The sequence below is a fragment of the Podarcis gaigeae genome (genome assembly GCF_964106915.1).
Source record: "Podarcis gaigeae genome assembly, chromosome: 9".
NCBI lineage: Eukaryota > Metazoa > Chordata > Lepidosauria > Squamata > Lacertidae > Podarcis > Podarcis gaigeae.
In genome coordinates, this window is record NC_139685.1 from 67,606,647 (window position 1) to 67,744,248 (window position 137,602).

At 45.0% G+C, this 137,602-nt stretch overlaps 2 protein-coding genes and 1 long non-coding RNA gene across 3 annotated transcripts; 2 read left to right on the forward strand and 1 right to left on the reverse strand.

The window, feature by feature from the left end:
- Positions 1–7,229: 7,229 nt before the first annotated feature.
- On the forward strand, positions 7,230–77,875 carry PRKG2 (protein kinase cGMP-dependent 2). The gene is made up of 19 exons (XM_083756494.1): positions 7,230–7,571; positions 14,372–14,905; positions 34,121–34,287; positions 37,991–38,104; positions 42,220–42,325; positions 45,915–45,978; positions 52,004–52,081; positions 57,012–57,106; positions 58,816–58,884; positions 62,002–62,100; positions 64,664–64,814; positions 66,821–66,957; positions 67,228–67,317; positions 68,839–68,980; positions 71,010–71,173; positions 72,282–72,404; positions 75,814–75,876; positions 76,102–76,168; positions 76,831–77,875. Exons 2-19 carry the CDS (start codon positions 14,385–14,387, stop codon positions 76,924–76,926), a joined length of 2,346 nt encoding a protein of 781 aa, XP_083612620.1. The 5' UTR covers positions 7,230–7,571; positions 14,372–14,384; the 3' UTR covers positions 76,927–77,875.
- Positions 77,876–86,381: 8,506 nt separating this feature from the next.
- On the reverse strand, positions 86,382–123,812 carry BMP3 (bone morphogenetic protein 3; the record flags this gene model as incomplete). The annotated part of the gene is given in 5 exon segments (XM_083756669.1): positions 86,382–89,304; positions 100,384–101,294; positions 123,494–123,666; positions 123,668–123,704; positions 123,707–123,812. Coding segments are annotated over 5 exon segments (1,419 nt in total). The 3' UTR covers positions 86,382–89,112.
- A 23-nt stretch (positions 123,813–123,835) lies between these two features.
- On the forward strand, positions 123,836–126,174 carry LOC310852907. The gene is made up of 2 exons (XR_014568421.1): positions 123,836–123,927; positions 124,457–126,174. It is a non-coding gene; the product is annotated as an uncharacterized lncRNA (long non-coding RNA).
- The last annotated feature ends 11,428 nt before the right edge of the window (positions 126,175–137,602 follow it).

The following is a 137,602-nucleotide window of genomic DNA, read 5'->3' on the forward strand; positions in this document are numbered from 1 at the left end:
TTCCAAAATATAAGATAAAAAAACAAATAAAATAAAACCTACATACAGCAACAGTGTTTTGGGCTGTGTAGGCTCCTATGATATCAGTAATGGGCCCCGCCTGCTAGCCTGCTCCCTAAAAGATCACTGGTTTGCTCATTTCTATCATTTCACTACTAATATATTTCTTAATTGTATTCCAGTTCAACAATTACTTTGATAAAATACACATTTTGTTATGTGCAAATGGCTTTAGATACTTATTAGGTCCATAAATTACCATATAGCATGTATTCAACACAAAAGACAGCGACGATTTGTTGTTGACAAAGGACAGCTGAATATATAAAGGGCCCCATTACCTCCAGTAGCTTAGGGCCTCATCAAACCTAAATCTAGCCCTGGATTTGAGACAGTCCAACTTCAAATGAAATCAGCCATTGTCAGATCTCAGATTATTTATGGAACTTGAAAGTAACCTCCCTGAATATTGATGCAGATTTTAGTCCAGTAGTAGCCATTGTCTTGTTTCTGGCACTGGTTAATTAGTATATAATTTCTTCCTTGTCCTTAATGCTGCTGAGTCCCCAAGTATCAGATCGCTCCTCTTCAAAGGATCCAAAAGGAATTATTTTCTCAGCAGCAGATCTCAGAAATTAATCTGGGTCATTTGTTTCTAAATGCTATTATTAGGCTGGAGAGGCTCTGTGACAAATTCAGGAAGGGACCTCATTTTTGTAAATAATCTTTTAGTGCTTTGCGCCTTCTGTTGCTGTTACGAAAGGCTGTTGCTTTATAATGTGGTTGTAAACACTGGAACATTTCTGGATTATTATTTTTTGCCAGTGGTTGCTAATAACTAATCATGATTCCCGAGTAGATAATGAAAGTACAATTCTGCAGCATTTTGCGCTAATGTTCTGTGGTGGATCAGAAGGCATTCAGCCCACCAGCCGTGTTTCCAGGGCAAAGGCAATCTGTGGCTGACTTTATTTTGTGCCGTGTGGATCCTATCCGTATGGATAGGAAGATGATTAAATAATAATAATTGTAATTGTTTACATAATTTTAATGCATATTATTTGTATAAGAAAATGCTTGATATATTTCTTAGCTAATTTGACATGTGAACCTATGTCATTTGGTCTGTATATTTCAATTTCCTCTTGTTACCACTAAGGATGGGTGGATCTGTCCGTTTCAGTTTTCTCTCTTTCTTATTTTCCCCATTTTAATTCCAGTTTTCCCCATTTCTGCAGCAGGGGGTTGGACTAGATGATCCTAGCGGTCCCTCCCAACTGTACAATTCTACGATTCTATGAATTTGCGGGTGATGGTGGTTGTTTAAACCCTCGTGAAAATTCAGCAGCATTTTCCTGCATATTCCTCTCAATAAACACATTTTTGTATGCAATTTTGCTATATTTTCACAGATACATGCATTTATATGCACACTCTATCCTAGTATATGCATCTTTGAACACATTACTTGGTGTAAGAACAATGTTGCAAAATTCGGAGATGTGCAGATTTCGAAAGATGGTTGCATTTTGCTTCCTGTATTGTTTTGGAAAGTGCAAATTAGGTAGGTTCATCTTTAAAGATGAACTGAATCAGATTTATCCTCCATTCCCAGATCCTCCAAGGGTCCCTATTTTCCAGGGACATCCCTGATTTAGAGAAGTCGTCCCAGTTTCTGATTTGATCCTGGAATGTCCCACTTTTCCTTAGGACGTCCCTATTTTCAACGGAGAAATATTGGAGGGTATGGAGTTATCCAACCCCCAAACCATCTGAAGGTAGTCCTGTATAGGGAAGTTTTAAAATGTTAAATATTCTATTATGTTGGCAGCTGCCCAGAATGGCTGGGGCAGCCCAGTCAGATGGATGGGGTATAAATAGTAAAATTATTGTTGTTGAATAGAATGTCCCTATCTTCATCAGAAAGATGTTGGAAGCTCATGTATGAGATCCACAATACAAGGGGATAAGTAACTTTGGAAGACATCTGAAGGCAGCCCTGTATAGGAAAGGTTTCTTGGCCTTTTGGTGTAGGAAAGGTGTTTTTTTAATGTTATAGTGTGTTTTTATATATGTTGAAAGCTGCAGAAAACCCAGTCAGATGGGTATAATAATTGGACTGGACTTCATCGTCCAGGGGTCCTTTACCTTTTATATACATACATACATACATACATACATACATACATATATATAACTGCCAATAACATACCAACATTTCTCCAATGAAAATAGGGGCATCCTATTCAACAACAACAACAACAGGATTTTTCATCACTCGGAAACCTAAATATTGAAATGCAAAATGTTAGGAGACCCCTGTTCTCCTTACAGAGCTACAATTCCCAGAGTGATTTGAAAATCAATCCTTCTTTCCAGGGAAGTCTGAGAATTGTAACACTGTGAGGGGAATTAGGGGTTCTCCTAGCAATGATCAGCACCCTTAACAAACTACAGTTCCCATGATTCCCATGATTCTTGGGGGGGGGGGAGGCATGACTATTTAAAGTGGTATGATAGGGCAACAAGGAGACTCCTCCACAGAACCATTGCGTGTAACAGGCCTTATTGACAAGTTCAAAACGAACAAATAATCATGTCCACGTGGCAGTCTTAAAGAACTTGAAAGTGAAATTGCTGGTCTTCTAGCAAAAATAGGTAACTTTCCCCTAAGATCAGAGGGCTGAAAAGTGTTCATTGTGATGCAGCATTTTAAAAAGGGATTTGGGGCATTAAAATATAATTCAATGTGAGCAGTGTGAAGCAAGGCACACACAAAACTTTTCTAGCTTTGTGTATTTGCTAATGGGGTGTGTACTGGTTTTAAATGACCAGGAATGACTTCAGAGGTCTGGCTAAATGAAAATGTTGACCAGTTTGTGGTGGCTATGGAAAGGGTAAATTCCACACTTGGGAACATTAGGAAAGAAATTGAAAATAAAACTGCCAGTATCATAATGCTTTTATATAAATCTATGACGCAATTACACTTGGAATATTGTGTTAATTCTGGTCACTGCACCTAACAGCATGTACAGCTTTTTCTTTTAGGTAGAAGGTGGTGGTGGAAGGAGAGGTGTCTAAAATTATGCATAGTGGGGGAAAAGTGGCTAGACAGAAGTTTTCCTCCCTTTCTCATAATTGCAAATACAGTGGGTGATTTAGGACAGACAAATGGAAGTATTCTTTGCACAGCTGTGGAACTCACTCCCACAAGATATTGAAATGGCCAACAACTTGGACTGCTTTAAAAGCAGTTTGGACAAAGTCTTGGCGGATATGGCTTTCCATGACGAATGTCCATTATACCGTGTATTATCGGAGATCGTAAGCCTCTGAATACCAATTGCTTTGGAGCACATGAGGAGAGTGTGCTCCTGCTGGAGCAGATAAACCATGGGTGGTGCTGGGGACACGGGTGGCACTGTGGTCTAAACCAGAGACTTGGGCTTGCCGATCAGAAGGTCGGTGGTTCAAATCCCCACCACGGGGTGAGCTCCCATTGCTCAGTCCCTGGTCCTGCCAACCTAGCAGTTCAAAAGCACACCAGTGCAAGTAGATAAATAGGTACCGCTCCGGCAGGAAGGTAAACGGTGTTTCCGTGCGCTGCTCTGGTTCACCAGAAGCAGCTTAGTCATGCTGGTCACATGACCTTGGCCAGTAAAGCAAGATGATCACAGCAACCCCAGAGTCGTCCACGACTGGACCTAATGGTCGGGGGTACCTTTACCTTTTAGGCAAACTAAGGCTTGGGGGCCGGATACTGCCCAATCTCCTTCTCAATCTGGCCCACAGATGGTTCGGGACTCAGTGTGTTTTTACATGAGTAGAATGTGTCCTTTTATTAAAAATGCATCTCTGGGTTATTTGTGGGGCATAGGAATTTGTTGTCCCCCCCAAAAAATATAGTCCAGCCCCCCACAAGGTCTGAGGGACAGTGGACTGGTCCCCTCCTGAAAAAGTTTGCTGACCCCTGAGATAGACCTTTGGCCTGATCCAGATGGACTCTCCTTATGTCCGTACATGTCACAGGAGCATGGCATTAAGTAACCACACAGTTCAAAGATGGAGTTAGCTCTTTATTAGCAAAAACACAATCTCCACAGACTCGACTGACTGTCAAACCCAGGGCTGGATTTAGATGAAGAGAAGCCCTAGGCTACTCCACTTATGAGGACCCTCCCAATCCCCCACCCTCACGACTAGAATAAAATGGAAGCGTGTTATAAACAAAACTGAATGAAGCCAAGGATGATGACAGGTATTTAAAATTCTTCAATTCACAATTTCTCCTCTAAAGGATCTCTCTAAGATTCTGCAGATTTTCGCTGTGAACTAAAGGTAAAGGTAAAGGTACCCCTGCCCGTACGGGCCAGTCTTGACAGACTCTGGGGTTGTGCGCCCATCTCACTCAAGAGGCCAGGGGCCAGCGCTGTCCGGAGACACTTCCAGGTCACGTGGCCAGCGTGACATCGCTGCTCTGGCGAGCCAGAGCCGCACACGGAAACGCCGTTTACCTTCCCGCTGGTAAGCGGTCCCTATTTATCTACTTGCACCCGGAGGTGCTTTCGAACTGCTAGGTTGGCAGGCGCTGGGACCGAGCAGCGGGAGCGCACCCCGCCGCAGGGATTCGAACCGCCGACCTTTCGATCGGCAAGTCCTAGGCGCTGAGGCTTTAACCCACAGCGCCACTTGTGAACTAGGGCCCCACAAAAAAAAAATCAAGTTGGGCCCTAGAGTTTCAAATTGGAACCCATTGGCTGGCCCCGAGTCTCATAGTTGATGGGCCCGAGTTGCCCTGCTCTCGCATGAAGTCTTGGGTTTGCAGTTTTGGGAGAGGGGAGACTGCCCGCTGGGGGGGGGTGGACTGGGGAGGCCCCCTAGATTTAGAGGCCCTAGGCTTCAGCCAACTTAGCCATTGCCAAGACTGAAAGTCCCTGCCTCTTCTCCAGAGCTTTTCCCCAAGCAATCAGAGACTGTGCCTGCATGTAGACAACCTCTTCTCTGCCCATTTCATGACTCTTCTAGGAGACCAGGGTGGAGGGGAGCTTCTCGCTTCAGGAGGAGGAGACACACAAGCCTCTTCAACCTCTGTCTCTTGGCCTCCCTCCTCCTGCTTCAGCTTCAGCTTCTGCCTCTGATTCTGAACTTGTCTTTTCTGCACTCTCCCAGCTGACTAAGCCCTATGACCTCTTCAGCTTCCAACACCACCTCCTCTCAGTCTTCTCCCTCTGACCACTCATTGTTGCCCCACCACCAACCCCCTGGCTCTGAGACTTCTTCCCTTGGTGGTTCCCCAGCTGGTTCCTCTCACCACTCCTTGGACTCCTCCAACAAGTCCAAGACAATATGTGAAGCTCCTTGTATATATTGCACCAAGCTAAAGGGAGCTGTATTGAGTCTGCCTTGTCCTGCGTAGAGAAGAGCATTTAAGAGCCGAACTACATGTTATACCAGTTTCCCTCCAAGATAAGAGGGCCAAATTAGGTGCACTTGTTTTAACCATGTGATTAACCTCACATGTAAAGGTAAAGGGACCCCTGACCATTAGGTCCAGTCATGGCCGACTCTGGGGTTGTGGCGCTCATTCGCTTTATTGGCCGAGGGAGCTGGCGTACAGCTTCTGGGTCATGTGGCTGGTATGACTAAGCCGCTTCTGGCAAGCCAGAGCAGCACACTGAAACACCATTTACCTTCCCATCGGAGCGGTACCTATTTATCTACGTACTTTTGAACTCTTGTAAATAGATTGAAGAAACCAATAAATCTCTGTAAATATGGCTGGATTCCCTGACTCTTATCTCCGCTAGCACTCACAACTCATTCCTGACACCGCCAGAGCGGTACCTATTTATCTACTTGCAGTCTGACGTGCTTTCGAACTGCTAGGTTGGCAGGAGCAGGGACTGAGCAACAGGAGCTCACCCCGTCACGGGGATTCGATCGACAAGTCCTAGGCTCTGTGGTTTAACCCACAGCGCCACCCATGTCCATTAACCTCACATGTAGTTCGGACCTAAGAAGGGAGGCCTACTGCCATTTGTTTCCTTGTCAATATCCTTCTGCACAAAGTAGTTTAATTATACAAAGTTTTTATATGACCCATTTCCTTCCCCCCCTCCTTTGCATAATTTTCACTGTATCATCCACAGGATTTGCATTCCCAAGTACCAAAAAAGCAGCAAAAGGCACAATTAGTGCATTTTATGTAATAACTTTGTCATTTTTAATTAGAACAAAATATAATGAGAGAGAGGGGGGAAGGTAGGGCAGGCCTCTGAGGAATGCTCCTATTAGAGTTAGTTTGCTTGGACAGCACTCTGTTTTGATTAGAGACAGCAATTAGAAGAATTTTGCGGAACAATTTGAGGACTCCTACATTAATGTGAAAGCAGAGGCTACATGGATACCATATATTTAAAGCACATTTAAAGCCCCACCCCATAAACTCTGGGAATTGTAGTGCTTGAAATAGTTGTGACAACTTACACAGATGTTTGCGTGTTACTTCCCAGTATATAAATTACTATTGTTATTATTTATTACATTTATATACAAACCTCCATCCAAACCCCACAGAGGGGTTTACAGTTCTATAACATGTGAAAGAAACCTTAAAAGTCCCAGGCAGAAGTGGCAACCCCATTTCTAGTAAGGGCATTTGAAGCTGGGACACAGACACTTGCACAATGCTCAGCCTGTCACCCTCGAGCACCAAGCTGCATGTGTGAAATGGGCCACCACCCACACAACTCAAGTCAACATCAGTTCCATATGGGTTCAAACACAAGGCTTCCTGGGGGGTGGGTTTAACCCACCCATTCACACGTTCTCAGTCACACTCACCGCTTGCTTTCTCAGCACTAGGTAGCTTCCTTTTTAAACCCTGGCAGCAACCGAACGTGTGAACGGTCTACCCCCCCCCCCGAGAAAAGCACTTGGGGGCCAGCTGATCGAAAAGCCCAGCCCTTTCCGGGTGGCTGCTCGCCCTGTTTCTCTGTGCTGGTGGCGCGTTCACACGTGCAAGTCCCCGCTGGCTGAGAGGCGGGTTGCAGGGAGAAGCTGATCTTCTGCACGTGTGAACTCTGCTGGACAGCTCCTTTCCCCTCCTCCTCTTCTCTAGCTATGCGCCGCTGCGCGCTCTCCGGGGATTCAAGCAGCCTGGCGCGCGGGCCCGGGGGATGCGCGGCCGCGGTGGCGGGGCTCCTATCCCCGCCGAGCGCCAAGCAAGCCGGCTCCCCTCCTTCCCTCCCTCCTTCCCGGCCTCGAGCGAAGGGCAAGCGGCGGGGCTGGCACGAGGAGGCGGCTCCTGCCTGCGCTCTCCTCCCCTTCCCTCCCCGGCGCGCCGGAGAGAGAGGCAGGCAGGCAGCAGCCCTTGCCACCTCCGCCTCTCGCAAGCAGCCGCGGCTGGAGCTAGGAGGCGGCGGCGGTGCCCGCAGAACGCGCTGCCCGTCCCTCGCAGCCTCCGCGCCCGCCCGCCTGCCTCTGTCTCTCTGGGCCCCGCGGCTCCGGGCAAGAGGCCGGCTGCGTCCCTGGAAAGCCAGTGGCCGGAGCCAGGGCTGACCGGGCAGGTGAGTGCCGCCGAAGCGGGCGAAGGTTGCCGGGCGAGCCTGGCTCTTGGAGACGAGGGGATGGGGGCTCGGCGGCAGAAATCGGGGTCCAGACGCGCGTTGACGCTTCACGTGTGCACTCGCTGGTTGCGTGTGCAGACGCATCCTGGAGGAAGCTGCCTTCACTCGAGTCAGTGTTGTCTACACTGGCCGGCAGGGGCTCTCCAGAATTTCAGGCTGGGAATATTCCCAGCACTACCTGGAGATGCGGTGTGTGTGTGTGTGTTTGAATCTGTTTGCAAAGCAGGTGATTGCATTAATTATCCCAGGATAACTAGTACTGCAAATGTGCATTTTTAAAAAAGCAATTCTGCGCTACCTGAAGCGTACGTTGATTGAATCTGACGTGTGTGTGTGTGTGTGTGTGTGTGTGTGTGTTGGGGACCCAGCTCTTAACAATTTATTAATTGACCTAGCTGAGAGCAATACCACAATTATTATTTACTTTATTTGCACCTACATCGTATGGCTCCAGCACAAAGGGTGGGGGAATGATGCGAGGTTGCTCTCCATCTATGTGCAATAAGAGAGGGGAGGGGGGAACTTCACAACTATGTGATGTTGGGCATGCAGTTGTCTGCTGGGGGAGAGATTGGTGCTGGAAGCTAGGAATAGCGGGCTTCTCTGGAGTGCGACATGATTAAAGCTCAAAATGCATACAGATTTTTCTGAGGAGTCCAGCGTCCTGGCATTCCACCCGTGTTCATTGCTGGAGCTAGGATTTTGCTAATGTAGAAGACATTGAGTACCATGTCACATGTCTGAGGGACTTCATTCCAGCTTTATCTCATCCTGCTATTTATTGTTCCTGCTATTACCATTGATTTATTAATTGCCTTCTGAACCACCATCTCAAGGTGATAATGAAAAAAACACTTTAAAGTTATTTGTGTTAGGGTTTCATGTACAAAGTGGGATGTTTTTTCCTAAGCATGTTTCTTTTTCCTTTTTTTGGGGGGGGGGGAAATGTGTTAGTGCTGAAAATGTGTGTATGTTTGTATGCTGGTGGCTTTCTCCTTTTCTGTTGGTATATAATGGGGGAAATCAAGTTTATATAACATGCCTATATGCATAGATTAAATAACCACTGGTGGGAGAGATTATAGTAATTGTATCACCTCCAGGAAGGGCAGTAGTATGGAGCTGTTTGCTTGGAGCTAAAAGCACATGCATCCTTGTTCCTTCTGCAGGATAGGGGAGAGTAGGAGATGAAGATCTGATGTGACTTGATCACACACTGGTCCTTGTGTTGGTTAATTAAATAGCATAGCAGCAAAGGAAAGAGATGGAAGAGTTTTCTGAGCAGCAAGCTCCTGTTCTCTATTTGGTCATTATCAATGGTTTATTAGCTATTTAGTGTCACTGTTAGAGGTAAAGGGGTGGGGGCAAATCGACCCTTCTGGAAAAGCTGAAGTGGCCCTGCTTTTTCGGAGTTCTTTAGTTATGCAAGTCCATGTGTTGTAGAGTGTCACACTTGAACCAGGTAGGCACAGATTCGAATCCCCATTCATTCACTTGAACCCACCCAAATTGGCCATGTAGAAGGTTCAGGAATGGCAGTGCAAATAGCTCAGTCGACAGAGCATGAGACTCTTAATCCCAAGGTTGTGGGTTAGAGCCCCACATTGGGCGAAAGATTCCTGCATTGCTGCAGAGGGTTGGACTAGATGAGCCTTGCAGTTCCTCTGCATAATCAGGCCAGTATACCTGAAGGAGCGTCTCCACCCCCATCGTTCTGCCCAGATGCTGAGGTCCAGTGCCGAGGGCCTTCTGGTGGTTCCCTCACTGCAAGAAGCAAAGCTACAGGGAGAGGGCCTTCTCAGTAGTGGCACCCGCCCTGTGGAACGCCCTCCCATCAGATGTCAAAGAGATAAACAACTACCTGACATTTAGAAGACATCTGAAGGCAGCCCTGTTCAGAGAAGTTTTTTATGTTTGACATTTTAATGTATTTTTAATCTTTGTTGGAAGCCGCCCAGAGTGGTGGGGAGACCCAGCCAGATGGGCGGGGTACAAATTTATTATTATTATTATTCTATGATTCTGCAGTTAAGGGACGCAGGTGGCGCTGTGGGTTAAAGCCTCAGCACCTAGGACTTGCCGATCGAAAGGTCGGCGGTTCGAATCCCTGCGGCGGGGTGCGCTCCCGCTGCTCGGTCCCAGCGCCTGCCAACCTAGCAGTTCGAAAGCACCTCCGGGTGCAAGTAGATAAATAGGGACCGCTTACCAGCGGGAAGGTAAACGGCGTTTCCGTGTGCGGCTCTGGCTCGCCAGAGCAGTGATGTCACGCTGGCCACGTGACCCCGAAGTGTCTCCGGACAGCGCTGGCCCCTGGCCTCTTGAGTGAGATGGGCGCACAACCCCAGAGTCTGGCAAGACTGGCCCGTACGGGCAGGGGTACCTTTACCTTTACCTTTATGATTCTGCAGTAGTTCTTTAGGCAGTGAAGGACAGTGCAAAATGAAGGAATTTGCTCCCACAAGAGGTTGTGACGACCACCAGCTCGGTTGGCTGTTAAAAGATGATGAGGGAATTCGTGGAGGATTGGACTATGAAAGATTCCTAGGCATAGAGTTGAGAGGGACCTTGAAGATCTTCTAGACCAACCCGCTTTAATGCAGGAATATGCAGCTGTCCCATAAGGGGATCGAACCTGCAACCTTGGCTTCATCAGCACCACGCTCTAACTGAGCTATGCAGGCTCTTCCACTGTCGGGGGGGGTATGTCTCACAATACCAGCTGCTGAGAATCACAACTGGGGAGGGTGCTGTTGTGCTCGGTTTCTGCTTGGGGGCTTCCCACAGGCATCTGGTTGGCTCCAGTGAGAACCACAAATTTTTCTGGTCTGTTTTGGACCAGTCAACCTAACCTCCTCACAGGACTCTGTTGAGGATGAAATGAGAAGTCTTGTGTCTGTCAGCTTGAACCTTTTGGGAAGAGACTGGGCAACTCGGACTATAAATGTACGTTTCGACTTGGCTCACATTGGGCATTTTGCAAGAATAGTGCAAAAATTGATGCAAGAGGTAGGAAGCCAGCCATATTTTGTGGGTATAGGGTCACCACCCTTTGGGGGTCTGTGGTCAGACTTGACATAATATGCCTTCGCTCCTGTGGTCCACAGCTACAAATGGAGCCATAGCTGTCAACTTTTCCCTTTTCTTGCGAGGAATCCTATTCGGAATAAGGGAATTTTCCTTTAAAAAAGGGAAACGTTTACAGCTATACGTGGAGCCAGTTGCCAAGCTCATCTTTTAAGTTCCAAATGGTTTCTGGACACCTGAATTTTGGCACAACTGTTTCTCTCTCTCTCTCTCTCTCTCTCTCTCTCTCTCTCTCCTTAATTACTTTTTATTAAGGATTTTTTGTGTTACAAAACAGGGAAAGCTACACCTATCATCTCCGCTTTCAATTCACAGCCTTTTCACAGTTCATTTACATTTAGTGAGAGACACTTTTGTCATAAACACACACAGTGTTCCCATTACTGCTGAGAACATTGGTTAAAATCCTGCTACCGGAACATCACAATTCAGGTGTCACAAAGGCGCCTGACATTGTCTCACTGACATGCTCCCCCCCCCACCATAAGCGATGGGGAGATGACTTGCTCTTAAGCAAGTCCCCCCCCCCATCATTGAGACACAGGACCAATCGGCTGAAAGCCATGTGGTCCAAACTACCCCAAACAATGCTATTTCCCCACTAAATGTTTCTTTCTCTAGCCCAGACGTACAGCCCGGAATAGATGCAAATCTATAAATAATGACATGCATATTTTAGAACCTGGGTAACTTGTGCGGTAATACAGAGAGCAGAATGAGCAGGCTGATTCTGCAGCTGGGCTTGTGGCGGTGCTTTGCCAAGGCTTTGGGTGGTGCACTGGAAAAAGCAAGCTATGCTCCTCCAGCAGCAAAACAGCATGAGAATCTGCAGAACAACAACAACAGCCCACAGAGTCCTTTGCAACTTCATTGCCACCCATCAATCACAGTGACATCCCTGCTAGCCATTCGCGGAAGTCACAAATCAACGTGCGTTGATGGCACTGAGATAATGTTACAGGGCTCTCTCTTTCTCATGCACACACACATAGAGAGTGTGTTCCTAAGGAAGAAGAACCTATTGCACAGCTTTCCCTTCCAGGCCTTCATAGCTCAGGCCTCGACACAGTTGCAAGCATAAGCTATAGGCTACCCATGAGCAGTTTGAGTCCCAGTGTGGCTCCCCCCTGAGCATTCACCAAACTGCACAAAACATACATTTGCATCCCTTGTGTGTGTGTGTGGGAACAAGCGCTTTTGAATGGAGAGAGATAAGGAAGGGCCAATGCCACAGTAATAACAATAATAATAATAATAATAATAATAATAATAATAATAATAATAATAATAATATAATATTATTTATACCCCGCCCATCTGACTGAGTTTCCCCAGCCACTCTGGGCGGCTTCCAATCAAGTGTTAAAAACAGTACAGCGTTACATATTAAAAACTTCCCTGAACAGGGCTGCCTTAAGATGTATTCTGAATGTCAGGTAGTTGTTTATCTCTTTGACATCTGATGTTAGGGCGTTCCACAGGGCGGGCGCCACTACCGAGAAGGCCCTCTGTCTGGTTCCCTGTAACGTCACTTCTCGCAATGAGGGAACCGCCAGAAGGCCCTCAATGCTGGATCTCAGTGTCTGGGCTGAACGATGGGGGTGGAGACGCTCCTTCAGGTATATAGGGCCGAGGCCATTTAGGGCTTTAAAGGTCAGCACCAACACTTTGAATTATGCTCGGAAACGTACTGGGAGCCAGTGTAGGTCTTTCAAGACCGGTGTTATATGGTCTCAGAGGCCGCTCCCAGTCACCAGTCTAGCTGCTGCATTCTGGTTTAGTAGTAGTTTCCGGGTCACCTTCAAAGGTAGCCCCACATAGAGCGCGTTGCAGTAGTCCAAGCGGGAGATAACTAGAGCATGCACCACTCCGGTGAGACAGTCTGCAGGCAGGTAGGGTCTTAGCCTGCGTACCAGGTGGAGCTAGTAGACAGCTGCCCTGGACACAGAGTTAACCTGCGCCTCCATGGACAGCTGTGAGTCCAAAATGACTCCCAGGCTACGCACCTGGTCCTTCAGGGGCAGTTACCCCATTCAGTAATAATGGCCCAGGAGGCAACATCAGCACCTTGCTGGCAGTTCTGTGGAAGAGTGGGCTTCAGTCTTCCTGGGAGATGTTGGGAGAAACTACACAGGGTCTTCATTTTGGGTGTCCAAAGGGCCACCATAGTTTCAGAGGGGAGCTGGAGAAGCAGTGAGATTGGGAGTCTCCTGTGTCACAACCTTCCCAGTCTGGAGCAGACAGGAGAGAGAAAGAGGTAGAGGCAAGGAAATATTAGGGAAAGGGTCCCTAGCTCTGTGGTGGAGCATCTGCCCTGTATGCACAAGGTCCCAGGTTCAGTCCCTGACTTCTCCAGGTTGAGATGGGAGAGACTGCTGCCTGAAACCCTGGTGATCAGGCTGCTGCCAGCCAGTGTAAACAATAGTGAGCTAGGTGGGCCAGTGGTCCGGCTCTGTGTAAGGCACCTTCCTGAGTTTCTGTGATAGGAAACTTTGCAGACACCAAGAGTGTGACGCAGCCTCTGACTACCTGCCTGCCTTCCATGAAATCCAGGACTCGCTGTGCTATATAGCCCAGTACTGAAACGGCCCTATGTGAGAGCAGCGAAACAGCTCGAGCTTATCATGCAAGAAGCTCCCAAGTCTGATCCTTGACTGCAGATGCCAATGGAAAGGGGATGGGGATCACCACCTGAGACCCAGAGCCTCATGCATTAACTGTCTAAGTTATGGTGGGGGACCTACAGTTCCCTAGGATTCTTTAGAGAAAGTCATAGTGTGGATAGAACAGCCAGTAGAGCCAGTGTGGTGTAGTGGTTAAGAGTGGTAGACCAGTAATCTGGTGAACCGGGTTCGCGTCTCCGCTCCTCCACATGCAGCTGCTGGGTGACCTTGGGCCAGTCACACTTCCTTGAAGTCTCTCAGCCCCACTCACCTCACAGAGTGTTTGTTGTTGGGGAGGAAGGGAAAGGAGAATGTTAGCCGCTTTGAGACTCCTTAGGGTAGGGATAAAGCGGGATATCAAGTCCGAACTCTTCTTCTTCTCCTCTCATCTATTTTTCAGCCATGTGTAGGTTTGGTAGCTCAACATTTCATGTTTGCAAGCTGAAATGATGTTCCAGTTCTGTCACTGACACATGTGTTTCTCTCTCTCTCTCTCTCTCTCTCTCTCTCTCTCTCTCTCTGTGTGTGTGTGTGTGTGAGAGAGAGAGAGAGAGATTTGGACTTAAATATCAAAACAAAACTGCTACTTTTTCAAAACCACGCCAGTAGCTTTCTTGCAGCAGAAAGTTGACTTTTCTTTTCTGTTTTTCCCCACCTCCCACATTTCCAATGTTACTATTTGGTTTTATTTCCTTCTAGCAGCCTGACACCAGAATATCAGTTTCAATGTGTGAAATTCTTTGGAATGCTCAACAAGAGCAGCAGCAGGTTGCATGAGACGTCGGTTTGAAATGCACAGCGGCACACAAGCTGACTTCCAGCTAGATGGATTTTTTTTTAAGGGGGGAAAAGGGATTTAAGTTTTCTTTCTGTGCAGTAAGAAAACCTGCCAGTCTTAGCATTCGCCTTTCAGGTAAACAATACTCTGGTTGTTTGATCCCATTATCACAGCGAGGGTTTTGAACTGGGTTTATTTCTTTTCACTTTGTCCAGGTCACCTGCCCAAATGGGAAATGGGTCAGTGAAACACAAGTACCTGAAGAGGCCAGACAGTCATGTGGGAAACTGCCCTCTGGGCTGCTCAGGGAGCAGCAAGTTCCTGAAAGACCCAGGACTGAACATCAGTACCATCACAGGTGCAGCGGATGTTCTGAGGAGCAAGATCTGGGAGCTCGAGAGGGAGTTGAAGAGGCAGGAGGAAGAGCTCCACGAGAGGAACTACCACATCATCGAGCTGCAGGAGCAGCTGGCGAAGCAAACCCGGACCATTGCCGACCTCACCGAAGAGCTTAAGTGCAAATGCATCCAGCTCAACAAGCTGCAGGATGTTGTGGACACCCAGGGGGCAAACCCCTTCCTGTTCTCCCCTCTTAAAGAAGCGCCCAGGGCCAACCATGCAGCCCCCTGCAGCAACAGGAGGAGAGGCGCGAAGGAAGGCGTGTCTGCAGAGCCCACGAGCCGGACCTACGACTTGAGCGAGCAGCCTCGCTTCTCCTTCGAAAAGGCAAGAGTCAGAAAGGCCTCAAGGTGAGAGGGCATGCTGCGCTGGGGCGATCGGTGCGCACACCAAAGTATGCGTAGCTAGGTGCATCCCTCACAGGGTGGGTTTGATGTAAATCAAATCGATTTAAATCATGATTTAAGTCAAACTGATTTAAATCATGATTTAAGTCAAATAGATTTAAATCATGATTTAAATCTCTAGTCAGTAAGACTTGATTTTCATCTCCCTTTTTGTACAGAAAGACTCATTCTTGCTGGTATAATCTTAATATTCACAACCAGGTGAAGGTTTCATTTATTTATTTCACTCAAACAAGAACATTATAGCATATGTATCTATGTTTGTTAACTGATGTGGTTAAACGATTTTTTAAAAAAAGAACAACAAACCCCTTAGACTGAGTTTTAGCAAACATCAAAAACTTAAAACAAATCCCTATTTCCTGCTGAATAGCCTTTGGACTATAATGTAACTACAATAGAAAACTATCTTTAGAAAGATTTACCCCCCAAAAGCATTTCATTTTAAAAATCTGATTTAAATTTTTAAAAATCTGATTGGAAAAAAACTATTTAAATAAAAATCTTTTTTAAAAAAAAATCATTGATTTTTTATGCACCCTGATCCTTCATAGGATAGTTGCCTGCTGCTGTGAGAGCTGTAAGTGTGTGAGACAGTTCTAATGCTGCGGTTTTAGATGCACGCTACTGGTTGTTTATATAATTTGGGCAAGGAGCTGGTAGACTACCACAAATGTGTGTGGAAGTTTGAATGCCTCATACAGACAGATTTGCCCCTATCCCTCTGATTCCCCTCCCTGTCTGACGTTGAGCAGCTCAAAGGGGCGAAGGCTCTGAGGTTGTGCAGAGGAATGCATTTGCAGCCGCCTCCTCTCTAAGAACATTTGCTGCAAGAAGAGCAATGGATCTGGGGCAGGAAAAGATTGCACCACAATGTGCCCTGGGCTTTCGTAGCTGGCATGGGCTTTCAGAGCGGCCTTGGGATCACACTGCCTCGCTGTACTCTGTTGTTTAGTTAAGAGGTATACCTTGAGCGTAAGAGAATGCCTTTTTTGTTCATGCTGCCACAGCAAAGCTATAATTCTTCGGAGCACAGATGCCGAGCGAAAAGGAGCGTCTGTCTCTGAGGAACTTGCCTATAGTTGGACAAGTGGGAAAGGCTGGGCTGGGCTTGTGTGAAAAAGAGCTTGTGTGCAAGGCTTGTGAACGAGGGCATGTGAGACTTCAGTCCTCATAAACAGGAGTCCAAAATGGGGAGATGGTAGTTGGTGCTCAACTCAATAACGCCCATTTGGTGTTTGCAAATGGGTGTGGTAGATTACGCTTAAATGTGTGTCTTAGACTGTGTTTGTTTATTGCCCATCAAATTTATTTCTGGATTTATTTCTGGAATAATAGTGCTGGCTGTGCACAATAGACAGGTTTTTCTGGATGGTGCCTGTTACTGCGCAGAAAAAAACCTAAATATTAACCCAGGCTTTCAAATACCCATTCATCTGTTGCCCTTGTAAGAATTGCTTTCAGATCCTGAAGCAGAGAAGCATTTGTAAACTGGGAGAGTTTATTCTTTTCTTCTCAGGTCCTCAGTACACCACAGGTGGCTGGCATTGGTCTGTTTGAGCAGATAGGCTAGTAAGAATTCATGTGCACTAAAGACTTTTGATGTTGTATCATTCTGTTCCAGGACATACAGTGGTACCTCGGGTTAAGTACTTAGTTCATTCCGGAGGTCCGTACTTAACCTGAAACTGTTCTTAACCTGAAGCACCACTTTAGCTAATGGGGCCTCCTGCTGCCGCCGCGCCGCCGGAGCCTGATTTCTGTTCTTATCCTGAAGCAAAGTTCTTAACCTGAAGCACTATTTCTGGGTTAGCGGAGTGTGTAACCTAAAGCGTATGTAACCTGAAGCGTATGTAACCTGAGGTACCACTGCACTATCAGTTAAGGTGCTCATTTTCTTCTGAGAGCCAGTGTGGTGTAGTGGTTAAGAGCGGTAGTCTCGTAATCTGGGGAACCGGGTTCGCTTCCCCACTCCTCCACTTGCAACTACTGGGTGACCTTGGGCCAGTCACACTTCTCTGAAGTCTCTCAGCCCCACTCACCTCACAGAGTGTTTGTTGTGGGGGAGGAAGGGAAAGGAGAATGTTAGCCGCTTTGAGACTCCTGAAGGGGAGTGAAAGGCGGGATATCAAATCCAAACTCTTCTTCTTTTTCTTCTTCTTTTTCTTCTTTCCCACTCACTATGCTCTTCTGGAACTGTTCTTTAAGGCTGCCTCATTCACTCTAGAAGCAGTTCCTAGGTCTCAGCATAATGACGGCACTCACAGATTTTGTGAGACTATGTCTCAGCCAAATAAGACAGTGTCCAGAACTTCTTCCCTATATGTTGACTCTAAACAGAATGGTGACTGTATTTTAAGAGCCTATTTTAGGCAGAGCATTGAACGGGCCTTTTTAGTGTTGGCTCCCTGGTTGTGGAATGTTCTCGCCAGGGAGACTCACATGGCACCATCTTTATCTATTTTTAGGAACAAGAAAGTTGTTTTCCTTTTTACCTGGGTTTTGTACCTTTAATTTGAGCAGTTTCAAGTACCTGTCCCCTCTTTTTCGTGGGATAGGTTTCCTAAGCCTTGTCATTTATTTGTATGGATGTGGGTTTGTTTTGTTTTTAATTTTTTATTTCCAAAACCAAAAAAAGAAAAATTACAAACATCAAATTCAACATCCATATTCATTTTCTAACATAAACCTATTACATAGTTAACTAAATTAAAATATACCTAATTACTCTAAACTTTTCTTTGCTTCTCTTTGCTGTATACAAATATAACACAGTTAGAAATTTTATATTAAAGCTTTTATATTATAAATGATATTTCAAATTCCCAAATTCACATGGGTGAAGGGGAACGGGGGTATAGGGGATGTGGTTTTTTAGGTTTTTATTGGTTGGTTCATTGTGCTCAGTGACTAAATAATAATAATATAATATAATCACTTTTTTGAAGAGGGAAGCTGGTGGCACACTTGTTAGATATATCTTTTTGGTTAGACAAAAGCAGTTTCAGCTTAAAACAGGCTATGCACTACAAGAATTAGGAACAAGGAACTAACAGTTGCATTTTTAGTTCTCTACCTTTGCCTCCATTTAGGGCATTGGGATTTTCAGAGACTCATTCCCAGTTCTTTGGCCACAAGTATTCAGCACCATTGTAGGGAAACTGGAGCACCATTGGTCCTCTGGGTCGCAAACATATCCTTTGTCCACTAGTTATGGAAAGAGGCTATGACTCCTGTGGGTTATAACTGAATTTGCAGTGCAATTAGCTCTGGAGACTACATAATGAAATTCTGCTGCAGTTTGGATTCCACTGGAAAGAAACTCAAATCTGCATGGTAGAGCAAGTAAGATTTTACAATAGCAGGTTTTTCTTTTCCCCTTTCGGGCCTTTCCCCAGGAGCTGCAGATAGAGCAATAAGGTGGATAGCTGCTCACCACCTGAAGTTAACAGTATTAAATTGCCACTGGCCACATGAAAGAGCCAGAACCAAGTAGGTATTTGTTCCAGTTTCCTAACTTTGCACCCTCTGCCGTTTCCTTTGAATTAAGATTAAAAGGGGCGTTATAGGTGCCAGGAAGCCACCTTTCAAACATTTGAGAAATCTTGCTTCTCATATCAAACCAAAACAGTTGTATACCTCTAGTGTGTGTAGCAAGTCAGAGAGTTTAAATGCATGGGCTAAATGTATAACAAAAGCCTAAGCGATAGGGCTGTTGATGTGGTATATAATAATTATATGGATTATTAGGCTCTTGTGCTTTTATTTGGAACCCAAAATATAAAAGGAAACAAGTTTCTTTGCCCGGGATTTTACGACATTATGGTTTCACAGCGACATAATTCTAAGAGTTCTGTGTCCATTTCCCAAAGCCAGATTCTGAGAGGTAAGCAACTTCCTTGAGACTTGAACACTCCTATTTCAGACAGCAAACAAGCAGGAAGAATATGTTTACTTCACCCTAAGAAGAAAGCTCAGAGCCTAGGACTTGCCGATCAGAAGGTTGGCGGTTCGAATCCCCGTGACGTGGTGAGCTCCCATTGCTCGGTCCCTGCTCCTGCCAACCTAGCAGTTCGAAAGCACGTCAAAGTGCAAGTAGATAAACAGGCACTGCTCCACCGGGAAGGTAAATGGTGTTTCTGTGCGCTGCTCTGGTTCACCAGAAGCGGCTTAATCATGCTGGCCACGTGACCCGGAAGCTGTACGCTGGCTCCTTCGGCCAATAAAGCGAGATGAGCGCCGCAACCCCAGAGTCGGCCATGACTGGACCTAATGGTCAGGGGTCCCTTTACCTTTAGCTTTAAGAAGAAAGTTCAGAACATCTCAGTCCCTCTGCCATTAGAGACCTACTAAATGCAACACACCAAACTGGGGGTGCAATTCAGTCAATGGCATAAAGGCTGCAAGGGACAGGATGTGTGAATAGCCAGCAATAGTTAGTAAGGAGTGAGTGATATTATGCTCCTGAGCTGGCCAGCTGCCTTCTTCCTGTCAAAATGGCTAACATTTGCATGGAGAAAATATGGGGGTTGGCCACTGAGATCCAGCGCCGAGGGCCTTCTGGTGGTTCCCTCATTGCGAGAAGTGAGGCTACAGGGAACCAGACAGAGGGCCTTCTCGGTAGTGGCACCCGCCCTGTGGAACGCCCTCCCATCAGATGTCAAAGAGATAAAGAATTACCTGACATTCAGAAGACATCTTAAGGCAGCCCTGTTCAGGGAAGTTTTTAATATGTAATGCTGTACTGTTTTTAACACTGATTGGGAGCCGCCCAGAGTGGCTGGGGAAACTCAGCCAGATGGGCGGGGTATAAATAATAAATTATTATTATATTATATTATATTATATTATATTATATTATATTATATTATATTATATTATATTATATTATATTATATTATATTATAGCATGCTTCTTCAGAAGACAAGGTGCAGCAGACCTCTTGCTCTGTTCATTGGCTTGCAGACTCACCAGTGTTGAGCTGGAGACTATTTTTAAAAAGAAGCCAGAATGTCAAGCTTGCCAGACTAGTCATTAGAGCCAACAGTAATCTGGTCCATCACTTGGTGTTTTGCTCTGTAGATGCCAATAAAAGGTCATTCTGTCCCATCATCTCTAAGGGACATGGTTTATAGTGACAGAAGTGCCAATAAATTCATGTGGTTAATAAATTTAACAGTTTAATGCTGGAAGGGCCATTGCATGCAGATAAGCACAAGTTCAATTCCGTGTTGGCTGAAAATACCCCCAGTCTGAAACTCTGGAGAGCTATTGCCAACCAGTGTAGAAAACACTGGGTTCGAAGGACCGATATCCTCAATTTGTATAAGGCAGCTTCTATGTACCCCGTGTTTCAAAGTGGCATGTCCATTTCATTCCTTGTAAATACGAAGGGTGAATGTATAGGCATGCAGAGAACCTTGCAATCTAGTCAGATGATCTTTCGGCTATTGCTACAAGCCTGCAAAATTCCCCAGGCAATTCCGACTTTTTCCACTTGCTTTGGTATTGATTGACCTGAAAGCACAGCAAGCTGTGACCTCTCCGAGATGCTCACTCGCATCCTCCTCCTCCACACAGTCCAATCTAGTCTTGCATAATAAGCTCTCCACCATTCACTCTTGTGAAAAGTGAATGATTGCAGTCATGGGATTTTTGCCTATCACATGATGGTGTATGTTTTGATTCCACAAAGTGGGAGGTGACAGAGACAGGATGTTTGTGTTACTGTGTTCCATGGACTATTGTCCTTTGTTCTTTCTCTTTGCTGTCTGATGCTAGAGAGAGAGGGAGCCATGTTGCAGTGCTCCGTGTGTGTTTATATGTAAATAAAGTAGATTAGCCAAAATGCTGAATTGCTGAGGTCTGTTACGCAAGCTGCAAAGACTCTGAGGATCCCTAAGTGTGCTGATGTCTGTTGGCATCGGTCGCTGTGATGTTTGGGCTGAAGAAAGCTTTTGAAGCTCCCAAACGATCGACCAGGAGGGAGAGAACATGCTAGTCTGGCATGTGTCTCTATCAGGGTCCTGCTCAAGTAGGTCCATGATTCCATCCTCAAAGAGCTACAAAGGGATCTGTTTCCCTTGTCAAGGGAAGCTGTTGTCACTGAATGTTTGCTAAGCCCATCTTTCAAATGTAGTTATTATAGGCATTTTTAAAAAATACTGTCCTTCATGCAGAAGACCCCAGGTAATCCCTGTCATCTCCAGTCATAAAGGAACTTGGATATTAGCACTAGGAAATCCCATAAACCTTGGGGCACCCCTGCGGGTCAGAGCAGATGATATTAAACTAGGTAGCGCAATGGCCCAACAGCCCCATTTTTCTCTGCATCTTCTTCCCCCTGGAAAAAGGCACTGCAGTGTAGTGCAGTCTACACAACCGAACAGCAAAGCACAAAATGCAACCAGCAGGTTGTCTACTGCCAGGGCAGGTGCCAAATTCTGATTTTCTTACTTGTGAGGAAGGGCGGGTAAGAAATCTAAACGATACGAATATATTTTGGAGCCCAAGGAAGAGTGCCTGTAGGACATCAAGGGAAAAACCAAGATATGTTATGAAAAAAATGAAGTTGGTTTTTATCTCAAGTTACAGTTATTAGGTTGGATTTAGCAGCTTCCCTCCCACCCCAGCTCCCCAAGCAACAGCGACTGAGCTCGAAATGTCTTCCAAACAACAGATCCCCTTCCAAAACATGTCATTATCACTGAGATGAGTGCCAGAGCGACTCAGCCCGTCGTAAAACAGATCTGGCTTTTGAAGCACAATCCTGGTGTGTTTGAAAACATAGCCTATGAAATAGATGTACAGTGGTACCTCGGGTTAAGTACTTAATTCATTCCAGAGGTCTGTTCTTAACCTGAAGCACCACTTTAGCTAATGGGGCCTCCTGCTGCCGCTGCGCCGCCAGAGCACAATTTCTGTTCTCATCCTGAAGCAAAGTTTTTAACCCGAGGTACAGTACTAATTCTGAGTTAGCGGAGTCTGTAACCTAAAGCGTACGTAACCTGAAGTGTATGTAACCCAAGGTACCACTGTACTAATAAATGAAATGTACAGTTTGCAGCAGCCCTGTTTGAACCTCAAACTATACATAGCTGTCACGAACGGTATGGCCTCGTCCAATGTATGAATGGGGATATTTCTCCACTCGTAGATTGCTGAAGAAGGATAGCAAAAGTGTTAGAGAACATGATAATAATTACAATAAAGATCAGGAAGGGAATAAATAAAGGAAGGGTTGCTCTATTCTCACCCCACATTTTCTCACCCCTGGTCCTGCTAGCTAGGGATCTTGGGAGTTGTAGGCCAAAAACATCTAGAGGGCCGAGGTTGAGGAAGCCTGGTCTAAGCCATAATAATGTAGCCCAGAACATCTGGAGGACAGCAGGTTGGGGAAGCTGCCTTAGGAAGTGTGAGGCTAAATCAAATGGAAGCAGGTTGTCTCTTCTGCCACTCAACCAGGCAGAGGGCCTTCTCTGTAGTGGCACCCGGCCTGTGGAACGCCCTCAAAGAAATAAACAACTATCTGACTTTTAGAAGACATCTGAAGGCAGCCCTGTTTAGGGAAGTTTTTAATGTTTGATGTTTTATTGTGTTTCCAATATTCTGTTGGGAGCCGCCCAGAGTGGCTGGGGAAACCAGCCAGATGGGTGGGGTATAAATAAATTATTATTATTATTATTATTATTATTATTATTATTATTATTATTATCATCATCATTATCATCATTATCATTATCATCATCATCATCATTATTATCTCGCCTGCTACGAGATTCTACATGCACCCCATTGAAGTGAATGGGAGTTGTATAAGAGCAGCATAATGCACAACTCAGCTTCCATTAATGTCCATGGGATTATGCAGGAGAGATTCCCAGTGGATTGTCCCTTTAATTCCTTTACTTTTTGCCTTGGTTTCTCTTTATTCCTCATTGCAATTTTGTTTTCCATTTTCCCTTCAGCTCTTGATGTTTGAACCTCGTAATTTGTGTCCCCCCCCCCACTTCAATATCATATAATGCAGGTGATTGTCTACGATTATGCACCCACTAATTACTACCCTGAGAAAATTTAATGGGGAAGCAGGGCGAAGTTTGTAATTTTTGTTTCATCAATCAACATTTATAGGAAGAAAGTAACTGCGCCAGACGGGCCTTTAATGGAGTTAATGTTTCTTTATGTTCCCAGCAATAAATAAGCACACCCGTGCAAATAAAAATTACAAATTGAATTGTTGGCAATGGGAGTGGAGAGTAAGTTGATAGGAAAGTAATAATTAGGAAAAGAATAGACTATACATTTGGTTCATTAGTGTATAGGCTGCATGTAACAGTGGGTTGGATCAAAGAGCAATTCTGTATAGATCCTTCAAGGCCCTTCTGCCATGTGAGAGCAGCTGCAGTGTGGCCCCCACTAGTGCAGGCATGGCCAAACTTGGGCCTCCAGCTGTTTTGGGACTACAACTCCCATCATCCCTAGCTAACAGGACCAGTCGTCAGGGATGATGGACATTGTAGTCCCAAAACAGCTGGAGGGCCAAGTTTGGCCATGTCTGCCCTAGTGGTAACATCAGACGGCCAGGACCAGATGGGAGGTGGCCAAGTATTGACCTCTCTTCCCCTTGGCAGCAGCATCCCTCATAGAAACTGGTTTGGCACTCCAGCTATTACCTTTGGTGCCTAGGGAGGAGACACATTGCAGCACATCACAGTTTCATGTGAGGAGGCTATTTCCTGAAACTAGCCATGCAACCATCATTGAGAACTCAGTATACTGTTCAGAAACTAGTCTCCTCTCTCTCTCTCGTATTTTGATTTTTTCCTATAGTGCTTTTAAGATATAACAGGATCAGATGGGGTGGGGGAAGTAAAGATGGAAAACCAAGACAATTAAGCCATAGAAACCCCATAAATGGGGAAAACCAAAATTCAGCTTGCATGAGGGACCATCGTCACGAGAGTGAAATGTTAAGGTAGCCTGAATTGGTCCCTTAGGGACCATATCTAATGCATTGGCCAGCTCTGTGGAAATGTTTAATATTTGGGTCTAATTAGGAATTCCTGATGTAAAGAAGAAAAAAACCCACTTATGCAAGATGGCAGTGGGGGTTAGCCTATACTTAGAAAATTTGTTTTCAGCTGAACACTGTGACCTATATACAATGTGATTTGCTTGGCCTAAATGCCCAAAGTTTCTATTTTGGCCAGGAAACACGACGACTTCTGTGCTTCTGATTTTATTTTTCTAGGCTTTTATCATTGCCATTCTTCGTTTTCAAGCTTGCTGCACAGGTAATAAAGGAAATGAATCAAGCTGCAAAACGGGAAGTGATCGTTCACTCTTAAGGTGCCCTCTGGAGATTTTGCAGCAAAGCCTCGTTCTCTGGGACAGTTTTACTTTGTTTTATGAATCCAAGTCGGAAGAGACCCTGGAGGGTTTCCAAAGTGCTGTGTTGAGATTCGCTTCATTAGATGGATGAGCCTCACACAGGCAATAACGAAAGCACAGCATTCCGGGGCAAAGGTTGCCCTTCAAGTTAGCTAGATGTGGATTCAGATCCCTTCATTTGCAAATGAATAAATATATTTCAGTTTCTCAGTTTCATGGGCTCAGACAGTGTGTGTTTCATGCAGTGTTGATATGAAGAACCTGTGACCCTTTCGATGTTGTTGTTTCAATAACATCTGGAGAACTGAAGGTTCCCCCTCTTCACCCTAAAGAGTGTTTCACACAGTTACTGTAAGGTAGCCATTGGGTCTCAAACCCTCCGTGAGTTAGGGACTTCCCCTTTGTGCAAAGACAGGCTCTAGCAGATATTGTGGACAAGACCAATGGTGGGTCCAATTGTCAAGAAGGTAGTTTCTGCACGTGCTGTAGAGGGAAGCGAGGGGCAGGTGGAGTTCATCAACCTCTGAAGGTAGTCCATGTAGGAGAAGGAAAACTCTGATCCTAAACTTCATCTGCCTTGTGGGACATCTTTGGTAGAAGAAATGCTAAAGAGCAAACCCTACATAAATCCAGAGTGGAGTCCCTAAGATGGTTGGTTGGCATCTTGTACCCCTCCTTCCAGCAACTCCTGCAGCCAAGCTGGTGCCAAGCGTATTGCTCTGCTTTCCTTTGGACCACATCAGGAAGGCCATGCCTTCTTGTCGTTGTTAGGATATTGATGTTCTGTTCTGCCTTAAGAGGAGCAGATATGTGGAGTTGTTGTATGTCGCAAGTCTGTTTACTTCCAGCACAGTCTGCTGGGAACTTCCGTTGTATATTGCTTTTGCTATGCCGCTGTTGTGCTTGAACACGAAGGGAAGCAGACATGTTTTTCCTTTGTCCTGCTGTTGAATAAATGCTGTAAATATGCTTACACATGTCTCTGTCTGCCACTTCCGTTGCAAAGAGTTCTTATATCTGTTGGCTTGCGTGCTTAAGCTTCTGAGGTCTTCTGAGGGTTGAGTCGCAGTTTTTGATGCTGTTCCAAGAACCGGAGTTTTGCCCGGCTGCCAGCTGGTGGCTGGAGCCAGCTGGAGGCCCGCCAGTTGTCCCCATCTCCCAGCAGCATCCCAACAGTCATCTGGGCAGTCCAGGACCTCCACACACAGGCTTGCACCCCGAGGAGGGCACTTGGGTGCTGCTAATGCCGTGGTTTGACACCCATTGTCTATCGAGACAGATGGATGCCAACAACGCAGTAAGGTGGAGTGACTAACCTTCGGCTCTCTAGGTTTCATTGGACTTCAGCTCTCCACATCCCTTACAAACAAGTGGTATATAAATTTTATGAAAAAATAGCTGTATAAAATTGACCATGTTGGCTGGGGCTGATGGGATTTCAAGTCCGCAACATCTGGAGGGTCACAGCTTTCCCCCTTCCAGCTTTTGCAGGAAGTCGACATAGCTTGAGTCATCTTAGTTTGGGGGGGGGGGGAATAGGACTAAAGAGGGATGTGGTAAAGGTCAATTAAATGGTGTGTGGTATGGGAAAAAACAGGCTAGAAGAAATGCTTATTCACATAGCTATGGGTGTGATAGAACTTGCTGACCCAGGATTTAGTGATGACCACAAGTTTTGATTGCAGTGGGTACCTTGGTTTAAGAACAGCCCTGTTTACGAACGATTCAGTTTACGAACTCCGCAAAACCAGAAGCAGTGTCCCCGTTTGCGAACTTTACCTCAGTCTAAGAATAGAATCCGAACAGTGGAAGGGCACTGGCGGCGGGAGGCCTTGTTAGGGAAAGCGTGTCTCGGTTTAAGAATGGTTTTGGTTTAAGAACGGACTTCTGGAACGGATTAAGTTCGTAAACCGAGGTACCACTGTACTTGAAAAAGGCACTAGGGTTACTTCCAGACAGTCTGATTATTGACCGTTTATCCTGACTAGTTAGCAGAAGGTTGTGGTGAGACTTGACTTTGCCTTTATATTTTTCATTATTCATTCTGGTTTGTTTTCACAGGGGGTTGTTGATGTTGTGTCAAGGAAGTCCTACACTTCCCAGTGCATTTTCCTATCCCCTTGTCCCTTTCAAAAAAGGGGGAGCAGTGAAATGCATTTTCTCCAAAAATGCTCCAAATCAGTTGGCACAACCCGAATTTCCCAGCATGTGTTTGAATTCCACCCCTAAATAGCAACAGCCTTGAGGCCCCCATAGAGACGAATGGAGGATAGATACATCAATGGCAAGCTCTGTGTTCAAAGGCCAGGGAGCACCGGCTGCTGGGGAAAACAACAAGAGAGGGTTGTTGCCTTCATGAGTTGCTTTCAAGTTTCTCAGAGGCAAAACAGGATGCTGAAGATGGATTTTTGGTCTGCTACAACAGGGCTTCTTCTTAGGAGAGCACAGGAAAGTGTCTGCTGTAAGGTGGAAAGATTGCAAGAATGCAGAATCCATGTTGCTTCGGCATTGCAAATTCTAAAAATTGCCAAAAGCAATGCGCAGGTAATTTGATGAAAGCATTGCCTAATATCTGTCAGTCAGTCTGCCATTCCAGAGCAGTGTACTATTCTGATGAAACCATGGGCTGGATTCAATTCCACAAGTCCTGCCAGCACAATGGGACTTCCCCATCTTCTCCTCTTCCCACACCCTTCCCAAATCTGTTGGGAGGTTCAGGAGAACTCCCAGAGCACTGAATATGGCAGGGATGTCCAACAGGTCGATCTACTGGTCAATCCCTGCGAGGTTTTGGTCAATCGCTGGCCCCCTTCTGGCCCCGCCCCACCCTCCATTGTTGGAGAACAGATGACGGAGTTTACAAACCAAGGCTGTTTTTCCACCAGCAATCATTCGGTGATGAAAACTCATTTGGTGAGTTGCTATCTTTGACCCCAAAATAATGTAAAAACGTTACGCCCCACCTCCCAAAGTTAAGCAACTTATGCCTCCCGAACCCCCAATAAAACAGAGCCTTTCTCCTCCCTAGAAAAGCTCAACAACTTTTACCTGAACCCCCCCAAAACAGAGGTAGATCGCTGCCAGTTTTTAACTCTGTGAGTAGACTGCAGTCTCTTGGAAGATGGCCACCCCTGGCATAGGGCACTGAGAGCAAAGATCATTCCATCTTGCAGGCGGAAATGATTGCACTTGTTGGAGATTTGTGAAAGTCACTTCACCATACCTCAACCTGTGGGATGTATCAGCAGAGGATTCAGAGCCCCAGCAGCAGGGGCGCACGGAGGGGGATGGAGGTGGTTCACCCCGGGTGCCACCTGGGGGTTTGTTGGCAAGATGGTACACTGCCTCCCCTCAGCTGTAGAGCGGCTGAGGGTGCCCATGCTTCCAGTATGGGCGCCGCTCAAGCACCGTCTGTATGGGCTGCCACTCAAGCTCCTTCCATATGGGCACTGCGCATGCGCATTCTGTACAGGCTGACACACATGTGTCCGTATAGGCACCGCGCGTGTGCCACCAGGCAGTTTACCTGCCCTTCGGTGCCCTGCACCGGGTGCCGAAGAGGTTTCCTTCGCCACTGCCCAGCAGAGTCTTCAGAGATTTCTAGCTCCCAGCAGAATAACTTCTTCCAAAGCCCCCCCCCCCCCGTTAAGAGGAAAACTCCTTTCCCACAAAGTGTTTATTGTGTCCAAGTGCAAGACAAAGCTAAACACTACAGTCTACTGTATGCAGTTCTTCTGGTCTTTGAAGGAAAAATACATATGTACAGAGAGATTCACTAACACGGTCACCATGCTAGCTTACGTTGCTGAGTAAAACTCACAGATTCTTCCCCTGACTCTCACAGATTCAGAGTCAGATGTTGACAGCGAACAGGACAGGGTATGGACAAGACATGCACTAGGACATAATGAAAACAGTGCCCTAGAGACTATTATAAAAAGGTAAAGGTACCCCTAACCATTAGGTCCAGTCGCGGACGACTCTGGGGTTGTGCGCTCATCTCGCTCTATAGGCTGAGGGAGCTGGCGTTTGTCCACAGACAGCTTCCGGGTCATGTGGCCAGCATGACTAAGCCACTTCTGGAGAACCAGAGCAGCGCATGGAAACACTGTTTACCTTCCCGCTGGAGCGGTACCTATTTATCTACTTGCACTTGATGTGCTTTCAAACTGCTAGGTTGGCAGGAGCTGGGACCGAAAAAGGGGAGCTCACCCCGGCGCAGGGATTCAAACTGCCGACCTTCCAATCGGCAAGCCCTAGGCTCTGTGGTTTAACCCACAGTGGCACCTGCGTCCCTAGAGACTGTTATACCTATTTCTAATTGTAGGCATATTTCCTGAACCAATGGAAGAACTCAGCATGTCATACGCTTGACCTCACTGGTGTTGCTATGGTAACCCAGTGCACCTGGCACCCTTATCGCAGAACATCCAAGCATGGGGGGATGTGCTCCTAAAGACATGAGACCAAGCACTGTGTACATCAACCCATTGTTCACATTACACCAACAGCACTGATGGAACAATCTTCTTAGTGCTACATTGAGTTCCATTGCATGCAACTTCAGCCAGATTTCACATTTGATAAATTACAACAACAGTCCTGTTCTTACTTCTTAATCATATGGTTCAATCTTCTGAATCTCATCATGGAGCCAACAAAAATGTAATCTCTCCCTCTGTGTGTGTGTGTTTGTGTATGCTTCCATGCTGTAAGTATTTTTGGGAAAGGATTCGGTTGCAACAAATGGCACAACAAATTTTCCAGCCCACATTGCCGAGCTGAGTCCCTGGCATACCCTGTTTTTTTTATAGTATTTTTTATTAGTTTTATGAAATACAGAAAAAAGAATAAAGAGCATATTATAAAAGTAGAGAAAGAAAGTTACAAATTTTCTTGTTCTTTTTTCCAAATCTACTGGACTTCCCCGCGTCCTCCCAACCCTGCATTCTCTGTGATACATAACATCAGCAATTTGTTAACTTGTTTCAATACTTGTTGTATCTTTCATTTTATCATGTTACCCAATTTCAAATATATTATAACCCAAATCATGTACGTTTTCATTTTAACACAATAAAGTTGTTTCATTATTCTATCTCTGACTTCTTGTACCTTAATTTCCATTTCTTTAGTTTAACATTACTGAAGCTAGAATTTCCTAAAAGGTGCGTTTTTTAACATTCATACAACTTATAATGTTTTTCCAGATAGTCCTTAAATTTTTTCCAGTCCTCCTCGATTGTTTCTTCTCCCAAGTCTCGGATTCTGCCAGTCATTTCGGCCAGTTCCATGTAGCCCATCAACTGCGTTTTCCATTCCTCCAGTGTGGGTAAATCTTGTGACTTCCAATATTTTGCAATCAAAATCCTTGCTGCTGTGGTGGCGTACATAAAAAAAGTTCTATCCTTCTTAAACACCCTCTGGTCCACCATGCCCAAGAGGAAGGCCTCTGGTTTCTTAGGTAAGGTAAATCTAAGTACCTTTTTTAGTTCATTATGAATCATTTCCCAAAAGGCCTTCACCTTCGGGCAGGTCCACCAGAGGTGAAAGAATGTCCCTTCCGCCTCCTTACATTTCCAACATTTATTATCAGACAGGTGATATATCTTAGCAAGCTTGACTGGGGTCATGTACCACCGGTATATCATTTTCATAATGTTTTCCTTCAAGGCACTACATGCCGTAAATTTCATTCCGGTGTTCCATAACCTTTCCCAGTCTTCAAACATAATGTTATGCCCCAAGTCCTGCACCCACTTTATCATTGCGGATTTGACTGTCTCATCCTGAGTATTCCATTTAAGCAGCAGGTTATACATTCTCGAAAGTAGTTTACTTTTTGGTTCTAACAATTCTGTCTCTAGTTTCGATTTTTCCACCTGGAATCCAACCTTCTTATCTACTTTAAAGACCTCTTGAATTTGTGCATAATGCAACCAATCTCGCACCTTGTTTTTTAGTTTTTCCAAGCTCTGCAACCTCCAATTGTCTCCAATCTTTTCAATAATTTCCCCATATTTAGGCCAATTGGCTTCCATATTAGGTCTCTTACGTGCCTTGGCCTCCACCGGTGAGAGCCACCTCGGAGTCTTACTCTCCAATAAGTCTTTATATTTTGTCCAGACCATTAAAATTGCTCTCCTGACAATGTGGTTTTTAAACAATTTGTGCACTTTAACCTTGTCATACCACAAATATGCATGCCACCCAAAAGCATTGTCAAACCCTTCCAGATCTAGGACATCAGTGTTTTCCAGTAAGATCCAATCTTTCAACCAGCAGAAGGCTGCGGATTCATAATATAACCTCAAGTCTGGCAGGGCAAATCCCCCTCTTTCTTTCGCATCAGTTAATATCTTAAACTTTATTCGGGGCTTTTTGCCCTGCCAAACAAACTTAGAGATATCCTTCTGCCACCTTCCAAAACATTCCACCTTGTCCACGATCTGTAGGGTCTGAAACAAAAATAACATTTTTGGTAATACGTTCATCTTTATAGCTGCTATTCGGCCCAACAAGGAAAGTTTCAATCTTGACCACGTTTCCAAATCTCTTTTGATTTCTGACCAACATTTCTCGTAGTTGTCTTTAAACAGATTCAAATTTTTGGAGGTCAGATACACCCCTAGGTATTTTACTTTTTTTACCACATTTAATTCTGTTTCTTTCACGAACTCATCTGTTTCTGTAGTTGTCAAATTTTTTGCTAGAAGCTTAGTTTTTTGCTTGTTCAACTTAAATCCCGCCACCCGACCAAAATCCGAAATTAATTCTAACACTCTTTTAGTACTAGAGACAGGCTCCTGCAATGTTAATACCAGGTCATCTGCAAATGCTTTCAATTTATATTGTTTCACTCCGACCTCAATTCCCTGTACCAACCGGTCCTTTCTAATCATGTTCAATAGCACCTCCAGAACTGAAATAAACAATAGGGGGGATAGGGGGCACCCCTGCCGTGTCCCTTTTTCAATTTTAAACTCCTCTGTCACCACATTGTTTACTATCAATTTCGCTTTTTGTTCTGAATATATTGCTTCTATTCCATTTTCAAACCCCCACCCCACTCCCATCCCTTCCAAATTTTTCTTCATAAACATCCAGGAAATGTTGTCAAAGGCTTTCTCCGCATCAATAAAGATTAGCACCGCTCTAGTGTTAAGCTTTGTTTGTAAAAGTTCCAAAATATCAATAATGTTTCTTGTGTTGCCAAACAAATGCCTACCAGGGAGAAAGCCAGCCTGGTCCTTATGGATCACTTCATTAAGCACTTTTTTAAACCTACTTGCCAAAATGTCTGCAAAAATTTTGTAATCCACATTTAGGAGTGAGATGGGGCGGTAGTTCTTAAGCTGGGTCTTTTCAGTTTCTAGTTTGGGTATCAATGTGATGAAGGCTTCTTTCCACGTTTCCGGTGCCTTCCTCCCCTCCATAATCTGGTTACAAACCTCCAACAAAGGTTGTATCAAATAGTCTTTCAAAACCTTATAGTATTTGGAGGTAAGTCCATCAGGGCCTGGAGATTTGCCTAATTGGAGGTTCTGAATGGCGCTTTCAATTTCTTGCTGTGTGATATTACTATTCAGGATTGTTCTCATTTCCTGAGGTATTTTCTGTAATCCATTGGTTTTAAGAAATTGGTCCACCTCCGAATCTTTCTGTGGCCCTTGTGAATAAAGTTCTTTGAAATATCTCTGGAAGCACTTTCTAATTTCCTCGGGTTTCTGAACCATTCTCCCTTCAATCTCTAGATTTGTAACTGTATTAAGTTTTTGTCTCTTTTTCAACTGCCATGCTAGCAGTTTCCCACACTTATTTGCTGATTCAAAAGATCTTTGTTTCATTTGTTTAATTCTCCATTCCACCTCTTGATTTATCAGTTTCAAATATTGTGCTTGGAAAAATTTCACTTCTCTCAGCACTTCCTTCGACTTGGGCCTAGATCTTAGTTTTTTTTCTCCATCTCTTATTTTTTCCAATATCTTCTCCTTCTTTTCATTCCAGAGCTTTTTCTTGATCGTGTTTTGTTGTATTAGAAACCCTCTCATAACTGCTTTACTTGCGTCCCAGATTATTCTTTTTTCCACAGTAGTATTTAAATTTATCTCAAAATAATCCTTTAAAGTTTTTTAGGCCTTCTTAACAATCTTCTCGTCCCTTAATAAGGTGTCATTCATTTTCCATCTGAAGGATCCGGTTGTATTTAGTCTCAATTCCATTTTCAAAGCATTATGGTCGGAGCAGGTTTTTGGGCAGATTTCCACCTTTCTAGTCTTGGGTGCCAGTCCTCTAGTTATCCATATTTGGTCGATTCGTGTCCATGTCAGATGAGCTTCAGAAAAGAAAGTCCCTTCTTTTCCTAGGGAGTTCTTAACCCTCCATATGTCAATTAAGTCCACATTGTCAGTCATTTCAAAAAAAGTTTTAGGTAGTCTGCCATCATTCGTTATGTTAGCACTTTGCGACTTATCCATATTTACAGACACAACCCCATTCATATCACCCATCATGATGATGTTGTTGTAGTCTAGGTAATCCAGCATAATCTCATGCAGCTTCCTGAAAAATTCCGATTTTCCTTCATTTGGGGCGTATATTCCTAATATCAGAAATTTTTCTCCTTGTGTCTGAATTTCAATCGCCAAAATTCTGCCGTGTTCATCTTTAAATAAGAATTTTGGTGACAGGCTCTCCTTTGCATATATCACCACTCCTCTTTTCTTCACTTTGTCCGAAGAGATAAATTCTTGGCCTAGTCTTTTATTAATTAGCACTTTTCTGTGGAGCCTTGTCACATGCGTTTCTTGCAGGCAAATAATGTCCAATTGTTCTTTTTTCAAAATATGAAATACTTTTCTTCTTTTTTCCGGAGAGTTTCCGCCATTTATATTCCAACTAAGAAGCTGCAGCAACATCCTGGTCTAATTGGTGGGTCTACAGTGGGGTGTCTAGGTTTCCCTCCGTCTGGCATACCCTGTTTGAAGGACCAGGCAGCAAGTGATGTGACAGGCATCAGCCTGAGACCTTAGAGATCTGCTGCCAGTCGAGATGCAGGGCAGGGGGGACAAAATTCAATTCAGGTCGCATTTAAACCAGAATGTATCAGAGCTGCACTTCCTGAAACAGCATGAGAACCAAAACATAGCCATCCTCCAAAACTCACACTTTTCCAAATGCTGCGATGAAGTTCTCCAACCGATCAGTCTTTACAGAAATGCATATGTTAGAGGAATGTGCGTATCAAAATGCACATGTTTGTGAAACAGCAAACAAAAAATGCATTGTATTAGGAGAAGCTGCTTGCAAAAAAAACATGCACGCTAGTCAAAACTGCGCAGAATAGTGTTTAGCAAGAGAAAATCGCACTGAAATACTGAAGAATATTCCTGAGGATTTAAAAACAACAACAGCACTCTGCAAATTGTTGCAAAAATGTGGAGGACTGAATTTAAAATGGGGAAATTGAGAAACATAAGAGAATCGAAATCTACAGATCCTCCCATCCCTAGCTCAGGCAGTGCTGGGCTAGATGGACAAATGCTTAAAGCAACAAATGCTTAAAGCAACAACTTCCTATGTGCTGAATGTTTTAGGTTGCAGAGAAAAAAAATGTAAACTACTTTCATGGGCACTGGACTGTGAATACCATGATGGGGGGAATAAGTTGTGCATAATGTAATCCATTTATATGCTGCAAATGAACGTGACTTTTGACTTTCTTTCTTTCTCTCCTCTCCTCTCTCTGGTTTACTGAATATAAGTGAGAAAAAGCTCATCACAGATGCCCTGAGTAGAAACCAATTTCTGAAGAGGCTGGACCCGCAGCAGATCAGAGATATGGTGGAGTGTATGTATGGGAGAACATACCAGCAAGGGAGCTACATAATCAAACAAGGAGAGCCTGGCAACCATATATTTGTACTGGCAGGTTAGTAAACCACATTAAGTTGTACATTTAAATGGCTAGCACTGGGAATTTTGCTGCTTAGACCTGGAATGAACTTGCCATGCTGCAATCCTAGCCCCGCTTACCTGGGAGTGAGTCCTGTTGAATTAAGGAGGACTTGCTTCTGAGTAGATATGGTTAAACTCTTAATCTCAGGGTTGTGGGTCCAAGCCCCATGCGGGGCAGAGGATTCCTGCATTTCAGGGGTTGGACTAGATGATCCTTGCGGCCCCCTCCAATTCTACAATTCTGAATTTTATTATTATGGTCACAGACCAGTTCCAGCTCACTTACAATATCATAAAACACAACAGGAATACATTGAGTCGCAATTGGGTATTACAGAGACAATTCAGATATAGCGGCAGTTAAAAATATATATTAAATCTTGATCACTAAAATATAACCTAAAATTGTCATTTAAAACCTTAATCATTTTGGTAGTACAGCTTGTTCCCTAGGTTTTTTTGGCAGTCGCACAGAATTTGGCCACCCTTAGTGTGATCTTTTGAATTATGGTGCTGAAGGAGACTCTTGAGAGTCCCATGGACTGCAAGAAGATGAAACGTATCCATTCTTAAGGAAATCAGCCCTGAGTGCTCACTGGAAGGACAGATCGTGAAGCTGAGGCTCCAATACTTTGGCCACCTCATGAGAAGAGAAGACTCCCTGGAAAAGACCTTGATGTTGGGAAAGATGGAGGGCACAAGGAGAAGGGGACAACAGAGGACGAGATGGTTGGATAGTGTTCTCGAAGCTACAAACATGAGTCTGACCAAACTGCGAGAGGCAGTGGAAGACAGGAGTGCCTGGCGTTGTCTGGTCCATGGGGTCACAAAGAGTCGGACACGACTAAACGACTAAACAAGCGTGATCTCTAGATCCTTGTCCTCTACCAGGAGTTTTAGACATTGAAGTTCGGACCCATTTGGAGATTTTTGAATAACAGGAATGATAAATACCGAGCGTATATCCCCATAGAAACGGCAGTGTAACAAGACATGAGAGACAGTTTCTACCTCCATCAAGCCACAGGAGTAGATTCAGTCCGCGTATGGTTTACCCTCAAATCTGCTCTGCAATAAGGCAGCACATTGAATCTAGCGAGGGTAAATGACCGTCTGTATTTGGGTATTTGTAATTTTGACAAATAATTTTCTGGGGTACACCCTCTCCCATTATCTTTTATTGCTGGGTGTTTATTTATCTTGCATTACTCTACAATTCTATGATTCTAAGATGGCAGCCCAGATGGAATATAGGGCTTCCAGCATCCATCTCCTTGATAGTTTACAACAGGGCAATCCTTTTGTCCATGCAAACTGCACACTGTGTCTGAACCCAGAAGTCCCATTAGCTACTGTGGCCAGCGATGTTTCTAGGCACATCAACTATTATTTATGACTGCAAGAGGAGCAATGCGATGCTTGTAATAATGTGTGTTGTGCTTTAATGTGTGTTGTTCCTACCTCATCCATCCATCACAGCAGCCCTAAGAGATGAGTCATTATTATTATCTGTTTATAAATGGCCAGCTGGATATCCCACCTTTCCCCATCCCAGAAATGCTCACAAGAATTATGAATACAGCTTTCCCTTTTTATTTCTCCCACTACCCGACCGCTAAATCCATCTAGCCTTTTCCACCAGCTGCTTGCCGCCCCTTTGTCTCGTCGTCTGGTTTGGCCACTCTTTGCAAGGCTACACCGGATACTTTGATCTCGCTATGATGAGGGTTCCAATGCCTCAAGCAGCAAAAATATTACAGTGGTACCTCAGGATACATATGCTTCAGGTTACAGACGCTTCAGGTTAGAGACTCCGCTAACCCAGAAATAGTACCTCAGGTTAAGAACTTTGCTTCAGGATGAGAACAGAAATCGTGCTCCGGCGGTGTGGCAGCAGCAGGAGGCCCCATTAGCTAAAGTGGTGCTTCAGGTTAAGAACAGTTTCAGGTTAAGAACGGGCCTCCAGAGTGAATTAAGTCCTTAACTTGAGGTACCACTGTATGCCCCATTGAATTCAGTGGTACTTACTTCTGAGAAGGCATAGCTCAGATTTTCCCAACACCCCGATTCATTGTTGTGCTCATAGCCTGCTTGTGAGCTGCTGGGTTTCCCCAGTCATTCTGGGTGGCTCCCAACTGATTTATTATTATTATTATTATTATTATTATTATTATTATTATTATTAAAGCAATAAAACCTCAAACATTAAAAACTTCCCTAAACAGGGCTGCCTTCAGATGTCTTCTAAAAGTCAGATAGTTGTTTATTTCCTTTAAATCTAATGAGAGGACGTTCCACAGGGCAGGCGCCACTACCGAGAAGGCCCTCTGCCTGGTTCCCTGTAACCTCAGTTCTCGCAGTGAGGGAATCACCAGAAGGCCCTCGGAGCTGGACCTCAGTGTCTGGGCAGAACGATGGGGGTGGAGATGCTCCTTTAGGTATACTGAGCTGAGGCCGTTTAGGGCTTTAAAGGTCAGCACCAACACTTTGAATTGTGCTCGGAAACATACTGGGAGTCAATGTAGGTCTTTCAAGACCGGTGTTATGTGGTCTCGGCGGCCGCTCCCAGTCATCAGTCTAGCTGCCGCATTCTGGATTAGTTGTAGATTCTGGGTCACCTTCAAAGGTAGCCCCACGTAGAGCGCATTGCGGTAGTCCAAGCAGGAGATAACCAGAGCATGCACCACTCTGCCACTGGGGCATATAAAGGCTAATCCTGCAGGGCTCCTCTTTTTACAATATGGGAAGTAAGCTGCACTGCAAGGCAAATGTCTGGGGTGAGACTGTGGGGCAGATTCAACTCCTTCACCCCTATACCCCATTTTGACATTCACAATGAGGCAGGCAGGCACACTTTGCCAAGATGTGTGCTTAAATAAACATGGTTGCTGCCGTCACATTTTGTTTGACCTTTGGTGCAATTAACACTGCCATAGTTCTAGCTGAGCCGATAGCTGAATCAAGTTACTCCTAATTAAACCAGTGAAATCAATACTAGGGAGGAAATAGCTCCCCTGAACATGGCGTTAAGAGCAAAGCTGTCCTTTCCTCCCAAAAAAAGGTTTGCCTCTAATTTCCACTGGCTCTTCCAATATTAGAACCATTGTTTAATGTTTAGCAAAATAGCTATTTTGTGGACAGTGTGCTTGTGATATATTCGACTTTTTAGCCTCGAGGGAAACAATTGCAGCAAAGAAACACACAGACATGTTCAGAAATCACCTGCACATGAAATCTTGCCGTTAGCTGAAATGAGGAATAAAGTTTTGGATGCAGAACGCGGTAAAATTTTGTTAACTCTAATAAAATCCATTTTTCAACGAATATATAAAAAAAGGTGTAAAAGAAATTGCCCGGAGCAGAATCTTCATTGAGAGGTTGTAATTTATCTTGCCGTATATATTGAAAACTGGGCGTAGAGCTCATCTAGGGGTTTTAAGCTTTAGGCTTTAAAATCCGTTGAGATTTATTCTAAGTTCCCAGATCTAAACTGCTAGGGATAGTTCACACTAACACTGAAGTACTAGCTAAGATATTAGATTACCTGGCTGTCTGGTTTTGGGGTTTTTTTTTTGGGGGGGGGTTAAAGTTTATATAAAAGTGATTGTAGGAACCTGGCTCGTAGCTAGTCAGCAAAATTGCACACCATTTTTGATTCTGTCTTTTTCTCCCCGCAGAGGGCAGGTTGGAAGTCTTTCAGCAAAACAAACTTCTCTCTTCGATTCCTGTGTGGACAGCGTTTGGAGAGCTGGCCATTTTGTACAACTGCACAAGGACGGCCTCGGTGAAAGGTGTGTGCACTTAATCCCTCGAAATTTTGCAAAGGCAGAAAAGCAACCCTCTCCAGGCTGCTCTTTCCTGATAGAAGAGATTGTGGTGATGATGAGACAAACAGAGAAGAGCCGCACAGTGGCCATGTGGGGGTCTTGTGGGACAAAACCTGCAGCTTTGGGTTTGATTCTGCACAGCAAGGATGAGGAGCCAGGTGTTGCTGAACTCTCATCAGCACCAGTGAGCATGACCAATAGTCAGCTAGCTGTCGTCCAACAACAGCTGAAGGACCCCAGCTTCCCCATCCCTGCTGTAGAGATTCTGAAGCACACCATCTGGTCGTCTCTAGCTATGGCTGCAAGGCCTTGGGCAGCTGAGGTTGGTGGAACAAGCAGTTGTGAGGGGATTTAGCAAATGGGATTCCAAAACTGGAGCAGCAGTTTGTGAGTGAAAGGGCAAAACAAGGTAGATCAGGGCTAGAGATGGGCAAATCTGTCAGTTTCAGTTTCTCAGTTTTTCAGCCCTCCACATTTCCACCTCAGTTTGCAAATTTATTTATTTTCTTTTTTAAAAGTCCCCCTGAAAATTCATCAGCATTCTAGTGCAAATTTCTCCCAGCGTACCTCTTTTTTGATGCAGTTTTGTCTAATATGCAAATTTGTGCAAAGCGTATTTTCCCTAATAAATATTAGGGAATGTTAATATTTTCTCTAATATAATGCACGTTTGCATGTCATTTCCAGTAATATATGCATTTATATGCAATTAACATATGCATTTTAGTATGCATTATATGACTGGAGAACCACTCTGCAAAATTCAGAGGAGTGCAAATTTTGAAAGCCGGCTGCGTTTCAGTTCGCGCATTGTTTTGGGAAGTGTGATTTAGGTGGGTTCACCTTTAAATGATGCGGGTGGCGCTGTGGGTTAAACCACAGAGCCAAGGACTTGCTGATCAGAAGGTCGGTGGTTCGAATCCCTGCGACGGGGTGAGCTCCCGTTGCTCGGTCCCTGCTCCAGCCAACCTAGCAGTTCGAAAGCACGTCAAAGTGCAAGTAGATAAACAGGTATCACTCCGGTGGGAAGGCAAATGGCATTTCCGTGCGCTGCTCTGGTTCACCAGAAGCGGCTTAGTCATGCTGGCCCGGAAGCTGTGCTCCCTCAGCCAATAAAGCGAGATGAGCACCGCAACCCCAGAGTCGGTCACGACTGGACCTAATGGTCAGGGGTCCCTTTACCTTTAAATGAGAACTGAATCAAACTGAATCAAATTTTGGCTCTGTCCCTAATCAGGGAAGGCAGACGGACAAATATATGTGTCAGGCAGGCAGAGGCTATTCCAATAGGTGTGGAAAAACATCCCAGTAGTTTCCCATGACATGTTCCCAAACAAGACCTGGGAATGTTACATACAGAGGGATCTGATTGATGCATCATTTTCACTCTCATGTGAATTCCAATAAAGAGGTTCCTACTTTAGCAACAGTTCCCTTCTCTGGCCTGTTGGTCAATGCATTGGCCCAGAACTCCTAGCTCCAGAAGCCTAGTTAGATTCTTGAAGGGGAAAAGCAGGCCCTGAGGATCTTTTTGCGTGTTGAGCAGGTGCAATTCATATTCAGAAAAGCGGCACGGAACAATTTCTGCTAATCTCATACAAGAGGGAGCACCATGCAGATTAGTTTATCTGCCATGACCACTTTCTATTTTGATTCTCGTTTGTTTTTTACAAAGTGCTCCTGAGTTGTCAGCTCGTTACAGCCCCAGGTCAGGTTTTGAGCAGTTTTTAGTGCATGTTAATTAGGAGCCTTTGTCAACGTTTCTCCTTAGCATCCTAAGCACAACTCAGATTTTATTAACTTCTGGGAAGTATGAAGATTTCAGGGGGGGGGGGCTATTTGTATTTAGTATCATGCATACATATTGCAGTGGGAATGAGAAGCCCTTTTGAGATTAGGGGGCAGCTTACCTTCTGGGCAATGTTCCAAGCGCCACACTCCAATGGCGAGCAATGCCAGAGGCAAAAATGGGTTGAGCAATAGGTGTCAATTTTACTTTTGTACAATGGGCCACTTTCTACACACACCTCTATATCCTTCATCCAGACAAGCAGGAGTCATTATCATATAAGAAAGGAATATTCTCCACAGTATTAATAAGAAGGACTGTCAGTTTGTTTATATCTTATTCTTTCTCTGAAAAGCTCAGAGCAAAATACCAAGGGGCTATTTCATCCTTCCCCATGTAGGGGTGGACTGTGGTAATATACATAGCTGTCAACTTTTCCCTTTTCTTGTGAGGAATCCTATTCAAAATAAGGGAGTTTCCCTTTAAAAAAAGGGAAACATTGACAGCTATGGTGTGCATTTGACACCCTACCCCCAGCCCTTGTGGCACCAGTTAAGCTGGGCTTTGGGAAGGAGGCATGAGGCTCTGGCAGGATCCTAGAGCCCTCCCACCTCCTTCCTAAAGCTTGGTAAGAACTTGCCTGGCTTTGGGAAGGAGGAAGGAGGACTCTAGGACCCTGCCGGAGCCTTAATGCCTTTTTCCTGAAGCTGGGCAAGCTCTTACCCACTTACCAGGCTTTGAGAATGTGCCCATCTTGGCTGCACACCTGGTGTGGCTGCAGGGCTCTAAATCCATCCCTGCCCCACAGCAACCCTATGTGGCAACTTAGACTGGGGGTCAGGGAATGGACAAAGGCCACTGGGCATAGGAGGAATGGTGGAGACCACCTCCCCAGCCTGACCCTTCCAGAGAAGAAGAAGACAGTTCTGAATTACAACAGGAGTTTGAGGGAGGTCACAGGTCAGAGGAAGATGAGGGGGAAAGTTGGGAAATAATGGGAGAGGCGGAGGGGCCAGAGCTGGAGCAGCTAGCTGACATGTTATCATAAGAAAGCATTCCAGACCCACCATCTCCCAGAACCTGGTGAGCCTTAAAAGTAGGAGAGCAAAGGGCTTGGAGACAGATGGCCCTAAGCAGCAACCATAGAGGGGGTGGTGCTGTTGACGAATATAATGATAATAATAATTTATTATTTATACCCCGCCCATCTGGCTGAGTTTCCCCGGCCACTCTGGGCGGCTCCCAATCGAGTGTTAAAAAGAATACAGCATTAAATATTAAAAACTTCCCTAAACAGGGCTGCCTTCAGATGTCTTTCAAAGATAGACAAAGGTGCCACTACCGAGAAGGCCCTCTGCCTGGTTCCCTGTAACCTCACTTCTCGCAATGAGGGAACTGCCAGAAGGCCCTCAGTGCTGGACCTCAGTGTCTGGGCAGAACGATGGGGGTGGAGACGCTCCTTCAGGTATACTGGGCCGAGGCCTTTTAGGGCTTTAAAGGCCAGCACCAACACTTTGAATTGTGCTCGGAAACGTACTGGGAGCCAATGCAGATCTCTCTGCATTGAGGAAGTTAGGAGAGAAGGGGGTTGGAGCTTTACTGGGAGCAATGCCATTATTCTAAGAGGCTGCATTTCTAAGCCTCTCTCTCTGTAAATATTGAATAAAAAGCAGTTGGTAAGAACTTTCCTTGTCTTCCGTTCCTGGCAACCTGCTGTGGGGATTGGATCCTCTGACGCCTGACACCCACTTGAACACTATTTTCCTTATCCTGGCACTCTAACTCAGGGGTAGCTATTGTGGTGCCTCCCAGATTTTGTTGGACTCCAGTTCCCATAAACCTCACTCAGCAATCAAGGGTGATGGGACTAGTAGTCCCGCAAAATCTGAGATGCATCACCTTGGATCTGTCCCCTTGGAAGACTCTGAGCTATTGTTAGTTCTTTACTATGAAATCCTGCTGAGAATGCCAATTATTCATTTGCAGCATTTATAAGCTGTCCTAGAATAGAAATCGTCCAGGGTAAAACATGAGCAGTTGCTGTGTAAAATCATATCATCACACCAGCGAGGTGTGAAGCCGCCAGTTGCAGCTTCCCTCGCTGACAATTTCGGCTACAAGAAGGTGATACAAAAATCCCACTGTGAGTGTGAATGCATTCTCAGTTTCACAAAGAACCTCAGTCAATGTGCTCACTTTGGTGGATTTGCACTGGGTGTACCTGGGTGACTTTTTGTATGCTGTAGAATTGTTTAGCTTCTTAATTTTGCTTTTCTTGTTGTTCCTAAAGCTGTCACCAGCGTGAAAACATGGGCATTAGACAGAGAGGTTTTCCAGAATATAATGAGGAGGACAGCACAAGCAAGGCATGAGCAATACAGAAACTTCCTCAGAAGGTAAACAACGCATACACTTGTTTTCTCAGGATAGACAGATAATTATTGCTGCATTTAGTGGGGAGGGTCAGGTGCATTTAGATACATTGACTTCATTTAGGCATAATGCTACACTGTGGTTTAGCATTCAGAGAATCCCCCTAGCTTGACCTGAGCTTGCAGCCTTCCCATGGCTGCGAGGAGGAAGTCAGAAGCTACCAATTCTGTTTTATATTAACCACTGTTTAGCGTGTCATCTGAACCCTAAACTGTGGTTAAATTTAACTGTGGTCAATGAAAAAAATGCCAGCTTCCTAAACTAGTCAGATGATATGGCAAGCTATGGTTAATGAAAAACAGAAGTGATTGCTTCTGAATTCATCCTCGGGGCAATGGCAGAAAACGGTGGAACTCAGGGGGAAGATTATGCTCATAACATTAAACTAGCTCAGCAGCACTTCCAGATTGCTGCTGTTTTGGGGTGAGATTCAGACGCATAATGCACAATTACAGTTTATTGGGACGACTTGCGCAAAAATCCTTCCCCCCACAAATATTGGACTTATTGTGAAAATGAAAGTGATGGGGAAATTTACTGGATAGTGCATCAATGCTTGCTTTGACACATTGTCTGCAAACAAATCAGAATGAATGCTCCATAAATTAGGGTTTCCATATGTCCTCTTTTCCCAGGACACATCCTCTTTTTCATGGGTATGTAAAATGAGAGTCGTCACAGCGATCCATAGTTAAAAGTAGAAGTTGGCAAATCTGTCCTCTTTTTCACTCTTCAAAATACGGCAACCCTACATTAAATAGTCAACATTGTCTCAACTCCCTGCAAACGAATCTGGATGAATGTTGAATAAACAGGTCATCAGGAAGAAGCCTAACTGTATATTATTGAAAATAAGCAGAGATCCAAGATTATCAGTCAGTCATTCAATCCTCTTGTTTTTAGATGGCAGAGCCTTGGGACAGATTGCCAAGTAAAACTTCTCTAGCAATTCAGATTTGAATGTTTTTATTTAATTCCTTACTGCAAGCTGCTTTGACATCAAGTACCCACTTAATGCCTCACTGATTGCGGGTGAAGTATCTGCAAGTCTGCCATGGACATTTACTGATTTCAATTACATCTATATTTAGTAAATAAAGTCAATGAGGCAGACACAGCAATATGTCTTGAGAGCAGGCTTGCTGACTGAGAAAATTTTATTTACAGAATTTCTTGCTGGCCTTAGGGCAGGTTACTATAACACAATGGTACAGTATTAAAATCAGATTGAAAATTGTATTAGAAGGCCAGATTTCTTGCAGGTATTTTGATTTTCTCTTGTAGCCCACAACTTGTGTGGCTCTATATTCAGAGATAGAAAGGCTATCAGTGACAATGTTCTCCTTCCATTGTATGCTTCAGAATACCAGTTGCTGGAAATCACAAGGAGAGGGCTGTTGCCCTCAGGTTTTGCTCAGGGGCTTCCTGTAGGCATCCGAGCTACGAATCCATGGTGCTGAGATCAAGAATCTAATGCTCTACTAACTGAGCTATCCTCTACCATATCTGATCCAGATATGATCAGATCTGATTCAGATGGGCTGGTGTTTTGATGCAGCGATACCAAAGAAGGATGTCATGAATGCCAGAATGACCAGCTCTAGTGCTTTATTAAAGAAAGTGCAAACTTACAACACAGCATGCAGAGTCTCACTGTCTGTACAGACACAGCACGGAGAACGCAACAGGGAGAGGTTGTCACAACTTGCCCTCACACAGGAAAATGTGTACAGTGGTACCTCTGGTTACGTACTTAATTCGTTCCGGAGGTCTGTTCTTAACCTGAAACTGTTCTTAACCTGAAGCACCACTTTAGCTAATGGGGCCTCCCGCTGCTGCCACGCTGCCGCCGCCCGATTTCTGTTCTCATCCTGAAGCAAAGTTCTTAACCTGAAGCACTATTTCTGGGATAGCAGAGTCTGTAACCTGAAGCGTATGTAACCTGAGGTACCACTGTACAGTGGTGCCTTGGTTCTCAAACTTAACCCGTTCCAGTAGTCCATTTGACTCCTGAAACTGTTTGAAAACCAAGGCACAGCTGCAGGAGCTGCGTGTCAGACGTTCGGCTTCCAAAAAATGTTCGCAAACCAGAACACTTACTTCCGGGTTTGTGGCATTCGGGAGCCAATTTGTTCAGCAACTAAGCCATTTGAAAACCAAGGTACCACTGTACATTGCTCATACAAAGATCAACAGAAGTCAGCTTGACCAGAACTTTCCATCAGTCCATGCGGGCATAAGTGGCAACTATTCAAGGCAGACGAAAAGCTACATTCTCTGGGCCAAGAGCCCAGCATTCCAGGACCCCCAAATAAGCATAGCACCAAAGCATGTCAATTAGCGTATATCCACACAAGTGAATATAAACTTATATATGAGCTCATTCTTATAACTACCAAATAGTTTTGGGATTATCTTGACTACCAAAATGCAGGCCTTCTGGGACAGTCTCAGCTTTGGGTCAAGTCAGCTGTTCTTACGTGATGCTCCTTGTATATATTGTTCAAAGCATTTCAAGTGTGTGTGTGGGCTTGTGGAGGGAAGAGAATTTCAGGGGCAAATTACATGCGATATTAGCTTGTCCCTCCAAAATAAGAGGGCAATATTAAGCACACTTGCTTTTAATATGCGACTAACCTCAGTAGGTTGGCAGGGAGTTGGACTCGATGGCCCTTGTGGTCTCTTCCAACTCTATGATTCTATGATTCTAGGACACGGGTGGCGCTGTGGGTTAAACCACAGAGCCTAGGACTTGCTGATCAGAAGGTCGGCGGTTCGAAACCCCACGACGGGGTGAGCTCCCGTTGCTTGGTCCCTGCTCCTGCCAACCTAGCAGTTCGAAAGCACAAAGTGCAAGTAGATAAATAGGTACTGCTCCGGCGGGGAGGTAAACGGTGTTTCCGTGTGCTGCTCTGGTTCACCAGAAGCTGCTTAGTCATGCTGGCCACATAACCTGGAAGCTGTCTGCAGACAAATGCCGGCTCCCTCGGCCAATAAAGCGAGATGAGCACCGCAACCCCAGAGTCATCTGTGACTGGACCTAATGGCCCTTTACCTTTAACCTCAGTAGAGCTCTTATTTCTGTCACAACTATTTAGCAGCATATCTCTTTAAGTAAGCAGGTAACTTAAATAATAACAAAATATTCCATTATAACTACATGGTGTTGAAAGCACTGAAAACCACAATTTTCAGGGGTATATTTTCAATTATTTAGTTCACGTTGGTTCTCCTGTGCTACTTCTAAGCCTTATATCAGTAGCCCCTACCTGAGCCTCATTCACTTGCTCTTTTAGTTGCTTGGATAATTTCTGTTTTGAGACTTATCATGCATGATATCCTTTTGGATTGGGAGAAGTATTCATTTTATTTAAGTCATAAAATTTATACACCACTTGATTGTAAGAACCCTAAAACATAACAATAACTAAAGAGAACCCAGCTACCCCGACAATAAATGTCTGCAACAGGAAAGCTGAAACTGTGTAGAGGAGTTGAAACTCTACATACAAGTTGAATTAAATGCAATCCTTTGATATTTATCTTTCAAAGTGTTTCTCTGCTGAAGAATCTACCTGAAGATAAACTGACAAAGATTATAGACTGCTTGGAAGTGGTAAGTAGTTTTATACCCAGTGGCACGGGCTTCCAATGAGATCTCTTGTATTCTGTTTTAAAGCTTCAGGAAAAATCCTATATGACAGACAGCAGTTAACCTGGGATTACGTGGTATAAAATAATGTGTTGTAGATTCACATCCACTTTAAGTAACTGGCAGAATCCAGCTGGTGCCCTTGTGCTCTACCAAAGGGCTTTTGATCCTGCAGTGCCTCTGGAAAATCAGCTCCAGAGAATTGAGGGGACCCTCTGGAAGAGGATAGAAAGTGGGCCACACTTTCAGTACACAGTACCTGGAGTACTGTGTCCAGTTCTGGGCACCACAGTTCAAGAAGGACACTGACAAACTGGAGCATGTCCAGAGGAGGGCAACCAAAATGGTCAAAGGCCTGGAAACGATGCCTTATGAGGAACAGCTAAGGGAGCTGGACATGTTTAGCCTGAAGAGGAGGTTAAGGGGTGATATGATAGCCATGTTCAAATATATAAAAGGATGTCACATAGAGGAGGGAGAAAGGTTGTTTTCTGCTGCTCCAGAGAAGCAGAGCAATGGATCCAAACTACAAGAAAGAAGATTCCACCTAAACATTAGGAAGAACTTCCTGACAGTAAGAGCTGTTCGACAGTGGAATTTGCTGCCAAGGAGTGTGGTGGAGTCTCCTTCTTTGGAGGTCTTTAAGCAGAGGCTTGACAACCATATGTCAGGAGTGCTCTGATGGTGTTTCCTGCTTGGCAGGGGGTTGGACTTGATGGCCCTTGTGGTCTCTTCCAACTCTATGACTCTATGATTCAGTAGAAGGTGGCATGGGGGGGGGGGGCCAGGGGAAGGGAAGATTGGAAAAATACTCCTCTTCTGTTAATGGATGCTTCCATTGGATCAAAAACCTTTTGATCAAGAGTTCAAGGGCACTAATTGGTTGTGCTCTCATTGCTGCATGGGAAATGGGCAGATTTTGCTGTCTATTCCTATATATGTTTACTCGGGGGTTGGGGACACACTCCCTAATAAGCAGGTATAGAACAGTAGGCCATGTGTCTGAACTTTAACTAAAATCACCAAATATTCCAGAAGAGCAAGACTATGTCCTACCTGTGGCACTGGAAAGTCAGCATGTTAGTAGGACAGCTAAGCCTAGTTAGTTATGATAATTTTCTATTCACAGAGCTGTTGTTTTTATGTTGGGAAATATTTCAAAAATTGCAGCTGCACAAAGAAGTGATGATTGACGGTGTGGGAAATCTGTTTTTAGCTGACTGTAGTGTGGTCACAAAAATGACCATATTACTGGGCTTGTGTTTCTCAGACAGTGAACACATCCACATCATATATCAAGAGCAGTGCAGCACAATTTAAATAATAATATTATTCATTCATTCATTCATTCATTCATACATACCCCCACCCATCTGGCTAGGTTTCCCCAGCCATTCTGGGTGGCTTCCAACAAAATATTAAAATATAACAATTCATCAAATATTAAAAGCTTCCCTAAACAGGGCTGCCTTCAGACGTCTTCTAAAAGTCAGATAGTAGTTTATTTCTTTGACATCTGAACTAACAGAACTGTACAACAGGGGCAAAGCAACTGGTTATATACATTTCTGAAGGCCTGGGCCACTCCCACTCCACAGAGCGGGCAGGCGCCACCACCGAGAAAGCCCTCTGCCAGGTTCCTGGTTTTAAACTATCATGGCTATGGTTCCTGGTTTTAAACTATCATCCCAAAGAATCATGGGAACCACAGTTTGTTAAGAGTTGTTCCCCTCAAAATGCTTCAGTTCCCAGAGTGGTTTAGCAATCAATCCTTCTTCCCAGGGAATTCTGGGAATCATAGCTTTGTGTTGGGAATAGGGGTCTCCTAACAACTTTTAGCACCGTTAACAAGTTACAGTTCCCAGGATTCCACAAAGCTAAAGTGGAATTCTGCTGTTTTAAATGTATCGCAAGGATGCGGTCAGTAACACCCGCAAATCACATCGCTTGCGACGAGAAGCATGTGGATTTTGCTGTTCCAAGAAGACTTTGTGTGTGCGAGCCCCAAGGAGTGCTTAAAATAGCTCTTGACATTATGGCAATTATCTGTAACGAAATACTTGCTGTTATGAAACTTATGGAAGCCAGCCTGTCCTCCTCTGTCTATCAAGTAACCAGAATTAATGGAGTAGCGATAGTGACTGATAAAAACTGTACAGAGCTGTCTAGAACAAATACTAGATTTTTCTCTTCACTGCTCAGTTTTCCTTCTTTAGTTATAAAAATATAACAAGATCCTGCAACTGGAATAATTATTTGAAACCTAAAATTATTAGTAGGGTTTTTATTCCTTTGCTCTTGCTTATGTATTTGTCATTGTAAATGAGCAGGCAGTTTTATGTGTGAACAGCTCTGGGTATATTGGTTTAATGCACACTTTATGGCATTGCAAGTATATGGCTTTATTCTCCGGTAGAACAAATGAGCAGGTAATGGATCTCATTTAGCGCTTTATATCTCCAATCCTGAATGCCATTTACTTGGAAGTAAATGTGCCGTTTAATTTCAGTGGAACTTATTTCTGCAGAAGAGTGTTGCAGAGTGATTTGGCGAGGATTAGGAAATGTAATTTGAGAGACATTCAAAATATTTTGAGCAGGATCCGTGCTCAGCCTTTGATCATCGATACCTGCCTCCCCCTCTTTCCTTTCTTTCCCTTTTTTTGCTAATGTCTTATCATGAGCGATCTGAATTTCTTCCAAAGTTCACAACACACTCCTTCCATTTGACAACACCTCCATCAGAACAATAGTCTGGCACAGACTGTTTGTAGGGCTGGCCAGACCACACCACACAAACAGCCCTAACAATATTGGCGGTTCCGAATACATTTTAGGGAAGTTGAAGTGTAGGTGGGCTCCCACCAGGCAAGACACAGTGATAACAGCAAGAACCTTTATTGAACTAACAGAACTGGACAACAGGGGCAAATCAACTGGTTATATACATTTCTGAAGGCCTGGGCCACTCCCACTCCCAACGTGATTGGCTATCTAGACTGCCAAGCTGCAAATCATAACTCAGAGTTTAAGGGCCAATGGCAGAGGCCCAAATCCTAAAATGTTCTGTGATTGGATATCATGTATCCAATCAGAGCACAGGGGCTCAGAATCCTTAGTGCAGACTCAAGCTCAGGCAAACACAGACCACTGAATACATAGCAGAAGTCATGGCAGTTCTTGTGGCCTGAGATTTTTGAAAGAGGAGCAGAACATGGGTGTATAATAATGATAACAGTAGTCACCTCACCTTTCTGTAGCTGCTTTGTATTGGTGAAAGGGTTGTGGCTCGGTGGTAGAGCATCTGCACTGTAGGGCTGGGTGATATCTGGTCCTCAACATCATGCTATATCACCAGCTGAGCATTGTAATAAACTGATATATCGCAATGTCTGAAATAAGGATGGAGCTATGTGGAGGCATTGGCTGGCTTCACGGTTGCTCCTACATTGTGATATTTGCCGGTGCCTGCTCTTGTGATTTGAATGGGACGCGGGTGGCGCTGTGGGTTAAACCTCAGCGCCTAGGACTTGCCGATCGCATGGTCGGTGGTTCAAATCCCAGCGGCGGGATGCGCTCCCGTTGCTCAGTCCCAGCGCCTGCCAACCTAGCAGTTCAAAAGCACCCCCGGGTGCAAGTAGATAAATAGGGACCACTTACTAGCGGGAAGGTAAACAGCGTTTCCGTGTGCGGCTCTGGCTCGCCAGAGTATCTTCGTCATGCTGGCCACGTGACCCGGAAGTGTCTGCAGACAGTGCTGGCTCCCGGCCTCTAGAGTGAGATGAGCGCACAACCCTAGAGTCTGTCAAGACTGGCCCGTACGGGCAGGGGTACCTTTACCTTTACCTGCTCTTGTGATTCGCTGCCTCCTGCAAGAAGCAGGGGAGAGCTGTGCTGGCAGAGTTAACAGGGGCTGCAGGAATCAAAAGGAGCATTGATTGGCTTCACATTTCCCCCCACATTGTGATTTTTTGCATAGCGTGCATACACACACCATGATTCGCAATATATTGCCAGGTCAAAAATTATGAAACCAATATCACAATATGGGCTTCAAACCAGTTTTGGACAATATATCACCCACCCCTTCTGCACTGCATACAGAAAGTTCAATCCCTGGCATCTCCAGATATAGTCAGCAGATAACCCTGCCTGAAACCCTAGGCAGTTCCTGCCAAGTCTGTGTTGACAGTACTGAGCTAGATGGACCAGAGGTTTCAATCAGTGCAAAGCAGCTGTAAGGCAACCTTCGCCAATCGGGTGCCCTCCAGATGTTCAGAACTACAATTCCCATTAGCCACTGCCAGAGCAGCCATGTTGGCCAGGGCTGGTGGTAGTTATAGCCCCAAAGAAATAATCTGAGATGCTACCTATTCGTATTAGTGAGCTACTGAGCTGTTTGGATGCAGAATACATATCCCATTTACTGCTTCTGTCAACTCTTCATGTGCCATTTTTCTCAGTGCGGCTGCATTTGAGCTGAGGCCAAAACAAGCTCATACTGTCTGTTTGCCTAGACACACATTTTTGCCACTGTATTTCTCTTACACCTCCACTTTGAAGGTTTCCAGGGACGGCAGCCAACGATGACTCAGGTTCTTATTTAAAGGTTGACTTTTAAAGGTAACAAGGCAGGAGGGGATAATGCTAATGAAGGGTGAGGTTTTTCAGAGAGGAGAGAAGCGTCTGCCAGGAAGGAGGAAGTAGTCTGGATGAATCTTTGTGGGGTGCTACATAATAGCATTTGGAGTCTGGGGGAAGAAAGGAAAGCTCTTATTCCCACTGCCATCACACTGCATTTAGAAAACTGGTGCACTCTGGCTTCCTATGAGTATCTGGTCAAGCCACAGTGAGAACAGGCCAGCAGTGCCCTTCGTATGCAATTCCCCTACATAATAGGCTGCCCTGCATACTGTATTTTTCACTCCATAAGACACACCTGACCATAAGACTCACCTAGTTTTTAGAGGAGGAAAACAAGAAAAAATATATTCTGAAAGGAACAGTGGATGTATGATTTTTGTGGTTCATGCTGTGGCCACAGACATGATATGTGATTTGACGGTGAGTTTGGGGTAGCCCAATGCAAAAATCCTGAGGATCCATGTGGATCCGTGCTTTGTAACCACGTTTTTGTGCCATTGTGGCCCCACAAAACAGTGGATGTGTGATTTTTTTTGGTGCAGGCTGTAGCCATGGACATGCTATGTGATCTGATGGTGAATTTGGGGTGACCCAATGCAAAAATCCTGAGGATCCATGTGTTTTTACCTCCCCCCTCCCAGGCAGCCTCCTTTATTGCTCGCGTCCCTTATCTCCCTCCTGATCGCTTGCTCAGTGGTTTCGTTTCAACACCCCCTTCCCTTTTTCTAAAAAAATAAAAAAAGCACAATCTGCTTTTCACCCCTGGGCAATTTGGCTCCAGGGACCACGCATTCACTCCATAAGACGCACAGACATTTCCCCTTACTTTTAGGAGGGAAAAAGTGTGTCCTATGGAGCGAAAAATATGGTAATTTGCCCCAGGTCACACCCTGCCCAGCTTCACCTCCCTAACCTTTAAGTCACAGTGGTATGGCTGCAATGCAAAGGAATTCAGGCTGTTGGGCTGGGTGCTTGATCCCTCTCCAGCTGCCACTATCAGCAGCTGTAGCCTCTTCGGAATTTGCATGATCTTACCTGCTCAGAAGCATTCTGCTGCCCAGTTGCAGGAAGTCTGCAAGGACGTTTGCAGTTATGTAACACTGGGATTATCCCTGCTTGAAAGGTGTATACCCCAATCCACCTGTGCCTTCAGCAGACTGAATAATTCAACCTTTTTATCTAGCTCTGAACTGTAGGGACTGGTATGAATTTAAATAATTGTCTGTATTAAAACCTACACGCTTGACAATGTTCTTTAAAATGCTGGTGGTTCCCCTTTCGCCCCCTGAAAGGCTCTGAATGTGTTGCTACATCCTCTTATAATCTGCATTATTTCTGTCCCCTAGGAATACTATGACAAAGGTGATTATGTTATTCGGGAGGGAGAGGAAGGAAACACCTTCTTTGTTATATCCAAAGGGAAGGTAAGTTGCCACTGAAAATGCACAGGTATATTTGCCAAAGGGTAGGAGCATGAAGGTTTGTTTGGTTGCAATCACAACAGATGACTATTCTGCCCCATCCAAGGACGTGAGTGATACTGAAATGAAGGTCACAGTTAGGGGAAGAGGAGAATTTGGTTTACTCTTCCTTTTTAAGCCAACCAATCGAATTTGCAGCTTGTGCACCAATAATACACAGATTTTAAACATAATTATCCTTTGGATTTCTGTGAATTCTGCGATACACTTTTCTGCTCAAAGAGTCTACCAAAGAACATAAAAATGTGTGTTTTAGGATGAAATAGTTGTAGAAATGAATACTTAAAATATGCTCAGGCAGCGATGATTTTAGGCACATGCACATCAGGCCAAACCTGGAAATGACCCCAAAAGTCACACAAACATCACAAAAAGAGGTGGAACAGGGCAGAATGTGGTGGGGTGGGACGACACAGGAGCAGAGCATTTTAAAGCTTTTTCCCATGGTGTTTCAAAGATATGCGATTTCACCTAGGTGCAGTCCCTTGAAACATAACCCCCACACAAATTAGTAGTTGGCTGTATTTGAAATACATATATTAAATACACATGTATAAAATATGTATTCAAATATGTATGTTGTGGTAAAATATACATTTGCATGCTTTTTTTTTTAAGACAACAAACAATACAAGCAACATATTCTCATGACCACTGCTCCTTGTGCATTTTTCTAATCTATGGGTTGTGCTGAAGAAGATTCCAGTGAAACAATCAGATTATCCAGGATCACTGTCCTACATTGTTATTCACTTACTACTTGGGCACCATGAAAACCTAAAAAAAGTTTTACCACTTAGCCCACAGGATAGCATCTATGACTTTGGAATAAAGTTTAAGATTCTAACAGATGCAAAAGATAGAGGGGGATTTGCCCTGCCAGACCTAAAACTCTATTATGAATCAGCAGCTTTTTGCTGGCTGAAGCAATGGCTACTTCTTGAGGACACAGACATTTTGGACTTAGAAGGGTATGACAATAACTTCGGTTGGCATGCTTATCTATGGTATGACAAGGTAAAGGTGCATAAGGGCTTTAAAAACCATATTGTTAGGAAAGCATTGTATAATGTTTGGATTCGATATAAAGATTTGTTGGAAAGTAAAACCCCCAGGTGGTTGTCACCAATGGAAGCTAAGGCAGTGAAAAAACTTAACATGGACACCAATTGGTCAAAATATTGTGAAATCTTAGAACAAGATGGTGAAAAGCTTAAACTTAAGAGTTATGACAAGCTAAAGCATAAAGTCCGAGATTGGTTACATTATCATCAGATAAATGAGGTATTTAAGCAAGACAGGAAAGTAGGATTCCAGAAGGAGAGGTCGAAGTTAGAAACAGAATTATTAGAACCCAATACTAAGAATCTGTCTAGAATGTATAACTTGCTGCTGAAATGGAATACACAGGAAGAAACGGTTAAATCAGCTATGATTAAATGGGCACAGGATATCGGTTATGACATTATGTTTGCTGATTGGGAGCAGTTATGGACCACTGGTATAAGATTTACGGCATGTAGTGCCTTAAAAGAAAATATAATGAAAATGATCTATAGGTGGTACATGACACCAGTCAAGCTTGCAAAAATCTATCACTTGCCCAATAACAAATGCTGGAAATGTAATGAGTCTGAAGGAACCTTTTACCACCTTTGGTGGACCTGCCCAAGGATTAAGGCCTACTGGGAAATGATCTATAATGAACTTAAGAAAGTCCTTAAGTGGACCTTTTCAAAGAAGCCGGAGGCCTTTCTCCTGGGTATGGTTGGCCAACTGGTACCAAAAAAGGATAGGACATTTTTTATGTATGCAACTACAGCGGCAAGAATTCTTCTGGCAATGTATTGGAAGACGCAAGAACTACCCACTCTGGAAGAATGGCAGATGAAGGTGACTGAATTTATGGGACTGGCGGAGATGACCGGCAGGATCCGTGACCAGAGGAAAGAGACAGTGGAGGAGGACTGGAAAAAATTTAAATTATATTTAAAAAATTGTTGTAAGATTGTGGACTGTTAAGATGTCAGGGGGTAAGAAACAGAGAATTACAGCTGTAAATAATAATGTTAAGAAATTTGAGAGAGATACAAATAGAAAAAAGGACTAAAGGGTTGCTAAAAAATTGCAAAACAAGGATGCAGTGTAAGGGAGGTATGGGGAAGTCATGTTTTAAATGTTTTTATATGTTTTTGTTTTGTGTTTTGTTTGTCTTTTTGTTAATAATAAAAAAAAAAGGATAGCATCTATGACTTTGTTTCAACCATAGACTTATTATACTTCTACGGACTTTCAAAGATTGACAGACGTGTGTTCATTTGATTTCAAATATATTAGAGAATTTACAAGTGTACACATTTTGTTTTTGTTGTACTAAATCATGTATATTATGCAATAAGAATTGCAGTGCTTTCTAGTATACTGCTCTTCGTGTTGCTTGTATTGTTTGTTGTGTTAAGTTTGCAACACAGGGGTTCGTTGTTCTGTATTGCTTTTTTTAAGGGCTGTATATGGAGCTGCCCTTGGATGTGAATCAGAAACTTCAATTAGTCCGAAATGCAGCAGCCAGAATATCAGCTGGGGTTCCATTTAGATATCATATAACCCCATTTTTAAAACAGCTCCATTGTTGCCAGTTCGTTTCTGACCTGATTTAAGGTCAGAAAGATCCCCTCCTCTGCTCCTTAGACCTTATTGGGTGCTGAGATCAGCAGAGGGGGCCCTCTTGGAAGTTGCTCCACCCCCAGAGACTTGGGGGGGTTGCCCAGGAAAGGGTCTTCCTGGTGGTGGCCCCTAAGCTGTGGAGTTCCTTCCTCACAGGGGTGTGTCTGGCACCTTCATTGTACAGCTTCCAGCTAATGATGAAGATGCACCTCTTTACCTTGTTTTTTGACACTTGAGGAGTATATTTTAGGACCCACTTTATTTGGGGAGTTGCAAGTTATTTTAAACTGTTTTTAATATTATGTTTTAATGTAACCCACCCTGGGACCTTGGGATGTAGGGTCGGTAATCAATAATAACAACAAGTGCTGGATGGCAAAGTGAAAATACAGCTGTATGTGCCCAAGGTTTTACGTATGCCCAAGATAACTGTGGGTTAAACCACAGAGCCTAGGGCTTGCTGATCAGAAGGTCGGCAGTTTGAATCCCCGTGACGGGGTGAGCTCCTGTTGTTCGGTCCCTGCTCCTGCCAACCTAGCAGTTCAAAAGCATGTCAAAGTGCAAGTAGATAAATAGGTACCGCTCCAGCAGGAAGGTAAACGGCATTTCTGTGCGCTGCTCTGGTTCGCCAGAAGTGGCTTAGTCATGCTGGCCACATGACCCGGAAGCTGTACGCCGGCTCCCTCGGCCAATAAGGCGAGATGAGTGCCGCAACCCGAGAGTCGGCCACGACTGGACCTAATGGTCAGGGGTCCCTTTACCTTTTAAGATAACTGTGGAGCCCAGCCAAAGCCTTCAAAAGCTTCATTTGAAAAACAGAACAAAATATTTCCTTTTTTAATGCAGAGGGCGAAGGGACTTAATCAAAAAACATTTATGTGTTAACTATCGGGGAACGAGCAGCTCAGCCGACATGCCGGAATAGACACAGATGGCGCATTACCAGTTGGCAAGTGCCAGGGATAAACACGTCTGCAGTTTGCTCAGAGAAAGCAAGCAAATATGTGCTGGCAGGAATCAGTCTGTGTTGGGCACATCTCAGGCGATTTGCTTATTGAATCTGGGAGCTGGCAAATCTGGGAACGGATTGGGCTTCCTGCAAGATATTTCATCGTGTTGTGTTCAGTGGGTTCCAATCTACAATCAAATGCTGTTGTTTTTTTTAAAAGGGGGACTAGGGAACCTGTGTCATTTCAGGTGCTGATGAACTCTTATCAACCTGAGTCAGCATGGGTGATAGCAGACGGATGGCGAATAGGACCCAAAAGGCAGCAGTCTGATTGGTCCTAGAACAATAGGATTCAGAATGCAGTAGTCTAATTATTAGATGTTTTGCAATATATAGTTGCAATACATAATTATGACGTAACAACAGTAGTCATAAACAATAAATAAAACATCAGGAAATGGCCAACCACAGTTTCCACATAAATCATAATGACCACTCCCCACTTAAAATGGGGGGCGCCCTTTGCGTGGACGCCTGCAGCCCCTAGATCTGGAGCGGCTCCAACAGCATAGGCTAGGCTTTGCCTTCCCTCAGGTGGGATACCTGGAGGTCTCCGCCTACCTCAGTCAGTTGTCCAATCCCACCTGGGGGAAGAGTTGCCAAGGAGACCAGGCCAGGTAGGGGAGGGATTACCTGCCCACACAAAGGAGGGAGGATCTTACCTGGGAATTCTCACCTAAATTACAGATACCAAAAATTAATCGCAATAACAGCAACAACCCCAACCCGACAAAGAACTCTAAACAATAGCTCAGTTCAAGAATGGTGGTTCTTGTTGATAAACTAGGATGATAAATTGTATGGGTGATGAAACAACTGTGGCCACATTCATGCCACATATTTAAAGCACAATAGCAGCACTTCGCTTCCCTCCCAAAATCTGGGAGCTTTAGTTTGTTAAGGGTGCTGAGAGTTGTGAAGAGAGCGCTGTTTCCCTCACAGAACTTCAGTTCCCAAAGTGTTTTAACTCTCAACCCTGCTTCACAAGGAGTTCTGGGAATTGTAGCTCTGTGAGAATACAGGTCTTCTAACAACACTTGCATCCTGAACAAACTCCAACTCCTAGGATTCTTTGGGGGAAGCCACGACTGTTTAAAGTGCTACCGTGGTGCTTTAAATGTATGGTGTGAACGTGGCCTTGGTATCATTGTATTTGCGTTTGACAAGTGATTGTGTAACATGTAGCCCTCCAAATCCTAGGTTAAGGTTACCCAAACTGCAGAAGGTCAGACACAGTCTCAGCTCATTAAAACGCTGCAGAAAGGAGATTACTTTGGGGAAAAGGCCCTCATCAGGTGAGTTGAAAATTACATTTTAAAATCGCTAGCATTCACATTTGCTTCTAAAAGTGTTTATTATGCGGGATGGCTGAGGAGTTCAGGAGCAGGACTTGGGAATATGAGTCTTAGGCACAATCCTAAGGGGGAAATTGACTAACCATTTTGCCCTAAAAATAATGAATATTTAACAAGAAGTGCCAACGAAAGAAGAGTGGCAGATGAAAATGATGGAATTTGCAGAACTGGTGAAGCTGACGGGAAAAATCTGAAACCAGCATGATCAAGTATTCCAAAACATAGCTGTCAACTTTTCCCTTTCCTTGTGAGGAATCCTATTCAGAATAAGGGAATTTCCCTTAAAAAATGGAAAACATTGGAGTAAATTTATACAATATTTGAAAGATCATTGTAAGCAATTGACAACACTAGTAGAGATATCTGAAGACTTGTAATGAGAAACTTTTTACCTTTCTATATTTATTTAAACTGTGAGGTATTTTGTAATGAGTTATATTAGAACTGGAAAATATATAAAATGCTCTGATATAAAGGTTATTTTTGAAAGCCAAGAGGCGGGAGGGAATGAAGTTGAGAGGCTCTAAAGAGGCAAACATGTAAAGTGGATAATAATGATGTGATTATATATGTTTAAATGGAAAATTAATGGAAAAAAATTTAAAAATAAAAATAATGAATATTTGTGCTGCCAGTTTCCCCCACTGATTTATCCTCCCACAACTTGCAGCCTGAGTCTCTTCAGTTTCATTTGTCTTTAAGTGTTCTGCTGTGATTTGAGGGTCTTTTTTCTACAATGAAGCGGTAAATAAACTGTTATCAAATAAATGATGTTTTAGCTTCCACTATGATCCATGACGGGAGGGTGGGGGCAGATGAGCAGGGGTCAGTGTGGTGTAGTGGTTAAGAGCGGTGGACTCGTAATCTGGTGAACCGGGTTTGCTTCCCCGCTCCTCCACATGCAGCTGCTGGGTGACCTTGGGCTAGTCACACTTCTCTGAAGTCTCTCAGCCCCACTCACCCCACAGAGTGTTTGTTGTGGGGGAGGAAGGGAAAGGAGAATGTTAGCCGCTTTGAGACTCCTTCGGGTAGTGATAAAGCGGGATATCAAATCCAAACTCTTCTTCTTCTTAAGCATATGCGGCGCTGGGGTGCAAAGATCCAGGCCAGGTTGCCCAGTCCCAGGTGCACAGGAGGGCGGAGTCGGCCGGCCAGCACAGCTTCTCACTGGCTCAGTTGCCCCCAAACTTGCAGCGCAGAGCTGCCCACAGCAGAAGAGCCCAGCGCGGCGCTCTGACCGGCGGGTGGGTTCTTCCCTAGACTCAACTCTCAGGCCTCGGACTCTTGGCCTAGTGCCTCTGAGAGCCCACGCCTAGGTGCCCCGCACCCCTAGCACCTATGGGTAAGGCGGCCCTGACAGGGGTGGAGCAAGGGATCTATGAGGTTGCAAAATCTTGGGTTGGTGTGTTTGGTCTCCTGCAGGCTGCCGCTGCCAGCCCAGGGTTCCCGTAACCTTGCCACCACCGCACCTCAAGCCTTTCCTAGCGAGCTCAGCACCTCTGGAAGATCTGTCCTGCTGTTCTGTCCTCCTCATGCACCACTTCTGCCAATTGTACGCAAGCTGACATCTAATATGCCACTTTTTAATATCTCTGCATTGGACAGAACAATTTAGTCAGTGTGATGCCTTGATTTATTTCCGTTTACAGTGACGACGTCAGGTCTGCTAATATAATTGCTGATGAAAACGACGTGGAGTGCCTTGTCATAGACCGAGAGTAAGTGGCATCTTTGTGACTTTGTGCTCCCCACAGTCAAACAGCTCTTGGCATTAGAAAGTTCTTCCTAATGTTTAGTCAGAATCTTCCTTTCTTGTCATATGAATCTATAGCTTCATGTCCTACCCGCTGGAGCATGGGTAGGCAAACTGAGGCCTGCGGCCGGATCAGGCCCAATTGCCTTCTGGATCTGGCCTGTGGACAGTCTAGGAATCGCCGTGTGGATTGCCAACATGTGCACATTCTTTCCCTCACACGGCGCCGCCCCTCCCTCCCTCCCTCCCTCCCTCCCTCCTCCTGACTTCTCCCCGCCCTGCCTAGAGGAGGAAGGGGACTGGACTTTGTTAGTGCCAGCAGCAGCAGCGCTCAAATGGCCACCATTTTAAGCAGCCCCTCTCTGGAGCCCTTTCGCGCACCTCTCATCATCCCGCCACCAGCCCCTGCTGCTCACAAGACACAGGTAAGCAGCCACCGGGGCTCCTGGTGCTCTTGCATTTCCAAAATATAGTCCGCCCCCCCCCCCAAGGTCTGAGGGACAGTAGACCGACCCCCTGCTGAAAAAGTTCAGTGACCCCTGCTCTGGAGCAACAGAAAACAAGCTTGCTCCATCTTGAAGATGGCTATCATGTCACCTCTCAGTCTTCTCTTCTCGGGGCACAATTAGCGCTGCTTCCATTCCGCTGCAGTTTGGTTTCCACTAAATATTTTGTTATTTATCTGCTATTTGATGTAAAGTGATGTAGCTTAGGTAACTTTTTACTTCAACGTAAATGAAACAGCAAAACGATTTTAAAAAAACACACTAAGTAACTACTTATTGTTTGAGAAAACAGCAACAACGATGCGAACAATTACAAACTGCACGTACTCGACTGATTTCCATTCTTGAGCACAGGCAAACACACAGACTGCAAGAATTTTCACTTCCGTTTCTGGTTTTGTTGCAATTCCCCGATATCCCTACTAAAGGCGCAGAAAGTCCTGTTGTTCTTTGTAGGAGAGATTTAAACACATACTTCATACCTTTCAAAATCAGTGAAAATTAAGAGTCCAACAAAAGTTGATTCCTGGATAATATCCAAAATAAGTAACTTCCACTAAGTCCCTTTTCTCTCTCTGCCACCGCCTTCTCTCTCCTGCCTGTCCCAGACGCCCTGTTTACCAAAAATCCATCCTGGTTTGTTTGCACAAAGTGTGGGCACATTTGAGGATGTCAGCTATTTACTGAACATTCATTCTCATTCGTTTGTGGGATGAGTTATATGATGTTGACTCAACCAAATGTTATCTCACTTTTTCCAATGCATTTTCCCACCCCTGTCCTTATAACAAAATGTTCAGGTTTGTTGCACAAGAGCACAAAATAGACTTTAATTCCACAACCTGAGTTTGCCAGTGTGCTAAATCATTCATGGGAGATGAGGTTTCCTAAAAGACTGCTTATCCACAAACTGCTCATTTCTTCAAATCAACTTTAATCGCACACCCTGAGTTTGCCAGTCCTGTCTGAAAATAGCGACAGTTTGGAAACATCCCTATTCCATCCTCGTACCTCTCCGTGTCTGTCTGTCTGTCTGTCTCTCTCTCTCTGTGTGTGTGTGCCATCCTTTTTCTTTCTCTCTCTTTCTGACACACCCTTCTCTGCCTGTTTCTTGTCAAACCGCTCTTGTTTTCGCAGTCAGCAAATATAGGTTAATGAAGTTCCCTGCGGGCCACGCTACATAGTGTGGTGATGTGAGTTCATGTGATGTGGTGGGTCAGAAGTTGTGAAGGACTGTCACAGAGTGTTAATTTCCTATAATTGTATTCAAGCAGGTGCAATCAGGTTTTTTGTTTCGTTATAATTGGTTTTTATTAAATATTTTCTTGTGTTACAAAAACAAGCACATAAACAAGGAAAACAGTGTCTCCATTTTCAATTAATGGAGTCTTTTTCATGGTTTGATTACATTTGCTATGAGACAGTACTGTCATAGACACCATGCGGTTGTGGGGGAAAGAAAGTGGGGAGAGAGAGATGTGGAGGGCTAATGTTATTTCATTCTATCACAGCGTGTTTGTGTAGGGTTCTACACTAGCCCTATTAAATATCTCCCAAGACAACAACACACATACACATGACAAGGAGCTCATAGGTCACTTACTCTCAGCAGCTAGAAACATCATGTCAGGATACTGTGAGCTGGTTGCCCAGGGAAGTATAAAGGCAAGGAAAAGTTTCTTACGGTCCTTTTTTATTTCAAACTTTACAGAGAGAGGCTCTAGAACAAAGCCTCTTGGATAATGGTGTTGTCCCAAATGAATCTCCACCCTCCTGTCTCTCCCACTTCCTTGTTCATCATCATCATCTCCTCCTCTATGGGTGCCGCTAAGTGTCCTCTGTCTTTGAGCTCTTTGCTCTCCTACTTTTAAGGCCTGCCGGGTTCTGGGAGATGGTGGGTCTGGAATGCTTTCTAGTGACAACATGTCAGCCAGCTGTTCTGACTCGCCCACAATTTCCCAACTTTCCCCTTCATCTGCCTCTGAGCTGTGACCTCCCTCAAACCCCTGTTGTAAATCTATACTGCCTTCCTCCTCCTCCTCCCTGGAAGGGTCCAGATGGGGAGGCGGACTCCGCCATTTCTCCTCTGCCCAGTTCCTAACACATTACAACTAGACTCTGGAAGGTCCTATCAGGAGTGAACATAGACAGCTGGTACCAAAATTTATGAGAAACTGCCCTACTAGAGCATTTAACCAACAAACTTAAACTAGCATGGGGACAAGCAAAGGAGGATGCCTTGACCCCGATGTGGCTCCCCTTTGTCACTTATACAGCACAAGACAATGTCATCACCCATAACAGCATATGCATCAATATGACAACCAGGTTTTTCAGTGCCTGTGTGTATTGCAGCCTCATGCAGTGTTTGCCCATTGAAGCTGTTCCGTTCAAACACAGCAATTATCTCTGGGTGTTTTTATTCATTACCATATGTCTGGCTAATGAGATCTAAGTAGAAATCAAAGATACTTCTGTGGTATATTTAATTGGGGGGGACGACAAACTGACGAAAATGTGTTCTCGTCGCTCCTAGCAATGATCTTCCATGTTGGTTCATTCCTTTTGTTCTGCAGAACCTTCAATCAAACAGTTGGGACTTTTGAAGAACTCCAGGCATACCTTGCGGGTTATGTGGCCACCCTGGCTCGGGACGATGAAAAAAGACAAGCTCAGTAAGTCTTGCAGCTGATCCTTGAAATTGCATGGAAAGTAACCTCTTCAACACTCTGTAGGGTTGGTGGCGCATATCTACATTATGACAGCAGACCTGCTAAAAGGGAATACAGACTGCAGCGCCTCCGATTTTGGACTCATGGGTGACCCAAGTCGCTGTGTTTTTTGTCTGTTTATTTATTTACTTTTCGTTCAGCATTTTAGAGCCACTTTGAAGTCCCGCAAATTCACAAGCTAACTGAGACCTCAAAAACTCTTGCGGCATCTCGGATTTAGGGTGAAAGAGGAGAGCACAAAATATGGTCTGAAGCTCAACATCAAAAAAACGAAGATCATGGCCACTGGTCCCATCACCTCCTGGCAAATAGAAGGGGAAGAAATGGAGGCAGTGAGAGATTTTACTTTCTTGGGCTCCATGATCACTGCAGATGGTGACAGCAGTCATGAAATTAAAATACGCCTGCTTCTTGGGAGAAAAGCAATGAGAAACCTAGACAGCACCTTAAAAAGCAAAGACGTCACCTTGCCGACAAAGGTCCGTATAGTTAAAGTTATGGTTTTCCCAGTAGTGATGTATGGAAGTGAGAGCTGGACCATAAAGAAGGCTCATTGCCGAAGAATTGATGCTTTTGAATTATGGTGCTGGAGGAGACTCTTGAGAGTCCCATGGACTGCAAGAAGATCAAACCAATCCATTCTGAAGGAAATCAGCCCTGAGTGCTCACTGGAAGGACTGATCCTGAATTTGAGGCTCCAATACTGTGGCCACCTCATGAGAAGAGAAGACTCCCTGGAAAAGACCCTGATGTTGGGAAAGATGGAGGGCACAAGGAGAAGGGGATGACAGAGGACGAGATGGTTGGATAGTGTTCTCGAAGCTACCAACATGAGTTTGACCAAACTGCAGGAGGCAGTGGAAGACAGGAGTGCCTGGCGTGCTCTGGTCCACGGGGTCACGAAGAGTCGGACACGACTAAATGACTAAACAACAACAAGAGCAACATAAGATCACAGCATAGAAGCATTTTGTTGTTTTCCAGCAGAGCTGCTCAGCGATGATATCTTCCAGTCCATCTATGCTTTTTGTTTTTTTGTGGTTTTTCTTTAGTATTTTGGCTGTGTTACCATAACATACGGCACCACTGTGAGTGTCACTGCGCAATGGAGCAGGAGGATTCCTATGCATTGGCCACAATCCAGAACCTTCCCCTATTTATTTATTTTTTAGTTTTGCATTCAGTTCTTTGCATGTATGCTTTCCACTTTGCCATTCTCATAAATGATAGTAGGAAGCTCTTAAGTGCAGCTGTTTAATTTTTTCTCAGAAATTCCTATCTGCATGCAATCTTAACCCAGGCTGCATGCAATTTTAGTCATTCCAGCCCTCGTCCAAACTGACTTAGCCTGGGAACAACAGTTTGCTTTATAGCATCACTATATGTGCACCATCACTGCTGACATAATGTCACCTTAAGTAAAAACTGAAGTGGGATGGATTAATTGTAAAGGATGGTGGCTTCAAATGGACTTTATCTGCTACTAGCACTGTATTTTTCCTTTTAGTGCTGATCAGAACCATGGAAACACAGGCACCCGTCACAGCAATATTAGGCAGTCTCAGTATCGTTTTCATTTTGATCAGTTTTAATGGATTATCCGAAAGACCATTAATGCAGAACAGGAATCAGTGCTCAAGTTGGAGAAATTACCATTGGCATTCTGACGAGAAATTATTTGGCCCTCACTTCATTACAATAAACCTACAAAAGGCCACTGAGAGATGCAATAAAAGCAGATGGCTGTTCATCAAACAAATTGCCATTTCAGACCCGAGGTACCCAAACAGAGAGATTGCAATCAATATTTAATGCCTCATGAAATGCTGCCACTAAAAAGAGACTTTCAGCAGAACAGCAGGTGACAGCTGGCATGCATCTGCATGTATTTTTGACATGTAGAGGGGAACTCTCAAAACTTCATTAGAAAAAGATCGCATTCTGTTCCTGATCAAATCTTCCTTTAAAAAACAACAACACTATTTTCTATTATTTATGCTAACTTTTCTCCTTTAAGAAGACATGGAATTCTTTTCTCCTTTTACATGCTAAAGACATTCTAATTCAAGGACACCAAAAATGCTGCAAGATGTTCTTAGGAAGTCTTCTCCTATTGAGACACACCTGCCATCGTTACTTTGATGACTTACCCAGGACAAATAACTCACAACGCCTTTCCTCTGAGCCAGGAAGAAGCCCTCCTTCCTATCCACCCTGGTGGTTTCTTCTTAAAACTTCAGTGAGCTACGAAAAGCTCTTGAAACTGAGCTTGAAGAAACAAAATAATTTAAATAAATTTTGGGGGTCTTTTCCTCTGCCAGCTCAGTCAGAAAAAGGCCATCTGTGAGCTCATTGCTCCAGGTGCTTGAGGAAAGATACCTTTGAACGACGTGGGGGAATGTTGAAAACATTTTTCGAAAAACGTTATCAGACCACCGCAGCAATTCTTGGATGTGCACTCAGTGAGATTGAACTGAAGGGGGTGTTTTATTTCTTTTTAATGCAGAGTTTCTTCCTTGGAGCAGCTATCCAGCGACGTCTCTTTGGAGATGATACAGCTCAAAGAAAAAGTAACCCAGTTTCCTTCCTCCTGCCCATTTCAGAACCTGGAAATTGTCGCTACCCTGGGTGTTGGTGGATTCGGAAGAGTGGAACTTGTAAGAATTTGCCTTTTAAATGTTTTGACTGCTGCTTCTGATCTGAATGTTTTGGTGTACCCGTGCCAATGTGGATGATCTTGCACTTCCTAGGGCCTCAGGATTCCCATATTTTCAAGTGCATTCTCCAACGCAGGGGTTGGCAACCTAAGGTCCACGGGCCGGATCAGGCCCAATTGCCCTCTGGATCTGGCCCTTGGACGGTCCTGGAATCGCCTCTTGGATCGGTGTGATCATTCAGGCTGTGCCATTTTTGGGGGGCACCATTTCCCACACACCCACACACCACAGTGGTGCCTCCTCCCTCCCTTCCTCCTGGCTTCTCCCTGCCCCAGGAAGGGAGCTGGGCTTTGATTGGTGCCAGCAGCCAGCCAATCCGAAGCTTTGCTGCCCGCGTGCTGACTCGCCACCTGCCTGCAGGCCTCTTCGCCTATGGCCGCACTGCGGGCATCGTGACGGGTGCGTCGTGATGGCAGCGTTGCAGGGCTTCGACTGGAGCCTGGGGCGTCTGCATGTGTCACTGAGCACTTGCGAGAAACGGTAGCTCCTCTCCCATTTTCCCTAACCGCTACCTTCCATTACACTAGCCATCAGCACATCTTGCAAGCTGACAATGCTGGGGAGCAGGCAGCAATTGGTTGGCTGGCGAATTCCTGCAAATATATAAACAGGCTAAGACTCATTGCAGTTAACTGGGCCAAACCAATCAATCATCCCCACCACCACCTGTTTCTAATGTTCGGGTTGTGATTGCCATTGCATGAGAGGGAGATACCAGCAGGGTGAGAATAGGGTTTCTAGAATGATAAAAACCTTTATGAATAAAATCCTAACTGACTGGGGGCGGGGGGAGAGAGCAAACAACCCAATGAGGACTGAGCATGCTCAATGGCCAATAGAATGCTGAATGGCTGTTTTGAAAAGAAAAGAAAAGTAGGGAGTGGAATTGACTGGCTGGAATCTTGAATGGCAGCGCGTCATACTGCCACACTTTGTCGGAGTTCTCACATGTTAATCAGGTGTAGTGGTTTTCCATAGCTTCATATTATGTGGATGCTTGATCCTACAGCCCCCACCCCCGAATATCTTAGAGCAGGCTGTGGCGATCACACAGGATCCTCGGACATTTCACCGTCTGTTGATCCCTGTGCCACCACTTTATTTCTCGCTGCCACCACCCAGGCCCTACCTGGGACAATACTGAGTCCAGTCAGGGTTAAATTAGAACATAAACTTTTGTTTATTTATTGCAGTTTAACAAGCATGTGGTTTCATAAACAGTATCAGTCCATTACAATCATGGGGTGCCTATCCAGACCTATAACTTCTGCTACCTGCTCTCACTCACTAAACCACCTCTCAGATATTTACTTGTCTTCCTAGCTCCTAACTGTTCCTGACTCAGCTTATTTCGCTACGCTAACTCAACCTACCCACAGACTCTATCCCAATTCACTCCCACTCCCACTCCAACCAACCACCCAACTCCCAACGAACTCCTCAACGAACTGTCCCCTTTGCCCCTCCCAGAGCTGGTTTTATAGTCCCTCTGACTCCACCCCCCCGGGTTCTGATAGGGTAACCTGTTTAACTATTTCACCTCCAGCACTCTCATATGGTAATGTCACATAGGCATGTCCAAATTCCGTTTCGGGGGCATAATCCAGCAAGCCAATTGGTTTAATCTGGCCCTTGTGGCAGTTTAGGTCGGCACCCACAGCCCTTCACTTCATCAAATCTGGCCCTCTTTGAAAAAAGTTTGGACACCACTATCTTAGACAAAACCGATCATATTGAAGGGCATTTTCCTCCAAAATTCTTGTTAATTGTAGGGTTATAACATATATGGACAAGAATCCCTTTCTTATCAACATAATTTCCATTATGGTCAGCACTTATCATTCTATTCTGTCTACTCTGCAAAAAAATTGAGGGACCAGGGGAGGGTGGAAACTTATGATCGTGTAGCCCCTTAAAACTGTTTTCCCCCCCTAATGTTAACTCAGGTGAAAGTGAAGAACGAGAACATAGCATTTGCCATGAAATGTATCAAGAAGAAACACATAGTGGATACCAAACAGCAGGAGCACATTCACTCCGAAAAGAAAATTCTAGAAGAAGCCTGCTCTCCCTTCATTGTAAAGTAAATTGCTTTCTCTGTTTTCTATTCAGCTTTAGCCACTGTTATAGAAAATGACACAGCCCAGGTATGGTTTAGCTTAATAATTTTCCAGCTTGCTCAGATACTTGTGTTTTATGGGAGGTTTTGCATTGTATTATTATTTTCCCCTGGAAATTGTATTTTTAATAAACAAATTTGTTATTGTGTAAAACGTCCTGTGAGTTTTGCTCATAAAGGATAGTCTACAAATAATTTTAATTGACTGATTGATTTCCCTCCAATTCCCTTCAGAATGTACCGCACTTTCAAAGACAACAAATACGTTTACATGCTCTTGGAAGCCTGTCTTGGGGGTGAGCTGTGGAGTATCCTGAGAGACAGGTAATAATTTTTTTGTTTTCTACCTGAAGAATAACTTTTTTAAAAGTTTAGAAAGAAAGAAAGAAGCTTGCCTTAAGATCCATGCTCAGTGGGGCTGTGTACAGACTACAGGTTTTTAGAAACTTAAAAGGGCAATGTGAGTTATAATTTTTATTATTATTTTATTTTATTTTAATTTTATTATTATTACATTTGTATCCCACCCTGTGGAATGCCCTCCCATCAGATGTCAAACAGATTGACAACTATTTGACTTTTAGAAGACATCTCAAGGGAAGTTTTTAATGGTTGGAATTTTATTGTATTTTGTTGGGAGCACCCAGACAGATGGGTGGCATATTATTATTATTATTATTATTATTATTATTATTATTATTATTAACCTTTTCTCCAAGGAGCTGGCGAACATAGTTTCCGTCCTCCCCATTTTGTCCTCACAACAACCCTACGAGGTAGGTTAGGCCGAAAGCGAATGACTGGCCCAATGTTACCCAGTGAGCTTCATGGCCATTTGAACCCTGGTCTTCCAGGTCCTAGTCCAACACTCTAACCACTACACCACACTACCCTTGGGGAAGTTTCTCGCATGGTCTCTAGACAAGGGGTTTAGAAATTACTAAAATGTTTCATAAACTTGCAATAAAGGTCCCTCCAGACCTGTGTTTTGTTGCAGGTGCATTTTACAAGTTCTTGACACAATATTAATGCGTTAGTGGTGAATTTGTGCTGCTTTAGTTTGTTCTGCAGTGCTTCCCCAGTGCTAGCACATTATTGCTGTCCAGAGGGGCTAAAGGGTAACCAAAGTAGGAGAATCATAAAATCAGAGTTTGAAGGGACTTCCAGGATCATTTAGTCCAATGCAGGAATCTCAACTAAAGAATCCTTGCCAGATGGCCATTCAACCTCGGCTTTAAAATCTCCAATGAAGGAGATTAATACAGTGGTACCTCGGGTTACATACGCTTCAGGTTACAGACTCCGCTAACCCAGAAATAGTACCTCGGGTTAAGAACTTTGCTTCAGAATGAGAACAGAAATCGTGCTCCGGTGGCAGTGGGAGGCCCCATTAGCTAAAGTGGTACCTCAGGTTAAGAACAGTTTCAGGTTAAGAACAGACCTCCAGAACGAATTAAGTTCTTAACCTGAGGTATTAAGAAGTTGAATGATTTCAGCAGGAAGTTCTTCGATACAAACTTGACTGGTAATGAAGCAGTGTGACTGTCCCCAAACTTTTGCACACACAAATAGTATTGGAAGTGGTTTTGGGCATGACCACCCCTAAATAGCATCATGAGCGCAAATAATCATGAACGTGCAATGAAAATGAAATCTGTAGGAGCCCTCAGGCTATCTACTACAGCCGCAGACCTGCTTATTTAGACCCAGCTCTCCTTGTATCAAATAAAATGTGTGCGTGAGAGACGATCTTGATTTCTGGAGCTCAAGGATTGCATGGAATATGGAGGAACTACAGAAGTACAGCCAGTGTGAAAAAGATGGGAAATGTTTGCTTTATTTCAGAGGGAGCTTTGATGAAACCACTACAAAGTTCTGCATTGGATGTGTGACGGAAGCCGTTGAATATTTGCATTACATCAGTGTGATCTACAGGGACTTGAAGCCCGAAAATTTAATTTTGGACGCTCAAGGATATATAAAGCTGGTGAGGTGGTGGTTGGTTGGTTTTTCTTTAATGCCCATAACTGTACTGCACAAAGAAGCTTGCTTTTCATCCAGTGCCATGCCCGTTAAAGGGAAATTTTAAGAGCACTTAATCCTTGAAGCCTCTGTCGCACTCAACCCGAGGGTTAGGAAGGAATATTATTCCCCTGGGTGTGTCAATTTCACCCCCTTCCTCCCAGGTTACAATTTTAATTCACAAGAATCTTCCTGTAAATTGTGTGCTTGGTCTAAGTGGAAGGAATGATCCTCGAGGTCAGCAATTGTGGGAGGCCTCCTGGGTCAGATCTGAGCCTCTGAAGAATATCGTTTGCCAGCCCAAAGTCAAAGGGAACATTCACAAAGAATGGAAACTTCCTTGCACTCCACTTGGGTAGAGTGAGGATAGAAACCAGCAAGCCACTTGCAATCTCCTCCTTCCATGGACCTCCCAGTTTCCAATTGACGAATTGCATCCATATTTTAACACAGACTCTTCATAGGTTCTTGACATACCTGTGTGCAGCAGAACCAAAGTACCCCCTCAAAATGCTAAGGTGAAAATAGGATAATGGAAGGCCCATAGCTCAGTATACATGCCAAGGTCAAGATTCAACCCCTGGTGTCTACAAGGTGGGCTGGGAAAGACTTTTGTCCGAAACCATGGAGAGCTGCTACTGGTTTGGGTAGACCAGGGTTTCCCAAACTGGGGTCTCCAGTCTGGACTACAACTCCCATCATCCCTAGCTAGCAGGACCAGTGTCACTGCCTCCTGTGGTGATCACACAGGGTCCCCAGACGTTTCACCGTCTATTGATCCCTGTGCCACCACTTTATTTCTTGCTGCCACCATTCAGGCCCTACCTGGTACAATACTGAGTCCAGTCAGGGTTAAATTAGAACATAAATTTCTGTTTATTTATTGCAGTTTAACAAGCGTGTGGTTTCGGTCAATAACATTCATGGGGTGCCTATCCAGACCTATAACTTCTGTTACCGCTCTCACTCACTAAACCACTTCTCAGATATTGACTTGTCTTCCTAGCCCCTAACTGTTTCTGACTCAGCCTATTTTGCTACACTAACTCAACCTACCCACAGACTCTATCCCAATTCACTCCCACTCCAACCAACCACCCAACTCCCAATGAACTCTACCCTTCACCCCTCCCAGAGCTGGTTTTATAGTCCCTCTGACTCCACCCTGACTGGGCAACCTGTTTAACTATTTCACCTCCAGCACTCTCATATGTTAACGTCACAACGAGTTCCATAATTTAACTATGCGAAGGGGAAGTAAAGGACTTTTCTGGAAGTCAGTGTAGGCACCAAGCTGGCAGAGGGAGCAGAACAGATGGAAGAGAAAAGCAACCTTTTTGCCATCCTGTACATTTTAAGTACAGTGGTACCTTGGTTCTCAAATGCCTTGGTACTCAAACAACTTGGAACCCAAACACTGCAAACCCGGAAGTAAGTGTCCCGGTTTGCGAACATTTTTTGGAAGCCAAATGTGCTCCGTTTTGAGTGTTATGCTTCCATTTTGAGTGTTACACTGAGGTCTGCCTTTTTTTGCTATTTATTTTGCGTTTTTGCTTTTGCAGCTCTTTTGTTTTTGTGACTGTGTGGAACCCAGTTCAGCTACTGATTGATTGATTGTGTGACTGCAGTACATTGTTTATTGCTTTCATTTTATGGATCAATGGTTTTGTTAGATAGTAAAATCCAGGTTCAATTGCTGTTTTAGGGGTTGCTTTTAAAAGTCTGGAATGGATTAATCCGTTTTGTATTATTTTCTGTGGGAAAGCGCACCTTGGTTTTGGAACGCTTTGGTTTTGGAACGGACTTCCGGAATGGATTATTTTGAGAACCAAGTTACCACTGTAAAAGGCAGCCCACTTCCCTTGGCCTTCCAAAGCCCACTTGTAAATACCCTGGGTTGCGCAAAGCCAGCATGGGCTAGATGCTGTAAATGAGAACAGCCAAAGCTAAATGTCTCACTGTCTGATGATAGTATTTTCTCTTCTCCCCATGAGGTTGATTTTGGGTTCGCTAAGAAAATTGGAGCTGGGCAAAAGACCTGGACGTTCTGCGGGACTCCTGAGTACGTTGCCCCTGAAGTCATCCTGAATAAAGGACACGATTTCAGCGTGGACTTCTGGTCTCTTGGTATCCTAGTGTATGAGCTGCTGACAGGAAAGTAAGTGCCAAGTCAGTTACCTCAGGAATCACTGCTTCGATGAACTCTTTACACAAATAGGTTATTTGCTGTTGTTTTGCTTGGTTATTATATTATGGAGAGAGTCCATATTGTAGAGCCCACACTTTATAGCTGGGTTCGAGGACGTGCCACGCCACGCCACCCCACCCCGCTCCGGGTTCCAAATCCGCTAGCTCCGCCACTGCTCTGAAGAGCAGCAAGCACAGATCTACAAGCAGCTGAATCAGCCTCTGCCTCACATTGATGGCTTCTTCTCCTTCATCTCCACGTGGTGCTCTCCTACTTCTTCCAACAAACCCCCTCGCCCAATCCCTTCTGTCTCAGGCATCGCCCACCGTAACCCTGGCAACCCCTGTTTGCCCAGACTCAAGGATCTCTCTTTGCACTTCTCAATAACTTCCCCCCTCAGGCAATGCCCCGGTCTGGAACAGAAGCTTAGCCTGAATTTTTACACTTCTAAATGCAACACCTATCTGCTCACCTTGATTCTCAGCACCCAGGAACCTAGGGGAAGGCAGGGCCCCCACAAATCCGTAATAATACATTCATATTTCAGAATGATCTCTGTTTAAGGTTCAGTGTAGCCAAACTGTTAGGGGGTCTAGCTTTCTCCCTTCTCCTTCCTTCCTTCCTTCCTTCCTTCCTTCCTTCCTTCCTTCCTTCCTTCCTTTCTTCATTCAGATTTGCATGGGCATTAAACAGGAAATAATATAGCTCAGTGGTAGAGCATCTGCTTTGCAAACAAGAGTCACCAGGTTCAATCCCCAGTATCTTCATTTAAAAGCACCAGGTAGCAGGTCATAGATTCATAGAGAGTTGGAAGGGACCACAAGGGTCATCTAGTCCAACCCGGTGGAAGTGACCCTGGATTGCTGCTACCAGTCAGAATAGACAATTCTGGACCGCTAGGACAATTAGTGAGACTTCCTATAAAACAGCTTTCTGCGAATTTTACCTGTATCTAAAATAGAATTTCTCTTTTGTCATTACAAACTCCTTTTTACTTGAGCATTTTTCTCTTTTTTTCTTTTCCTCCTCTCCCCCCCCCCCCCCAATCCATTTCTATAAATCGTGACATTTACTCTAGTCCTCCATTTTCTGGGGTCGATCAAATGATGACCTACAATTTGATTCTGAAAGGCGTCGAAAGGCTGGATTTTCCCAGGATAATCACAAAGCGGCCTGAAGATTTGATTCGGCGACTCTGCAGGTGAGGAGGGCAATTTTGTCGTGAAGGTGTGAAAAGAATACTTTAGCCGTGTTACATTTTGCCAGGCGCCCAAAATCAAAGCTTGTTAAACTTAAGCCAAAACCTATCTTTTCTCTCTTTTGAAGCAAAAAAGATCCTGCTGAGGTGTTTGGGTGTTAACTATTAAACTGAGGGTGTTTGGTTTTTGTTTTTTAAAAAATGCATTGTTTGCGTAATGTTTACTGGGTGTGAGATACTTTATTATTTATTTTACAGTGCAATTCCGTGCAAGTATTGCCACTTGATTGCTCTGTCCACTTTGGGCATTCTGAGTGAAGGTAGATACGTACAATCAAAGTCTATAGCCAGGCTGCCTATTTATGCTCAAGCAACTTTTGCCCAGACCCAAAGCCTCACTGGGGCCTGCTGTCTCCCCAACTCTTCTCTTCAGATTAGGCTGCACTTGTTTCTGTGTTAATCAGCTGCATTTTGGCTTCCCTGTTCACATTAAAATCTTCCTCGCAAGTTGCTAGGCAACCAACATAAAACCGAAGACGTGAACTGGAAGTTGCTGTCAATTCGCCCCTTGAAGGCTGAGGTTCTGAGGCCTTTACCTTGTTTTCAGAGGCCTGCTTCTTGGGACTTTGGGATGGACACATCCCATTCTTGCAAGCCCATTGCACATGGAAGTAAAAAAAAAGGCAGGTGATTTAACGGCCTTGCTGAAGCTGAGACAGCCCAGATCTTGGCTGTGCCTCAATGGGAGACCACCTGGAGACAGGCATCTGTCACCAGAGAAAGAGACAGAAGACCAGGCAAACTGGAAGATCAAGGTTGCCGCAGAAGGGCACATGGACCCTGATCCAGGACCTCTCTTCCAGGTCTTCCGTTTGCCCCACTTCAAGCAGACTGGATTCATTGACTCAGCACCTCAGTGTCCTGAGTGAACCCCCCATCTGTTCATGCTCTTAGCCTCCTGTCTTATAATTAACTACAAGTCTGCAGCAGTTTTAATATGGCGTACAAGAAGCTTCTACTCTGCTATACCTTGAGTGTGCAAAGTAGCAATGATCAGAGCATTGGTGCCGCACCCTTTGCAGTAAGGATGAGTTGTTCCATTTGGCTTTTATCATTTCTTCTGTTGTGTGTGTGGGGGGGATGGGGTTTGGTTTTTACAGCCTCGGCCCCCTCCCCTATCATGAGAAAAGATAGCCCTTGCATCTTGGTCAGAGATGAAACAGTAAGGCTGTTGTGTTCTGAGTTGAATAGGATCCAAAATGCAGCAGTCTGATTGGTCCTAGAACAATAGGATCCAGAATGCAGCAGCCTGATTGGTCCTAGAACAATAGGATCCAGAATGCAGCAGTCTGATTGGTCCACAGGAGCCACCCAATCCAGCTCCAGGTGGAAGTGAATCCGCAACCTGATTGGCCTACAGTAGAATCCCGGAATTAGCCCCCAATCACGTGGGGCCCATTGTGTAAATAATGTATATAAAGCAGACATTCTGGGAGAACTTCCATTCCTCCTCACCACTATGAGCTGAATAAAGAGCATGAAATCCACTCTCGACTCAGAGTATATTTCAGAGGCAACAAAGAAAACAAGGCAAGCTGCTGATCTCTATTGATCTGTTTGCAAGTAGAGTTTCTCCATGCAAGGAGACGAGGGAGCTCAGAACAAAGGTGTGTGACAACTTTTAAAGACTGTAGGAATTGCCCAGGAATTACCCTTAGCCCAGCAGTTCTCAACCTGTGGGTCCCCAGCATTTGGGGACCCACAGGTTGAGAAAGGGTGCGTTAGCCAAAGACCACCCACAAGCATCATACAAGCATCACAGAAAGAGGCGGTCTACAACAGAAATTTGAGAACAAAATAAAAAAATCCTTCCAGTAGCACCTTAGACACCAACTGAAGAATTGTGCATGCACACAAAAGCTCATACGAATAACAAACTTAGTTGGTCTCTAAGGTGCTACCGGAAGGATTTTTTAAAATTTTGTTTCTACTACGGCAGACCAACATGGCTACCTACCTGTAACTAGAAATTGTGAGAGTATGACTTGTCCTCTGTCTGTTAAGATCCCTGCTAATGTTTGCTGATTGCCTTTTCCTGGCCAGTCTGGGTCATTCTTTTGATACTGTGAATGCCATGACTCCATAATCCATTGTCACAGACCTGTTTCGTTCATGCATAGGAATCTGCTCTTTTGACAAGTCTGATTGGATAGTTATCAACATTTGTTAAACCTGTTTCACAGAGGGGAGGCTCAGGGAAGAATTTCCTGCTATGTGACTAAGGGAGTCTCAAGGCTGGCTAGGAATAAACATGGCTGCTTTGTTGCTCTCTGTACCGTTTCAGCTCAGGTTTTACTGGTAAAGCTGATCTTTCATCAAGAAATTGGCAGGTTCGTCGAGAAAACAGGACCAAATAAGCACATCTGGAAACTTTGCCACTATTTAACTGAGCCATGCTGTAAAGGCCATTTTTCACCACCTGTAGGTTTTGACATTTTGTGGACATGTGGTACGTGTCAATGCACTGATTCCCATACATTTATGATGACACTGTTGGGATACTGCCAGAGAGACAAAGGCCATCACTGCCTCCACGCCGACTCCAGACTTCGGACGTCCATCGACCTCCCGTAGATACAGTATCAGCAGTTAGCGACACGAGCTCCAGAAATAGATTGCCACATTCCTGGGCTGATGCACACTCTATCAGCAGAATTCACACAGCGAAAGTTGCACAGCAGGAGAGCATATTTACAAGTTTATTCAGCATTGGTCAGAACAAAGAAAAACATGACCGCCTGCTAGCGTGTTCAGGCACCGAGAGAGAAAAACGAAAGCAATAGCAAACATAAACATCCTGTGAACAGGAAATACGCAGACTCTGACTCACACAGCCTGCTCCCTCTTAAGGTGGAACGGAAATATCCTAACAGACACATCATTGATTTTTCATAACACTTCTCTCTCTCTCACTTGAGAGAGAAGTTGCTGAGGGTATTTCAAGCCATGTATTCTGGCGGCTGGAACACACCCACTCTCCCACTCCCCCACCCACTTGCAAATACCAACAAAACGAACATTACTATAAATCAGCCCCACTTCCTGCGGACCAAGAGCATATTATTTATAAGGTCATGCTGAAAGTTTCTCTGCCTTGATTTTAAATATACAACTGGTGCAAATGGAGGTTTTCTGGGGAAAGCCCTTGGAAGTTTCAAATCTGTTTGCTAACAGGCAACTGAAGGGCACCAAGTTGGGGAAGGCTGATTCAGGCTCTTTTAATATATATATAGATAGGATCCAACCTGTTGAATTGCGTTAGAACACAGAAGGTGATAGTATTATTAAATTACGAAGCTTCCAAATTATGGAGCGTTGACTTTGCTTTTGTTTTGTTTTGTTTTGTTTATAGGCAAAATCCTACCGAGAGGTTAGGAAATCTGAAGAATGGTATCCATGATATCAAGAGGCATAGGTAAGGAAAGGAATGGCGGGGTTCCTTGCAAACCAGGGTCGCTTCTTTCTCTCCTGCTTTTGTCTCTGATGCTGTAGAGCAGAGGAGAAAAATGGAAGTCCTTTTGTGGCCACAAAGGCAGGATGAAGGTGTGATGTTGTTTTCTTCCGAGACAGATGCGCCTCTTGTCTTATAACCACTGAAGCCTGTTTCACTGATCTTCTTGTTCTGAAACTTCCTTCCTAGGTGGCTGAACGGTTTTAACTGGGAAGGACTCAAGGCAAGGAAGTTAACGTCTCCTTTAAAAAGAGAGGTACTGAGAATGTCATACTATGTGGCATTAAACGCTTGTCATTTGACCATTTGCACAAGGGTGAAGTCTTGTTTGCGTCAGAAGGGCCAAGCGGGGATTCAAACTCTGGTCTCAAAGAACCTCTCTTCTGCATCAATGGTGTTTGATTTCATTTGGGCAGGATCAGTGGATAGTTGCAATGAGTGCCATTGCCTGACATGATGTTATCCCAGCATGCTTTGGGAATGTGGCTAGGAAGTTGTTCAAAGCTTATGTGCCTTAAATGCCAGTGGGGTTGGACTAGGTGATGGTGATGATGGTAATAATTTTATTATTTGTACCCCACACATCTGATGGGGTTGCCCCAGCCACTCTGGGCAGCTCCTAGCATATAAAGAAACATAATCAAACATTAAAAACTTCCCTATACATGGCTGCCTTCAGATGCCTTCTAAAGATTGCATAGCTCCTTATTTCCTTGACATCTGGTGGGAGGGCGTTCCACAGGGCGGGTGCCACTACCGAGAAGGCCCTCTGCCTAGTTCCCTGTAACCTCACTTCTCGCAATGGGAGAACTGCCAGAAGGCCCTTGGAGCTGGATCTCAGCTGATAATTATGATTCTGTAACTGCTTTTTGCCTGGTGTGTCCCTTAAGATTTTCTTTACACATGTTTCTTTCACAGCTTTCTGGTCCAATGGATTACAGCTACTTCGACCGATACCCTCCTGAACAGGGAACCCCACCAGATGAGCTTTCAGGCTGGGATAAAGACTTCTAAGAGGAGAAGAGAAGGGGCAGGCTTATAGATCAACAAATATGAGCATCCACAGATTGTTTGTACTAGTCGTGTAACATAATTCTTAGGAGCCCAACCCAGCTGCATTCAGATCAAGGAGACTTCTGCATTTAGAGTGAGCTGGATACAGACGCCGACACGCCTCCCCCCCCCCCCTTTTATCTTGCTTTGCAACTTCACAGCATGACGGGTTTTGCCTTGTCCTTTGAAGGATGGGGCAGTGGCAAGAAGCATCACTCCTTGTTTAATTGCAAACAGAATTTCTTCATCTCTCATAGAGATGTGTGACACAGTGGTACCTCGGAAGTCCAACGGAATCCATTCCGGAAGTCCGTTCGACTTCCAAAGCTCCTGCAGCCAATCAGAATCCGCGTCGGACGTTCAGGTTCCAACAAACGTTCTCAAACCAGAACAGTCACTTCTGGGTTTGCGGCGTTCGGGAGCAAAAACGTTCGACTTACAAGGTGTTTGGGATCCAAGATATGACTGTATTGGCAACCTTGAGCCCTCAGTATGAGGAATGGAAAGATGCAGGAGAGCAGAGCAGCATTCTGAATGACTTCATGGAGGTGGCCTATTCTGGTCATCTTCCAGGGTAAACAAAATCCACACTTAAAAGTAGCTTTTTGAATATCCCGCTCATGTTGTGATGTACATAAGCCCCACATGAAGCACTCAGGAGCCAAGCTGTATTTTAAGTACGGCTTTATTCCAGTTGCAGTGTTGCATCAGCGTAAAGCAGTCTTCTTAACATCCAGGAATTGGCATACACAGGTGGAATTACTGCAACGCATATGCACCATACATATGCATTCCTACAGAAAAATGCTATTAATGTCAGTGCAGAGAGGAGCTAAAAGGATTGTGCAATATTGTTACAAGATGGCCAACTTACCCTTTCAACAAGAAAGTCAATTACTGCAGAACAATTACGTTCCCCCAAAATAACAGTTCTCTGTGTGGGGTTTATATATATATATATATAGATTTAGCAGAGATTTCAGCATATATTTCTGAAGTCAATTCCTGTGCATTATTGGTGCCTCACAACATATTGAAAAACCATGAAGTGCATAGTCAAAGAGCTGGAATTGGCTGCAGCTCCTCGCTTAGTATACGCCTAGTGCGGAAACTTGTTTCCACTGCCCTTAGGTTTTGATCTTTCCTAATATTTTTGTCGGTCTGCCTGAGGCAGGTGGTAACTGGAAACCAACAGGCCCCTAGAGAGTCACATCTGACCCACTTGGACAAAAAGTATTATTCCTTTCTTGACTGGCCATGTTTTAACAGAGAGAGGTTTTTAAAAGCATAGGTCCTGTTTCTATTTTGTAGAAAATGTTTAGTCTTCCAGTCTAATTGAAAAAACAAGTTGAATTAGAAATAGAAATCAAAGACCTTTTCGTTTCTTCCATTGTGGAGCAGTGGCTCAATGGCAAAAATGCAGAGAGCGACAAAGGAGGATGTCATATTTCAAATCAGGCCATCTAACTCAGTGTTGTCAACACTAGCTGGCAGCAGCTCTCCAGTGTGGTCTTTCCCAGTCCTATCAGCAGATGCCAGAAAATGAACTTAGGCAGATAAAGCATGTGCTCTGGCCTTTCCAAGATCTAAGGCCAGAGGTTCATGAACAAGATACTGTATTTTTCGCTCTATAGGATGCACTTTTCCCCCTCCAAAAATTAAGGGGAAATGTGTGTGCATCCTATGGAGCAAATGCAGGCTCCTTGGCTTCAGCGATAGCAGCGTGAAGCCTCCAAAGCACAGAGGGAAAGCTCCCCCCGCGCTCCGGAGGCTTCGCGTTGCTTTCGCTGAAGCCGCCTGAAGCCTCCGGAGTGCAGCGCGAACTCCCGCTGAGCTCCAGGGGCTTCAGGCAGCTATCTGCAAGCCTTCGGAGTGCAGCAGGAGTTCTCGCTGCTTTCTGAAGGCTTGCGGATAGCCTCCTGAAGCCCGAAGCCCCCGGAGCGCAGTGCGAACTCCCGCTGCACTCCGGGGCTTCGGGCAGCTATCCACAAGTCTTAGGTTTTGATCTTTCCTAATATTTTTGTCGGTCTGCCTGGGGCAGGTGGTAACTGGAAACCAACAGGCCCCTAGAGAGACACATTTGACCCACTTGGACAAAAAGCATTATTCCTTTCTTGACTTTTGAATCTTAGGAGCAGCGGCAGTCAATAACATTATTTGTTGAAAAAATTGGTGCAACACAGCAGGACCGTGAGCAGTGGAAAAATCGCCACTGGGATCGTTGTCAGATCATATAATTCACACATTCAAGGCCCAGTACCACCAGTTAAAAGAGGGCTTCTGGCAAGGCTGGGGAAGATTTGGGGGAGCTGCTGCCAGGCAAAGGTTACTTTCCTGGGCAAGGTGGTGTGTCTTCGCATAAGGTAGCTGCAGAAATAGTAATAATAATAACAATAATAATAATAATTTATTTATACCCATCTAGCTGGGTTTCCCCAGCCACTCCAGGTGGCTTGCAACAAAATATTAAAATACAATACTCCTTCAGATATTAAAAGCTTCCCTAAACAGGGCTGCCTTCAGATGTCTCCTAAAAGTCTGGTAGTTGTTTTTTCATTTGACATCTGGTGGGAGGGTGTGCCACACTACTGAGAAGGCCCTCTGCCTGGTTCCCTGTAGCATTGCTTCTCACAGTGAGGGAGCTGCCAGAAGGTCTTCGGCGCTGGACCTCAGTGTCCAGGCAGAATGATGGGGGTGGAAATGCTCCTTCAGGTATACTGGACCGAGGCCGTTTAGGGCTTTAAAGGTCAGCACCAACACTTTGAATTGTGCTCGGAAACATACTGGGAGCCAATGTAGATCTTTCAAGACTGGTGTTCCCAAGACTGTGGCCGTTCCCAGTCACCAGTCTGGCTGCCACATTCTGGATTAGTTGTAGTTTCCAGGTCAGCTTCAAAGGTAGCCCCATGTAGAACGCATTGCAGTAGTACAAGCAAGAGATAACTAGAGCATGCACCACTCTGGCGAGACAGTCTGCGGGCAGGTAGGGTCTCAGCCTGCATACCAGATGGAGCTGGTAAACAGCTGCCCTGGACACAGAATTGACCTGTGCATCCAAAATGACTCCCAGGCTGCGCACCTCGTCCTTCAGTGGCCCATTCAGGACCAGGGAGTCCTTCACACCCACCTGCCCCCTGTCCCCCAGAAACATACTTCTAGTCAGGATTCAAGTCAGGATTCAAGGCAGAGATGGGAAATGTATTGGGCCTTTGGCTGTTATTGAACCACAACTCCCATCGGCCCTAGTTAGCACAGCCAATGCTCAAGGATAATGGGAGTTGTAGTCCTTGTGGTGTCGGGGGGGGGCACCTCGTGACTCATCCCTGATCCTATAGAAAACACTCAAGTGCTTGCAGGTACCAGTTAGTAATACCAAAGACTGTGCGGTGTCTCCAAGATCTGTATCTTCTTTAGTGCACATCATCTATATTTTTGTGCCCGGTTTCTAGAAGGTATCAAATATGTAAAGGCTGTAAAACTTTTTTTTAAAAAGAGAAAATAGATGGGTTGTTTTTTCCCTGTTTATTTGTATATATGCCCAGTTTTCATATATGCCTATTTTTTAAACGAGAAAGTATATGTTGGTTTTATTACACAAGAGTGCTGTACACACAGGGAGAGAAATGCCTTCGTCCTTTTTAAACCGGCTGTAAAATGCATTGTGTGCACAAATAAATCTATTACACGGCACCTTCAACATGCTCTGTTTGTGTTTTCCAACACCCTCCTTCATGGCTGGCCAGAATGCGGGCTTCATTGCATTGGTATTGCAGTGAAGATGTATTGACATCAGTGGGGTCTTTACTTGGGAGTAAATGCAATCTGGCTGCTGATTGATTTGGCTGCAATCTGGCTGCAGATTAATTTTGTGGCTGCAGATGGTGACAGCAGCCACAAAATTAAAAGACGCCTGCTTCTTGGGAGAAAAGCAATGACAAACCTAGGCAGCATCTTAAAAAGCAGGGACATCACCTTGCCAACAAAGGTCCATATAGTTAGAGCTATGGATTTCCCAGTAGTGATGTATGGAAGTGAGAGCTGGACCATAAAGAAGGCTGATCACCAAAGAATTGATGCTTTTGAATTATGGTGCTGGAGGAGACTCTTGAGAGTCCCATGGACTGCAAGAAGATCAAACCGATCCATTCTGAAGGAAATCAGCCCTGAGTGCTCACTGGAAGGACAGATCCTGAAGCTGAGGCTCCAATACGTTGGCCATCTCATGAGAAGAGAAGACTCCCTGGAAAAGACCTTGATGTTGGGAAAGATGGAGGGCACAAGGAGAAGGGGACGACAGAGGACGAGATGGTTGGATAGTGTTCTCGAAGCTACCAGCATGAGTTTGACCAAACTGCGGGAGGCAGTGGAAGACAGGAGTGCCTGGCGTGCTCTGGTCCATGGGGTCACGAAGAGCCAGACACGACTAAATGACTAAACAACAACAACAACAAATGCAATCTGTTTAGGACTGTGGCTGGAAGACATTTATTTTGAGAAACAATTATTTGGGGATTTCTTCTTCTTCTTCTTCTTCTTCTTCTTCTTCTTCTTCTTCTTCTTCTTCTTCTTCTTCTTCTTCTTCCTTTACAATATGCCAGATTTTTAACTGAAAATAGCTTATCCACAAGGGTTTTCCTCTTGGTTAAGGAGAACAAAGGAGATGATCGGTTGGGTTCTATAACAGTGCTCTTTACAGTCCAAAAGTAACACCTAGTATTGCATTTGGAAGTGGGTTGAAAGCCAATACGAACTCTGTATGGAGCGCAGGTGTAACTTGTTCCCGGTGGTGAAAACACCAGGCAGATGGAAAGTAGTTTTGCGCAGGAAATTTTGAGGGTAATTCAGATGCTGGCTTTGCAGCAAAAGGGCTAATTGCTTTGCCAACTGAATGCAGGCAGTAAATGCAAAACCCACTGGTGTAGCCGTGGTCCCATCTTCAATTGCCAGATGCAGAGACCAAAGCATCTAGAAAACCCATGGAGAAGTCCCAAAGCCCATTTACTAGCATATATTCTTTTATAAGGTGACAAAATGCAATCCTGCTCTTTAAAGGCCAGACATCTGCTCCGTGTTCCTCTAAAGTCAATTGACATTTTCTTGGTCGTGTTATTGCCTGCAACTCCAGGCAAAAGCCGCTGCGGGGAGCACACAGCTTCCAGAGTAAGGGCCTTTTTGCTGCTGCTTTTACAAAAAAGGTGCCGGCATGGGTTGAAAATGTGGGTGTGGGAAGCTGTGCCACTTAATCACTCATCACTTCACTAATTATATCCCCAAGGCCCATGGCACCCTTGGGCAGCTGCCAGGACCCAGGCAACCTGGCAAGGTTGCCATGCCCACTAGTTTAATGCAATTTCCCCCCCCAGCACGCCACCTCAAAAAGGATATTGGGAGAGGTTAAGGAAAGGGCAACCAAATTAATCACGGGGTGGAACAACTACGAAGAAAGGTTGCAGCATTTGGGACATCTTAGTTCAGAGAAAAGGTGAAGAAGAGGCGACGTGATAGAAGGGCATAGAATTATTCATGCACCAAGTGGATAACGTTTTCCTCCCTCCCTCATAATGCCTGAGTGTTGGAAAATACAGGACAGATATAAAGCAGAACTTTTCCACATAGGGCACAATTAAACTATGGAACTCGCTTCTAACCAGGGGTGCCAACTTGAATAAAATATTTGGGCATTGCCCATTTACTTGGGTAAAAAGGTATAAGTAAAGGGACCCCTGACCATTAGGTCCAGTCGTGGCCAACTCATCTTGGCGCTCATCTTGCTTTATTGGCCAAGGGAGCCGGCGTACAGCTTCTGGGTCATGTGGCCAGCATGACTAAGCCGCTTCTGGCAAACCAGAGCAGCGCGTGGAAACGCCGTTTACTTTCCAGCCCATCCTGGCGGCGAGTCGGCCCAAAGACACATTTCCAGGAGGTGTTGCTAAGCCTCCTCCTGCTGGAGAGCCAGTGTGGTGTAGTGGTTAAGAGCGGTAGTCTTGTCATCTGTGGAACCGGGTTCACTTCCTCGCTCCTCCACATGCAGCTGCTGGGTGGCCTTGGGCCAGTCACACATCTCTGAAGTCTCTCAGCTTCACTCACCTCACAGAGTGTTTGTTGTGGGGGAGGAAGGGTAGCCGCTTTAATGTTAGCCGCTTTAAGCGCTTTTGTGGGGGAGGAATGTTAGCCGCTTTAAGACTCCTTAGGTGATAAAGCGGGATATCAAATCCAAACTCTTCTTCTCTTCTTCTCCAAGGAGGAGGAGGAGGAGATGATGTCTTTGACTTGGGGGTTGTTTACCTACTCAAGGACAGGTGGGAGTTGAAATCTGGGCAAATGAAGAGGAATTGTGGGAGATAGGGAAGTGAAGTATGTTGGTTCACCGTTTATACACTACATAAAGATAAAGGGACCCCTGAACATTAGGTCCAGTCGTGGACAACTCTGGGGTTGCAGTGCTCATCTCGCTTTACTGGCCGAGGGAGCCGGAATACAGCTTCCGGGTCATGTGGCCAGCATGACTAAACCGCTTCTGGCGAACCAGAGCAGCACACGGAAACGCCGTTTACCTTCCCGCCTAAGCAGTACCTATTTATCTACTTGCACTTTGATGGGCTTTCAAACTGGGAGCGGTACTTTTCAAAGTTTGGCAGGAGCAGGGACCGAGCAATGGGAGCTCACCCCATCACGGGGATTTGATCCGCCGACCTTCTGATCGGCAAGTCCTAGGCTCTGTGGTTTAACCCACAGCATCACTGCTCCCTCATTTACTTTGGTGGCCCACCTCAAATTTTTTTTGGGGGGGGGTGCCAAAGGGACCTTGGCCCCTAGGAGTTGGCTCCTATGCTCCTAACTTGGATTTGATTATGGCTATTACCTGCCATTGTCTTGCCATGCTGGTCTTTGCAGTCAGCTGCCTCCCACCAGGATCTGGCCAGGTTTGTAGTGTCAGATTAAACCCGCAGAGTCCTCTAGGCAGTCGAAACCTGGGGGGGAGGCTTGCAAATTATCTCCTAATACGCTTTTGTAATTGTCTTTCAAGATCAAGTCAATAGTATTTTGATCCACTGTTGCGGGGCCCCTAGAAGGCCTATAGACCTGCTCTTCTTATTTGATAATCTGGCACTGAACATCTGGCTGGCCACAGAACAATTGACTTGATGGGCTTTCAGTCTGATCCAGGTGTAGTATTCCTACAGAACTTTGCATTAAAAGCTTTTTAAAAAAATATTCCAAGTGCTTTAATGCTCTCCTCGCAACAGCTCAGAGAACAAACAACATCTATTTTACTTCTGTATAAATGAATGCATGCATATAAATATCACCAACCCTTTCCCACCTGAATTGCCTCTTTTCAACATGCCACCTTTTTTTTTTAATTTGGCTTTGAAGTTTTACTCAGGTCTTACGTAACATCTTTTTGGGGGGCGGAAACCTGCAATGTGCATTGAAAAATGGAAAAGAAAAGAGAACTTTGATCTCTGGAAAGTTTAGATAAAAGACTTCTCTTGCCCCTTCCTTCACCACATGGGGATTTTTCAAAAGCTGTTTTATGAAAAAGTTGCGCTTTTCTTTGCCATCTTATCATTCTCTTTTATGGTGATACGGCGTGCAAAGAATCCGCTTCTCATAAACCAATCCTTTCTGGTGGGCCACAAACTAATTACCATTCCCGTTAAAATCTGGTTAGTTGCTCAACCAACCCAGAAAAGGCTGTATCCGGTTTAAAACCCCAACATTTTTTAGCTCATCAAAACCAGTCTGTCTTTTTGTTCTCCAGAGTAGCATCCCATCCACACAGAGGAACTTCACTATTACAGGCCCCCTACATTCCTAACACACCAAAATGAAATATTTATTAACTTCAGCTACAATGGTGGTGGGCGAATCTATCACGATTGGGTCTTCTCTCTTTCTCATTTTTATTCAGATTTTGGATTTGCAGGCAATAGGGGGTGGGAAATTTACTTATAATTCCCTCCCGCTGCATTCTGTTAACAGATGTCTTCCATCAACAGAGCAACACCCATTGCATTCAACACAACCGGCAATTTAGCAGCTTATGGCTGTCAACAATGAGTCGCTAGCGCTGGCCACATTGGGTAAAACTTCTAAGTACAGGTTATTTCTGCAATTCACTACCGTCAACCCAAGTGTCTGCCTATTGCAGTCCTGGCTAGCCTTTGACTTACTATGATACATGCCCAATCTTCTAGGGACTTTTGTTGCTTGGAACTGCAGGAAGTCTGTGTGAAGAGTGGTAAAGGTAAAGGTAAAGGGACCCCTGACCATTAGGTCCAGTCGTGACCGACTCTGGAGTTGCAGCGCTCATCTCGCTTTATTGGCTGAGGGAGCTGGCGTACAGCTTCCGGGTCATGTGGCCAGCATGACTAAGCCGCTTCTGGAGAACCAGAGCAACACACGGAAACACCATTTACCTTCCCACCAGAGCGGTACTTATTTATCTACTCGCACTTTGATGTGCTTTCGAACTGCTAGGTTGGCAGGAGCAGGGACCGAGCAATGGGAGCTCACCCCATCATGGGGATTCGAACCACCGACCTTCTGATCAGCAAGTCCTAGGCTCTATGGTTTAACCCACAGCGCCACCCGCGTCCCTAATGTGGAGAGTGGTAGGAACATACAAAACTACCCGAGTCCATCTAGCTCAGTATTATCTATGGCACCCACCAGCAATTTTACAGGGTTTCGGATATGGGACACTCCCAGTGCTATCTGAAAATGTCAGGGATCGATCCTGCGACCTTCTGCATGCAAAGCAGGTGTCTTAACCCTGAGCTGTGGCCCTTACTAAGAGCATCAAGTGCTTGATGGGTTACAGCAGTGGGGTGTTGTATAGTTCAACTGACATCAACTCTATTTCCTGTAACCTACCTTAAGTACGGGAACGCGGGTGGCGCTGTGGGTAAAACCTCAGTGCCTAGGGCTTGCTGATCGCATGGTCGGCGGTTTGAATCCCCACGGCGGGGTGAGCTCCCGTCTTTTGGTCCCAGCTCCTGCCCACCTAGCAGTTCGAAAGCACCCCTAAGTGCAAGTAGATAAATAGGGACCGCTTTATAGTGGGAAGGTAAATGGCGTTTCCATGTGCTGCGATGGTGCTGGCTCGCTAGAGCAGCTTTGTCACACTGAAGTGTCTCCGGACAGCGCTGGCCCCTGGCCTCTTAAGTGAGATGGGCGCACAACCCTAGAGTCGGACACGACTGGCCCGTACGGGCAGGGGTACCTTTACCTTAAGTACAGAGAGTGACAATTTGGGTTGTGTTTTTTTTTTTAAAAAAGGAACTTCTTCCAAACTGAAAGCCTCTTTATTTATTTAAAACCTGTTTGTCATCCTTTACAAAACAAGGAGGGAGCGTGTATCCTGTTTTAAACTGCAAAGTGATATTAAAAATCAAGAGAGAGAATGAAGATTCACATTAAAAAAAAATTTTTTTTTTTACTTGTACATAGTAGTTTGCAGTGAAAAATTCCTATTACTGAAGGAGAGAAACAAATACAAGTCAGGCAAGCTTATACATCAGTAGTGAAAAGTTTCCCTTCTCAGTGTGCCTCCATCCCGTAAATTTGGTTTCGATGGCATGCAGCTCCTCTAATCATAGATACATAATGTTGTAAAATTAATGCAAAAACCAATGTTTTTGAGAATACTAAAAAGTGGAAATTGATTAACACACAGGAAGGCAACAAACATAAAATAAATTAAAGGCATGAATAGAAGCTTCTTTCTATATACAAATATCCTCTGGGTGGGTTTTTTTTTTCCTTTTAACTTTACTGACGCCGACTGTACAAGCATTACAATTCCTAAGCAAAATAAAAATAAAAATGTACAAAGTCCTATTTTAATTTAAAAAAAAAATGGGAAAGGAGATAGCTTAATATTGTCAGCTCCCCAGCAAGAGGAACCAACCCTTTGAAGCTGCAATATAACTCTAGTGAGTTGGAAATTAAAGCTTTCTGCTGCATTCCAAGCTCTAGAGTTTTGCTTGAATGCAAGAAAGATGCAGAGTGTTTTATTGGCAGAGACTGGAAGGCACTTCGTATCTTCTGTGAGATGCATAGCAAGCATATGTCAAAGTCCATCCCACATTTGCACGCATTGCATTTAGCACCGACTTCCTCTGACAAAAGCAGACGCTACTCCCCAATTTTCATCTGCAAGCATGAGACCAAATAACTCTCAGCCTATGCATTGTTTGCCTGATAATCCGATTGCCTGGCTATGATACATGATTGCAGGCTGGATAGTTTATAATTCCAGAAGGTCATGGGCTAATGACTCAGCCTCTGCTTAGTCTTTGGTTCCACTGAATAAAGCTGAGCTCATGGATATGCAGTTTAGCAGCCTTGTGCTACACTCGATACGTCTGCGCAGTATTGCTCTAAGGCTATGAAAGTGGACGTCACTGAGCTTTCATGATTTCATACGTAGCACCAGCGCAGGGACAGCTTGATCAAGAATTACGTGGGAAAGCCATTGCTAGCAGGGAGGGAGTAGACGGGGCAGAAAATTCAAAAGTGCAAGATCCAGGAATTCGTTGCAGCCGTGAGTAAATCTTCTGTTATGGGATGCAACCTTTTTTCCTCCAAAGGTTTGCAGCTTCTCATGGTCCACATCAGGAAATGTGGTTTTGCTGTAATTGGAACCTGCCATATGATTTTGTATCAGCTTGCTCATTGGCTTTGGTGAACTCAAGCTCTCCTTGCGCCAGTGCTGTTTTGGGGAGGAACTGTACTCCGTTCCTCAACAGTGAGGGATGCTCTAAATGTGATGCAACACATTTTGGGGGGTGGGAAGGATGACCCAGGCAGGGCTCTGGGCATTAAGAATTTTGTATGCTGCCTGCTTGGGAATTGCAGGTGGGCAGAACAGATCCTGCTTGAGATTTTCTCATCAGCCTCTCCCTGACCCCTTGGCCTGATCCAGCACGGTTCTCCTTCCATTCTTATTTCAACCGGCTTGCAGGCACCTGGGCACATGACATTAGCATGCCAAGTAGCCATTCCTTACAAACACACGATTCTAGCAGGCTGAAACTGCATACATGAGTGCTAGTGATCAGGTTCATACATGTCACTGAGCACGTGGAACCACGCACCAGGAAGCTGAAAAATGCATACACACACGATCATGTTTAAATCACACCTGACAGGGCTTAACTACCAGCGCTAGGAGCTGTCCATTGCACAAAGAAGTTGTAGGAAACCTTTGGCCCTCCAAACGTTGCTGACTTCCAACTCCCATCAGCCCCAGCAAGCATGGGCAATGGCCAGGGGTGGTGGGGGTTGTACAGCAACATCTGGAGGGCCATAGCAACCTCCTGGGAGTCCCCTACTTTTCTCTTCCACATTCCTGCAAAGACCAGCACTAGGTCAACGAGTAGGATTTTGTTGGATTGACTGCCTGTGCATCTTTAGTAGATATGCAAAGAGAAGAATATTTTTTGATTGCAACATAAAGGTTTCCATTACTCTGCGAGAGGAAGCCCTTGTCTGTGTAGAGGCACGCACAAACACAGAGCCCTTCTGACATGCCACAACAGGGAAATAAACACCTTACACTGGATTTTCTTAGGTTCTTTGCGTATGTCAGAACCGATTGTGTTGTTCAGCACTTTGGGAAGTTCTCCTGTAACCTAAGGCAGAAAGCTTTGCTTCAGACGCATAACATATATCTTAAATCTCCTTCACCACTAGATTCTAAAAGAGTGGATTGAAAAAACCAGCAGTTTTGATGAACCATTTACAAAGCTTTGTACAGAAATATACGAAATGGTCTTCCTGCCAATCTTCATATCATCTTGACAAGTTCTTTGCAGATTTCATTCCCCCCCCCCCATGCATAGCTTGCAACAACAAGGTTTGTTGCTTGCTTTACTGGTGCTGAGCTTTCCATTCCCCCACCACCATATTCTCACAGTAAGAAAGTTAGTCTAGTCCTTCCACATTGTGGCAACCTATGGTGTGTTCCTTCTTGACTCCTGCACATCTTTTCATTCATACTTGTTTAAAAATCTTTGGAGAATGAAATGCATTGGCAGTGCAAAATGGGGTCAGGTGGGGAGAACTGTTAAAAGCAACAAAGTCAACGCAGGAGGTTTTTTTTTTAATATAAGGCTTCTTGGGTTGCAGGGGAGGGTGTTATCTGCAGGCGCAGGATTCCACTGTCATGTTTGGGTAGACTTTGAGTACCACGTTCTTGTTTTCATCAAAGAATAAGATGCTGAGAGACGACATCTTGTCTGGGACGCAGCAAGGCTCTGGAATCCCAGAGACCACACCCACAGCTCTCACAATGCTTTGGATAGTTGCATGGTTGGAGGGCTTCAAGGCCTGCAGAAGAGAAGAACAGCAGTTAACTGGGCTGGGAACACACAATGTTTAACTGATCCTTTACAATTCAATTCAAAATCCTTTATTAGGCATAGCATACCACACATTAACAAACAAACATCATATACAAACTGAATAAAATACGGGTACAGCAAACACAGTTTATCCTAGTCCTATTCTTAACTCCCAGAAATTAGATGGTGTACATGAATAACATAATACAATATAATATAAAATAATAATACAACGCAACAACATCACCTACCATTAACAACCACTAAGTCTCTTTATCATGATCCTTTACAACAGCACCACCATGAACAGATCTGCAGTGCTTTTATACCAGGTGTAATCGCCAAGGCTTCACTGAAAGAAAGATGGTTTATTCCGATGCTTTAGCTTTGATTGCTGTTTTGGAATTTGTTGTTGGGGTTCTGGCATGAATATTTTGCCCTTACGGTTTGAACAGGGATCGCTCCGTATTTCAGTGTTGTTAGGATACATGGGTTTGTTAGCCACCTTGATTATCCTTTGAAAATAAGGCAGGTTTTATATATATATAAATAAAATTCACTGTATGTTCTAATATCTCAGTTTGGTTTGGCATTATTTCAGGTTGATTAGAGATAAAGTAACTTGGAAGGCTTGCAGCTCCCAGTCCTACATGTTTACTGAGTTCAATGAGTTCCTCCAGCTACTATACGCCCCCTGCACATAGGTTAGCATTACTAATTAATTCTGCACATTACAGTTTATATAAGTGAAATAAATCCTCAATCAAGCCATCTTATTGGACACTGTACACCTTCCTTAACTGATCTGAAAACCAGCTCTGATAGAACAACTGGTTGGTGACCCAGGGCTTGAAATAGCTGCCATGTTGGATATTGCTTATCAAATGCAATTTACGAACCGTTTGCATGTCAAAATGCCACCTTTTGTATGTAGGATATCACTTATCAAATAAAATTCACAAACCACTGCATGCCATCCTTCCTCTTAAGAGCTCATGATGTAATAAACAGAGGCTGCCCAGTTTATACTTGACTCGCTCTGTATTGTCTATAAAAGGACAGGGGCTGAATGTGGACTCTCCTTAGGTTGGTAACAAACCCTCTTTCACCAGGTCACACCAGCCCAACATCGCGCCCGCCCAGTGTTTTTGTCTGGTTGGAATGTGTCCTCCAGCTCTGATAAAACTTTTTGGTTTCCTGGGGGATGGAGAGAGGTGTGTGAGTTATGGGTAGATACTAGCCTACTGCAAAAAGGTAAAATTCACATGTAATTCTCTGCCCTCTTTTGCTTCTGACCCCACCAGTGGCCTAGTGTGAGCTGCCAGCGCCTGGGGCCATGCTGAGGGAGGGAAATGGACGGAGTACGCATGCGCACTCAACTGCCTAACAGCGTCTGCGTCACCCAGAAGATCGTAGCTGCAGAGATAAGAAAAGAGAAGCCGTTCCATTGTTTGGAGAGATCACTTCCTGGTTCACACAGAGAAGCCATTTTCAATGGAGCCCAGCGACAGACGTTGAGGCAGCGCTGGGTGTTGAAATTTTGCACCCCTAGGAATTTTGTGCTCAGGGCAACTGTCTCTGTGCCCCCCCTCATTCTGCGCCATTGGCCTCACCCACTGCTGGCATGTGCCAACCACGCCTCCTGTGAAGGCTGCCTAGAAGGAAATGCACCCTTTGGGCAGAAAAATGTTTCTGCTTTGATCTGTTAAGATAAGTAAAGGTAAAGGTACCCCTGCCCGTACGGGCCAGTCTTGACAGACTCTAGGGTTGTGCGCTCATCTCACTCTATAGGCCGGGAGCCAGCGCTGTCCGCAGACACTTCCGGGTCACGTGGCCAGCGTGTCAAGCTGCATCTGGCGAGCCAGCGCAGCACACGGAACGCCGTTTACATTCCCACTGGTAAGCGGTCCCTATTTATCTACTTGCACTCGGAGGTGCTTTCAAACTGCTAGGTTGGCAGGCACTGGGACCGAACGACAGGAGCGCATCCCGCCGCGGGGATTCGAACTGCCGACCATGCGATCGGCAAGTCCTAGGTGCTGAGGTTTTACCCACAGCGCCACCCGCGTCCCTTGATCTGTTAAGATAGTTTCCTGCAATTATTAGTAGCAACAAAGCGCATCTTGCCGAACATGCACATTAGCGGCCATGCCTATGCAAAATCAGGTTTCCTAACTGGATGTGGAAACATGCGTACAAATTGATGGTGCCCATATGGTTTTCCTGGAAGTGATGTATGGAAGTGAGAGCTGGACCACAATTAAGACTGGTCACCAAATAATTATTGCTTTTGAGTTATGGTGCTGGAGGAGACTCTTGAGAGTCCCATGGACTGCAAGAAGATCACACCTATCCATTCTGAAGGAAATCTGCCCTGAGTGCTCACTGGAAGGACAGATCCTGAAGCTGAGTCTCCAATGCTTTGGCCACCTCATGAGAAGAGAAGACTCCCTGGAAAAGACCCTGATGTTGGGAAAGATGGAGGGCACAAGGAGAAGGGGACGACAGAGGACGAGATGGTTGGACAGTGTTCTCGAAGCTACCAGCATGACTTTGACCAAACTGCGGGAGGCAGTGGAAGACAGGAGTGCCTGGCGTGCTCTGGTCCACGGGGTCATGAAGAGTCAGACACGACTAAACTACAATATGTTCCCCCAGCTGACTCCAGTTACCAGGACTGCATGTTTGTAGCCCAGAAAGCAGCTTAGCTGGAATATGAGCCAGATCTTCAGGAGGAAAGTGGGGACTGTATTCTGTCCCCTCTCTGCCCCTTCCCCATCAAACAGCTAATCCAGGCAGATTCCAGCTCCCCTTATCACGCTATGTACGGCTATCTCTGGCTGCTGCACATGCACTTCGTTGGATTTGGCCTTTCACTCCATTCAAGAGCAGGCGGGTAAGATGTGTTTTTAATTTCAGTGCAAGATGCAATTTCCCTCCCGGTAATCTTTAAATTCCTCTCCAAAATGGAACATAATGCCAGCAGACCTCTCTCCCTTTCCATAGATGATTTGCTGAAATGGAAGGTGTAGCAGTTTATAAAGAAATCTCTGTTGCATCTATTAACACCCCAAAATGGGAAAAGGGGGTTCTTCAATGCGCTGCTGTTTGAGCCAGTCAATATCTTATGCAAGAATAATTTGCAATATATTGTTCTCTGTCTTTTGTTCCTCCCCCAGCCCCCAGTGTTCCTGTTAAAGGATGTAATCCATAAAATGTGGGGTGGAGTGGGGCAGGGAAGAGGAGGAGACCTTCGAGCCCATTGTCTGGATTTCTTTTCCAGAAACATTTCTAGAGGTCCCACGTCTTTAGAGTATGTACAAAATGAAGTCAGAAAACAGGAGAAGACTATTTTACTGCAGGCATACGAATTAGGACAGAGAAATGAAGGCTCTTATGCTATCCCTAGGCGTGCGCAGGAATTTTCTAAGGTCCTTTTGCTCTCACCGAATGCCAGGAACAAAAGGTTGCATTAGGGATCCATGAAATATCCATTGTGTCTTATGAGCTAAAAGGAATTGGAAACAGGTGCTCTGCTGATGTCAAGTCTATTTTATTAGGAACACTGGGAGGTTATGCTTCTCCAAAGTCAATTACAGTTTCTGAAAGGGGTTGTGAGTTTATTGTTCTGCTTTTGTGGTTTTATGCACAAAATAGCAATAAAGATGTTTGCTGGCCTGCGGTACCCTTCCTGCACGGTTGTGGTATGAGAGCAACTACTCTCCGGTTGACGCAGAGCCGTGCTTGGATGCGGTTTTCAGTTTAAATTTAAAACTCTTGGTTTTCCCTTCCAGGCACTGCACTAAGAAATATGAATGAACCTCTTGTTACTCAGAGCCAGCCTAGACATTCAACAGAATCAAGCTGTAAAGTTTTTCCTGGTCTTCAGGCTATAGTAAAAAGCATCTCAAGGAGGATTCCCCCTGCCCCCACTGTTCATTTCTTATGTGCATTTTATTTGGGAGCCATAAGCATTAGCCGGCCCAGAGAAAGTTGAGTTTCGTGCCTCCTTCTTGCTTTTAGAATCAGATTGCTTATCCATCCATTTGGTACATTTGTAGCATATATTTCCTTCAAAGTGTTCAAGATAGCATTACATTATTAATTGCAAAAATATTTGTGCACAGGTGCTGGCCGATTTACGTGCATCCAACTGACGCTTGATCGCATGGCACCAAACCCAGAAGTGACCTGAAAACGTCATTAAAGGTAAAGGGACCCCTGACCATTAGGTCTAGTCGTGACCGACTCTGGGGTTGCGGCGCTCATCTCACTTTATTGGCCGAGGGAGCCGATGTACAGCTTCCAGGTCATGTGGCCAGCATGACTAAGCCGCTTCTGGCGAACCAGAGCAGCGCACGGAAACGCTGTTTACCTTCCTGCCAGATCGATACCTATTTATCTACTTGCACTTTGACGTGCTTTTGAACTGCTAGGTTGGCAGGAGCAGGGACCGAGCAACAAGAGCTCACCCCGTCGCGGGAATTCGAACCGCCGACCTTCTGATTGGCAAGTCACAGCGCCGCCCATCATTAAAACGTCACTAAAAGTCACTAAAATGTCATTAAAAGTCATTAAAATGTCATTAACATGAGGCATGCTTTCACTAATGGGGCCTCCCACTGCCACCACTGTGCGACTTCTGCTCGCATCCCGGGGCAAAGTTTGCAACAATGAGCATCTACTTCCAGGTTAGTGGAACTTGTTACCCGAAGCGTTCGTAAGGAGGACGGTACATAACACGAGGTTCTACTGTATGATAAAAAAAAATGCAGTTTACAGCAATAAAAGCACACAACATATATTCTTCCCCATCATTTTATTCTGCGAGCCAGATACGACTGAGGTGGCTGGCCATAGTCAGGAGGAAATAATAGCATTTATCTCTGTGGTATATGTGTGAGTGAGATTTACAAAATAAAAGTAAAAAAATGATGTGGGGGCTCCCATCTGTATGGGGGGCACTGCTGCTTTTTCTTCAAAACAAAAGTGGGCAATTTTAGCATTCTTTTCGGAAAGTGTTAATAATGTTATGTGTACATTGACCCATGTAGCAAAAACAGCAGCAACAGCTGCGGCGGCGACAAAAATGACCAATGCAGGCTTGTAAATAGTAGCTTGCAGGATTGTCAGTGAGCAGTTAGGGAACATTTTGTAAATAAATAGTAAGACTTCCACTCGCCACCTTTTTATGATTGTTAATACAGGTGACTAATGCCGTGAGCTCAGACAGATGGGCTGGTGAAAACTCTCATGGACTGGTAACATCTGACAATTTTATTTGCAAGACAGGACTAATATGTTTATCAGCTAAAGAAACAAGCCTGTCCTTACGAAAGATTGACAAAGAAACTGAGGGAAGTCGAAAACTGAAGAATGAGTGTTAAATAATGTGTTGATTGTATAAAATTGTTTGGAAAATGAATAATAATTATTAAAAAAGAAAAAGAAACAAGCCAGTTCGCCACCTGGAACATTATATGGGAAAGGTAGGACAAAAATATTTTGAATAAATAGCTGCAACTAGTAAAATAAATAAATAGGCATAGGTATATTCTGAAGGCTCTTGGTATCTAAACCTCATGCAGACCCCAGAGTCAGAGCAGCTACAACAGCAGCCTCTGCTCCCCAAATTGGTGATCAGCAAATTCTCCAGGGACAGCCCCAGATTTACAGAAGCTGCCCCAGTTTCTGATTTGATCTAAGAATGTTCTGCTTTTCCTTAGGACACCCCTATTTTCATTGGAGAAATGTTGGAGGGTATGGAATTATGTGACCCTCTGAGTCAAGGAGATAAGTAACTATGCAACCTTTAGAAGACAACTGGAGGCAGCCCTGTATGGGGAAATTTCTAGATGTTTTATTATGTTTTTATATACGTTGGAAGCCGCCCAGACTGGCTGGGGTGACCCAGTCAGATAGGCTGGGAGAATATATAGTAAAATTGTTGTTGTTGTCAAAATAGGATGTCTCTGTTTTCATTGGAGAAATGTTGGAGGGTAACCTATCCATTCTTAAGGAAATCAGCCCTGAGTGCTCACTGGAAGGACAGATCCTGAAGCTGAGGCTCCAGTACTCTGGCCACCTCATGAGAAGAGAAGACTCCCTGGGAAAGACCCTGATGTTGGGAAAGAGAAGGAGAAGGGGACGACAGAGGACGAGATGGTTGGACAGTGTTCTCGAAGCTACTAACATGAGTTTGACCAAACTGCGGGAGGCAGTGGAAGACAGGAGTGCCTGGCATGCTCTGGTCCATGGGATCACGAAGAGTTGGACACGACTAAACAACAACAACAACAATGTCTGAAGGCCAGAAACAAAAGTGGATGTGGCTCTTACCATTGCACCATAGGTTGCATTTCAGCCACACACAAAACCAGAGGGTTGCTGCGCACACCCAAACCTTCCATCCATGCAAACAAGAAGCATTGTCACAGGTCAATGACACATTCCATGCAGGCAAAAGCACTCCAGGAGGGTGTGACCTGTAGGGATTCCCAAGAGCCATCTAGAGAGGCCTGCCCCCCCCCACGTTTGCCTCCTGGGTTTGAGGTTCTCCATCACCCCTGAGCTACAGAGTAGATAAGAAAGAGGAATTCCTTTCCAGAAGCAATTTTTCGTCCTAGCTTTCCCTCTGAGTAGCAATTCTTTATCTGTGGGACTGTTGGAATGCCCAGTCCTCTGCCTGCAGTACTTTTCGGCGCATATATTTGTCTCTGCATTAGAGCAGCTCAAGACTTTGCACAACAGCCACCTTTTGTGTTGCGCAGGTGTTTCCTGTAGAAAACACATGAAGTGTAAAATAAAATAAAATGATGAGTGTCCTCAGACACCTACGGACATGTTTTTGGGAAGCTAGATGAAAGTAGGGCTGTTAAGACAGACAGAGTGGTAATGATTCAAATCCACATGGATTTCCCCTCTCCACCTCTCCGGTTTTATTATCTCCCCCAGCTCCCAGCTGGTCTGCATCTGGATATCCAGGATGCCTACCCGAGCGAGAGGGGGTTAATAGAAACACGGCAAGGAAGGGGGAAAGGAAGAAGTGTGAGTAGTTACAAAGGAGCAGAGGAAGCTGCCTTGTATCAAGTCACACCATTAGTCCATAGGAAGGGAGGAAGAATTTGGTTCAGTTCACATTTAAAGGCAACCCGGCTGAACTTGCACTTAAGATGGTGAGCCGTCTTGTGAAAAAAAAAATACTGTATTTTTTGCTCTATAAGACGCACATTTTTCCTCCTAAAAAGTAAGGGGAAATGTGTGTGCATCTTATGGAGCAAATGCAGGCTGCGCAGCTATCGCTGAAGCCAGAACAGCAAGAGGGATCACTGCGCAGCAACCCCTCTTGCTGTTCTGGATTCAGGGATAGCCACGCAAAGCCTCTTCAACAACTTTTGATTCAGAAGATTTTTTTTTCTTGTTTTCTCCTCTAAGAACTATGTGTGTCTTATGGTCAGGTGCGTCTTATAGAGCAAAAAACACGGTAAGCAAACCAAAAGGCAACGATCCTTCCCCGGTTTGCGCTTTTCTGAAATTTGCAATGCAGCTCTCCAGCCAAGTAATGTGTTCTATTAAAAAGCACATATTAAGGTGGATGTAAATGCATATATTAGTGAAAACGACATATGAAAGTGCATTATGTTAGGGAAAATATCGCACAAAGGTGCATTAGATAAGGGATAATCACTTTGCAAAAATGTGAAGGAAAAGTCCTCATTGCTCAAGTAGGTTAGAGCATGGCACTGATAATGCCAAGGTTGCAGGTTCGATCCCCGTATGGGAGAGCTGTATATTCCTGCATTACAGAGGGTTGGATTGGTGATCCTCAGGATCCCCTCCAATTGTACAATTCTATGGGAATTTTGCATTTCAAAATTCAGAGAAGTGCAACTTTCACAGGATGGCTGCACTTTGGAGAGCAAACCAAATGCAAACTGCATTTAACGTCTCTAAATGCCCTTGCCCCTGCTGCACATCTCTAGGCCCCATCCAGGCACTGAACAGAATCAGCTCTACTTATTTTCTACCCAGTGGATGCACCACGTCCCTTTCCCCTAGTTCCCTTGAAAGGAAGAGGTCTACCAGAAGCAATCCTTTGAAACATTATATGGGGAAATGACAAAATCTTTTGTTTCACGAGTCTTTAGGGGACTCTAACATGACTTTTGTTTGCTGTTCTTCTGCTTAAATGTAGTTGTTACTGATGTTTAATATTTTTGCAATTTTTTTGTGGCTTTATACACAGTATTCTTGGGGTGTTGTTTCAAATTGTAAGCAGCCTTAAGGGCTTTGTGAAAGGTCAAATGTTGGTGGAATAACAAAAAACAAAGGCCTATTGGTAGCCAGAAACCCAAAAAATTAAAATAAAAGCACACCATTGTCATACGGCATCATCAGCGGAGGAGAATTCCTTCCCAGACCAAAGGCAACCATCTGCACACACCGTTCCAGGCACAGGAACTGATGAAATAGGCAACTGAATCTTACTTCAACATTGGCAATGAGTGAGAGTCCTTTACTGCACTTGAGGGCCACAGGGTCAAGCACTCTGCCTTCCAGCACCTCGTTGCTGCTCCCCAACATCAGCTGCCTGATAGGGCTGACATGGCCAGGGGCACCCAAGAGTTGTTAATAATAATAATAATAATAATAATAATAATAATAATAATTATACCCCACACATCTGGCTGGGTTTCCTCAGCCACTTTGGGTGGCTCACAGAGTATGTAAAACATAATAAGGCATCAAACATTAAAAACTTCCCAATACAGAGCTGCCTTCAGATGTCTTCCAAAAGAACTTCGGGTAATGTAACTTTTGGGTTGTGAACGCGGCAAACCCGGAAGTGGGTTTGCCACTCGCACATGCGCAGAAGCGCTCTGCAGCACCGCGCATGTGCGCAGAAGTGGTCCTCTGGTTATGGAATTTCTGGGATACAGCTAGGCCTCCGGAACAGATCCCATTCATAACCGGAGGTACCACTGCAGTTCTTTATCTCCTTTGTCATCTGAAGGGAGGGCGTTCCACAGGGAGCGTGCCACTACCGAGAAGGCCCTCCGCCTGGTTCCCTGTATCTTCCCTGAAATCAGCAGAAGACCCTCAGAGGAGGACCTCAGTGTCCCGGCTGAGCGATGGGGATGAAGACGCCCCTTCAGTTAAAAGATTAGGTTGCTGCTTCTGAAGCTCTCCACATTGGCCTGCCTGGCTGCCATTCTCCTAGCATAGGTTTTGTGGAAGGAGGCACACAGCAAGAGGGGGTTAGGATGCCAGGATGAGCCACTACAAGATAGGTCTGAACTTCAGGAGAGCGCCAGTAATAACAATGACATGGAAAAAGAGGATAGAGGAAAGATTTTTCTCCCTCTCTCTTGGCACTAGAACTTGTGGACACCCAACAAAATTGAAACAGAATGTTGAAAGGTTCAGGACAGGCGAAAATAAGTATTTCTTCATATTATGCATAGTAAAAAAGGTAAAGGGACCCCTGACCATTAGGTCCAGTCCCGGATGACTCTGGGGTTGCGGCGCTCATCTTGTTTTATTGGCCGAGGGAGCTGGCGTACAGCTTCCGGGTCATGTGGCCAGCATGACTAAGCCACTTCTGGCGAACCAGAGCAGCGCATGGAAACGCCATTTACCTTCCCGCCGGAGCGGTACCTATTGATGTACTTGCAGTCTGACGTGCTTTCGAACTGCTAGGTTGGCAGGAGCTGGGACCGAGCAACGGGAGCTCACCCCGTGGCGGGGATTCGAACCGCCGACCTTCTGATCGGCCAGCCCAAGGCTCTGTGGTTTAACCCACAGTGCCACCCGCATCCCTAAAATTCTGCATAGTATATAAATCTAATTAACAATAATAATTTATTTGTGCTTTTATCTTGTGAAGCACACTGAGATCTTTTGATGAAGGGCAGTATATAAATGTTCAACAACAACAACAATAGTTAAACTATGGAAGGAGCATTGATGGCCAACAACTTGGGCGGCTTTAAAAGATGAACAGCCAATTCATGGAGGAAGAGGTGGCTATCAATAGCTACTAGTTACATTCCGAGACTGTAATGGTTCTGAATACCAGTTCCTGGAAACCACAGGAGGGCAGCGTGTATCTGTGCTCAGGTCCTCGCTGTGAGTTTCCCACAGGTATACCTGCACCATGGCATCCACCCATGGAATCCCGATAGTAGCTGAAACATCCCATGCCAATGGCGTGATTTTTTTTCTCCATCCTAGTGGAGCCTCGTGGCTTAGGGCATCCTTCTCCCCAACCAAAGCACTTATTTTCCAGCACACCGATTTTTAGAAATGGGCTGCAACTTTTATAAAGCACTAAACACGGTTGTATTTTATTATTTTTTTAGAAATGGGCATGCAGGGGATATTAGGGATGATTAACCAGGCGGTCACGAGTTCGCACATTATTATTACCCAATAAGCAATTTATAGCATATTTGAATTCTGTAAAAAAAAGCCTGCTGTAATTCTCCCCTGTAACTTTATTTTTATATCTTTGTGTAAATCAGTTCTGGATTCTTACTTAGCCATTAGGAAGAGAGAGAGAGAGAGAGAGAGAGAGAGAGAGAGAGAGAGAGAGCCCTCTTACTGCATACTATGGTTTAATAACAATCAAGCTGGATTTTATGGACACTTTTAAGAAAGCCACGTGCAGTTTGTTAAAAGGATGGGGCTGTGTTTTTGCGCACTGTGTAGAGATAAAGCAAGATTTAAAATAAATATATATAGAGAGAGAGTCAGGCCTGAGTGCTCACTGGAAGGACAGATTGTGAAGCTGAGGCTCCAATACTTTGGCTACCTCGTGAGAAGAGAAGACTTCCTGGAAAAGACCTGATGTTGGGAAAGATGGAGGGCACAAGGAGACGGGGACAACAGAGGACGAGATGGTTGGACAGTGTTCTCGAAGCTACCAGCATGAGTTTGACCAAACTGCAGGAGGCAGTGGAAGACAGGAGTGCCTGGCGTGCTCTGGTCCAGGGGGTCACGAAGAGTCGGACATGACTAAATGACTAAACAAATATATATATAGAGAGAGAGAAAAATACTGTACCTTTGGAATCGGGAACTGGCATTCACCTGAGCAATAATAAGCATCAAAAGATTTAGGGGAAATAATCCATTCGCTCCAGCCAATATCTGCAAAATCCACTTTGAGGTAGCGCCGTGTGCAGTATCTCGGCTCATTCCACTGCTTCCTTCTTGCCTTTTTCAGGGTCTGCTCATCGAACTGCAGCGTCTGGCTTTTCTGGTGGTTGCTCTTTCTCTGCTTCTTCTTGTTCTTTGCTCTCTCTGCCAGCCGGGGCTGCAGCGTTTTGTAGTGCTTCCTCTCCTCCCAACCTTCGTCTTCGCTGTACTGGTACTCGGCGCCCGGGAGCTCGTTGTTCTGCAGAGGCAGTAAGACGCTGGCAGAGCGCTTTTGCCGCCGTTCCCCCAGCCCGCGTTTCAAATGGCTGTCTAATTTGGGGAAGCTGGCCGGAAGCGGGCTCCAGTGCCCTTGCAAGCTGGAGACGACACTCTCAGGCTCCGAAATCGCAGAGTCATTTGCGTAAACGAGAATGTACGGCTCGTAGCTGGGGTGCATGTTCTTCCAGGTGTGCCGGCCGACGGAGGCCATTTTGACTCCAATGAGCAGGTCGTTGTCTTGCTTTGCCTTGCTCAAGACTTGGGTAATGTTCTTCCACTGCCAAGAAAGGACATCCCGGAAAGCAGTGGAGACGTTGATGGAGTAATGTCCCAGGGTCCGGGTTTGGTTTCCCGATGGAGGAAAACTCAACAGCGAGAGGCTGATCTGCATGTCGGGCTTCCTGTGCCCATGGCGAGAGCAGCCCTTGACATGAGGGCAGTTATTGCTATTGTTCTGGAAATCCCCAACATAGTAATGCAACAGAGCAGACAAGATGTTTTCAGACTTGGTGAGGGAGGTTAGGTTAAAAACCCGAACTTCTTTGTTGCCAGGGATCCCTAGGAGAAGAAAAGAAACATTTGTGTGAGGATAGAAAGGGTCGGGTAATCTGCCTGTGGCTATCATACAAGTCAGTTTAACACAAAGTTTCATTTTTAATTGCAACAGATATTCATTCATTTCCTTCAACAGGTGTCTTTTAAAGATAAGATAGCTGATAAGATAAGATGGGGATGAGATGGGAAGGACACACCAGATTTTGCTTTGCTACTTTCTTGGAACAAAAATGAAAATGTTAAATACAGAGGTGGTGATTTAATAACTAACAAGCCTGAGCTTGCCTTTTCCTCCTCCCTCCCATACAGACAATCAAAATAGTACAGAGTGAAGACTCTCGTCCCTAGATAGTTTGGTCAGTGATCTAGCCCTTTTAGGATTTTAGCATACTTCAGGTGTAGGTTAGTAGCAAAATGGTCCTCTCTACCCAAGAGCCATTTGCATCATTGGTGCCATGGCAATTGTTCAACTCCATGTAGAATTTAAACCAGATGGAAAAGGCAAGAAGACAGAATTATTTTCTCCAGTTCTGTTCAGAGCACATTGTGGGAAAATGATGAAGTGAAACTCAAACAAGAGGGTCACATTGTAGTTTAAAAGCCATTCCACTGAAGATACCCAAAGCAGGTTTCTCGATGTTTTAAAAACTTGCTGCTCTTCATCAATAGATGTCACTGTTCTCCTGCATTTTCAGCTAGCAACTGTTAGGGAAACTCCTGCAAGCTGGTTCTCGGATGCTGTCACCACAGATGCTGTGATGTTACATTAGCTTTGATTTAGAAAAGGCAGAAAGAAACACATGCTTATAACTCTGGAAGAGAAGTGGGGGAAATAATTTTTTCATGCAGCAGATACGCATGAAATCACGGACAGCGGCCCAAGTAGATAGCCTGACCCAAAAGCCAAACCACAAGACGAAGGCTGCTCTCACAAGCGATGCTCAAATTGCTTTTCTACATTTCCCATATTTGTAGCTCTAATGTAATGCTTTTCTACATTTCCCATATTTGTAGCTCTAATGTAATGCCTGCACAAACTGGAAAGCAAACTGGATTAAAAATAACTCTCTTCTGCTTTCAGCCCCGCATTAGCAGTGATCACACAACTGACATGTTCCGGCCAAAGCAGCAAACCCAGGTACACTTGCTTGTCAGTCTCGTGTAATGGGATTTAACATCCCAAGTTACCATTTAAGACTGGGGTATGGGGTGGGATTGCTTCTTCTTTTCAAAGCATCCCTTGATTTCAAAAACGGGGCCCAGAGATGTATTTTTTATTCAGTTACAGCCTCTTTGATTGGTTAGCATGGCCCTGGTAAAAATAGAAAACGATGGAGGTGCTACGTTGCAGCAGCAGTGACAAAGGTAGCCAAAGTGATACTGCCCATCTGTTGTTAGACTACAACTCCCATCAGCTTCAGCCAACATGGTCGATTATCAGGAATGATGGGAGTTGTAGTCCAGCAACATCTGGAGGCCCACAGGTTCCTGGAGGGAAGGTATTGTTTCGGGATGATTTTAAAGCCAGGAAACTAATGTTTTTTGCTTTACTGGATCTTGACTGTTTTTAACTGGAAATTTTGCGCATGCACAGACACACACACACACACACACACACACCTGCCTTGGGTCTTCAGGATGCAGTAGATATAAATCAAGCACATAATTATTAATTTTTTTGTTTTAATTAACAAAATTTATGCTGCTGGATTGCAACAAAACTTCTAAGTACATTTAATGACCAGAACCATATTGGAAGAATCAACACAGCTGTAGGATGATCCTGGATATCAGATTTCTTTAGATTTTTATTTGCTGCAGTAAGTTAAAAGCAAATAACTTATCACAAGCGTGTTCCTTACTCCATCACTGCCATTTCCTCCTTCTGCCATTTTGGGCACTTTCACATGGCTGAATCAGTCTCCGCGTTGGCACAGGGCTGATTTTGCTTAACTATGAGTCAAACGTGTCAAGGTGATGATGGAGTGATGGATGGATGCGGACAGACTTTTGCAGAAGGGCTGCTTTGTACCCTTCCCCCAACCCACACGCCTGATTGCCAATTTCACATGTGCTTCACATATGGTTTGTGGGAATACACACAGAATATATATCCAGCCTCATGGTAGGCAGTAATGGGGCTTCTGCTCGTGGAGGGGGAAGATTCTGCTGGCTCCCAACTTTGCACTGAGAAGGTAACACTTCAAGGTGGAGCAGGCTGAGGCAGTGCAATTGTTTCCAAACCACAATAGTTAAACATTATTGATGCATGACACTGGAGTTGCGGTTGCAATGAAAGAATGTGTGACCAGGAAGCATTAGGAAACACTGTAACAGGTACATTCAACAGGCAAATTACCTATTACTCTATTCTGCTTTCCAGACCATTATTGTCTCCCAAAGCAGCTTGCATTAATTAAGGGGGGGGGGGGACAGGACACGTGAAGGAAGAGGAGCGGACAGGGAATTGATGGACTGGTTCCCTGTCCATTCACTAGCGACACTGTAGAGAGCACAAGCCTTCCCTAAAAGCTCCTTGCACTTCTGTAGGGAAGCAGAAACACCCTCACACTTTGCCTCCATTTAGGCAGGCAACAGGGCCCGGTGGCAAGGCTTCTCCTGAACCGTGTAAGTCCTTATGGAAAGTGCATGATGCAATGATGCCCCGCTAAAATAATTTGAGAACTTCCAAGCACACAGAAAAAGAGCAATACAGATGAAGCCTTCACCCTGATACATTAATTTTCTGCATGCAGGGAAGGGGCTTAGTTTCTTGCTACACGGTGCTGTCCAAAGAAACCTTTGCCACTGAATTCTGCTGATCGTCATGTATAGACTGACACTCTCCCAAGAGCTATTGTTCCAGGCACTGAATAACCAGTGTCAGGAACTTACACCTGCATAGTTAAGATCACTGGAAAGTTCTTTATGTGGTGTGTTGTGGTGGGTAATAATAATGGTGGTAATAATAATAATAATAATAATAATAATAATAATAATAATAATACTTTATTTGTAAACCCCCCCCCCACATCTGGCTGGGTTTCCCCAGTCACTCTGGGCGGCTTCCACAAAGACCAAAAATACACTAATATGTCATACATTAAAAACGTCCCTGAACAGGGCTGCCTTAAGATGTCTTCTGAATGTCAGGTAGTTGTTTATCTCTTTGACATCTGATGGGAGGGCATTCCACAGGGTGGGTGCCACTACCGAGAAGACCCTCTGCCTGGTTCCCTGTAGCTTTGCTTCTCGCAATGAGGGAACCGCCAGAGGGCTCTCGGCGCTGGACCTCAGAGTCCGGGCAGAACAATGGGGATGGAGACGCTCCTTCAGGTATACTGGGCCCTCACAGGTATACAGGTATCCCTCACAGAGGGAAGCATTCACCACCCTTCAGAGCCCATTGCCCAGCCCTTCCAGGCTTGCTTTTATTAGCCAGGATGGGCAAGGATCAAGGAGACAGGTGGTTGGTTTCACGTGTCCAAGCAGCCTGTCCACATCCATAGGGAACCTGCGGCCCACAAAACCTGAGTCTGGGTCTGGACAACCCACTGAGCCAAATCATGGCTTATTTAGCACAGCAGCAAAATGACCAAAGCTGATGGAATCTCCTCACCTGCAAGGTTTTGCTCAACTGCGGTAAGCCATGGTTTGGCTTAGTGCTTCATGAAAACTGGGCCAATATCTGTTTTCCCTTGCAAATAACATTTCTGTCATTTGCGTTCTGCAAACCTGCTATCTGGGCAGCATCTGGGGCAAGCAAAATTGCATCTAGCTGAAGATGTTTGCATAATCCTGATTCCTCTTTGCCAAGGCACTAAGAAGGGAGGTTAATTAATATTCTGATGGATATTATTTTGCAAGGGAAGGCTTCCCAACAAGGCATAACATAAATGCATTTCAATATTATTGTTGTTGCTTTTTAATTAATATTCGGACTGCAATGAAGCACAGAGCCGGTGCAGCCATTAGGCAGTGTGAGGCTGTTGTCTCACATGGCAGAAGCCCCTGAGGTGGTGACTGCATAGGCAACCTTGCCTGCCCTGCTGCCTCCGCCACTGGCAGAGAAGTGGTGCTGATACAGGACGAGATTGCACTGATTCCCAGCGAGATCTTGCAGAAATCACATTAGATCTTGCCCTGGAAACTGGCACAATCTCACCCCAACCAGCACCAATTCTGGTGTCACTTCACCTCAAGCAGAGAAACAGGACATGCCATTCGATAAAGAAACTTCCAATTTCAGACCAGGAGCCTGTTCCCCTTCCTTTTTTCTCTGAGGCCTGGCCCTAAAGGTAAAGGGACTCATGACCATTAGGTCCAGTTGTGACCGACTCTGGGGTTGCGGCGCGAATCTCGCTTTACTGGCCAAGGGAGCCGGCGTACAGCTTCCAGGTCATGTGGCCAGCATGACTAAGCCACTTCTGGTGAACCAGAGCAGCGCACAGAAATGCTGTTTACCTTCCCGCCAGAGTGGTACCTATTTATCTACTTGCACTTTGACGTGCTTTTGAACTGCTGGGTTGGCAGGAGCAGGGACCGAGCAATGGGAGCTCACCCCGTCGTGGGGATTCGAACTGCCGACCTTCTGATCGGCAAGTCCCAGGCTCTGTGGTTTAACCCACAGCGCCACCCGCATCTCTGAGGTCTGGCCCTACCATGAGGCAAAGCAAGACGACATCCTCAGTTGCAGATACTGAAGGGGGTAGTAGCAGCTGTAGTCCCTAGAAGTGACTATTATTCTTTATTCAGTTTGTGTACTGCGCTATGCCTGTAGGACTCAGGGCTGACCTCTGAGGGTTCAAACCACACCTCTCTGTTGCCACACAGCCTTGTCTTGGGCCTCCTAAACTCGCCTGCTGCCCTCAGGAGTGATGAAGGGCACCACCCTATCCCCAGTGTGAAAGTGAGATTCAGGCAGACTTCTCATCCATTTTGTTTCTATGCGCATTGTCCTTTGCCTCAGGCAGCAAAATGTCTTAGGCCGGCCCTGCCTTCCCCTAAGACAGCTGTGTCAGTTGCCAGCCACTACTGTTTGCAGAAGCTGTCATGGGCTCAGAGGAAATGTCATTTGCAAAGGGGGGTGACCGATGCAAAAGTAATAAATGTCTGTGCTGTTTTAAAATGTGCATCACAGCTTATTTGCTGCTAAAATGAAAGAGAGAGGGGGGTGGAAACCAAGGGAAGAAGCCCAGTACAGATGCTATCATGGTATATCTCCACCTAGTTGCCACAATAAATTAACCTGATTTACTTAGTGCCATCTGTTTGCGCTTAGTGTTCTGCAGAAGACACAAGGTGTCTGAGGAGCTAACAACACAAGGGAAACAGAGGAAGGTGAGGAAAACTGAAGGTGAGACATACAGGGAAAGAATGTGCTTCAAGTAATGTGATTATGGTACATTACAGCAGGGCTGTTACACACCTCTATGGTGCAACTGCCTTTGGAATAGTGTGTGCCGTTCTGGTCACCTCGCCTAAAAAAAAAAGCACGGTGAAAATGGGTTGAGAAATGTCTCTCACCCTCTGTCATAAAACCAGAACTTATGGATGTGGGAAGTCTCAGGGCAAGTACTTATCCACACCGTGCATAGTTAAAAAGTATTGAATTCACCCAGGAAATGCTCCAGCAGCCCAGGGGTGGCGTGCGAAGGGACCCCACTGGGTGCAAGAATGTTGCCTTGGCAGCACCCTTGCGAGGCGTCACTCATCCAAGGAGAGGGGCAGCAATGCTGCCACCAACTCTCCTCTCTTCGCCCCCAGGTCAGGCTTGACCTGGGAGTGGAATGGCTGGCTACAGGCCGGCTGCTTGTCAGGGACAAGAGTACCCTTTGCGCCTCACCCAGCCCTCGTCACTGACAGGTGGGTGGGAGCATACTGGGTGAGAGTGGGGTGCAGAGGGTGCTGGTCTTCACCAGCAGGGTCTTCACCAGCGACAGGGATACAGTCATACCTCGGGTTGAAGTTGCTTCAGGTTGAGCATTTGCAGGTTGCGCTCCACGGTGACCTGGAAGTAACGGAACGCTCAAAATGACGTCACGCGCATGCACAGAAGCGGCGAATCGCAACCCGCGCAGGCGCAGACACACAGACGTGGGTCGCGTTCTCTTCAGGATGTGAACGGGGCTCCGGAACGGATCCCGTTCGCATCCAGAGGTACCACTGTATCGGGGGGGGGGGAAATATACCTGGTTCGCATGCCCCTCCCCATTGTGGGTTTGGGGCAATGCCCCCTGGCACCCTCCCAAGCTACACCAGTGAATTGACCCCCCCCAAAGGAAGCGGAGATGGCCATCAACTTGGACACCTTTAAAAGAGGATTAGACAAATTCATGCAGGAATACGGCTATCAATGGCCACTGTCTATGATGGCCACACTCTGCCCCCTGACTGATGGAGGCAAGTAATGCTTCTGAATACCAATTGCTGGAAACTTTAGGAGGCTAGAGGGCTCTTGTGCTCAGGTTCTGCTGCTATCACTACCATATGTTTTTGGGGGCTAGAACAAGTCCACTAGCATGTGACATGTTTACCTTTACAGAGGATATACTGACATTTTTATGGATTGCCAAATCTATCCCATGGGTGAAAAGGGATGCAATAATGAGGGCTGCTTAGTTATATAGTCATCATTAGCCCTACTTTAAATTAGATATTAAAGCAGCATGCTGGCCCCATATACTTAAGAATGCACCAGCACTTCCATTATTAAACCCTCTTTTTGTGGTTTTATAACTCAGTCGCCAGTAGTGCGCTCTGAGGTGGAACTGAGAAGTAGAAAGCGCAAGCCTGGAAATGGTCCCCCTTTTTTTTTCTTTCAAGCCTTACTTAGTAACTCCTTCCAATTCTGTTCTCAGTTTGCTTTGTTTTCGCTTCTCCGGTAAACCTCCATTATAAAAATATAAAAAGTTCCTTATGTATATTCAGTAAATTTGTTTATGAAATGGGGTGACACAATTTTTATTTATGCATTTACAGGCTGCCCAAACTTTGCTGAAATAAGCGCAGCTGAAAGAATGGTGGAGGAAATTCTGTTTTCATTGCTCTCTTCCCCCTGCGAAAGAAAGAAAGAAAGAAAGAAAGAAAGAAAGAAAGAAAGAAAGAAAGAAGAAAGAAATCCTCGTTTTTCTCTTCCCAACCCAATAGTGTTTTGTGCTGCTTAGTAAGGTTCACTATGCTGCATTTCCTGTGTTATTTTTGACTTGTGTTTCAAACTGAACTAAGAAAAAGAACAGCTTAAAAAAAGAAGTAGAAAACCATATGGTTGTAATTGGCTCAAGAACAGGTGTTATACCTGAAATGACTTTTCAGAGATCTAGGGTTTGGGGTTTTTTAGAGTGTTGATGAAGTCAAATTAACTGTGTTCATTAAATATAACTGTTTGGTCTCTGTTCTGCCTTCTTTAAGTCTACAGTCCTAAACACACCTATTAGGGAATAAGTCCATACATTGGGAACAGTCCTCCTCCATTTCCCCATGTGCTATTCTAGGGGTTCTCTTGCCTGCCCCCCACAAAAAATGCCAATTTGGAAGGGGCCAGTAGGCACACAGGATGTGGGTGGCACTGTGGGTTAAACGACAGAGCCGAGCACTTGCCGATCAGAAGGTTGGCGGTTCGAATCCCCGTGACAGCGTGAGTTCCCGTTGCTCGGTCCCTGCTCCTGCCCACCTAGCAGTTCAAAAGCACGTCCAAGTACAAGTAGATAAACAGGTACCGCTCCGGCGGGAAGGTAAACGGTGTTTACGTGCGCTGCTCTGGTTTGTCAGAAGCAGCTTAGTCATGCTGGCCACATGACCCGGAAGCTGTACTCCAGCTCCCTCGGCCAATAAAGCGAGATGAGCAGCGCAACCCCAGAGTCGGCCACGACTGGACCTAATGGGGTTCAGGGGTCCCTTTACCATTAGAAGGCACACAGGAGAGGAGAGAGAGGGGAAGCCCCACTGTGCTAATGGAAAATCCTTGTGCAGGTTTCTGCCAATGACACTCATTAGCAGAATCCGACCCATAAGGTGCAGTCTTAGCCAAAGTGAACCACTTTTAATCCACATTGATTTCAACAGAACACAGTTAAACAGGTGCTTTTTTTTTCTCACGGAAAGGAAATGTTTAACTTTGCCTGTATTGCGCCTGTAAATTGAGCATGATGTAAAGTGGCATATGGATCATATTCGGATTCATACATTTGTTTGTGTAGTCACTGTATATTCTGCCGTGGCTCCCAAAGGAGAAATAAAGTCAGCATGGATCAAGTCAGCATTGGGCCAGTCCATATCTCTCAGGCTGGGAGGATAAAATGGAAGTTGGGGGATAACTATGTATTCCACCTTGGGATTCTCTGGTGCAACATAAATTTACTTAACGAATGAAGTAAAATAATAATAATAATAATAATAATAATAATAATAATAATAATAATAATGTATTATTTATACCCCGCCCATCTGGCTGGGTTACCCCAGCCACTCTGGGCTACTTCCAACAGAATATTAAAATACAATAGTCTATTAAACATTAAAAGCTTCCCTAAACAGGGCTGACTTCAGATGTCTTCTAAAAGTCAGATAGTTGTTTGTTTCCTTGATATCTGATGGGAGGGCGTTCCACAGGGTGGGCGCCACTACTGAGAAGGCCCTCTGCCTGGTTCCCTGTAACTTGGCTTTTCGCAGTGAGGAAACTGCCAGAAGGCCCTCAGCACTGGACCTCAGCGTCCGGGCAGAACGATGGGGGTGGAGACGCTCCTTCAGGTATACTGGACAGAGGCCGTTCAGGGCTTTAAAAGTCAGCACCAACACTTTGAATTGTGCTCAGAAACATACTGGGAGCCAGTGTAGGTCTTTCAAGACCGGTGTTATGTGGTCTCAACGCCCACTCCCAGTCACCAGACTAGCTGCTGCATTCTGGATTACCGTATTTTTCGCCCTATAGGGCGCACCGACCCATAGGGCACACCTAGGTTTTTTTTGGGGGGGATAAAGAAAAAAAATTATTTCCCCCCCCCAGGTGCGGGGCTGGGGCGGGGGAAGCCCGAGCTTCCCCCGACCCCAGCCCCCAGAACAGGCTGCTATCTGCAAGCCTTGGGAGCCCGGCAGGAACTCCCGCGGGCTCCCCAGGCTTGCGGATATCTGCCCGAAGCCTGCATTCACCCCATAGGACGCACACACATTTCCCCTTCATTTTTGGAGGGGGAAAAGTGTGTCCTATAGGGCGAAATACAGTAGTTGTAGTTTCCGGGTCACCTTCAAAGGTGAGCGCATTGCAGTAGTCCAAGCGAGAGATAACTAGGGCATTCACCACTCTGGCGAGACAGTCTGCGGGCAGGTAGGGTCTCAGCTTATAATTACTGACTTATCATTTGGATAACTGCGTGATTATAAGGCATGTAATTAATGTAACCCCAACAAACATTGTCAGAATGTGCTATTTCATATAAAAAGGGTGGACCTTTACACTTTGCTGAGAACTTTGCTCCTCCTAAAAAATCTTCTCTTCCTCTTGCTTACCCCACTCTGGCCAAGGCAACCCCAAGACATTTTGCTACCTGGTGACTAACATTCACCACCACAGAGTCAAGATACACAGTACTCAGGGCTGGGTCAAGTTATTTTGGCACTTGAGGCTGAAACCCACACAAACACCTCTTCCTAGCAGCAAAACAAAACAAAATAATGATATTTGCTGCATAATTCAATTAAATAACTAGCAATTTACTGCCCTTTATGAGGTAGCTGCCTCTAAGGTGGCCCTGTGTCCTATTTTACAAGGGACAGTCCTCTATTTGAAGGACTGGCATTTTGCAAGTCTAGTTTCAAGTTTTTATATATAAAAAATAACCATAGAAGAAGTGAAGGGGGCCAGAAATGTGCTATTTCCAATGAATTCACATATTCCAGGAAAGGTCCTAGCACTGATGTAGATATTCACTTGTGGGATTCAGTTGGGGAGAGAGAGATAGCACACCAGGAACAGTTTGGGTTGGTAGCTTATTTCAATTCAGCACTCCGCTGAAGAATCTCAAGTGTAGAAAGTTCAGGCAGCGAGAAGGTGGGAGAGGCATTCAAGCTAGAACTTCTATTTTTATCCACACTGCAAAATTCAATTTGAAATAAATTGGTTTTGGTGGGGAAGTCTTAGATCACTGCACATTTAAGGACGGCCAGCTAGTAAGGATGATGGTTTCTCAAGAATTTAAAGCAGGTTGTGATGTTGGACTGATCAAAACTGACAAAGGGCATTCTGAACCTGAGTTGCCTTCAACATTTTCAGACCGGAGATACACCGTTAAGATAAAACTGCAACGTGGGACAACCTCTTTTCTTTTCATTTACCAGAGTCCACCTTCCTCCCATGCCACTCTTTTTGTTTACAATCTCCCTGCCCTTCCACTTTCTCTTGAAAACAATTAGAAAAGGTTGTGATGGCAGCACTGGGTAGATTACTACCCACTGTGATGCATCCAAGGAACACTTCACATATAAAGCACTTTTCTACTGATAGGTCTATATTCAATTACTGAGTCATGCACAGAAAAGACCCACGGAAATTAGAGGACCTGGCTTTCTTCAGGGGACCAGGCTTTGGTAATATGGCGCCCTGAGCAAGGCCGAAACTTGGTGCCACCAAATGGCTCTTCTCAATCATGGATCATCTCGCTTTTGCTCCCCATTGGCTTGGTGCCCCATGCAGGGCAGAACCGCCTGCACCACCCTAAATCTGGCGCTGCTTACTTATGTCAGTGGGTCAAGTCTGAGCAGAATTTAGTTGGATATAACCCAGCATCTCCAAGCCAGTTCGCATAAAAAGATTATATATCCACATACACACGGCTAAGACAAAGGCTGAAACCAGTGTGAAATATCCTCAGCAACAGGTTTTTAAAGTGCCGTAATTATATTCAACCAGGAGCCTTGGAGAAAACAGCTTTCACCTGCACACCCGGCAGGGATATGCAGCTAATCCTGGCTCTTTGATAACACCTGTGTGATGCGTCTGTTGCCACACACCTGCTTGCAGCATTCACACATTTGCATTTTTAGGTGTACACGGAATATGTGAGGAGGTCCTTTTAGCTGTGCCTTCTCAGTGGAGAATTTATGCCCAGTGTCAGTTCAAGCGGGATGGGGGTGGGGATGAGGTGTTGTTCAGTGCCAAAGACAACTATAAATAATACAGTGGTACCTCAGGTTAAGTACTTAATTTGTTCTGGAGGTCCATTCTTAACCTGAAACTGTTCTTAACCTGAAGCACCACTTTAGCTAATGGGGCCTCCTGCTGCCGCTGCACGATTTCTGTTCTCAACCTGAAGCAAAGTTCTTAACCCGAGGTACTATTTCTGGGTTAGCGGAGTCTGTAACCTGAAGCGTATGTAACCTGAAGTGTATGTAACCTGAGGTACCACTGTAGTTCCCTTCTTGGCTGTTTCTGAACATTGTATCGAAACAACGTAATTAATACAATGTATATTTTCATTTATGATGGGATCTTCCCAAAGTTCTTTCTAGATGGTATGCCTCCAAGCCCCACCATGACTGACTTTTGCTGATATTCAGGTGGACACGCAATTAATCACCTAGAGGCTATGATCTCCAAATCACTTATTCAGACATTCTCGCAATACTGAAGTCTAAGGGACTAATGGGGGGGGGGGGCGAGTCATGCAAATATTCCTACCAGATGACTTTTTGATTTGTTTTAATTGTTAGATAAGCTGTCCAGCAAAGAGATGCCTTTCCCCTAATGAGAAACCCATATTCTACAGCTGGCCCAAAATCTTTAATGAGGATGAACCTATCATAGAAAAGTATCCACATTGCATTTGCCCTATAGAATCACAAGAATTGGGGGTTTCGAGGAGGGGGAGGAACAAGTCATCATGTAGAAAAAATAAAAAGTACAATTTATAAACAAATGTCTTCCTACATCAGCCTTCGCCAACCTAGCGCCCTCTGGACGTTTTTGTACTACAACTCCCATCAGCACAACGTGGCTATGGCTGATGGGAGTTGTAGTCCAACAACTTCTGGAAGGCCCCAAGTCATAGCTGTCAACTTTTCCCTTTTCTTGCGTGGAATCCTATTCGGAATAAGGAAATGTCCCTTTAAAAATGGGAAACATTGAAGCTATGCCCCAAGCTGGTGAAGGCTGTTCTACACCACAACACAGAACGAGATTGGTAGAATTCATTTATAGGCTACAGGTGTGTGAAAGTGAAGGAGGGGTTTTTTTGCAGGCTCCCGAAGTGCAAAACACACCTTGTACATACTAAGAAAGGCTCATCAGGGGTCAGCAAACTTTTTCACCAGGGGGCCAGTCCACTGTCCCTCAGACCTTGTGGCGGGCCGGACTATTTTTTTTGGGGGGGGGGATGAACAAATTTCTATGACCCACAAATAACCCAGAGATGCATTTTAAATAAAAGCGCACATTCTACTCATGTAGAAACACCAGACAGGTCCCATAAATAACCCAGAAGTGCATTTTACATAAAAGGACACATTCTACGTACTCATGTAAAAACATGCTGATTCCCGGACCATCCACGGGCTGGATTTAGAAGGCGATTGGGCCACATCCAGTCCCTGGGCCTTAGTTTGCCTACCCATGGCTCAGAGCAACCTTCTTGAAATGCACTAATTTGATTCCCTCCCTCTCTTTCTTTTTTCTTTTCCTTCTCCTCCTGCGAGGAGGCTACATTTTAATATTTTAGTGTTTCAATGTTTTAATGTTGTATTTTAATTTTGTTTTTAAGTTATAATCATTCAACTTGTTTTTATTATTGCTTGTAAGCCGCTCTGAGCCCGGCCTTGGCTGGGGAGGGTGGGGTATAAATAAAAATTATTATTATTATTACTAATTAAGGGCATTCAAAGAACTCACTCTGAAGTATAGGAAAAACATGGTGTGTGGGTAGGTGTGTGCGTGCGCGCACGCACGCACACACACACTTGCAGTCTGATATGGGACAGTCCAGAATTCTGCTACATCAGTTTACCACTCCATAAAAATACCCACGGTGTGGAGACAGAGGTTTTTATCCCTCTGCCATAATACTAGGACTGCAGCTGAATGTTGGAAAACCCAAGACAGAACAAAAGGAATTACAGCTTGACACAGTGAAGAATTAAACTAATGTGATTCATTGCCAGAAGATGTGGGGGTGGCCGCCGACTTGAGCAGCGTTAAAAGGGGATTGGACTAATTTTTTTTAGGGCTCAGCTACCAGCAGCTACTAGCTAGGAAGGCTCTATAATAATTCCAGCATCAGAGGAAGTGTGCCTCTGAATGGCAGTTCCTGGGACTCACATGGAGAAAGTGCTGTTGTACTAAGATGGCTGGTAATAGAGGCATCTGGTTGGCCAGTGTGAGAACAGGATGGACTAGAGATATCTTTGGCCTGATCCAGCAAATACTCTTCTTATCTTATTCCTCAGAATGGATAAACCAGCTGTTAAAACTGATAAGAACGGATTCCCATGGAACCTTTTAGTGGAGGAGGTGAACAAAAACCCTTTAATTCCCTGAGAAAGTAATTCACTGATGAGTCAACATTGCCACCAGAGACCAGGGGAAATGGGGGCGACCTACACGCCATGGAAGGCAATGCCAAAATCCTCGATTGGCTTCGACGGCTCAGCGTGACCAAATAATTTGTGTGCATTTTTGCTTACGAACCGAAAGGTGAAGATGGAGACAGGCACGGTTTTTTTCTGTGCAAATTCCAGCTAGCATCCAGTGTGTGTTGCGGATAAATTTCAATATGAAATACCTACAAATGGAAACAAAATATCCAATTTCCACTCCATTTTCAGCCAAGTATGGAACCTAGTGGGGGGAAATGAGAATACTCCCCACCTTTATACGATCTAAGGTTTCACAGAAAATGTAGTTCTCTGCCATTAATAACCGCACAAATGAGCTGTCACATCCTAAGGGACAGGAAAGATAACACCTAACTGGTTAAATATTTTGCATAAATACTTATAAAAGTGTCAAAAAAAAACTTATAGCCACTTCAAATTTATTTCCTTGGCACTTGAACTGCAAAAGGATCAGGGGGGTGGAGGAAAAGGGTGAGCGAACTGTGTATTTATAGGACTTTTGCCACCCACAGTCAAGAAACAGAGTAAATACAAGCTAAAAGACCGCAAAGATGGGCTCCTTTCCAAAGACATTTTAGGTTTAGAACAATAAATACCTTTTAATCAGGTATCCTGAAAGGAGCCAAGATAACTTCCCCTGAGTTGTACCTGGGCCGTTTTTGATGGGTGGCACCGCAAACAAGAAGACAAGAGTTCTGGACCATTTTGTTCCAAGAGGACTTTTTTAAAATATGGAATTCTCTTCAGAGCCTTGGTTTGTTAACTGGCATTAAAGCGGAGTTTCCCAGGTTGGGTGCAAAGAGGAATTCTAAATCAGGGCAAGCCATGATCTTTGTGCTGAAGCCAGAATGGGGTGGGAAGGGTGTAGAAGCAAGGGAGGGGCAATTATCTACAGTCTCACGAAACAATTGCCCATGGAGCCCTGGATGATCATTTGAACACGGCATGCTTATGGCAATGGGAGCCTGTGATGTGAAAGTACAGTGGATGTTTGGGTTGCGAACGTGATCTGTGCGCGATGCACATTTGCAACCCGCAGCATTCGCAACCCACGTCTACGCGTCTGCGCGGGTTGCGATTCGGCACTCCTGCACATGTGCGGCCGCTGTAACCCGGAAGTAACCCATTCCAGTACTTCCGGGTTTCGGCAGTCCGCAACCCGAAAAAACACAACCTGAAACGGCTGTAACCCGAGGTATGACTGTACTGGCTCAATGTTAATGGTACCATCCAAATACAGTGGTACCTCAGGTTAAGTACTTAATTCGTTCTGGAGGTCCGTTCTTAACCGGAAACTGTTCTTAACCTGAAGCACCACTTTAGCTAAGGGGGCCTCCTGCTGCCACTGTGCTGCCGGAGCCCAATTTCTGTTCTCATCCTGAAGCAAAGTTCTTAACCTGAAGCACTATTTCTGGGTTAGCGGAGTCTGTAACCTGAAGCGTATGTAACCTGAGGTACCACTGTATATAAGAGCCGGTTCCCAATGCTGTCACACTGCGCTATGACCAAGAAGCTATGCAGGTGAAGACAAGATACTATGAAGAGTCCATGAGGCCACCAGGAGAAGGAAGCAGATTTAGTCTCTCCTCTGGTGGCACCTGCAAGGCTGCCCCTTCCTGTATACAAGAAAATAGCTGCCATTCACTTCTGTGGGGAAATGTTCTGCACAATGATGACCTTCACCTTGATACCGGCTGGCCTGGATTCCATTCAGGATTGTACTGTATGCAAATCCAGGAGTCTCTCTTACACATCCAAACACCATTTTAACATGCATTTTACATGTACTGCAAAACACACACAGTGTTCTTTTGCAGTTCTCGGATACTAATAAGACGGCAGTCATGATGTTTTCAAACACGCTTTACACGTTAATCCTAAATGTCTGCACAAAATCTTTGCAACAGCACTGTAATGCCACAATTGGATGGCACTGCACCATAGTCCTAAGCATTTGTTTGCTAGTGCAATAACCCTTAGGACCAGCCATGTCGCTGTGATGCACCAAGCACTTCAAAGTATATATTTAATTATCTCACCCAGTTTAGGCTCTCATAATGACAGCTGAGTACAGATGCTTAACGTGGATTAAACCCATCAGGAATTCTCCAGGGAAAGTGCACTTAGATTCCAATGAAATTAATGGGGCTTACGATTTTGACTACGTGCCAAAATCCCATTCACTTCAATGTGACTTGCTCAAATGTGACCAGCTTTCTTTCATTTGTATACAAGAGCTTCATTGGCACAAAGAGGCTACATCAGGGGTGCAATGGTATGAGAAAGTCTTGCTGAGCTGTGCAGGACTTGCTTCTTAATGGACATGCATAGGATTGGGCTGAAGGTACCATGCAGACGTTAAGTGATATGCGGAACTCAGCTCAGGATAAGATTGTTAGGTGCCCATATGCAGGTGAAATGCAAAGACTGTTAAGAGTTGTTAGGTTACATTCAGGCCGCTTATGTCTTCCTTCAAAGTGTTGGGGCTGACCTTTAAAGGCCTAAATGGCCTCGGTCCAGTATACCTGAAGGAGCATCTCCACCTCCATCGTTCTGCCCGGACACTGAGGTCCAGCTCCGAGGGCCTTCTGGAGGTTCCCTCACTACGAGAAGCCAAGTTACAGGGAACCAGACAGAGGGCCTTCTTGGTAGTGGCACCCGCCCTGTGGAACGCCCTCCCATCAGATGTCAAAGAGAAAAATAGCTACTAAACTTTTAGAAGACATCTGAAGGCAGCCCTGTTTAGGGAAGCTTTTAATGTTTAATAGGTTATTGTATTTTAGTGTTTTGTGGGAAGCCGCCCAGAGTGGCTGGGGAAACCCAGCCAGATGGGCGGGGTATAACTAATAAATTATTATTATTATTCCTTGCAACATCACATCCTATCGCACACCGATCATAAGAACATAAGGACAGCCCTGCTGGATCAAGCCCAGCATCTTGTTCTTATAGCGGCCAACCAGATGCCTGTGGGGAAAGCTGAAAGCAAGACCTGAGCACAACAGCCACTCTCTGCTCCTGCGGTTTCAGCAAAGGGCATTCAGAAGAATTGCTGTCTCCAATCACGGAGGGAAAAGTGCTGAACTGCTTATATCATATGAATAAGGGCAAAATAAACAGCTCTGGTGCCATGGAAGGTTTCCCTTGAAATGCAAATAGCTGCTTGAGAGAGGTCTTATTTTATTGGGAGCATGGCAAGAAGAGAAAGAGAATCAAGCTTCTCCTCCCTAAACTTCCCCTTCCCCTCTTTATTCCGCCCCCTCCCAGTTTCAAAGCTCCTTCTGTTTGCATAACCCAAAAAACACATGTTAATTGCATTCACAAAGTTAGTGACATCTCTAGTTTGGATGATAAATAGACCCATTCTAGCAATACGTTCCAGAGATGGCAATTAGAATTTGGTGACTGGCAGTAACACTGGAGGGCGACACTGACACAAAACCTCACACATATATTAAGTAAAACAGAAACATTGCCACCTGACCCCACCCCCACTCACCTTTTCCCCCTCCACCTCTTCCCCCCTTTTCTTCCTAATATAACACTAATGTCTCAACAAATGAAACTGATCTGTAAAAATGTTACATGGAAAGAGGGAGAGAGAGAGAGAGAGAGAGAGAGAGAGAGAGAGAGAGAGAGAGATTGCTCATACTTTTGTAAACCAATAAAATCTTTAATAATAATAAAAAAGAAATCCTGCTCACCTATGTCCAGGTTAGTTATTTGTAGCATATCAAGCAGCACCAACTCTCTCCCACCTTATAAAAATGCTCCTGCCTGGTTGTCTGGTGGCAGTTCTGACTTGCCAGTGGTAAATGGTCAGGTCACTACAGTACTTTCAAACTTGCAATATAAACCAACTGAAGTAAGTCCCCTTGGCTGCAATTTTCAGTGTGTGTGTGTGTGTGTGTGTGTGTGTGTGTGCGAGAGAGCGCATAATAGTTACATTAAAGTAACTCTGGAACAAAGGGGTGATGGATTGTGGATTTAGGCTGCAATCGTAATGCATTCTTACATGCAATATTGCTTTGGAACCAATGGCTCATGCATCCACACATTGTATCTGGGATCAAGATGCGATGCCGATCTATGAATGTGACAGAGTGCAGCAAAAGTTACTCATGCCCATGACTACCACCACTTTGAAGGCAATGGGATAGGCATTAGTTGTGATTAACATAAACCTGCAATGAGTTCAATGGGAGTTTGCTGGATTGAAAAAGTGGGAACAGGAGTGTCCCACTAACATGGAAGTTAAGTAGTAGTGGTATTGCGAAAACAGGGCTTCAAAGCTCATAGCCCCCTGGATGTTGCTGGGCTTCAACTCCCCACTATTCAGACCATTTAACATGCTAGGAGCTGTCCATGATGGGCAGCTCCTACATCTGGAGAGTCCCAACATCCGGAGAGACACACTGGTTCCCCACCCCGGCACTCAAGTACTCTTCAGTGCTTTGTTTTGTGAATTTCAGCCATCATGCTAGAGGCCAGGAGTGGGTATTAAGCTAAATAGAACTAAGTGGAACTAAGATTTAGTAGAAGAAACCCAGATGGCTCAAGAAAGCTAGCAGAAAATTCCTGGGAGTATATTTGACACCTCAGTATTGGAAATTCATACAAAGCAATGAGAAAGCTAAAATGTTGGGAACAGGCAGCATTTGGAGGATGTAAGGGTATAAGAGCACAAAAAAACTTTCTTTGTTGTGGAAAGTGGCAAATACACACATGCGCACACGTGTAAATATTGTTATTCAGAAAGTAAGTATATACTGTTCCAATGGCAGTGGTGAGGCTCTCCAGTAGTGACTAAACTGGTGAAAGCTAAGTAGTGACTTTGACTGGAACAACATAAAGCCAATGTCAAGATAACAAAACAAAACTCATGTTGACCGATGAGACATCTACAGGTTTTTCAAGCTTGGGTCATGGACATGGGTCCACAGTCCACTGAATGATATGACAAAACTCCTATTGATTGAAATGGTTATGGGAATTACTCTAAGGCTGCAGTCCTAAACAGACTTAAAAGGTAAAGGTAAAGGTAAAGGGACCCCTGACCATTAGGTCCAGTCATGGATGACTCTGGGGTTGCGGCGCTCATCTTGCTTTATTGGGCGAGGGAGCCGGCATACAGCTTCCAGGTCATGTGGCCAGCATGACTAAGCCACTTCTGGAGAACTAGAGCAGCACACAGAAACGCCATTTACCTTCTCGCAGAAGCAGTACCTATTTATCTACTTGTACTTTGATGTGCTTTCGAACTGCTAGGTTGGCAGGAGCAGGGACCGAGCAATGGGAGCTCACCCTGTTGCGGAGATTCAAACCGCCGACCTTCTGATCGACAAGCCCTAGGCTCTGTGGTTTAGACCACAGCACCCCCCTAAACACACTTACTAGGGATTAAACATGGATGGGTTTGATGTAACACAGCACCAAATCCAGCACTGCTTCTCCTAGAGACTGATAGACAGACTTCCTACATTCCTAGGAAATCCTGCATAAATTTAGAGGGATTCAACCTGGTCTTGAATGTCTTTTCAGGATGAGTTTTATTCCCTGCTGCAGCTTTCCAGGTCTGAAGCATTCCACTCGATACTGGATCTCCCTGAAATTAAGTGGTTTGCTTTTAGCATTAATTTCTAACTGTGGATGTGAGAACACACCAGAACTAGAAGATCACTAATTACTATGTAACAGCAGGCTAAAACCTCTATGCTAAACAGGCCCTTGGGAATCCTGAGAGTTTCTTCAAACGGCACGGGCATGATTGTACTTAGAATCAAGCCATCCTACTTTGCAAAAACAATGACTAAGAAATTGTTTCTCTGTGTAAAATTTATCCCAGTCCTGAAATACAGAAGAAGAAAGGGACTCCCAGTAGCTTGCCTGCGAGATATATGTGATGCAGTAGAAACTGCCCAAGCTTCAAGTACATCAAGCACATGGTTATTTCAAACAGGGCGATATGTTTTACTGACTTACTAATGGTGTGCCGAAAAAAACTTATTAACTGACATATTCTATAATACACTGCATCTGTTTCTTCAGCTAAGCATGTAGCAAATGCATGCATAACTAAGAGGAAGGCACAATAGTTAGAAAATATACTGGTATAAGAAATGGGAGGATTCTGGGTCCTTTTCCTTTTGGTGACACTGTAATTAGATTGCAATAACTACTGAGGCCGTGTCTCTCACACTCACATTGAGTGCCCGAATCTTCAAAGAAGGCTTACAAGTTTAGAAAAACAAACAAACCAAAGATTAGGCACCATACGACATTATAAAATTCTGAGCCATATGAAAAAAAGAAAATGGAAATAAATTTGTTTTCATGCTCAAAAAAGCAGAGTGCATTAAAACAGACTAACAAGAGGCTCGGGAGAAATGTAAGGAAGTGTATGATACACAATGTGTATGATAGCATTGCATTAGCTTGCTGCAAGATATGGGTCAAGAGTTTTAAAAAGTATAGACAAATGCTGGAGTGCTAGGTGATTAGTCAGAGTGCAGCATCCATGACTTATACCCCTTATACAGAGTGCAGCAATATACCCCTGGCTACCAGACACTAGAGCCGAACTGTAAGATACAGCCATCTTCATCATACTCTGCTTGTGGCATTTCTGCTAGGCACCTGACTGGGGCTGCATGCTGCTTATCTACTTGGACTTGCACTCTGATCGTAAACAGATTAGGTGCACAACCTACTGAAATAAACGGCACTTGCTTCCACATTATGAAGTCATTAGGTCATCTGCCCACCCCACCAAGGCACACAAATTATCTCAAATACCCCACCACCACCTTAATTGTGGACTAACCGTTTCATCTATTGCAACCTGACACCACAGTCTTGCACATCTTTACCTGGAAATATATTTCTCTGAAATCAATTAAAGTCAATCCCAATAATTGGATGCCATGCACAGATAGGTAGACGGGCCGCCGAATCCCCACTTAAATCAATGTGATTTAGGCTGTCAATCATAAGCATCTTTTCCAAGGAGTAAGCCCCATTGAACTCCATGGAACTTGCTTCCAAGTAAACAAGTGCATGGTCAGACTGCAAACCGTACAGGTAAACACTTGGGTCAAAGATAGATTTCAGTGGGTCTTAAGTGTAGCTGATTTTCCCTGGCTTGTGTCCATTGGGTTTAGGATTGGGGTGTCATTTTAACCATCACCCACCCATGCCATTTTGTCAGTGGTGCTCAGGGTATATTTATATTGTGGATTTCAGGTATGTGCCCAGGAATAGACTTTCTGAGGTCTGAGCATGTAGCAACTTTTGGAAAATCTCTTTGCGGCTGTTTGAGACAAGTGCAGTCTGTGGTCTCGGTCCAGCTGTCAAATCATTCACCAAATCCCTACAGAGTTCACTGGAGCAGAAGCAAGACAGAGCCCCACTTCCTGATCTCTCAATGAACTTTTATCCTTCATTGGACGTTATCATGTATGATTTGGCTTTAACCTACAAAAGCGCTTTTTTTTTTAGAAAAAGGGAGCTCTGTGAGCAGCGGAGGACCTTCTGGTGAGTAATCATTTCTCCCAAACCGATTTTGCACGGAGAAATGGGTTGAATAAAGCATTCACTAGCGGGGGAAGATCCACCTTTTAAAATTAAAGTCCATGGCCATCATTTGCTTTTGGTAAGGAAAGTACTGTATGTCGAAAGCAACTCGGAGGAGTTGTTTACTTGTTGTTTTTAATGTCACCCAGGAGGTCTCCAAGAAGACGCAGGATAGACAGCCCTGGTTAAATCTCAAAAGCGGAAGGGACAGAGAAAGGAAACCTCAAGCGATCTGTGTAAACAAAAACTGTTTTGACACGGAACTCCTCCACCTTTCGCTCTTGGTCATTTTCTCTGCAGGAGCGCAGTTTTGACTCCCCGGAGCCTACACAGGGGCGGCTTATGGCAGATTCCTGCTTTTAATATATCCGATTTCTCGGGCAACAGGCGCAGGACACCCACCTGGCTGAAAGAGCACCAGCTCACCACAACCACACGGAGAAGAGAGATGGTAAATTTTCCCACTCCTTGGGAATGTTGTTTTTCACATAAAACGGCCCTTAAAGAGGAGGGAAGCGCCCTTAGAGCGCTGTATACATGTGTCCCAGAACCCACACGCCTGATTTGAACCCGGCGCTGGGTAACGCTAGGTAAGAACTCCCCCGCGTAAGCCAAGCTCGACGCGCGTCCTGTCAGGGCGCCACGACGACGCCTGTGCTGAGGGCGCCTGTGGCGCGCTAGCCGGCGACGGGCAAAGCTGCCCAGGTAAGTTCTCTTTCCTCACCTGGCCTCCGCCAAGCCGCCCCCTCGGGGGGCACCGCGTGCCCGCGGCGACCCGGAGCGCGCTACGCCCACCCAACGGCGCTTTGCGCGCGACGCCCCGGGCGAAGGGATTGGCGCGGGGACCTGTCATTCTGCGGGCGCGCGCGGGAGCGCATGGCACGGCGCTGCCCGGCGTGCCCAATCTCCCTCGCGCGCAAACATCAAACCAAACACCTCACGGCACACACCGCACACATTCCCCACCCGAGCAACCCGGGGCGGGTTCGGCTGTGGGCTGCCTGCTGGCGCGCGCGGGCGCCTGGGCTCACCTGCTGGCAGCGCTCGGAAGCTGCGCACCGTGTTGCCCTCGCGGAGGTGGAGTAGCTGCGGCGCGCCGGGCGCCGACTCCTCGGGCCGACCGCCGCTGTACCGGTCGTAGAGCCGGAGCATGTGTTCCGAGACCTTGTCCTCTGGGGAGACGGCGAGCGGGGCGGGCTGGTCACCTGCAGCCAACGCCGCCGCCGCCGCCGCCCGGCTTCTTTTCCGCAGCCCGCTCGTGCGCTCCAGAGCCGGCTCCCCGGGGGCCACGAGCAGGCTCCAGCTGAGGCAAAGGCAAAGCAGCAGCAGCGCGCGGGGAGCGCCCGCCATTGCGCTCGCCTTCCCGAGCCGAAGGGACTCTTTTCCACAAGACTGAGGGGGGAAGGCGGCGCGCGAAGGGAGTCGCGCTTCGTCCAAGCGGGTGAAGGGAGAAGCGGGGCAGCAGGTGGGTGCTTGCAAAACACTAGGCGGAAAAGGAGAAGGGGGACGGGTGGGCTTGGGTGGCGAGGCTTCTCTGGCTTTGCGCGCGCGCGCTGCCTGAGGTGCTTGTGGCGCGAGGGGAGTCAAGCAGGCAGGCAAGTCGGCAAGTCCGTCCGTCCTTTGCGCGCGCCTCCGCAGCTCCTCGAGTGGGGCAGGCGAAGCCCTGGGCTGAGTTTTGTCTCCGGCGTGTGTGCAGAAGTCCCAGCGCTGGGTAATCAGCAGCCAATCGCGCCGCCTTTCTCTCTTTTGAGCCAAGCCGGCTGCGCGCGAGAAAGTCGAGGGGTGGCGGAGGAGGAATTACACCACCCAAAAGAAACACACACACGCACACACGCCTGTGGCTGCCAAGTCGAGCGCTCTCCTGGATGGTGTCCCTTGCCGCAGGCGGCAGCAGCAGGAGACAAGAATCGGAGGGGTGGGGAGGAAGAGGAGGAGGAGGAGCGGGGGAAGGGGCGGCTTCTCTCTTCTCGACCCACCTGGCTCCTTCCTTACAGGGAGGGGCGGGGGAAGAACCCCCGAGAAAAGAAGGCTGGGAACGCGAAGCGGGATCGTCTTTATAATGGCACGCCTGCAGAGTATTCCGCTTGCGCGGCCACTTTCGCCAGCGATCCTTAGGATCACCCGCGCAGAGATGAAGGAGATCCTGCTCGCTTAGCACACACCCGCCACCGCCCCCAGCTCAGGTTTGTGAAAGTGAAGATGCCTCCCCGTTCGAAGCGGGTGGGGATTGTTCCGTCTTCTGCACAGATTTTCGCCCTGCAGGCACATTTACACAAGAAAGGACCCCGAGACACGCCTTTGAGTTGGGATGTATCGTTTTTTGGATCGCTGGTGAAGTAGAGAGGAATTGCATGAGAACAACTTTAGAATCAATAGGAGGGGTTTTTTGTTTTTTTATCAGCACGGTGCTTTCATTTGACTTGCAGGGTTCGTTAGAAATTGGGCAGCTGAGAATAATCCCCTGGAATGATTGCTGCCATCAACACAAATTGCATATTCCCTTAGGCGTCCATGGTTCGAGTGTTCCAAAATTATCAAGAGTACTCTTCGCAACAGTCCTACGAAGGAGGTTAGGATTTGTCGCAGCCTACTTCGCAGGACTGTTGCAAAAAAGTACAACACTACAAAATTTGAACACTAGAACCATGCATGTCTAAGGGAATGTGCAATTTTTGCAGGTGGGACGGGGAACTAGGACCAATGGAATGGTTTGCTTTGATGACATATTGTGAACATACAGCGATTTTTATTTTTTTAATTGAGGGTTGGCTGGGATCATGCTCCCTCGGCCGCTGTGCTATTCCAAAACCAGCACTTCAAGTTTAAAATAAAGAAAACTGGAGCTGCTAAGCAGAACCCCTTACAAAGTGCTGTGTATCATCCCACTGCTCTTTGTAACCTCGTGGATGGCTGCTGTTTCAGAGCATGTCTACACGGGCACTCCATCAGGTGACTTTTGAAAACAAACATAACCTGTGTCACTCCCCTTGCTCAGTCATGCTTTAATTTCCTCTGCACTAGCAGGAGAAGCTAGAAAAGGTATATATGATTCAATCAAGACTGCAATCCACGAACCACTTTCTCAAGAATGGCGCTGAAATAAGTAATTTGGCAACAGCTGTGTGCAAATGATTTCTGGAAATCCTCTAGCCTATTTGCAGATAAAAGAACTGGGGAGAGTGTTTTGCAAGATTTCTCCAAGGGAAGGAGAAATTCTCCAGTAGTCTTGGGGATGAGGCTTAGCAGTGACAGTAGCACAGCTTCTTTCTCTCCCAACCCACGAGATTTTAATTTTGTTGGATTTCTGCTGCTGCAAATGGCAGCAGACACAATGGTCACTGGTAGCTAACTTCACCCTAGCTTGATTACAGAACACCTTGGATAGAAATCACCTCTGATCATGAAACAGAAATAAAGATAGTGAAGAATAGTCTGAGAAAATCCTTCAAAGTCCAGTGATACCTTGGGTTAAGAACTTAATTCATTCCAGAGGTCCGTTCCTAACCTGAAACTGTTCTTAACCCAAGGTACCACTTTAGCTAATGGGGCCTCCTGCTGCCGCTGCAGGATTTCTGTTCTCATCCTGAAGCAAAGTTCTTAACCCGAGGTACTATTTCTGGGCTAGCAGAGTCTGTAACCTGAAGCGTCTGTAATCTGAAGCGTCTGTAACCTGAGGTACCACTGTAGCCTACTTTTTCCCAGAGGAGTAAAAGGGGGGAGGGGACTATGTATCAGAAATGTTCCAAGAAAAATGCCTTCTGAGAAATTTCAGCTCGCCTCTGGAATTTAGTGTGATTACAATGGAGATTGTGGTTTGTGGATTATGGTTTCGGGTTTATAAAGCAGCCTGTATTTCAGCTGGTTTTGATGGGCTTTTAAAGGTGAGGGCAATTAATTTCCTTTGAAATAAATGGAACTAATACTTAAATCCTATGAACACAAATTAATGGAATCAGTGGGCTTTACTGTGCTTTTAACTGATGGGAGCGTTGCAGCCGGAGTGTCTTAACTTCAGGGTTGTAAGAATGGAGTGACACGCATTTAGGGATGCAAACTTTCCTCCCCCCATTGCCCCCTTTCTATTTTTTTTTGAATGCAATTATGTTTAAACACAGTTTGCATTATCACAGTCTGGTTCTGGGTCTCCCTGAAACAGAATCATTCACAGGCCTCATTTACCCTCCCCCCCAGCTTTGCCAGTTCCCTTCCACAGCCAGCCAGAAGAAAAACACGTCCCACTCTCACCGCCCCCATAACAGACCACTGGAATCAACTCATTGAACATGCAGAAATGTCCTCTTTCAGCTAATGCTCCAGCTAGCATTCCTCAACAGAAAAGGAGTCCCAGTCAGCTGGAACTCTTAATTCACACATCTGGAAGTGAACAAAACACAATCAATTAATGAAACCAGAGATTAAACGGAGAGTGGGGGGAAGGGGAGGGGAGAGAGCAAACTTTCCCTAGATTTTATTGAAGTGCCTGTTTGACCCCGAATGACTAAGCAAGGGAAAGAAATGTGAAAAAGCTACATTGCAACTTTCTTCCCCCAAATGCCATTTGCTTCAGTGTTTTGAGTCTTGTTTGATTATTATCTGTGGGCGATTTTATATACAGTGGTACCTCGGGTTAAGTACTTAATTCGTTCCGGAGGTTCGTAACCTGAAACTGTTCTTAACCTGAATTACCACTTTAGCTAATGGGGCCTCCTGCTGCTGCCATGCTGCCGGAGCCCGATTTCTGTTCTCATCCTGAAGCAAAGTTCTTAACCTGAAGCACTATTTCTGGGTTAGCAGAGTCTGTAACCTGAAGCATATGTAACCCGAGGTACCATAGTATTAAGTGGGCGCCTTAAACATATTACATGTATCAATAAAGCATTGTTTATTAATAAATGCATTGATCCATTAAGCTTCAAAGGATTCTTGGTCTCTGGCTCTTAGCATGCGAGTGTGGTGGCTGAGGAGTAGCTTTCCATTTCAGCCACTAATGAAGACCAGCAAACAAGCAGGTGAGAGTGGAGGAACACACCATCTCCTTTCTGGTTTGATATTGGAGATATTTCATCTCCCATCTCCCATTCAAAACCACATTCAAAACTCTTTAAAAGGTGTCTCTTAATTTCTCTCCTCTTTTGCTCTTCTTATAATATCTGGCTCTCAGGAACAATCCACACGTACAGTACGTCGTTGTTTTCTGTTTTTGATTATATTTTATTTTATGGGGTATTGCGCCTTTCATTATATGAACTGCTCCGATAGTTCTTCGTGGAAGGAATAAGCGAATAGAACGTTCAGGGGAAAACACCCTGAGAGCAAGGGAGAATGAAGGACTACTTGGCTGAACTACTCCTCCACATGAAGAGCTCACTGCCTGTAAAAAGCTAGTGTGTCAGAGAGAAGGCTAGGCTAGAACTCTTATCAGTGTACTGGAAGAAGCAAAGATCACCAGTGTTGAAGCAATGGTTCTTCAACATCAACTTTGTTGGACTGGTCATGTTGTGCCTGATCAACTACTCTATTCCGAACTTAAAAATGGAAAGCGTAGTGCTGGTGGTCAACAAAAGAGGTTTAAAGACTGTCTCAAGGCAAATCTTAAAAAATGTACAGTAGTATAAACACTGACAACTGGGAAACACTGGTCTGCGAGCACTCCAGTTGGAGAACAGCCTTTACCAAAGCTGTCATGAGCTTTGAAGACACTGAAACTCAGAACGCAAGGGAGAAATGTGCCAAGAGGAAGGAACGCTTGGCAAATCCACACCACGATCAACTCCCGCCCAGGAACCAACGTTCCCACTGTGGAAGGACATGTGGATCCAGAATTGGCCTCCACAGTCACTTACGGACTCATTGTTAAAACCGTGTTTATAGAAGACAATCTTACTCAGCTATGAGTGATTGCCTAAGAAGAAAGAAGAACTCTTATCCCTCAGATGCTAACTTTCCACAGGAAGGGAGCGCTGGAGCGAGCAGCAAATACTTGATTCTCCACCTCCATAGCACAAGGAGTACTTGCCGTACATACTTTTATTTGCTTCCGGGAAGTTGGGGTGGTAATTTAGCAGCATTGTAGTTCTGTGAATTCTCTGTGGGACTGCCACTCCCCCCCCATCCTAGGCTTACCTCCCTTTGGTTAATGGGGTACCTTAAGAGAATTATGAGCCCCTTCACAAAACACTTCTACATGTGTCTTGTACGAAACTGAGGCAGATCTACCAACTTGAAATTGATTTGCCTTTTAAAATGCTGGTGTGGCTTATGATAGGAGCGAGACTTCGTTAAGTTGCACTTTGCTTCCTTCGTATCCTCATAACTTATCTGCAGCCATCTCTGATTTACCATCTCGTGGTTTGATTGCAATAACAATGCCACTAATAAGCTGCTGGTCTTTCACTGTGTCTGCAGAACTGAAGCATTTTTAAGAATTTCAACATGAGGTCCAAATACAACTTCAGCGCAGATCGTTTCTCTGTACGCAAGATGTTTCCTAATCTGTAATTATCATCAGCTAATGATTTAAACCGCCTATGCATTTACTGTCTAATGAAGAAAGCTGCTTCATTGCGCCACAGAATAAGTTTAGTAATGCCAGCATTATTTTCCAGTGGATCCTTTAGGTGTCAGCTCTTGCGAGGAAAGCAAAGCTTTGCTCAGCTGCTACATTTTCGCTAGACTGAAGCACAGTGTGTGTAGACACTTTGGATGCGCTTTGGTGGAGGGAACAGAGCCTTGGCTCTGGGAGGTGTTGAAATTACAGGAGTTCAGCCATTTGCATTCTTTCTTGAAAAATTAACTCCAAAACTGCCAAGTGTCTCTTTATTTGGGCTCTCTGCTTAACACTTGTGTTTTCTTTACAATGTGGGAAAGGTCTGCTGGCCTTTTGTGTTTTAAAGTACGGGGAGACACCATTGCTTCTTTGTTCCAGTCTTAGGTGTGCAAGTAGATGCTTCTAGCACCTAGCAGAAACCTAGTTAGTTGAGCAATCTCCATCTTGGAACTGAGTGTAAAAGCTTTGCTGACCTGAGGGCTACAATATCCAACCTAATATTTGTTAACACCACCCACCAACCACCAGTGCCTTGTGTCTGATTAAAGTTTCTGAAAGGTTTACAACAGTATTGCAACACAATTTGGTTGGTCTTAATACAAGTATTGCACAACTGTGAATTTTGGAGTTCTTTCCCCCCCTACAGACCAATATGACTACCTTTTTTTTTTTTTTAGTTAAAGTTTGTCTTGACTAGGATTGCATAGCATGAATATTAGATATCTGTAGTGCTTTTTTCCTAAAAAAAATGTTTAGGGGTACTATCATTCTGACTCAGGAAAATCACCATGTAGTTCAAATCGGGGAAAATAAATACAGTGGTACCTTGGTTTAAGAACCATCCTGTTTAAGAATGATTCGGTTTACGAACTCTGTAAAACCGGAAATAGTGTCCCAGTTTGAGAACTTTACCTCAGTCTAAGAATGGAATCTGAATGGTGGAAGGGCACTGGCGGCGGGAGACCTCATTAGGGAAAGCGCACCTCGGTTTAAGAACAGTTTCAGTTTAAGAACAGACTTCTGGAATGGATTAAGTTCGTAAACCAAGGTACCACTGTACAGTAAATGGACAAAAGTACAAAGATTCACAAAATGTTTAGGGGTATGCATATCCCTGGGTCCCCCCAGAAAAAAGGCACTGGATATTTGTAAGATATATTAGATAGTGTCGCAGGAACCCCCCCCCCCCGCAATCATCCAGTTTGTACAAACCTGACACACACACACACTCTCACACATGACATACGTGACGCTTCTGTTATAAATTCATAGAAAATCAACCATACATTGGATCTGCAATGTTCCATACATCGGATCTGCACCGGTCCACTTTTATTTTGCTCCGTGAAGAAAGGACTATCAAAGGGGATAGGTTTGATACAGGACAGCCACAACCCCTTGAGCGTACCAGCACATACACAGGAGCCCTGCCCAGTTGTTATGCCAACCCTGATGGTCCTAGACAGAAGACCATCAAGGTCACAAAGAACTTGCATATGGGAGTGGATTCAGCACGGACTAGAACAAAGGACAATGATCAGATCTTCCCTCTGGGGGCAGGATACTGCAAACTCCCCTTTGTCACCTGAAAGTACTCATGAGGAGGGGGAAAGGAGGGAGCCGGCCAGGTGACAGGACACTCAGGTTACCACCACAACTCCTCCCTCAACCCCTTTTTTTGTGATGTATCAATGATGTAGTTGTGATGTAGTTTTAGGGGTGTAGTTTGGGGGATTAGTAACTAATAAAAGTTGGGGTCTTCTTTTGTTCTGGGCTTCCATCTTACTTCATCTTGCAGTGGGTGGGAGTCCTGTCGCGACAGTCTTCAATAAAGACCAAGCCTACAGGCTGCTGTTTTGCTCTAATTGTCCTGGTTGGTGTCTTTACTTTTCGTCCAAGGGAGCCCTCGGATTTCTCCGTTAACAATAGCACATATCTATATCTTGTGGGGTATTTGCAATCCCTCTGAGAGCTATCGAAGCATTATCCTTCCAAGCTCCATCAACAGACACAAGGATGGGCTATGCTAATAATTACATTTGGATACTGCAGTTCTTCAACACTATTCCTTAGTCTTGTCGCAACTTGCTACTGCTGCGTGTTCATTTAGGTACTGAAACTACCGACGGTCCTAGGAAGCAAAACAACAAAGTGTGATGCGCAGTAAACATAAATCAAAGCCAAGCATTGTCCCTATGCTTGCTTAGCCCCAGTAGCAAAAAGCCAGTGCAGGCAAGGTGGTCTTTTGGAATATGCCCAGGTCCCACTTTTGGCAGGTCTTCAGGAAATGGGAGTTTTGGGACAGGCATGAACAATAATGGGGGTAGAAAATATTAATAGATGGTAGCATATGAAAAGCATTTTAATAAAATCGAACGCCAATTAAAAATAATGTGTGTCTCGGATCATGCCCAAAGTAAAGTTCCCAAATTAGAATCACATGGAAAAACCAAATGCCCACATTTAATAAACGTCACAAATACACAAGAATGAAAACAAAATGGTTGACAACCTTAAATATAACCAAGCATTGCTAAAAGTGTAGGCAGGGCCAAGTTATCAGCGATAGGAGTTAGCTCCTCTGACTCTCCACCTCATTCAGTTGTTCATCCTTCCCTCACCTGTTGCTAAAGGATCTTTCTGCACCTGGATGGAGCAGGACAGGGAGTGAGCAGGAATGTCCCCCTTCCCAACCCCTAAAGGGCAGGGACCCTGTCCTCCCTCTCAGGCTGCTCTCTCCTTGTGGTGTCCCATATGACCTCCTCCTCTTCTTCATCAGACAGCAATGGCCACCCCAGCGCACAGCCATTTGAAGAAGAGAAAGAAGAGTATGGATTTGATATCCCGCTTTATCACTACCCTAAGGAATCTCAAAGCGGCTAACAATCTCCTTTCCCTTCCTCCCTCACAACAAACACTCTGTGAGGTGAGGCTGAGAGACTTCAGAGAAGTGTGACTGGCCCAAGGTCACCCAGCAGCTGCATGTGGAGGAGCGGGGAAGCGAACCCGGTTCACCAGATTACGAGTCCACCACTCTTAACCACTACACCACACTGGGATCACAGGGCTCACCTTTGCCCATAGGAACCTTTTGAATGGCTTCTTGGGCCTTTCTCTACTATGATGGGTGGGGACAAAGTGGTGCTCGATCCCTGGAAGAATCTTCTTCACCTGCCCTCAGGCGAGCTGTGGATAGCGTAATCTTAGGCACGCCTACTCAGAAGTAAGAGCCGTTGAATTCAGTGGGCCTATATTAAATGGATATAGGACAGTTTAGGCATTTGGAGTTAAACAGGCATCCGCCTTGTTTTTTTTGCTTTGTTGTTAATTTTACTGTCTTAACTGCACACTGATTTGAATGCAGGTGTGCAGAAAAGCACTAGCAATAATAATGCAAAATGAAATAAAAAATCCTCAGCCCGTTTCTCGCTCAGCATGCTGCTTAAAAACACTCATGCAAATAAGCCCACAACAGCAAATTCATTGCCGATACATAAAATTAGCCTTTTGTGACTTAGAAGGGATGCTGCAGGGGAAGAGAACCGGTCCTTTAAAAGCTTCCCTAACTGGTTAGCTGCAGACAGTCCTTACTTGCTACAGGTGTCCTGCCAAGTGGAGATGTATAAACCTGCCTTAAAGGGTCACCAGGTTGCTGTTTTTAAAATGCACTGCCAGCACCCCCAATTTTACCCTAGCTCACGGCTTACTGAGATCCCGCAGAAGTTAACTCATCCCAAATGGGACTTATATCCAATCTGCTTTCCTGCTGCTTTTTAGCTTAATAGCTATTTGGATCACGGTACTGCATATTTCCGTGATATCAAAAGACATATGCTACAGGTTTGGGCATTCTTTGGCTCATAGCTGAGCAGGAATGAAGAAGTCGCAGGCTTAAGACGGCCCCAAAACAGGAATAGTGTTTTTCTTGTAAAAGTGTGGGTACTAATCTGACTGGCTCTAGCCTGTTCTGCACCTGTGTTTCTGTTTTCTTTATGAGGAGAACATTTGCTTAGCCTACAGGGTCTGTCCCTGCCGGCCGAGAGAGACAACACGTGTTTAATTCGTTCCAGTTTGCTTTCTTTTCTCTGTTTGAACTTTAGGAGTTTCGTGGAAGGTTTTGCAGCTGGAATATATCATCATCCTAGAGAACCGTCTTCCAAGTAGCCCATATTAACACCACCAACACCAACGAATAAAAAGCAAAAACATTTCCACAGTGTATATGACCTTAGCAAATGCTGTTGCAATTCAGAATCATGTGAATTATGAGCACAGAGGAACATCTATTACCCAGCAGGCAATATTTATAAATAATTTTTTTTTTTGGAAGCTCCAGCATTTTTGAGTCCAACTGATCAACTTTTCATTTCATTGCTTTCACTTCAATGTAATGTTAAGTTTAAGCTGGCCTGGGAGTTCACGTTTGCAGCAAATGTCAAAACTTCATGCTGGCGTTTCCATCAAAAATTGTAATGCTCAGAAACCAATAATGAGAGATTTCAGTCCTGAGGACGTTCTGTGGAACAACTTCAAATCATTGTATTAAATAAAATAAAAGCGTTAGAGCAAACCTCTGGGTGCAGCCACAAATGTGACCCTCAAGAAATCCTCAGAATGGAATTTTGGGTGCATGTTTACAATTTTGCTGTTGCTATCTCCAGTGGTTGTTAGTTGTGAGTGTGCCATACACACAAACACACACACACACACACACACACACACACACACAGAGAGAGAGAGAGAGAGAGAGAGAGAGAGAGAGAGATTGGATGTTGGATTTATCTGATTGGATTCTGTGTTAAGTTGTTCTCCGCTGTGACACACCTACTGCTGCTATCATCTGCACTGCTTTGACCTTTTGATATTGCTTAATTGTTTTTTTTTAATAAAAAAAACCCCTCTCTTTTTTTCTGCGCACTCCAGATAGCTCCCCAGCGCCCTGCACCCTTTAGATCACTGTTCCATACATTTCATGAAGTGGGTTCTGAGCCACAAAGGCTAAAAAAATTGTTAAGTCTTGAACAAGCTATAAAGGAATCCTTAATTTTTTCCAGCAGCAGCTGATCAATATGGTGATCCCTTTGATTTAGTTTCTTAATCAGTATGCATCTTTCTGTTCCACATTATGAATGGTACAAGTTGGATTCGCACTTTCTGAAAGAGAAGAAACTTGGGTCTCGGGTTGGTAGTGGAAGCGGATACTACCGCCTCCTCCAAAAGCAGCCTTTATTAGGAGTTCAGACATGGCGCTATGTGTGTGTGTTTGCATAGGGGAAGGGATGAAATTGTGAAAGCTTCCATTAATGATATGAAGGCATTAGGGGCACATTAACGTACCAGATAGGGACGCAGGTGGCGCTGTGGGTTAAACCACAGAGCCTAGGACTTGCCGATCAGAAGGTTGGCGGTTCGAATCCCCGCAACGGGGTGAGCTCCCATTGCTCGGTCCCTGCTCCCGCCAACCTAGCAGTTCGAAAGCACGTCAAAGTGCAAGTAGATAAATAGGTACCACTCTGGCAGGAAGGTAAATGTTGTTTCCGTGTGCTGCTCTGGTTCGCCAGAAGCGGCTTAGTCATGCTGGCCACATGACCTGGAAGCTGTATGCTGGCTCCCTCAGCCAATAAAGCGAGATGAGCGCCGCAACCCCAGAGTCGGCCACGACTGGACTTAACGGTCAGGGGTCCCTTTATCTGAGATTTGTGGGTTGGATTATGTTGAAAACACACCTGTTTAGTAAATAGAAACTACCACTCATTCTTAGAAGGAAGCAGAGTATTTAATAATCCTCTCTCTCTCTCTCTTTGTGTGCCTCCCTGTCAAATTCAATGAGCTGATCACCATTACATTTAATAAAGCAAATGAACAGTAGCTGAGGATTTCATTAGATACACCTTTCACTGAAATGCTGGCCACTGGTTATTTCTTATAATGTAATTGATTTGATAGGGAGGTAATATGCTTCTGACACCATGTCTGTACTCTCTTTTGAGATGCGCTTGCAAAGGATTTTCAAGAAGAATGAGGAAGCACCACATCAGATTCAATCTCCTTATCACAGTCACTGAAGTTAATCTATTACCGTAATGATAAAGATAACCCAGTTATGTATCCGGAAAAGGTGCTTTTATCAGGAAAAGCAAAGTGCCAAGGACATGTCATAACAGGTGGTGTTACAGAGTATAATTTCTTAATGGCTTATCTCTGTCAAGATACGGGATAAATTTTAGAAGAAGGGCTTATGCTAGCAATTGGTGTTTAATTATTTATTCATTTTATTACATTACATTTTAATTTTTATTTATTTCATTCTGGCAGAAGGCATGCAACAGTTATATAAAATATGAGAATTAAAATTAAACAACACTAAAGAACGTTTCTGAATAAAGTTGTGTTAAAGTATATATATCATAATTATTACAGATATGAAATGATGTATAATAATGGGTATGCTAAGATTGTTGACCATTATTAAAAGTATTTTGTTTCAATAACAATTTTAATTGACAGGGAGTAAGGGAGAAAAGAGAAAATAAAAAAAAATATAATTCATGCATGCCAAAAAGTGCTGTAAACTGTTCTGCCATATGCCTCATTATTTGTATAATCCATAAAATCACACCAAACTGTATTAAAATTGTTGTGTTTCTTTTGGCCCCTTGCTGCTTTGAATTTTTGTGTCACTTTTTCCAATAACGCTGTTTGCCAAATTGCATTATCCCACCAAACCATACTCAATAATTGCAGTGATTTCCATGTCCTGGCAATGGTCGTTCTTGCAGCGGTTAATAGATGTGTTCTGAGCGCTTCATTTCTAATTTGCAACGTAATCTTGACTATACAAAAGATGTAGATTTAAAAAAAAATGTATATACTTTCTCCATCACCCTGCTGGTGACCTCCCAGAGGTACCTGATGGGCTGTTGCCAGGAATAGGATGCTAGATTGGGCAGGTCCTTGGTCTGTTTCAACATGGCAGTTTGATGTGTCAGATCCTGGGTGCCCTGACCCAGAGCCCAGCATTTCAGGCTGCCACATTGACTTGAATGGAAGGAGGAGAGAGGCACATGCAGAACTGTTTGCTCTGTTGACCTGGATGGGGATTCTTCTCCACAGGCAGGCATCTATGTGTTTTAGGGGCCACCAGCAAACCATGGATGATCACTGCAGATGGTGACAGCAACCACAAAATTAAAAGGTGCCTGATTCTTGGGAGAAAAGCAATGACAAACCTAGACAGCATCTTAAAAAGCAGAGACATCAACTTGCCAGCAAAGGTCTGTATAGTTAAAGCTATGGTTTCCCCAGTAGTGATGTATGGAAGTGAGAACTGGACCATAAAGAAGGTTGATCGCCGAAGAATTGATGCTTTTGAATTATGGTGCTGGAGGAGACTCTTGAGAGTCCCATGGACTGCAAGAAAATCAAACCGATCTTAAGGAAATCAGCCCTGAGTGCTCACTGGAAGGACGGATCCTGAAGCTGAGACTCCAATGCTTTGGCCACCTCATGAGAAGAGAAGACTCCCTGGAAAATACCCTGATGTTGGGCAAGATTGAGGGCACAAGGAGAAGGGGACGACAGAGGACGAGATGGTTGGATAGTGTTCTCAAAGCCACCAGCATGAGTTTGACCAAAGTGCGGGAGGCAGTGGAAGAGAGGAGTGCCTGGCGTGCTCTGGTCCATGGGGTCACGAGGAGTCGGACTAAACAACAACAAGCAAACCATGGATTAAGGCGTTTACCCAGGCATTTGACAGGTTGTGGGGGCAGGGTTGCTTTGGTAGATGCTATAAGGTAAAGATAAAGGGACCCCTGACCATTAGGTCCGGTCGCGGATGACTCTGTCGCTTTATTGGCTGATGGAGCCGGCATACAGCTTCCAGGTCATGTGGCCAGCATGACTAAGTTCCTTCTGGCGAACCAGAGCAGCGCACGGAAATGCCATTTACCTTCCCGCCGGAGTGGTACCTATTTATCTACTTGCACTTTGACGTGCTTCGAACTGCTAGGTTGGCAGGAGCAGGGACCGAGCAACGGGAGCTCACCCTGTGGCGGGGATTCGAACCGCTGACCTTCTGATCGGCAAGTCCTAGGCTCTGTGGTTTAACCCACAGCGCCACCCGTGTCCCTAGATGCTATAAGACAACTGTCCAAATGTAATTGCATTTCTCACTTTGCAATTCAAAACTGGGCATCAAACCACCCTCTCCTAGGAAGTGCTTTGGGTTTTCAATACACACAAGAGACGTTGCTTCTCAGTCATCTGTACTTTTATGAACATGATTTTTAGTAAGTTTTCACTGTAATTTAAATCCTTCTTCTCTAACCCTACAGGCACAGACGTGGTGTTCTAATCTTGCTGTAATTTAACCAAGATCAAAAGCTTTGATTTATAGGGTAGAAGTAAGAAAACACCGAATACACCTTGAAGAAACCATTTCCACATCCTTGGAAGTTTTAATTTTATTTATCTCTTGATTTCTTTGGGTTGGGTTTTTTTGTTTTTGTCTTTCCAGTTTGGAGAATATTGCCTACTTTCCACCTCAGGTTTTTGTTACTTTAAGGGGGAATTAGGTGAGTGAGAGCACCAGAGT

What these genes read in the sequence shown, in the direction of transcription:
- PRKG2 (XM_083756494.1), top strand. Translation starts at nt 14,385, where the DNA reads ATGGGAAATGGGTCAGTGAAACACAAGTACCTGAAGAGGCCAGACAGT. An exon ending in AAGGACGGCCTCGGTGAAAG is followed by an intron (nt 38,105 to 42,219) that starts GTGTGTGCACTT and finishes TTGTTCCTAAAG; the next exon opens with CTGTCACCAGCGTGAAAACA. An exon ending in TTATAGACTGCTTGGAAGTG is followed by an intron (nt 45,979 to 52,003) that starts GTAAGTAGTTTT and finishes TCTGTCCCCTAG; the next exon opens with GAATACTATGACAAAGGTGA.